Here is a 122,238-nt window from a genome sequence, read left to right as displayed (position 1 = left end):
CCAGCGTCTCCTTCATGGCGTCTGAGCCCAGCAGGGGGAAGAGGACGCCTCTTATATCTCCCAGCCTCGCCCCACCCCAGGGGGCTTAAAGGGCCAGGACAGTGATAGGAGAACCTGATGGGGCCCCGAGGGGGATGTCCAGGGAGGAGACAGAACTCTTCATCAGACCGGCCCCAGACACACGGAACCATTGGGGGTCCCCAGATCTACACGGCTCACAACTTCTCTTGGATTTCTTTTTACTTTTCCAGAAAATCTTCAAATAAGCACTGAACACCGGGGGGGGGGGGGCCCAGGACACAGGAGGGGCCCCAGGACACGGGGGGGCGCAGGACACAGGAGGAGCCCCAGGACACGGGGGGCCCCAGGACACAGGAGGACCCCAGGACACAGGAGGGGCCCCAGGACACAGGAGGAGCCCCAGGACACGGGGGGGGCCCAGGACACAGGAGGAACCCCAGGACACAGGGGGGGCCCCAGGACACAGGGGGGGTCCAGGACACAGGGGGGGCCCCAGGACACAGGGGGGGCCCAGGACACGGGGGGGGGCCCAGGACACAGGAGGGACCCCAGGACACGGGGGGGCGCAGGACACAGGAGGAGCCCCAGGACACGGGGGGGCGCAGGACACAGGAGGAGCCCCAGGACATGGGGGGCCCCAGGACACAGGAGGACCCCAGGACACAGGAGGGGCCCCAGGACACAGGAGGAGCCCCAGGACACGGGGGGGGCCCAGGACACAGGAGGAACCCCAGGACACAGGGGGGGCCCAGGACACAGGGGGGGCCCCAGGACACAGGGGGGGCCCAGGACACGGGGGGGGGCCCAGGACACAGGAGGAGCCCCAGAACACAGGAGGAGCCCCAGAACACAGGAGGAGCCCCAAGACACCAGGGGGGGGTCCCAGGACACAGGAGGATCGGGGGGCCACAGGACACAGGAGGAGCCCCAGGACACAGGAGGGTCCCCAGGACACAGGAGGAGCCCCAGGACACAGGAGGGTCCCCAGGCCACAGGAGGAGCCCCAGGACACAGGAGGAGCCCCAGGACACAGGAGGATCGGGGGGGCCCCAGGACACAGGAGGAGCCCCAGGACACAGGAGGAGCCCCAAGACACCAGGGGGGGCCCCCAGGACACAGGAGGAGCCCCAGGACACCAGGGGGAGGGCAGGACACAGGAGGGGCCCCAGGACACAGGAGGAACCCCAGGACACAGGAGCGGCCCCAAGATGCAGGAGGAGCCCCAGGACACAGGAGGGACTCCAGGACACAGGAGGAGCCCCAGGACACGGGGGGGCAGGACACAGGAGGGGCCCCAGGACACAGGAGGGGCCCTAGGACACAGGAGGGGCGGGGTGCAATCAGCACTGTCTGAGAGAGTATGGGGGATGGGTTAGCTTCACCCTCTCCCCTCTTCCTGCCTCCCCCCCCCCAGCTTCACCCTCTCCCCTCCCCCCCCCACTTTACCTTCTTCCCCCTATGTGTGTATAGATCCCCTTGGTTTGTATGTGGGAATGTGTTGTCGGCTCCCTGGGGGCGGGGAGTAGGAAATTTGATAAGCAGACTGTGTGTGAGACATCCCTCGGGCTGCAGGTTTGGCTCTTCCTGGGCGGGACATCCGCCGGACACGCCTCTCCTCTGCCGTGTATGAGAATATTTCATATTAGCTGCCTCACCTTCTCTTTTCCTTTCTGCTCCCTCAGGAAGATCCTCTCGGTAGGAGAACTTGGACCGATCTCGGGGCCCTCAGGACAATCAGGTCGATCTCACGTGGTTCTCTGGCATGGTCCATGGTTGATTTCTCCTGTGAGGGTCACCTCTGTACACGCCGGTCCCCGATTCCTCATGTGGACATTCTGATGGGAATACATTGCTGGCCATCAGACGTTGGGTGATTATTGTGTGTTGTAGCCAGGGAGGGGCCCGGCCAAGGCGGTGTCAGAGGGGGCCACACTCCGACCAGGGCTCAGAAGGGAACAGGGAACCCAAGATACTCAGCGGCTCCTATGGGGGTAGAGCTACAACCCCTAGGAGTCTCAGGGAAATGTACACAGAGCTGGACTCCCCACCATAACCCATGTGTCTGAGGATTTCATTGGCCCCTGGCCCCTAGGAGCCCCAAAGAGAATGTTCAGAGGGCTAGACTCCCCACCATGACCTACGTATCTGATGATTTATTTGGCCCCTGGCCCCTAGGAGCCCCATAGAGGATATTCAGAGGATTGTACTCCCCAACATAACCCATGTGTCTGATGATTTCATTGGCCCCTAGGAGCCCCATAGAGAGCGTTCAGAGGGTTGGACACCTCACCATAACCCATGTGTCTGATGATTTCATTGGCCCCTAGGAGCCCCATGGAGTGCATTCAGAGGGCCGGACCCCCCACCATGACCCATGTGTCTGCAGAGAGAACTCGGGGTCCCACCAAGACTTCCATCACATTCCATACCAGGAAGAAAATATTCTGGAAACTTCCAAATGGATTTTATTTCTAACAAGGAAATCTCTTCTTCCTCCAAACCCCGCCCCCGAGGGGCCCAACGTCACCAACACTGAAGGGGCATCAGGAGGAAAGAAGTCCGAGATCTTCATGTGGGGGGAGGGATGCTGGGGGAGGGGGGGGGGGAAATCAATGATTGGTGTGTAGGGGGAGGGAAATCGATGATTGGTGTGGGGGAGGAGGAGGGGGGGGATCAGTGATTGGGGGGGGGGGGGGAGCAGGGGGGATCAGTGATTGGTGTGGGGGGGGGGGGGAGGGGGAGAATGAATGATTACTCTGGTTGGGGGGGCCGTGATTGCTGGGGTTGATTGGTGGGATGGGAGTTCAATACTTGGTGATTGGATGAGGGGGGAGGTCAGAGATTGTTGTGGCTGGCGGGGGGAGGGGCGGGCCGAAGAAGTTTCTGTTCCATGTGGGCGGAGTCATCACTTCTTCCCGCGGGTGACACTTTCCACTTCCTTCATCAGGCGGAGGCACTGCTCTTCCTGCCACTGGAGGGCCACACACTGCACCACCACCGGGAGCCCCACACCCCCCTCCATCCCCTGAAAGACAAAGATGGCCGACAATCAGAGTGACATCACACAATCCGGAGACTCTGCACGATGATATCACAGATCTGGGAGGAGTCTCCACTCAGCGATTGTGGAGTCACTCCCATCATTAATGCAAAGAATTGTTTACTGAAAATGTCCCACCCACCGCCCGACAGCCCCGCCCCACCGCCCGACAACCCCTCCCCACCGTCCGAGAGCCCCGCCCCACCGCCCGACAACCCCTCCCCACCGTCCAAGAGCCCCGCCCCACCGCCCGACAACCCCGCCCCACCGTCCAAGAACATCGCCCCACCGCCCGACAACCCCTCCCCACCGCCTTACAAACCCGCCCCACCGCCCGACAACCCCACTCATCTCCTGACAACCCCTCCCCACCACCTGATGACCCCACCCACCTCCTAACAACCCCTCCCACTGTCTCACAGCTCCACCCCACTGCCTGACGACTCCACCCCACCACCTGATCACTCCACCCACTGCCTGATGACCCCGCCTCACAGCTCCACCCCACTGCCTGACAACCCCACCCCATTGCCTCACAGCTCCACCCCACTGCCTGACAACCCCACCCCATTGCCTCACAGCTCCACCCAACCAACTGAAAACAGGTGTCAGTCGGTGGGGTGGAGCCATCAGTGGGTGGGTGGAGCCTGCGGGGTGACCCCTCACGTTGGATGGTGTCACTGACCTGGATGACCTCCTTGTCCCAGAGATCGTTGTGATATCCTCTGTAGTGTGTGAGCTCCTCCTCGTCCTCCGCACTCACCGAGGTGACGGGAACCACTCCGGCCGGGAAGTTCAGGATATTGAAGAGCATGGTGAAGCTGAACCCGGCTGGAAGACACCAAAACCATCACATGTAGGGACCACACAGCATGCCGTACAGCTCCACCCATCACATGCAGGGACCACACGGCACGCCGTACAGCTCCACCCATCACATGCAGGGACCACACGGCACGCCGTACAGCTCCACGTATCCCACCCATCACATGTAGGGACCACACGGCACGCCGTACAGCTCCACGTATCCCACCCATCACATGTAGGGACCACACGGCACGCCGTACAGCTCCACCCATCACATGCAGGGACCACAGGGCACGCCGTACAGCTCCACCCATCACATGCAGGGACCACACGGCACGCCGTACAGCTCCACCCATCACATGCAGGGACCACACGGCACGCCGCACAGCTCCACCCATCACATGCAGGGACCACACGGCACGCCGCACAGCTCCACCCATCACATGCAGGGACCACACGGCACGCCGTACAGCTCCACCCATCACATGCAGGGACCACACGGCACGCCGCACAGCTCCACCCATCACATGCAGGGACCACACGGCACGCCGCACAGCTCCACCCATCACATGCAGGGACCACACGGCACGCCGCACAGCTCCACCCATCACATGCAGGGACCACACGGCACGCCGCACAGCTCCACCCATCACATGCAGGGACCACACGGCACGCCGCACAGCTCCACCCATCACATGCAGGGACCACACGGCACGCCGCACAGCTCCACGCATCCCACCCATCACATGTAGGGACCACACGGCACGCCGTACAGCTCCACCCATCACATGCAGGGACCACACAGCACGCCGTACAGCTCCACCCATCACATGCAGGGACCACACAGCACGCCGTACAGCTCCACACATCCCACCCATCACATGTAGGGACCACACGGCACGCCTTACAGCGACAGGCATCCCACCCATCACATGTAGGGACCACACGGCACGCCGCACAGCTCCACCCATCACATGCAGGGACCACACGGCACGCCGTACAGCTCCGGGCATCCGACCCATCACATGTAGGGACCACACGGCACGCCGTACAGCTCCACCCATCACATGCAGGGACCACACAGCACGCCGTACAGCTCCACCCATCACATGCAGGGACCACACGGCACGCCGCACAGCTCCACCCATCACATGCAGGGACCACACGGCACGCCGTACAGCTCCACCCATCACATGCAGGGACCACACAGCACGCCGTACAGCTCCACCCATCACATGCAGGGACCACACGGCACGCCGTACAGCTGCACGCATCCCACCCATCACATGTAGAGACCACACGGCATGCCGTACAGCGACAGGCATCCCACCCATCACATGTAGGGACCACACGGCACGCCGCACAGCTCCACCCATCACATACAGGGACCACACGGCACGCCGTACAGCTCCGGGCATCCGACCCTTCACATGTAGGGACCACACGGCACGCCGTACAGCTCCACCCATCACATGCAGGGACCACACAGCACGCCGTACAGCTCCACCCATCACATGCAGGGACCACACAGCACGCCGTACAGCTCCACGCATCCCACCCATCACATGTAGGGACCACACGGCACGCCGACAGCTCCAGGCATCCCACCCATCACATGTAGGGACCACACGGCACGCCGTACAGCTCCGGGCATCGCACCCATCACATGTAGGAACCACACGGCACGCCGTACAGCTCCACGCATCCCCCCCCATCACATGTAGGGACCACACGGCACGCCGTACAGCTCCAGGCATCCCACCCATCACATGTAGGGACCTAACGGCACGCCGTACAGCTCCACCCATCACAGGTAGGGACCAAACGGCACGCCGTACAGCTCCACGCATCCCACCCATCACATGTAGGGACCACACGCCATGCCGTACAGCTCCACGCATCCCACCCATCACATGTAGGGACCGCACGCCATGCCGTACAGCTCCACGCATCCCACCCATCACATGTAGGGACCGCACGCCATGCCGTACAGCTCCACGCATCCCACCCATCACATGTAGGGACCACACGCTATGCCGTACAGCTCCACGCATCCCACCCATCACATGTAGGGACCGCAGAGCATGCCGCCCACCTCTAGGTATACCCCCCCAGAATGCTGCATGGCCATCACACAGATCCAGGGCTCCATGAGACCTCCCCCCAGCTCGGCACACATAGACGGCCATCTTGGATGAGATCTGGACTCTCCTCCCCCATCATCACCAACATAGACCTTGGCAACACCCCTACTGATGACGTCTGTGGATACGAAACGCGTCTGGGAGGAGCCCTTGTACTCTGTGACGTCACGCCGCTGCATCACGGAGGTCCGGCGGCCATCTTGCCAATCCAGCTGCTCTGTACTGAGCAATTAAACCCCATCCCAGGACCCCAGGTGATCTATCCGGACCAGAGAGGGGAGGAGCCTGTGACCGGACCCCGTTATAGGGGCCCCCTGAGTGACTTCCCTAACACCCAGATCTACAGAGGAGGGGCACCAGCCGAACCCTAAAGGAGACCTCCGCTTATCTGATCAATGCGCCTCCGGTGAGTGCGCACTCTTACACCAGATCACTCATCGCCGGATCGCTAATCGCCGGATCACTAATCGCTAATCACCGGATCACTAATCGCTAATCGCCGGATCGCTAATCACCGGATCACTAATCGCCGGATCACTAATCACCGGATCACTAATCGCCGGATCACTAATCACCGGATCACTAATCGCTAATCACCGGATGCCTAATCGCCGGATCGCTAATCGCCGGATCACTAATCGCCGGATCGCTAATCGCTAAACACCGGATCGCTAATCTCCGGATCGCTAATCACCGGATCGCTAATCACCGGATCGCTAATCTCCGGATCGCTAATCACCGGATCGCTAATCACCGGATCACTAATCTCCGGATCGCTAATCACCGGATCGCTAATCATTAGTGAGCGGCGGAGTGGAATAGTGGGAGGAGCGGAATAGTGGGAGGAGCAGAATAGTGGGAGGAGCGGCGGAGCGGAATAGTGGGAGGAGCGGAGGACCTAGGAGTCCAGAATCTGCGATTATTCCATACTCCAACATACAAACTGTGACATCACAGGGGGCGGAGTTACCAAAGAGTTTCCCAGGGTGGCCAATATTGAAGGCGGGGGCTGAGCGCAGGACACAGCAGAGCGTCCAGACCGAGCCTCCTCCATTCACCGATAAACTCGCTGCGATATTCCTGAAATCAGAGATGACGGTAAGTGACCCGACTGAACAGAACTCACCGGCAGAGTCACCGGACTTACCTGGATGGCCGTGTAATGTCTCCAGAGAGCCTTCACCGAGCTGCGGGGGGGAGAAGGGGACAGATTAGGGGACCACCGGGGCACAGACTGGTATATAGGGGGCACAGACTGGTATATAGGGGCACAGACTGGTATATAGGGGGCACAGACTGGTATATAGGGGCACAGACTGGTATATACGGGGCACAGACTGGTATATAGGGGGCACAGACTGGTATATAGGGGGCACAGACTGGTATATACGGCACAGACTGGTATATAGGGGGCACAGACTGGTATATAGGGGGCACAGACTGGTATATACGGGACAGACTGGTATATACGGGACAGACTGGTATATAGGGGGCACAGACTGGTATATAGGGGCACAGACTGGTATATAGGGGGCACAGACTGGTATATAGGGGGCACAGACTGGTATATAGGGGGACAGACTGGTATACGGGGCACAGACTGGTATATAGGGGGCACAGACTGGTATATAGGGGCACAGACTGGTATATAGGGGGCACAGACTGGTATATAGGGGGCACAGACTGGTATATAGGGGGCACAGACTGGTATATAGGGGGCACAGACTGGTATATACGGGACAGACTGGTATATACGGGACAGACTGGTATATAGGGGGCACAGACTGGTATACGGGGCACAGACTGGTATATAGGGGCACAGACTGGTATATAGGGGGCACAGACTGGTATATAGGGGGACAGACTGGTATACGGGGCACAGACTGGTATATAGGGGGCACAGACTGGTATATAGGGGGCACAGACTGGTATATAGGGGCACAGACTGGTATATAGGGGGCACAGACTGGTATATAGGGGGCACAGACTGGTATATAGGGGGCACAGACTGGTATATAGGGGGCACAGACTGGTATATATAGGGGGCACAGACTGGTATATAGGGGGCACAGACTGGTATATATAGGGGGCACAGACTGGGGTCATCATACACACGAGTGGTTAGTGTAAAACAAGTCATGTGGCAGTCAGCGGATTGGCGGTTAGAGAATCTGGCAAAGCATTGTGGGTAAGTCGCCTCACCTACCCGACTCCACTGTGCGCCTCCAGGTGGTCGGCAATCCGCGGGAACTACAGGGGGGGAGATACTGATGGTGAGCCTGCAGGGGGCGCTAGAATGACCCCCCCCCCCCCGTGACATGGATGAGATCCCCCCCCGTGACATGGATGGGATCTCCCCCCCCCCGTGACATGGATGAGATCCCCCCCCCGTGACATGGATGGGATCTCCCCCCCCCCCCCGTGACATGGATGAGATCACCCCCCCCCCCGTGACATGGATGGGATCTCCCCCCCCCCCCCGTGACATGGATGGGATCCCCCCCCCCCCTCGTGACATGGATGAGATCACCCCCCCCCCCCGTGACATGGATGAGATCCCCCCCCCCTTGTGACATGGATGAGATCCCCCCCCCCTTGTGACATGGATGAGATCCCCCCCCCTTGTGACATGGATGAGATCTCCCCCCCCCCCGTGACATGGATGAGATCCCCCCCACCGTGACATGGATGAGATCCCCCCCCCCCCGTGACATGGATGAGATCCCCCCCCCCGTGACATGGATGAGATCCCCCCCCCCGTGACATGGATGAGATCCCCCCTCCCCGTGACATGGATGAGATCCCCCCTCCCCGTGACATGGATAAGACCCCCCCTCCCCGTGACATGGATGAGATCCCCCCTCCCCGTGACATGGATGAGATCCCCCCCCCCCGTGACATGGATGAGATCCCCCCTCCCCGTGACATGGATGAGACCCCCCCCCCGTGACATGGATGAGATCCCCCCTCCCCGTGACATGGATGAGATCTCCCCCCCGTGACATGGATGAGATCTCCCCCCGTGACATGGATGAGATCCCCCCCCCCTCGTGACATGGATGAGATCCCCCCCCCTCGTGACATGGATGAGATCCCCCCCCCCCCGTGACATGGATGAGATCCCCCCCCGTGACATGGATGAGATCCCCCCCCCCCCCCCGTGACATGGATGAGATCTCCCCCCCCCCGTGACATGGATGAGATCTCCCCCCCCCCCCCCGTGACATGGATGAGATCCCCCCCCCTGTGACATGGATGAGATCCCCCCCCCTGTGACATGGATGAGATCCCCCCCCCCCGTGACATGGATGATATCTCCCCCCCCCCGTGACATGGATGAGATCTCCCCCCCCCCCTCGTGACATGGATGAGATTCCCCCCCCCCTCGTGACATGGATGAGATCTGCCCCCCCGTGACATGGATGAGATCCCCCCCCCCTGTGACATGGATGATATCTCCCCCCCCCCCCGTGACATGGATGAGATCCCCCCCCTCGTGACATGGATGAGATCTCCCCCCCCGTGACATGGATGAGATCCCCCCCCCTCGTGACATGGATGAGATCTCCCCCCCCGTGACATGGATGAGATCCCCCCCCCTCGTGACATGGATGAGATCCCCCCCCCCGTGACATTGATGAGATCCCCCCCCCTCGTGACATGGATGAGATCCCCCCCCCCCGTAACATTGATGACATCCCCCCCCCGTGACATGGATGAGTCCATTTTGGGGCCACAAGGTGATCTCCCATAGCAACCAGCGGGGCATGGACAGCAGGTGGGTTGCTATGGGTTACCGCACACCCAGTACTGACCTCGGCATCAGCCGGACCACATGAATTGGATTGGGGTCTCCTGGATGGAATTTCATTGGTGCAGAGATGAGGAGGAGGAGCCGACCACCGAAAGTAAGCTTTTCATAGGACAATGCACTTCCATCCCATCAGTGACACCGCTACCACTCCATCCCCTCCCATCAGTGACACCGCTACCACTCCACCCCCTCCCATCAGTGACACCGCTACCACTCCACCCCCTCCCATCAGTGACACCGCTACCACTCCACCCCCTCCCATCAGTGACACCGCTACCACTCCACCCCCCTCCCATCAGTGACACCGCTACCACTCCACCCCCTCCCATCAGTGACACCGCTACCACTCCACCCCCTCCCATCAGTGACACCGCTACCACTCCACCCCCTCCCATCAGTGACACCGCTACCACTCCACCCCCTCCCATCAGTGACACCGCTACCACTCCATCCCCTCCCATCAGTGACACCGCTACCACTCCACCCCCTCCCATCAGTGACACCGCTACCACTCCACCCCCTCCCATCAGTGACATCGCTACCACTCCACCCCCTCCCATCAGTGACACCGCTACCACTCCACCCCCTCCCATCAGTGACACCGCTACCACTCCACCCCCTCCCATCAGTGACACCGCTACCACTCCACCCCCTCCCATCAGTGACACCGCTACCACTCCACCCCCTCCCATCAGTGACACCGCTACCACTCCACCCCCTCCCATCAGTGACACCGCTACCACTCCACCCCCTCCCATCAGTGACACCGCTACCACTCCACCCCCTCCCATCAGTGACACCGCTACCACTCCATCCCCTCCCATCAGTGACACCGCTACCACTCCACCCCCTCCCATCAGTGACACCGCTACCACTCCACCCCCTCCCATCAGTGACACCGCTACCACTCCATCCCCTCCCATCAGTGACACCGCTACCACTCCACCCCCTCCCATCAGTGACACCGCTACCACTCCACCCCCTCCCATCAGTGACATCGCTACCACTCCACCCCCTCCCATCAGTGACACCGCTACCACTCCACCCCCTCCCATCAGTGACACCGCTACCACTCCATCCCCTCCCATCAGTGACACCGCTACCACTCCACCCCCTCCCATCAGTGACACCGCTACCACTCCACCCCCTCCCATCAGTGACACCGCTACCACTCCACCCCCTCCCATCAGTGACACCGCTACCACTCCATCCCCCTCCCATCAGTGACACCGCTACCACTCCATCCCCTCCCATCTTGGACACCACAGGCATTGCATTCAAACTTTGGGTCCAAGATGGCGGCACCGAGCAATCGTCCTGTGCAGAGTCAGCGGAGAGATATCCTCCTCAGTTCATCGACTCACCATCGTCCTCAGGAAGAACGCCCCCAACTTCTTCACAATGGATGGAGCCCTCCAGAGGAGGAGCTGCTGCTTCAGGTGCGGATCTACGATGTCCGGCTTACTGCGGGGGAGAAAGGCAATATACATTGTATAGTATATACTCCGACACCCCCGTATACTCCGACACCCCCGTATACTCCGACACCCCCGTATACTCCGACACCCCCGTATACTGTATACTCCGACACCCCCGTATACACCGACACCCCCGTATACTCCGACACCCCCGTATACTCCGACACCCCCGTATACTCCGACACCCCGTATACTGTATACACCGACACCCCCGTATACCGTATACTCCGACACCCTCGTATACTCCGACACCCCCGTATACCGTATACTCCAACACCCCCGTATACTCCGACACCCCCGTATACACCGACACCCTCGTATACTCCGACACCCCCGTATACTGTATACTCCGACACCCCCGTATACTGTATACTCCGACACCCCCGTATACACCGACACCCCCGTATACTATATACTCCGACACCCCCGTATACTGTATACTCCGACACCCCCGTATACTCCGACACCCCCGTATACTATATACTCCGACACCCCCGTATACTCCGACACCCCCGTATACTGTATACACCGACACCCCCGTATACTCCGACACCCCCGTATACTCCGACACCCCCGTATACTGTATACTCCGACACCCCCGTATACTATATACTCCGACACCCCCGTATACTATATACTCCGACACCCCCATATACACCGACACCCTCGTATACTCCGACACCCCCGTATACTATATACTCCGACACCCCCGTATACTCCGACACCCCCGTATACTCCGACACCCCCGTATACTCCGACACCCCCGTATACTCCGACACCCCCGTATACTGTATACACCGACACCCTCGTATACTCCGACACCCCCGTATACCGTATACTCCAACACCCCCGTATACTCCGACACCCCCGTATACACCGACACCCTCGTATACTCCGACACCCCCGTATACTGTATACTCCGACACCCCCGTATACTGTATACTCCGACACCCCCGTATACACCGACACCCCCGTATACTATATACTCCGACACCCCCGTATACTGTATACTCCGACACCCCCGTATACTCCGACACCCCCGTATACTATATACTCCGACACCCCCGTATACTCCGACACCCCCGTATACTGTATACACCGACACCCCCGTATACTCCGACACCCCCGTATACTCCGACACCCCCGTATACTGTATACTCCGACACCCCCGTATACTATATACTCCGACACCCCCGTATACTATATACTCCGACACCCCCATATACACCGACACCCTCGTATACTCCGACACCCCCGTATACTATATACTCCGACACCCCCGTATACTCCGACACCTCCGTATACTATATACTCCGACACCCCCATATACACCGACACCCTCGTATACTCCGACACCCCCGTATACTGTATACACCGACACCCCCGTATACTATATACTCCGACACCCCCATATACACCGACACCCCCGTATATACCGACACCCTCGTATACTATATACTCCGACACCCCCATATACTCCGACACCCCCATATACACCGACACCCCCATATACACCGACACCCTCGTATACTCCGACACCCCCGTATACTATATACACCGACACCCCCGTATACTATATACTCCGACACCCCCAAATACACCGACACCGTCGTATACTCCGACACCCCCGTATACTGTATACACCGACACCCCCGTATACTATATACTCCGACACCCTCGTATACTCCGACACCCCCGTATACTGTATACTCCGACACCCCCATATACTATATACTCCGACACCCCCGTATACTATATACACAGACACCCCCGTATACTATATACTCCGACACCCCCGTATACACCGACACCCCCGTATACTATATACTCCGACACCCCCATATATACCGACACCCCCGTATACTATATACTCTGACACCCCCGTATACTATATACTCCGACACCCCCATATATACCGACACCCCCGTATACTGTATACACCGACACCCCCGTATACTCCGACACCCCCGTATACTCCGACACCCCCATATACTATATACACCGACACCCCCGTATACTAAATACACCGACACCCCCATATACTATATACTCCGACACCCCCGTATACTCCGACACCCCCATATACTAAATACACCGACACCCCCGTATACTATATACTCCGACACCCCCGTATACTGTATACTCCGACACCCCCATATACTGTATACACCGACACCCCCGTATACTATATACTCCGACACCCCCATATACACCGACACCCCCGTATACTCCGACACCCCCATATACTGTATACACCAACACCCCCGTATACTATATACTCCGACACCCCCATATACACCGACACCCCCGTATACTCCGACACCCCCATATACTGTATACACCGACACCCCCGTATACTATATACTCCGACACCCCCATATACACCGACGCCCTCGTATACTCCGACACCCCCGTATACTGTATACTCCGACACCCCCGTATACTATATACTCCGACACCCCCGTATACTGTATACTCCGACACCCCCGTATACTATATACACCGACACCCCCGTATACTATATACTCCGACACCCCCATATATACCGACACCCCCGTATACACCGACACCCCCGTATACTATATACTCCGACACCCCCGTATACTATATACTCCGACACCCCCATATATACCGACACCCCCCTATACTGTATACACCGACACCCCCGTATACTCCGACACCCCCGTATACTCCGACACCCCCATATACTATATACACCGACACCCCCATATATACCGACACCCCCGTATACACCGACACCCCCGTATACTATATACTCCGACACCCCCATATATACCGACACCCCCGTATACTGTATACACCGACACCCCCGTATACTCCGACACCCCCGTATACTCCGACACCCCCATATACTATATACTCCGACACCCCCATATATACCGACACCCCCGTATACACCGACACCCCCGTATACTATATACTCTGACACCCCCGTATACTATATACTCCGACACCCCCATATATACCGACACCCCCGTATACTGTATACACCGACACCCCCGTATACTCCGACACCCCCGTATACTATATACTCCGACACCCCCGTATACTATATACTCCGACACCCCCATATACTGTATACACCGACACCCCCGTATACTATATACTCCGACACCCCCATATACACCGACACCCCCGTATACTCCGACACCCCCATATACTGTATACACCGACACCCCCGTATACTATATACTCCGACACCCCCATATACACCGACGCCCTCGTATACTCCGACACCCCCATATACTGTATACACCGACACCCCCGTATACTATATACTCCGACACCCCCATATACACCGACGCCCTCGTATACTCCGACACCCCCATATACTATATACACCGACACCCCCGTATACTATATACACCGACACCCCCGTATACTCCGACACCCCCATATACTGTATACACCGACACCCCCGTATACTATATACTCCGACACCCCCATATACACCGACGCCCTCGTATACTCCGACACCCCCATATACTGTATACACCGACACCCCCGTATACTATATACTCCGACACCCCCATATACACCGACGCCCTCGTATACTCCGACACCCCCATATACTATATACACCGACACCCCCATATACTATATACACCGACACCCCCGTATACTATATACTCCGACACCCCCGTATACTATATACTCCGACACCCCCATATACACCGACGCCCTCGTATACTCCGACACCCCCATATACTGTATACACCGACACCCCCGTATACTATATACTCCGACACCCCCATATACACCGACACCCCCGTATACTCCGACACCCCCGTATACTATATACACAGACACCCCCGTATACTATATACTCCGACACCCCCGTATACTATATACTCCGACACCCCCATATATACCGACACCCCCGTATACACCGACACCCCCGTATACTATATACTCCGACACCCCCGTATACTATATACTCCGACACCCCCATATATACCGACACCCCCGTATACTGTATACACCGACACCCCCGTATACTCCGACACCCCCGTATACTCCGACACCCCCATATACTATATACACCGACACCCCCGTATACTAAATACACCGACACCCCCATATACTATATACTCCGACACCCCCGTATACTGTATACACCGACACCCCCGTATACTATATACTCCGACACCCCCGTATACTCCGACACCCCCATATACTATATACACCGACACCCCCGTATACTATATACTCCGACACCCCGTATACTATATACTCCGACACCCCCGTATACTGTATACTCCGACACCCCCATATACTGTATACACCGACACCCCCATATACACCGACACCCTCGTATACTCCGACACCCCCATATACTGTATACACCGACACCCCCGTATACTATATACTCCGACACCCCCATATACACCGACACCCTCGTATACTCCGACACCCCCATATACTGTATACACCGACACCCCCGTATACTATATACTCCGACACCCCCATATACACCGACGCCCTTGTATACTCCGACACCCCCGTATACTGTATACTCCGACACCCCCGTATACTATATACACCGACACCCCCGTATACTATATACTCCGACACCCCCGTATACTATATACTCCGACACCCCCGTATACTGTATACTCCGACACCCCCGTATACTATATACTCCGACACCCCCGTATACTGTATACACCGACACCCCCGTATACTCCGACACCCCCGTATACTATATACTCCGACACCCCCGTATACTATATACTCCGACACCCCCGTATACTCCGACACCCCCGTATACTCCGACACCCCCATATACTATATACACCGACACCCCCGTATACTAAATACACCGACACCCCCGTATACTATATACTCCGACACCCCCGTATACTGTATACACCGACACCCCCCTATACTCCGACACCCCCGTATACTATATACTCCGACACCCCCGTATACTATATACACCGACAACCCCGTATACTATATACTCCGACACCCCCGTATACTGTATACACCGACACCCTCGTATACTCCGACACCCCCGTATACTATATACACCGACACCCTCGTATACTCCGACACCCCCGTATACTATATACACCGACACCCCCGTATACTGTATACACCGACACCCCCCTATACACCGACACCCCCGTATACTATATACACCGACAACCCCGTATACTATATACTCCGACACCCCCGTATACTGTATACACCGACACCCTCGTATACTCCGACACCCCCGTATACTCCGACACCCCCGTATACTGTATACACCGACACCCTCGTATACTCCGACACCCCCGTATACTCCGACACCCCCATATACTATATACACCGACACCCCCGTATACTAAATACACCGACACCCCCGTATACTGTATACACCGACACCCCCGTATACACCGACACCCCCGTATACTATATACTCCGACACCCCCGTATACTATATACTCCGACACCCCCGTATACTGTATACACCGACAACCCCGTATACTATATACTCCGACACCCCCGTATACTATATACTCCGACACCCCCGTATACTATATACTCCGACACCCCCGTATACTGTATACACCGACACCCCCGTATACACCGACACCCCCGTATACACCGACACCCCCGTATACTGTATAGACCAACACCCCCTTATATTACACGGCTCCGACCAATGACAGGACGACTTTGTAATCCGAGTCGATTCTCTCTCCTGGGATATGGATCTGGTCAGGTAAGTCGCAGAGGATCTGGTCAGGTAAGTAGCAGAGGGGGTTGTTCATCAGTTTCAGCTGCTTTGGTGTTCATGAAATTACCAAACAGGTGCACTAGATGGGCAACAATGAGACAACCCCCAAAACAGGAATGGTTTTACAGGTGGAGGACACTAACACTGTTTTCCCTCCTCATCATTTCTGACTGTTTTTCACTCGTGTTGCATTTGGCTCGGGTCGGTGTCACTACTGGTAACATGAGGCCATACCTGGACCCTACAGAGGTCACACAGGCAGTCCAACTCCTCCAGGATGGCCCATCAATACCTGCCATTGCCAGAAGGTTTGCTGTGTCTCCCAGCACAGTCTCAAGAGCAGGGAGGAGATTCCAGGAGACAAGAGTATGGAGGAGGTTCCGGGAGACGGGAGCATGGAGGAGATTCCAGGAGACAAGAGTATGGAGGAGGTTCCGGGAGACAAGAACATGGAGGAGATTCCTGGAGACAAGAACATGGAGGAGATTCCGGGAGACAAGAACATGGAGGAGATTCCAGGAGACGAGAGCATGGAGGAGATTCCGGGAGACGAGAACATGGAGGTGATTCCAGGAGACGAGAACATGGAGGAGATTCCAGGAGACGAGAACATGGAGGAGATTCCAGGAGACGAGAACATGGAGGAGATTCCAGGAGACGAGAACATGGAGGAGATTCCAGGAGACGAGAACATGGAGGAGATTCCAGGAGACGAGAACATGGAGGAGATTCCAGGAGACGAGAACATGGAGGAGATTCCAGGAGACGAGAACATGGAGGAGATTCCAGGAGACGAGAGCATAGAGGAGATTCCAGGAGACAGGCAGTTCCTCTAGGAGGGCTGGACAGGGCCGTAGAAGGTCCTTAACCCATCAGCAGGACCGGTATCTGCTCCTTTGTGGAGGAGGAACAGGAGGAGCCCTGCCAGAGCCCTACAAAATGACCTCCAGCAGGCCACTGGTGGGAATGTCTCTGACCAAACAATCAGAAACAGACTTCATGAGGGTGGCCTGAGGGCCCGACATCCTCTAGTGGGCCCCGTGATCACTGCCTGGCACCATAGAGCTGGATTGGCATTGGCCATTGAACCCCAGAATTGGCAGGTCCACGACCTGCTCCCTGTTCTTGTCACAGATGAGAGCAGGTTCCCCCTGAGCACATGTGAGAGACGTGAAAGGGTCTGGAGAAGCCGTGGAGAACGTTCTGCTGCCTGGAACATGGTTCAGTATGACTGTTCTGGTGGTGGGTCAGTGATGGTCTGGGGGGGCATCTCCATGGAGGGACACACAGACCTCTACAGGCCAGACAATGGGACCCTGACTGCCATTAGGTACGGGGATGAAATCCTTGGACCCATTGTCAGACTGTACGATGGTGCGGGGGGTCCCGGGTTCCTCCTGGTGCAGTGGGTCCCGGGTTCCTCCTGGTGCAGTGGGTCCCGGGTTCCTCCTGGTGCAGTGGGTCCCGGGTTCCTCCTGGTGCGGTGGGTCCCGGGTTCCTCCTGGTGCGGTGGGTCCCGGGTTCCTCCTGGTGCGGTGGGTCCTGGGTTCCTCCTGGTGCAGTGGGTCCCGGGTTCCTCCTGGTGCAGTGGGTCCCGGGTTCCTCCTGGTGCGGTGGGTCCCGGGTTCCTCCTGGTGCGGTGGGTCCCGGGTTCCTCCTGGTGCGGTGGGTCCTGGGTTCCTCCTGGTGCGGTGGGTCCTGGGTTCCTCCTGGTGCGGTGGGTCCCGGGTTCCTCCTGGTGCGGTGGGTCCTGGGTTCCTCCTGGTGCAGTGGGTCCCGGGTTCCTCCTGGTGCGGTGGGTCCTGGGTTCCTCCTGGTGCAGTGGGTCCTGGGTTCCTCCTGCTGCAGTGGGTCCTGGGTTCCTCCTGGTGCAGTGGGTCCTGGGTTCCTCCTGGTGCAGTGGGTCCTGGGTTCCTCCTGGTGCAGTGGGTCCTGGGTTCCTCCTGGTGCAGTGGGTTCTGGGTTCCTCCTGGTGCGGTGGGTCCCGGGTTCCTCCTGGTGCAGACAATGCCCGGCCTCATGGTGAGAGTATGCAGGCAGTTCCTGGAGGATGAAGGAATTGATACCATTGAATGGCCCCCAACGCTCGCCTGACCTAAACCCAATAGAACCCCTCTGGGATGTCATGTGTCGGGGCATCCGATGCCGCCAGGTTGCACCTCAGACTGTCCAGGAGCTCAGTGATTCCCGGTCCAGATCTGGGAGGAAATCCCCCAGGACACCATCCGTGGTCTCATTAGGCCCCCTCCCCCAACGTTGTCAGGCATGCATACAAGCACGTGGGGGCCACACAGACTACTGAGGACCATTCTGAGTTGCTGCAATGACATTTCACCAACATGGACTCGCCTGCTGCATCATTTCTTCACTTTGATTTTCGGGGTGTCTGTGAATTCAGTCCTCTGTAGGTCGATCATTTCCATCCAATGATGGGGTGCCCCCCCCGTTACCCATCCCCCGTCCATGTCAGTATAGAGATCCAGCAGGAGATCCTCCCCATTGGGATCTGATGGGTTCTCAGAGTCTTCCTGTCATTGGTGGAGCCGTGTACTGTATATACAAACACTGACACCCCTATATACACTGACACCCCTATATACACTGACACCCCTATATACACTGACACCCCTATATACTATATACACTGACACCCCTATATACACTGACACCCCTATATACTATATACACTGACACCCCTATATACACTGACACCCCTATATACTATATACACTGACACCCCTATATACACTGACACCCCTATATACTATATACACTGACACCCCTATATACACTGACACCCCTATATACAGTATATACACTGACACCCCTATATACACTGACACCCCTATATACACTGACACCCCTATATACACTGACACCCCTATATACTATATACACTGACACCCCTATATACACTGACACCCCTATATACTATATACACTGACACCCCTATATACACTGACACCCCTATATACACTGACACCCCTATATACTATATACACTGACACCCCTATATACACTGACACCCCTATATACTATATACACTGACACCCCTATATACACTGACACCCCTATATACTATATACACTGACACCCCTATATACACTGACACCCCTATATACACGGACACCCCTATATACACTGACACCCCTATATACAGTATATACACTGACACCCCATCAACTCACAATTTCTCTGCCAGAGTCTTGCCCCCATCAGCGAAGAATCCGCGAATGCAGAGCTCGTTCAGCGCGTATTCGATTCTCGGTGGAGTAAATGGAACCAACTGGAGAAAAAGCAACAAAACATCCAATCAGTTATAATGTACAGAACACACAATGTGATATAATGTGTCGGATCGGGACGGAGCGTGTCTCTGCGGACATCTTCCCGGGTGTATCAGCTCCTCTCACCCCCCCCCCCCCCTGCCCACACACACACCTCTCACCCCTCCAGCTCCTCCCACCCCCCCCCCACAGCTTTCACCCCCCCACCCCCACCCCACAGCTTTCATCCCTCCAGCTCCTCTCACCCCACTCCCTCACAATTCTCACCTCCCCCCTCCAGCTCCTCCCACCCTATCACCCCCCCACTCCATCACACCCCCCCCCCCCCACACACACTCCTCTCACCCCTCCAGCTCCTCCTACACCTGTCACCCCCCCACTCCTCTCACCCCATCACACCCTCCCCCCCCCTCTTCTCACCCCTATCACTCCCCCCACGCACTCCTCTCACCCCTCCAGCTCCTCCCACACCTCTCACCCCTCCAGCTCCTCCCACACCTGTCTCCCCTCATGTTGGGTTTGTAATATTTTGGACATCCTGCAGTCAAACATCTCCGAGACGGAAAACTCCTCCAACTTATTTTGCTCAGCTTTCCGCTATAAATAAAAGCAGTTTCAGCTCCAAGTGACGGATACAACTTGTAGGAGCCGTTATCGGGGCCCCACCTTGTGTCCCGCCTCTTCCAGGAGGGCTTTGGTTTCTTGGATTGCTCGCCTCGCACTCGGATGAGGGAGGAAATATCCATCGGTGTCATAGAATCCAATGGTCAGGCGCTTTGTGGATTTATAGATCTGTAAGGAGAAAATGAGAAAAACCAGAAATCGGCCATATCTGCTCCTCATGGGAGGTGACACCAGATTGTGCCTGGGTGGGGCCAGATTACTGGTGAGGAAAGTATGGGGAGTATTATCCCTGCTTCAAAGAACAAGGAATGAGAGGGGCCCCAGAGGAGATATGTCATAGAGGACAGGGGCCCCAGGGGAGACATGTCATAGAGGACAGGGGTCCCAGGGGAGACATGTCATAGAGGACAGGGGCCCCAGAGGAGACATGTCATAGAGGACAGGGGCCCCAGAGGAGACATGTCATAGAGGACAGGGGCCCCAGAGGAGACATGTCATAGAGGACAGGGGCCCCAGGAGAGACGTCATAGAGGACAGGGGCCCCAGAGGAGACATGTCATAGAGGACAGGGGCCCCAGGGGAGACATGTCATAGAGGACAGGGGCCCCAGGGGAGACATGTCATAGAGGACTGGGGCCCCAGGGGAGACATGTCATAGAGGACTGGGGCCCCAGAGGAGACATGTCATAGAGGACAGGGGCCCCAGAGGAGACATGTCAGAGGACAGGGGCCCCAGAGGAGACACAATGCAGGACATACTGTATGAGAGTTCATGGAGCACAACGTAGACATCCTGGATCCAGAGAGAACCTCACAGCAGAGGTTCCAGGTTGGGCAATGATGGTTCGTACCTCGTCTCTGAATGGTATCGGGGGGATGGTCGGGTCCAACTGGAACAGCTCATCGCAGAGCACGGCTCTCATAAACAGGGCCAGGCTGTCCACATCTCGTGCCATGGGACCCGGCATATTGACAGCTGGGGACACCAAACACACAATGTGAGATCTCATCAGAGACAACATACAGCCCCATGGAGGGCAGAGACAACATACAGCCCCATGGAGGACAGAGACAACATACAGCCCCATGGAGGACAGAGACAACATACAGCCCCATGGAGGGCAGAGACAACATACAGCCCCATGGAGGGCAGAGACAACATACAGCCCCATGGAGGGCAGAGACAACATACCGCCCCATGGAGGGCAGAGACAACATACAGCCCCATGGAGGGCAGAGACAACATACAGCCCCATGGAGGACAGTGACAACATACAGCCCCATGGAGGGCAGAGACAACATACCGCCCCATGGAGGGCAGAGACAACATACAGCCCCATGGAGGGCAGAGACAACATACAGCCCCATGGAGGGCAGAGACAACATACAGCCCCATGGAGGGCAGAGACAACATACAGCCCCATGGAGGACAGAGACAACATACAGCCCCATGGAGGGCAGAGACAACATACAGCCCCATGGAGGGCAGAGACAACATACAGCCCCATGGAGGGCAGAGACAACATACAGCCCCATGGAGGGCAGAGACAACATACAGCCCCATGGAGGGCAGAGACAACATACCGCCCCATGGAGGGCAGAGACAACATACCGCCCCATGGAGGGCAGAGACAACATACAGCCCCATGGAGGACAGTGACAACATACAGCCCCATGGAGGGCAGAGACAACATACCGCCCCATGGAGGGCAGAGACAACATACCGCCCCATGGAGGGCAGAGACAACATACAGCCCCATGGAGGGCAGAGACAACATACAGCCCCATGGAGGGCAGAGACAACATACAGCCCCATGGAGGGCAGAGACAACATACAGCCCCATGGAGGGCAGAGACAACATACAGCCCCATGGAGGACAGAGACAACATACAGCCCCATGGAGGACAGAGACAACATACAGCCCCATGGAGGGCAGAGACAACATACAGCCCCATGGAGGACAGAGACAACATACAGCCCCATGGAGGGCAGAGACAAGATACAGCCCCATGGAGGGCAGAGACAACATACAGCCCCATGGAGGGCAGAGACAACATACAGCCCCATGGAGGGCAGAGACAACATACAGCCCCATGGAGGGCAGAGACAACATACCGCCCCATGGAGGGCAGAGACAACATACAGCCCCATGGAGGGCAGAGACAACATACAGCCCCATGGAGGACAGTGACAACATACAGCCCCATGGAGGGCAGAGACAACATACCGCCCCATGGAGGGCAGAGACAACATACAGCCCCATGGAGGGCAGAGACAACATACAGCCCCATGGAGGGCAGAGACAACATACAGCCCCATGGAGGGCAGAGACAACATACAGCCCCATGGAGGACAGAGACAACATACAGCCCCATGGAGGGCAGAGACAACATACAGCCCCATGGAGGGCAGAGACAACATACAGCCCCATGGAGGGCAGAGACAACATACAGCCCCATGGAGGGCAGAGACAACATACAGCCCCATGGAGGGCAGAGACAACATACCGCCCCATGGAGGGCAGAGACAACATACCGCCCCATGGAGGGCAGAGACAACATACAGCCCCATGGAGGACAGTGACAACATACAGCCCCATGGAGGGCAGAGACAACATACCGCCCCATGGAGGGCAGAGACAACATACCGCCCCATGGAGGGCAGAGACAACATACAGCCCCATGGAGGGCAGAGACAACATACAGCCCCATGGAGGGCAGAGACAACATACAGCCCCATGGAGGGCAGAGACAACATACAGCCCCATGGAGGGCAGAGACAACATACAGCCCCATGGAGGACAGAGACAACATACAGCCCCATGGAGGACAGAGACAACATACAGCCCCATGGAGGGCAGAGACAACATACAGCCCCATGGAGGACAGAGACAACATACAGCCCCATGGAGGGCAGAGACAAGATACAGCCCCATGGAGGGCAGAGACAACATACAGCCCCATGGAGGGCAGAGACAACATACAGCCCCATGGAGGGCAGAGACAACATACAGCTCCATGGAGGGCAGAGACAACATACCGCCCCATGGAGGGCAGAGACAACATACAGCCCCATGGAGGGCAGAGACAACATACAGCCCCATGGAGGGCAGAGACTACAGAACGTCATGTCTGATCTACATGGTGATGGAGGACAGAGAAGGGCACACACAGCAGATGTCATCCATAGTACAATGTCAGATGCACGAATATCGGTTCAGCAGTTGCGTCTGACTGTTCTCTATGGAATGATACAAATGACTGACCTGATTTCATCCCGCTTACTGGAGACAGCAATCCTTTCTCACTAGAAAATACAGAAATGACATAAGAGGACAAACCTAGAGACACAAAGCGTCCTACAATGGAAAGCGCAGCATATATACTATTAATGGGGGCGCCGAGCATTGTGAGGACCTCTCTACACCTTCTTAGTAATATACCACAGTTCTCTGATGTCTGTGATGGTTTTCATGCATCCAGGTCATGGTGTATCTAGCAGTAGTTGGCCTCATGGGTCCAGGTCATGGTGTATCTAGCAGTAGTTGGCCTCATGGGTCCAGGTCATGGTGTATCTAGCAGTAGTTGGCCTCATGGGTCCAGGTCATGGGATATCTAGTAGTAGTTGGCCTCATGGGTCCAGGTCATGGGATATCTAGTAGTAGTTGGTCTCATGGATCCAGGTCATGGTGTATCTAGTAGTAGTTGGTCTCATGGATCCAGGTCATGGTGTATCTAGTAGTAGTTGGTCTCATGGATCCAGGTCATGGTGTATCTAGCAGTAGCTGGTCTCAAGAATCCAGGTCATGGTGTATCTAGCAGTAGTTGGTCTCAAGAATCCAGGTCATGGTGTATCTAGTAGTAGTTGGTCTCAAGAATCCAGGTCATGGTGTATCTAGTAGTAGTTGGTCTCAAGAATCCAGGTCATGGTGTATCTAGTAGTAGTTGGTCTCATGGATCCAGGTCATGGTGTATCTAGTAGTAGTTGGTCTCATGGATCCAGGTCATGGTGTATCTAGCAGTAGCTGGTCTCAAGAATCCAGGTCATGGTGTATCTAGCAGTAGTTGGTCTCAAGAATCCAGGTCATGGTGTATCTAGTAGTAGTTGGTCTCAAGAATCCAGGTCATGGTGTATCTAGTAGTAGTTGGTCTCATGGATCCAGGTCATGGTGTATCTAGTAGTAGTTGGTCTCATGGATCCAGGTCATGGTGTATCTAGCAGTAGTTGGTCTCAAGAATCCAGGTCATGGTGTATCTAGTAGTAGTTGGTCTCATGGATCCAGGTCATGGTGTATCTAGCAGTAGTTGGTCTCAAGAATCCAGGTCATGGTGTATCTAGTAGTAGTTGGTCTCATGGATCCAGGTCATGGTGTATCTAGTAGTAGTTGGTCTCAAGAATCCAGGTCATGGTGTATCTAGTAGTAGTTACTTTCATGGATCCAGGTCATGGTGTATCTAGCAGTAGCTGGTCTCATGGATCCAGGTCATGTTACATCTAGCAGTAGCTGGTCTCATGGATCCAGGTCATGGTGTATCTAGTAGTAGTTGGTCTCATGGATCCCGGTCATGGTGTATCTAGTAGTAGTTGGTCTCAAGAATCCAGGTCATGGTACATCTAGTAGTAGTTACTTTCATGGATCCAGGTCATGGTGTATCTAGCAGTAGCTGGTCTCATGGATCCAGGTCATGTTACATCTAGCAGTAGCTGGTCTCATGGATCCAGGTCATGGTGTATCTAGTAGTAGTTGGTCTCATGGATCCCGGTCATGGTATATCTAGTAGTAGTTGGTCTCATGGATCCCAGTCATGGTACATCTAGCAGTAGCTGGTCTCATGGATCCAGGTCATGGTGTATCTAGCAGTAGCTGGTCTCATGGATCCAGGTCATGGTGTATCTAGCAGTAGCTGGTCTCATGGATCCAGGTCATGGTGTATCTAGCAGTAGCTGGTCTCATGGATCCAGGTCATGGTGTATCTAGCATGGTATATCTAGTAGTAGTTAGTTTCATGGATCCAGGTCATGGTGTCCCTTGGAGTAGTTGGTCACATTCGGCTGGACTTCTGTGGTTCTATAATGTTAAAGACGTATTATAGCTTCTCTGTACCCCATTCTTTAGGTCTAAAATGAGTATCCGGATAATACCCAACATTTATATCTACACAGCTAACACCTTCATCCACTCTCCAGGGAATGTGTGGATGTTGATTGCCCAAGAACTGGATAGAAGGTGTGACAGATAGGAAACCTGTTCTATTATCCCATCTGGTTCTTGGACAATCAACATCTACAATTCCATGGTGGTTGGATGAAGGTGTTGGTGCTACTTGTGTGGATATACAGTAAATGTTGGGGCAGCTTTGAAACTCATAGAACTGATTTGGAGAAGATATTACAGAACATTACAGAACACGTCCAGCAGAAGACACCTGACTATTACTAGCTCCAGTTTTCTGATATTCACATCTCCTGGCTGTGGTAGAGCTACTATGAAAGGGCCCCGGTGCTCAGTCTGGTCCAGGGCCCCTGTTTGCTGGGCAAAGACAACACCATACATGTCCCCTCTGATGTCACATCACCAGTCATCCCAGAGTAGGCATTACGCCTTACATGTCCTCTCTGATATCACATGACCTCTACAAATCTGCCTTCCTCACCTACACCTCCTCCCTCCACGCCGCCAAGCAGGCCTTCTTCGTAAACCTGATCAACACCCTCTCCACCTGCCCTCGCCGACTCTTCTCCACCTTCAACTCCCTGCTCTCTCCCCCCCCTCCTCCACTCAGTACCTCGCTTACCGCCCACGAGATTGCCACTCATTTCCACAACAAGATTGATGCAATCTGTAAGGACATTGTCAACTCGCAATCTACCTCCCCACCTAGCCTCCCATCTCCCCCTCATCTCTTCCCTCCTCTGACCTCCCAACCGCACTGCCCCCCACCACACCCAAGGCCCCACTTACCGTAACCCCCCCAGCACTGCACTCCTTCAGCCTTGCTACCACTGAGGAAGTCACTAGGGTATTCTCAGAAGCCCGCCTCACTACCTGCCCCCTGGACCCTATCCCCTCTCAACTCCTCCGGTCACCCCCCTCTTCCCTCATCCGCTCCCTCACCCACATCTTCAATCTCTCCCTCTCTACCGGCGTATTCCCCTCCCCCCTAAAACATGCGCACATCACCCCCATACTCAAAAAGCCCTCCCTGGACCCCACTGACCCAAACAACCTCAGACCCATCTCCCTGCTGCCACTCACTTCCAAGCTCCTTGAGCGCTTAGTCTACGACCGCCTAAGCACCCACCTCACTGACAACAATCTCCTTGATCCCCTACAGTCCGGCCTCCGTCCCCTACACTCCACCGAAACCGCCCTACACTCCACCGAAACTGCCCTACACTCCACCGAAACCGCTCTCCTCAAAATCACCAACGACCTACTTACCGCCAAAGCCAAAGGCGACTACTCTGTCCTCCTTCTCCTGGACCTCTCTGCGGCCTTCGACACAGTTGACCACCCCCTCCTCCTTAATAAACTACTCTCCCTTGGCATCAGAGACACCGCTCTCTCCTGGTTCTCCTCTTACCTATCCCGACGCTCCTTCAGCATTTTCTACAACGGTGCCACCTCCCCCTCCCTCCCCCTCTCTGTTGGGGTCCCCCAAGGCTCCGTCCTTGGACCCCTTCTCTTCTCCATCTACACCTCCTCCCCCAGCAAACTCATACACTCCCACGGCTTCAACTACCACCTCTACGCTGATGACACTCAAATTTACCTCTCCGCCCCCCACCTCACCCCCACATTCTCCGCCCGCATCACTCACCTCCTAAATGACATCTGTGACTGGATGTCGCTCCATTTCCTCAAGCTTAACCTCTCCAAAACCGAGCTCCTCGTCTTTCCCCCACCCAGTGCCCCCCCCCCCATCCTATCCATCACTACCAACAACACCACCATCAATCCCGCCCCGCAACCCAAAGTCCTTGGCGTCATCCTGGACTCAAACCTTTCCTTCCAACCTCATGTCAAATCACTTACAAACACATGCAGACTCCACCTCCGCAACATCGCCAAGATACGTACGTTCCTTACCCCAGACACCGCTAAACTACTCGTACACTCCCTGATTATCTCACGCCTGGACTACTGCAACTCCCTCCTCACCGGCCTACCCCAGTGCAGGCTCTCCCCGCTTCAGACCATCCTGAACTCAGCGGCCAGACTCATCCACCTCTGCCACCCCCCTCTGCCTATCCCTCCACTGGCTCCACCCCCCTCTGCCTATCCCTCCACTGGCTCCACCCCCCTCTGCCTATCCCTCCACTGGCTCCACCCCCCTCTGCCTCTCCCTCCACTGGCTCCCTATTGCCCAACGCATCAAATTCAAACTCCTAACTCTGACCTACAAAGCCATTCACAACACTGCCCCTGACTACCTCACCAACCTGATTCCCAGGTACCGCCCTACCCGTACCCTTCGCTCTTCACAGGACCTCCTTCTATCTTGCTCCCTGGTCTCCTCCTCCCACGCACGACTGCAAGACTTCTCCAGGTCCTCCCCTATCCTCTGGAACTCACTACCCCAATCCATCAGACTGTCACCTTCCCTCCTCACCTTCAGGCGCTCCCTGAAAACCCATCTCTTCAGGGAAGCCTACCCCACCCTCACCTAACTGCCGATCTCCTCCACTCCTCCTACCACTCCATCCCCCACAGCCACTTCCTCCTGTACCACTACCCCCTCCCCCTCCTAGATTGTAAGCTCCCAGGATCAGGGCCCTCTAACCCCTCGTGTGCTGTTCGTAGTTGCTGTAATGTTTCATGTATTGTCCCCCCTCTATTGTACAGCGCTGAGCAAACCCTTTGCTGCTATATAAACTCCATGTAATAATAATAATAATAATGACCAGTCATCCCAGGGTAGGCGCTACGCCTTACATGTCCCCTCTGATGTCACATGACCAGTCATCCCAGAGTAGGCACTACGCCTTACATGTCTCCTCTGATGTCACATGACCAGTCATCCCAGGGTAGGCGCTACGCCTTACATGTCCCCTCTGATGTCACATGACCAGTCATCCCAGGGTAGGCGCTACGCCTTACATGTCCCCTCTGATGTCACATGACCAGTCATCCCAGAGTAGGCACTACGCCTTACATGTCTCCTCTGATGTCACATGACCAGTCATCCCAGGGTAGGCACTACGCCTTACATGTCCTCTCTGATGTCACATGACCAGTCATCCCAGGGTAGGCACTACGCCTTACATGTCCCCTCTGATGTCACATGACCAGTCATCCCAGGGTAGGCACTACGCCTTACATGTCCCCTCTGATGTCACATGACCAGTCATCCCAGAGTAGGCGCTACGCCTTACATGTCTCCTCTGATGTCACATGACCAGTCATCCCAGAGTAGGCACTACGCCTTACATGTCCCCTCTGATGTCACATGACCAGTCATCCCAGAGTAGGCACTACGCCTTACATGTCCCCTCTGATGTCACATGACCAGTCATCCCAGGGTAGGCACTACGCCTTACATGTCCCCTCTGATGTCACATGACCAGTCATCCCAGAGTAGGCACTACGCCTTACATGTCTCCTCTGATGTCACATGACCAGTCATCCCAGGGTAGGCGCTACGCCTTACATGTCCCCTCTGATGTCACATGACCAGTCATCCCAGGGTAGGCGCTACGCCTTACATGTCCCCTCTGATGTCACATGACCAGTCATCCCAGAGTAGGCACTACGCCTTACATGTCTCCTCTGATGTCACATGACCAGTCATCCCAGGGTAGGCACTACGCCTTACATGTCCTCTCTGATGTCACATGACCAGTCATCCCAGGGTAGGCACTACGCCTTACATGTCCCCTCTGATGTCACATGACCAGTCATCCCAGGGTAGGCACTACGCCTTACATGTCCCCTCTGATGTCACATGACCAGTCATCCCAGAGTAGGCGCTACGCCTTACATGTCTCCTCTGATGTCACATGACCAGTCATCCCAGAGTAGGCGCTACGCCTTACATGTCCCCTCTGATGTCACATGACCAGTCATCCCAGGGTAGGCGCTACGCCTTACATGTCCCCTCTGATGTCACATGACCAGTCATCCCAGAGTAGGCACTACGCCTTACATGTCCCCTCTGATGTCACATGACCAGTCATCCCAGGGTAGGCACTACGCCTTACATGTCCCCTCTGATGTCACATGACCAGTCATCCCAGGGTAGGCACTACGCCTTACATGTCCCCTCTGATGTCACATGACCAGTCATCCCAGAGTAGGCGCTACGCCTTACATGTCTCCTCTGATGTCACATGACCAGTCATCCCAGAGTAGGCGCTACGCCTTACATGTCCCCTCTGATGTCACATGACCAGTCATCCCAGGGTAGGCGCTACGCCTTACATGTCCCCTCTGATGTCACATGACCAGTCATCCCAGAGTAGGCACTACGCCTTACATGTCTCCTCTGATGTCACATGACCAGTCATCCCAGGGTAGGCACTACGCCTTACATGTCCCCTCTGATGTCACATGACCAGTCATCCCAGGGTAGGCGCTACGCCTTACATGTCCCCTCTGATGTCACATGACCAGTCATCCCAGGGTAGGCGCTACGCCTTACATGTCCCCTCTGATGTCACATGACCAGTCATCCCAGGGTAGGCACTACTCCTTACATGTCCCCTCTGATGTCACATGACCAGTCATCCCAGAGTAGGCGCTACGCCTTACATGTCCCCTCTGATGTCACATGACCAGTCATCCCAGAGTAGGCACTACGCCTTACATGTCCCCTCTGATGTCACATGACCAGTCATCCCAGGGTAGGCGCTACGCCTTACATGTCCCCTCTGATGTCACATGACCAGTCATCCCAGGGTAGGCGCTACGCCTTACATGTCCCCTCTGATGTCACATGACCAGTCATCCCAGGGTAGGCGCTACGCCTTACATGTCCCCTCTGATGTCACATGACCAGTCATCCCAGTGTAGGCACTACGCCTTACATGTCCCCTCTGATGTCACATGACCAGTCATCCCAGAGTAGGCGCTACGCCTTACATGTCCCCTCTGATGTCACATGACCAGTCATCCCAGGGTAGGCACTACGCCTTACATGTCCCCTCTGATGTCACATGACCAGTCATCCCAGAGTAGGCACTACGCCTTACATGTCTCCTCTGATGTCACATGACCAGTCATCCCAGGGTAGGCGCTACGCCTTACATGTCCCCTCTGATGTCACATGACCAGTCATCCCAGGGTAGGCGCTACGCCTTACATGTCCCCTCTGATGTCACATGACCAGTCATCCCAGGGTAGGCACTACGCCTTACATGTCCCCTCTGATGTCACATGACCAGTCATCCCAGGGTAGGCACTACGCCTTACATGTCCCCTCTGATGTCACATGACCAGTCATCCCAGGGTAGGCGCTACGCCTTACATGTCCCCTCTGATGTCACATGACCAATCATCCCAGGGTAGGCGCTACGCCTTACATGTCCCCTCTGATGTCACATGACCAGTCATCCCAGGGTAGGCGCTACGCCTTACATGTCCCCTCTGATGTCACATGACCAGTCATCCCAGGGTAGGCGCTACGCCTTACATGTCCCCTCTGATGTCACATGACCAGTCATCCCAGGGTAGGCGCTACGCCTTACATGTCCCCTCTGATGTCACATGACCAGTCATCCCAGGGTAGGCGCTACGCCTTACATGTCCCCTCTGATGTCACATGACCAGTCATCCCAGGGTAGGCGCTACGCCTTACATGTCCTCTCTGATGTCACATGACCAGTCATCCCAGGGTAGGCGCTACGCCTTACATGTCCCCTCTGATGTCACATGACCAGTCATCCCAGGGTAGGCGCTACGCCTTACATGTCTCCTCTGATGTCACATGACCAGTCATCCCAGGGTAGGCACTACGCCTTACATGTCCCCTCTGATGTCACATGACCAGTCATCCCAGAGTAGGCGCTACGCCTTACATGTCTCCTCTGATGTCACATGACCAGTCATCCCAGGGTAGGCGCTACGCCTTACATGTCCCCTCTGATGTCACATGACCAGTCATCCCAGGGTAGGCGCTACGCCTTACATGTCCCCTCTGATGTCACATGACCAGTCATCCCAGGGTAGGCGCTACGCCTTACATGTCCCCTCTGATGTCACATGACCAGTCATCCCAGAGTAGGCACTACGCCTTACATGTCTCCTCTGATGTCACATGACCAGTCATCCCAGGGTAGGCACTACGCCTTACATGTCCCCTCTGATGTCACATGACCAGTCATCCCAGGGTAGGCACTACGCCTTACATGTCCCCTCTGATGTCACATGACCAGTCATCCCAGGGTAGGCGCTACGCCTTACATGTCCCCTCTGATGTCACATGACCAGTCATCCCAGGGTAGGCGCTACGCCTTACATGTCCCCTCTGATGTCACATGACCAGTCATCCCAGGGTAGGCGCTACGCCTTACATGTCCCCTCTGATGTCACATGACCAGTCATCCCAGAGTAGGCGCTACGCCTTACATGTCCCCTCTGATGTCACATGACCAGTCATCCCAGGGTAGGCGCTACGCCTTACATGTCCCCTCTGATGTCACATGACCAGTCATCCCAGGGTAGGCGCTACGCCTTACATGTCCTCTCTGATGTCACATGACCAGTCATCCCAGGGTAGGCGCTACGCCTTACATGTCCCCTCTGATGTCACATGACCAGTCATCCCAGAGTAGGCGCTACGCCTTACATGTCCCCTCTGATGTCACATGACCAGTCATCCCAGGGTAGGCACTACGCCTTACATGTCCCCTCTGATGTCACATGACCAGTCATCCCAGAGTAGGCGCTACGCCTTACATGTCCCCTCTGATGTCACATGACCAGTCATCCCAGAGTAGGCGCTACGCCTTACATGTCCCCTCTGATGTCACATGACCAGTCATCCCAGAGTAGGCGCTACGCCTTACATGTCCCCTCTGATGTCACATGACCAGTCATCCCAGAGTAGGCGCTACGCCTTACATGTCCCCTCTGATGTCACATGACCAGTCATCCCAGAGTATTACATTACATGGAGTTTATATAGCGCCAAAGGGTTTGCTCAGCGCTGTACAATAGAGGGGGGACAATACATGAAACATTACAGCAACTACGAACAGCACACGAGGGGTAAGAGGGCCCTACTCTTTCCAGCTTACAATCTAGGAGGAAGTGGCTGTGGGGGATGGAGTGGTAGGAGGAGGGAAGGGCAGCGGCTGTTAGGTGAGGGTGGGGTAGGCTTCCCTGAAGAGATGGGTTTTCAGGGAGCGCCTGAAGGTGAGGAGGGAAGGTGACAGTCTGATGGATTGGGGTAGTGAGTTCCAGAGGATAGGGGAGGACCTGGAGAAGTCTTGCAGACGTGCGTGTGAGGAGGAGACCAGGGAGCAAGATAGAAGGAGGTCCTGTGAAGAGCGAAGGGTACGGGTAGGGTGGTACCTGGGAATCAGGTTGGTGAGGTAGTTAGGGGCAGTGTTGTGAATGGCTTTGTAGGTCAGAGTGAGTAGTTTGAATTTGATGCGTTGGGCGATAGGGAGCCAGTGGAGGGAGAGGCAGAGGGGGGTGGAGCCAGTGGAGGGAGAGGCAGAGGGGGTGGAGCCAGTGGAGGGATAGGCAGGGGGGGTGGAGGCCAGTGGAGGGAGAGGCAGAGGGGGTGGAGCCAGTGGAGGGAGAGGCAGAGGGGGTGGAGCCAGTGGAGGGAGAGGCAGAGGGGGGTGGAGCCAGTGGAGGGAGAGGCAGAGGGGGTGGAGCCAGTGGAGGGATAGGCAGGGGGGGTGGAGGCCAGTGGAGGGAGAGGCAGAGGGGGTGGAGCCAGTGGAGGGAGAGGCAGAGGGGGTGGAGCCAGTGGAGGGAGAGGCAGAGGGGGGTGGAGCCAGTGGAGGGAGAGGCAGAGGGGGGTGGAGCCAGTGGAGGGATAGGCAGAGGAGGGTGGAGCCAGTGGAGGGATAGGCAGAGGGGGGTGGCAGAGGTGGAGCGGGTGGTGAGGTGGATGAGTCTAGCCGCTGAGTTCAGGATGGTCTGAAGCGGGGAGAGCCTGCACTGGGGTAGGCCGGTGAGGAGGGAGTTGCAGTAGTCAAGGCGTGAGATAATCAGGGAGTGTACGAGTAGTTTAGTGGTGTCTGGGGTAAGGAAGGAGCGTATTTTGGCGATATTGCGGAGGTGGAGCCTGCATGTGTTTGTCAGTGATTTGACATGAGGTTGGAAGGAGAGGTTTGAGTCCAGAATGACTCCAAGGACTTTGGCTTGCTGGGCGGGATTGATGGTGGTGATGTTGGTGGTGATGGATAGGATGGGGGGGGGCGCGGGCAGGAGGGAAGACGAGAAGCTCGGTTTTGGAGAGGTTGAGTTTGAGGAAATGGAGCGACATCCAGTCAGAGATGTCGTTTAGGAGGTGAGTGATGCGGGCGGAGAAAGTGGAGGTGAGGTGAGGGGTGGAGAGGTAAATTTGAGTGTCCTCGGCATATAGGTGGTAGTTGAAGCCGTGGGAGTGTATGAGTTTGCCAAGGGAGGAGGTGTAGATGGAGAAGAGAAGGGGTCCAAGGACAGAGCCCTGGGGGACCCCAACAGAGAGGGGGAGTGAAGGGGAGGTGGCGCCGTTGTAGGAAACGCTGAAGGAGCGTCGGGATAGGTAGGCACTACGCCTTACATGTCCCCTCTGATGTCACATGACCAGTCATCCCAGAGTAGGCACTACGCCTTACATGTCCTCTCTGATGTCACATGACCAGTCATTGCAGTGCAGGTCTCCAGGTCACCATGGTAAGTCCAGGACATAAAAGGTGGCATGGAACCCCTGAGGTAACACGTCATCGTGGACATCTGAGAAGTCTGATTGGCTGAGGTCTGTAAATAATTCCCCATATTCAGCACTGACCTCAGCCGGTCTCCGGAGGGTTTGAGGCCACAGATTCCACAGAAACTACACGGCATTCTGATACTTCCCAAAACGTCTGTGCCCACTCCGAGGATGGCTCCGCCCCCTGCGACCAGAGCACCTTCACCCCCGCTGGAGCCCCCACATGTCTTCCTGTGATTGTGTGGATTCAGAGTCTGTCCGTAAATGGAGTTACTGCAATCAAAGCTGAAAGAACCAAAAAGATTTATTATTTCCGGTACTTATATAGTGCCGTCATTTTACATTTATATTGTACATTCCCATCAGTCCCCGCCCCCGAGGAGCATACACATCAGTCCCCACCTCGGAGGAGCATACACATCAGTCCCCGCCCCTGAGGAGCATACACATCAGTCCCCGAGGAGCATACACATCAGTCCCCGCCCCCGAGGAGCATACACATCAGTCCCCGCCCCCGAGGAGCACACACATCAGTCCCCGCCCCCAAGGAGCATACAATCTAAGGTCCCTAACTCACAGTCATACATACTAGGGCCAATTTAGACAGGAGCCAATTATCCTCTCAGCATGTCTTTGGATGTGGGAGGAAACTGGAGTGCCTGGAGGAAATCCACGCAGGCACAGGGAGAACATGCAAACTCCAGGCAGATGGTGCCATGGTTGGGATTCAAACCAACAACTCGAGTACTGCCAGGCGGAAGTGCTAACCATTCAGCCACTGTGCTGTGCTCAACATGAATCAACCAGAATGGATTGACTACCGAGAATTCCCAATCCTCAAAACCAGCATTCAGCACACAGTCAGGACTGACACACAGAATTCAGCACACAGTCAGGACTGACACACAGAAATCAGCACACAGTCAGGACTGACACACAGAATTCACAATATCGCTTTGTTCATGGACACCAGTCACTGGAATGACGTCAGCGTGGCAGGCTCCTGCCATAGCACGAAACGCGTTAGCGAGGAGCCTCCCACACTGACGTCATTCTGCCGCAGCCACGTGGTTCAGGCTGGCGGCCATTTTGGAATCTCCCATTACATGCTGTTTTTACCAGCACTACACTACCTCTGTGGGCTGATTTTTTGGTCATTCCCAGCACTCTGCTTCTATCACTTGGCTGCATTATTAATAGTTACCTAGACTTGCCGTCACAACGACCTGGAATCAGCGCTGGTGTTGTTCTATGCTATTGGCTGCCACTCATCCTACTGGCTGCCACTCATCCTATTGGCTGTCACTCATCCTACCGGCTGCCACTCATCCTACCGGCTGCCACTCATCCTATTGGCTGTCACTCATCCTATTGGCTGTCACTCATCCTACCGGCTGCCACTCATCCTACCGGCTGCCACTCATCCTATTGGCTGCCACTCATCCTATTGGCTGTCACTCATCCTATTGGCTGTCACTCATCCTACCGGCTGCCACTCATGCTACTGGCTGCCACTCATCCTACTGGCTGCCACTCATCCTATTGGCTGTCACTCATCCTACCGGCTGCCACTCATCCTACCGGCTGCCACTCATCCTATTGGCTGTCACTCATCCTACCGGCTGCCACTCATCCTATTGGCTGCCACTCATCCTATTGGCTGTCACTCATGCTATGTTATAACTTGCATGCTCAGTGGAGTGTTTTGTCTATTTTGGTCACTAAGCTGGCAATCTAGACTGCAGTACATCCTTTGTATCACTTTGATATCTGAGCCTTTTGTACGGAACGTTTCTCTCTGGTGGCCCTTTGTATTCGGAGCCATCTAAGGTGGATGTTTGGCCACTTTTGATGGATCGGGGCGAAAGCACGTAGGAGGAGCTGTGAGTCCAAGTTGGGAGGTTTGGAGTATCTTCCTTGTATGCCGAGTGTTCCAGCGGAGCCCCTTCCCCTGCCAGGGCCCTGATGACTACCAGTCTGGATAATTAACACACATGAGCATTTAATGTGCGCTTCTGGTGAGTGCAGCACATTTACTCCTCATCACGGACGTCACAAGCACCATCATCTATATAATTCTCATCATGGTGTGATGATTACTTGATCAGGGATTGGGGAACGTTGGTTTTCACGAATGGAATGGCTCCCTGCTTCTTCAGCACATGGACCACCACACTGTCCTCAGCGTCCAGCGTTCCCAGGAAATGGACCAGACCGCAGTGCATGTTATGTCCCTGCAGAGAGACAAATCCCATCATTCCTCCGCAAATCCCATCATTCCTCCGCAAATCCCATCATTCCTCCACAAATCCCACCATTTCTCCACAAATCCCATCATTCCTCCGCAAATCCCATCATTCCTCCGCAAATCCCATCATTCCTCCGCAAATCCCATCCCTCCTCCGCAAATCCCATCATTCCTCCGCAAATCCCATCCCTCCTCCGCAAATCCCATCCCTCCTCCGCAAATCCCATCATTCCTCCGCAAATCCCATCCCTCCTCCGCAAATCCCATCCCTCCTCCGCAAATCCCATCATTCCTCCGCAAATCCCATCCCTTCTCCGCAAATCCCAACCCTCCTCCGCAAATACCATCATTCCTCCGCAAATCCCATCATTCCTCCGCAAATCCCATCATTCCTCCGCAAATCCCATCCCTTCTCCGCAAATACCATCATTCCTCCGCAAATCCCATCATTCCTCCGCAAATCCCATCATTCCTCCGCAAATCCCATCATTCCTCCGCAAATCTCATTCCTCCGCAAATCCCATCCCTTCTCCGCAAATCCCAACCCTCCTCCGCAAATACCATCATTCCTCCGCAAATCCCATCATTCCTCCGCAAATCCCATCATTCCTCCGCAAATCTCATTCCTCCGCAAATCCCATCCCTTCTCCGCAAATCCCAACCCTCCTCCGCAAATACCATCCCTCCTCCGCAAATCCCATCCCTCCTCCACAAATCCCATCATTCCTCCGCAAATCCCATCATTCCTCCGCAAATCTCATTCCTCCGCAAATCCCATCCCTTCTCCGCAAATCCCAACCCTCCTCCGCAAATACCATCCCTCCTCCGCAAATCCCATCCCTCCTCCGCAAATACCATCCCTCCTCCGCAAATCCCATCCCTCCTCCGCAAATCCCATCATTCCTCCGCAAATCTCATTCCTCCGCAAATCCCATCCCTTCTCCGCAAATCCCAACCCTCCTCCGCAAATCCCAACCCTCCTCCGCAAATCCCATCATCCCTCCTCCGCAAATCCCATCCTTCCTCCACAAATACCATCATTCCTCCACAAATACCATCACTCCAAACTCCCAGCAACATGACTGTGTCCAAGCAGCAATGGCAGATAACATACAACAGGAACATACAATCTGTTGGCGGTATGGTCACTGGATGGAGGTACAGGAGAGGAACATACAATCTGTTGGCGGTATGGTTGTTGGATGGAGGTACAGAAGAGGAACATACAATCTGTTGGCGGTATGGTAACTGGATTGGGGTACAGGAGAGGAACATACAATCTGTTGGCGGTATGGTCATTGGATGGAGGTACAGGAGAGGAACATACAATATGCTGGTGGTATGGGGATTGGATGAAGGTACGGGAGAGGAACATACAATATGGTGGTGGTATGGTCATTGGATGGAGATACAAAGGAAGAACATACTATCTACTGGTGGTATGGGGATTGGATGGAGGTACAGGAGAGGAACATACAATCTGTTGGTGGTATGGGGATTGGGTGGAGATACAGGGAAGGAACTTACATATATGTGGATTGGATGTAGGTACAGGAGAGGAACATACAATCTGTCGGTGGTATTATCACTGGATGGAGGTACAGGAGAGGAACATACAATCTGTTGGCGGTATGGTCACTGGATGGAGGTACAGGAGAGGAACATACAATCTGTTGGCGGTATGGTCACTGGATGGGGGTACAGGAGAGGAACATACAATATGCTGGTGGTATGGTCACTGGATGGGGGTACAGGAGAGGAACATACAATATGCTGGTGGTATGGGGATTGGATGGAGGTATGGGAGAGGAACATACAATATGGTGGTGGTATGGTCATTGGATGGAGATACAAAAGAAGAACATACAATCTACTGGTGGTATGGGGATTGGATGGAGGTACAGGAGAGGAACATACAATCTGTTGGTGGTATGGGGATTGGGTGGAGGTACAGGGAAGGAACTTACATATATGGGGATTGGATGTAGGTACAGGAGAGGAACATACAATCTGTCGGTGGTATTATCACTGGATGGAGGTACAGGGTAGGAACATACAATCTGTTGGTGGTATTATCACTGGATGGAGGTACAGGGGAGGAACATACAATCTGTTGGTGGTATTATCACTGGATGGAGGTACAGGGGAGGAACATACAATCTGTTGGCGGTATGGTCATTGGATGGAGGTACAGGAGAGGGGCATACATATATGGGGATTGGATGGAGGTACAGGAGAGGAACATACAATCTGTCGGTGGTATGATCACTGGATGGAGGTACAGGGGAGGAACATAGAATCTGTTGGCGGTATGGTCATTGGATGGAGGTACAGGAGAGGGGCATACATATATGGGGATTGGATGGAGGTACAGGAGAGGAACATACAATCTGTCGGTGGTATGATCACTGGATGGAGGTACAGGGGAGGAACATAGAATCTGTTGGCGGTATGGTCATTGGATGGAGGTACAGGAGAGGGGCATACATATATGGGGATTGGATGGAGGTACTGGAGAGGAACATACAATATGGTGGTTTGGAAGGGGATGGAGGCACAGGTGAGTAAAGTGATTTATATGTGGAGCCACCCAGGAACACGTCACCTTGTATCCGATGTTGTCTTTAAGGGAGATTGGAACTCCATAGAGAAGGCCTTTCTCTGGCTGCTTCTTTAGATCCTGCAACTGCGTCTCACACTCTGCCAGGAAATCGGTCACACAGTTCACTTCTCGTGTCACTTCCAAAGCCTGAACCATAAATAAGAGACCACAAGAATTACTAATAGGGAGGACATGTCACGGTTGTCTTTCCTTTCATTGTTGTCACATGATCCTAGACATCTCAGAGTTACATGAATGGCAGTTCTCCAATCTCTGTGGATGGGGCGACCATCCATGTTGTAGAATATGATAGCAATGAAGAGGAACGTGGACCTGCACGCTACGTGAGTCCAGTCCATAGACGACCCCCAACGGGAACTGCGGGAACCAGACAACATTGGGTGATGATTGGGTGAAAACATTGTGCCGGACTCGTAGGATGATCTCACCAGTATTGCTATCCTAATGTATTGATATGGCCTCACCCCGGGCAGGCGGCTTCTACACCCCAGAGGAGCTCCACTGTCTCCTGGGCTTGAAGTGAAATGCACCAAAATTGAAGATGAAGTGCCACACCACTGCTAAGAGGTCCAGGTACAACTTTATTCTGATAAAGGTCAGGGGGACAGTCCAAAAAATATCCAATGTATTTTGGGAGAGCGCCCCCTTCGTCAGGGCCAGAAAGAACATAAGAACATCTCCATATAAATCTGATACCAATATATGACTGGATTGATATGGAGATGTTTTATGTTCTTTCTAGCCCTGATGAGGCGGGCGCTCTTGGACTCCAAAAACATGTTGGCTACTTTTTGGATTGTCCCCCAGACCATTTCCAGAATAAAGTCGTACCTGGACCTCTTAGTAATGGTGTGGCCCTCCATTTTAAATATTGGGCGATGGTTGGATGTGCCGGCCACTAATGAAGAGAAATGTCCAGCTGAACACTATATGAGCCCAGTCCATAGATGACACCCCCCCCCCATGTGAACAGCAGGAGCCAGACATTGGGTGATGGTTGGATGTGCTAACCACCAATAAAGAGAAATGTTCACCTGAAAACTAGGACAATCCAAAAAAGTATCCAATGTATTTTGTGAGAGCGCCCCCCTTAGTCAGGGCCAGAAAGAACATAAGAACATCTCCATATACATCCGATACCAATATATGACTGGATGATATGGAGATGTTCTTATGTTCTTTCTAGCCCTGATGAGGTGGGCTCTCTTGGACTCCTAAAACATGTTGGCTACTTTTTGGATTGTCCCCCTATTTCCAGAATAAAGTTGTATCTGGACGTCTTAATAATGGTGTGGCCTTTCACTTTTAATATTGGGGGATGGTTGGAAGTGCTGACCACCAGTGAAATGTTCACCTGAAGACTACATGAGCCTAGTCCATAGATGACTCCCAATGTGAGAAACAGGAGCCAGACATTGGGTGATGGTTGGATGTGCCGACCACAAATGAAATGTCCACCAGACATTGGGTGATGGTTGGATGTGCCGACCACCAATGAAATGTCCCCCAGACATTGGGTGATGGTTGGATGTGCCGACCACCAATGAAATGTCCCCCAGACATTGGGTGATGGTTGGATGTGCCGACCACAAATGAAATGTCCAGCAGACATTGGGTGATGGTTGGATGTGCCAACCTCCAAGGATCTTTGGGTACACGGGGTCGGCTGGAGTGTGAATGTCTACATGTATGGGAAAGGGGGGGGTGGAGAGCAGCTGAGGAGGAATATCCCCAGCAGGACGGATCTCCACTTTCTCTATAAACCTTCTCCCTGAGGCACCCTGGTGCCACCCACAGATATGAAGATGATCGCCAGAACAAACGATGAATATTTCATTGCTAGAAGTACCTTCACTCTGACAGACCAATCAGCATTCTGCATTGAGCAGTATGGAATGAATGAATAATGAATGCTAGGACCCGATTGGCTGTTCTGGATGACATCACTTTGGCAGTAAATGACCCTGAAAACATTATCACCTTCTCTATATAGACGTGCAGCACGGCCTCCGGAGACAGCGATCCGCTCTTCAACTGACTGACCAGCTCATCCAGGGACAGCGAGAGGATCCCACCGGCATCCACATCACCATGCTGAAAGTAGACAAAAGGAAGTGACATCACACAGGTGGAGCAAAGGACTGTATATCCAGAGCAAGGCATGAGCTGTCACCACTGTACAGGAAGTGACATCACATATACTCACATATACAGTGGGAGGAGCAAACCATATGGAGACAATCACCTTAGTTCAAGGTTTCTCCAGAGTGCTAGTGCTGTGGCCAATCAGAGAACAGCTCTCCTGATTGGTGCCGAGGGAGGAGGAGTGACCCTTTAAATGCACTCCTCCCCGGTGTACCCGGCCTACGCGGACCTCAAAGTCTGCTTTCTGTTGGGAAGCCCCTGGACCTATGGGGTGAGAGGATCCAACCACCCGAGACATGCCCCCGGACCCATGGGGTGAGAGGATCCAACCACCCGAGACATGCCCCCGGACCCATGGGGTGAGGATCCAACCACCCGAGACAAGCCCCCAGACCTATGGGATGAGAGGACCCAACCACCCGAGACAAGCCCCCGGACCTATGGGGTGAGAGGATCCAACCACCCGAGACATGCCCTCGGACCTATGGGGTGAGAGGGTACAACCACCCAAGACAAGCCCCCGGACCTATGGGGTGAGAGGATCCAACCACCCGAGACATGCCCCCGGACCTATGGGGTGAGAGGATCCAACCACCCGAGACATGCCCCCGGACCTATGGGGTGAGAGGGTCCAACCACCCGAGACAAGCCCCCGGACCTATGGGGTGAGAGGATCCAACCACCCGAGGCATGAAGGCTCATAGATCTCAATAGGCCTATCAGTGGGAGAATTATTGCCATGGCGGGGGAGGGTATGCATATCTGGGGGAACATTCTGGGTGCTCTCCTTCCCCCCACACTCTCAATACTCCTGACCTCCAGGCAGAAGCAGAACTAGGACTGTGGAAGACTTGGAGAGCCCTTCAGGCACTGGGAGCAGAGGAATGGTGGGTGTGGTGAGATGGCACTGACAGTGGGAGGGGCTTAAAGGGGTATGACTAAATAAAACCTGAGCCTACCTTGTTCTTGGTCAGGAGTAAGTAGTGCAGGGGTCAGGAGTATGTAATGTACAGAGTGCAGGTGTCAGGAGTGTGTATTGTTGTCAGGAATGGACTGGCCAGCAATAGTGGGACTCACCTGCCTTATGAGCTGCAGTACCAGGGCTGGCCAGCGGGTGCTCCCAGCAATCAGAGACTCAACCTTGCAGCCAGTCAAACACCTGGAACTAATTATACTGGTGTATTTAAGGGATGGCCAGACCTGCAGACTCTGTCTTGGTGTGTGTTTTTCCTGGGCCCTGTATCCTGTTCCTATTCCTGTTCCTGTCTTGTTGCTGACCCGGCTTGATCTATACCTCTGCTGACTTCTCCTGCTCTGACCCCGGCTCGTTCCTGACCATCCCTCTGCCTGACCCTCTGTACCACGCTGCCCGCTACCTGCTGACCCTGGCTTGTGACCCCGACCATTCTCCGCTTGCTCCCCCTGTACCTACCTGCCCGATTGATATTGACCCGGCCTGCCTGACGACGCTCGCATTGTATGTACTGTTATCTGTGGGTGGTTTGGTTTGTTTGCACTGTATTATGTTTAGTATTGCACTGCGTTTATGTTTGTATTATTAGTGTTAATAAATCGTATTGTTTATAACATATCTGAAGTCTGCGTTTCCCTGCGTCAGTCACACACCTCTGGTCACACCTGGGAGCCCTGACATTACACCAAGGCCAATCCTGACCAGAAGTGGCTGCACAGGGAAGCCATCTTGGCTTGTTGATGGGAAGGATGGATCTGGATGAGGTTGTGTATTTATATCTGCTAGTGTTTGATGACAGGGAGTATGCTTATCAGACTCTGAAGGAGTATCCCCGGGATGAACTACTAGAATGTATACGGCTCGCTCATGTTCTAGTAGATCAGGGCACAGAGTTCTCTGAGGTGCAGCCATTGATTGAGGTTTGTGCTGAGTTGGTTTCATCTGGTTCCCCCGAATGCAGGGATGAATTTTTGCCACCATTTAGTGCAGACCAGGTAGAGTCCCTGGTGTGGTTATTAGAGGATGATGTGGATTACTTTCTGGAGCGTTATTCCACATGTTCACCACAGACACTAAGAGATTGTATAAACGCAGTGCAGTCATTGGTCAGACAGGCTTTGTGTAAGCTCAGCTTTGTTCAACCCATACTGCAGACATGGACAGATTTGTTGCACCCAGCCTCAGTCAGCTTACAAAGACCCAGTCCTGCTTCTAATCTATTTCCTCAAAGCTCTATTCCTGTATTCCCAACAGCTCCTCCTGCCCTGCTATCTACCGCATGTCAGTCCCCTGTTCCCACTCGCTGCACCTATCCTGCCTTTAACCCTGTAAAAGAGCCCTCTGTAGCAACTGTTCCCTCTCCTGTTCCATCCTCCAGTTCTTCTCTGTCTCCAGCTGCTCCATTCGTTTGCAGACCTGCATTTACTTGCAGTGCTCCAGTAGTTAAAACCAGAAAAAAGCGAAAATTCTTTCCAACCAATACCATCCTGCCAGTATCCAAACCGGTGAGCCTGCCTTCCGTGGTTCAGCCTGAAGCCTCTACTCGGCCTGATGCCTCTACTCGGCCTGAAGCCTCTACTCGGCCTGAAGCCTCTACTCGGCCTGAAGCCTCTACTCAGCCGGATGCTTCTACCCAGCATAATGAACTGATCCAGCCTGATGATCCTATTAGGCCAATTGACTCGGTGCCCACTGCCTTGCCAGATGACGCGGTGCCCGCTGGCGAGCCAAATGACCTGATGCCTGGTGACCCGATGCCCGCTGTCGAGCCAGACGATCCAATGCCAGACGACTCGGTGCCCGCAGTCTTGCCAGACGACTCGATGCCCGCAGTCTTGCCAGACGACTCGGTGCCCGCAGCCTTGCCAGACGACTCGGTGCCCGCAGCCTTGCCAGACGACTCGGTGCCCGCAGCCTTGCCAGACGACTCGGTGCCCGCTGTTCCGCCAGTTGACTCGATGCCCACTGTTCTGCCAGACGACTCGGTGCCCGCGGTTCCGCCAGACGACTCGGTGCCCGCAGTCTTGCCAGACGACTCAGTGCCCGCTGTTCCGCCAGTTGGCTCGGTGCCCACAGTCTTGCCAGTTGACTCGGTGCCCGCAGTCTTGCCAGTTGACTCGGAGCCCACTGTCATGCCTGGTGACTCGGTGCCCGCCACTCCGCCTAAGGGCCCGAGACCTGTGGCTCCACCTGGGGGTCCGGCGCCCGCCGCTCCGCCTAAGGGCCCGAGACCTGTCGCCCCACCTGGGGGCCCGGTGCCTGCTACTCCGCCTGGTGGCCCGGTGCCTGCTGCTCCGCCTGGTGGCCCGGTGCCTGCTGCTCCGCCTGGGGGCCCGGTGCCTGCTGCTCCGCCTGGGGGCACGGTGCCTGCTGCTCCGCCTGGGGGCCCGGTGCCTGCTGCTCCGCCTGGGGGCCCGGTGCCTGCTGCTCCGCCTGGTGGCCCGCTGCCTGCTGCTTCGCCTGGTAATCCGATGTGCCTCTGCCCGGAGTCCAGCTCGATGTGCCTCTGCCCGGAGTCCAGCCCGGTGTGCCTCTGCCCGGAGTCCAGCCCGGTGTGCCTCTGCCCGGAGTCCAGCCCGGTGTGCCTCTGCCCGGAGTCCAGCCCGGTGTGCCTCTGCCCGGAGTCCAGCCCGGTGTGCCTCTGCCCGTTGTGCCCCTGCCCGGTGTGCCGCTGCCCGGAGTCCTGCCCGGTGTGCCAGTCTTTGATATCCCGCCAGTTACCAGACCCGGGCGGTGGAACATTTTGCCCAGCTAGGACTGTTTGGAGCGTCCTGAGGCCGCTCCTTGAGGGGGGGGTACTGTCAGGAATGGACTGGCCAGCAATAGTGGGACTCACCTGCCTTATGAGCTGCAGTACCAGGGCTGGCCAGTGGGTGCTCCCAGCAATCAGAGACTCAACCTTTCAGCCAGTCAAACACCTGGAACTAATTATACTGGTGTATTTAAGGTACATTCAGACCTGCAGACTCTGCCTTGGTGTATGTTTTTCCTGGGCCCTGTATCCTGTTCCTGCTCCCTGTTCCTGTTCCTGTTCCTATTCCTGTTCCTGTTCCTGTCTTGTTGCTGACCCGGCCTGATCTATACCTCTGCTGACTTCTCCTGCTCTGACCCCGGCTCATTCCTGACCATCCCTCTGCCTGACCCTCTGTACCACGCTGCCCGCTACCTGCTGACCCTGCTCTGATCCCTGGCTTTGTCTGACCATTCTCCTCTGCCTGACCCTCTGTACCACGCTGCCCGCTACCTGCTGACCCTGGCTTGTGACCCCGACCATTCTCCGCTTGCTCCCCCTGTACCTACCTGCCCGATTGATATTGACCCGGCCTGCCTGACGACGCTTGCATTGTATGTACTGTTATCTGTGGGTGGTTGGTTGGTTTGTTTGCACCGTATTATGTTTAGTATTGCACTGCGTTATGTTTGTATTATTAGTGTTAATAAATTATATTGTTTATAACTTATCTGAAGTCTGCGTTTCCCTGCGTCAGTCACACACCTCTGGTCATACCCGGGAGCCCTGACAATTGTACAGAGTGTGTAATGTACAGAGTGCAGGGGTCAGGAGGGTGTAATGTACAGAGTGCAGGGGTCAGGAGTGTGTAATGTGCAGGGGTCAGGGGTGTGTAATGTACAGAGTTCAGGGGTGTGTAATGTACAGAGTTCAGGGGTCAGGAGTGTGTAATGTACAAAGTACAGGGGTCAGGAGTGTGTAATGTGCAGGGGTCAGGGGTGTGTAATGTACAGAGTGCAGGGGTCAGGAGTGTGTAATGTACAAAGTACAGGGGTCAGGAGTGTGTAATGTACAGAGTTCAGGGGTCAGGAGTGTGTAATGTACAAAGTACAGGGGTCAGGAGTGTGTAATGTGCAGGGGTCAGGGGTGTGTAATGTACAGAGTGCAGGGTCAGGAGGGTGTAATGTACAGAGTGCAGGGGTCGAGAGAGTGTAATGTACAGAGTGCAGGGGTCGAGAGAGTGTAATGTACAGAGTGCAGGGGTCGAGAGAGTGTAATGTACAGAGTGCAGGGGTCGAGAGAGTGTGTAATGTACAGAGTGCAGGGGTCGAGAGAGTGTAATGTACAGAGTGCAGGGGTCGAGAGATTGTAATGTACAGAGTGCAGGGGTCAGGAGTGTGTTATGTACAGAGTGCAGGGGTCGAGAGAGTGTAATGTACAGAGTGCAGGGGTCGAGAGATTGTAATGTACAGAGTGCAGGTGTCAGGAGGGTGTAATGTACAGAGTGCAGGGGTCAGGAGTGTGTAATGTGCAGGGGTCAGGGGTGTGTAATGTACAGAGTTCAGGGGTCAGGGGTGTGTAATGTACAGAGTTCAGGGGTCAGGAGTGTGTAATGTACAGAGTGCAGGGTCAGGAGGGTGTAATGTACAGAGTACAGGGGTCAGGTGGGTGTAATGTACAGAGTACAGGGGTCAGGAGGGTGTAATGTACAGAGTACAGGGGTCAGGTGGGTGTAATGTACAGAGTACAGGGGTCAGGAGGGTGTAATGTACAGAGTACAGGGGTCAGGTGGGTGTAATGTACAGAGTACAGGGGTCAGGTGGGTGTAATGTACAGAGTACAGGGGTCAGGTGGGTGTAATGTACAGAGTACAGGGGTCAGGTGGGTGTAATGTACAGAGTACAGGGGTCAGGAGGGTGTAATGTACAGAGTACAGGGGTCAGGCGTAAATAGCACAAAGGGTGTGAGGGTCACCCCTATTTCAGACACCCCCAACTCACCCTCAATTCTATTCATGTCATAAATAACTAATAATCTCTGACATATACCGCAGCGCTGTACAGAGATCACTTAGCCAGTCCCATCAGTCTCTGTACCAGAGGAGCTGACACTCTAATGTCCCCTCCCCCACAGTCACATCAGTCTCTGTACCAGAGGAGCTGACACTCTAATGTCCCCTCCCCCACAGTCCCATCAGTCTGTGTACCAGAGGAGCTTACACTCTAATGTCCCCTCCCCCACAGACCCATCAGTCTCTGTACACAGGAGCTGACATTCTAATGTCCCCTCCCCCACAGTCCCATCAGTCTCTGTACAGAGGAGCTTACGCTCTAATGTCCCCTCCCCCACAGTCCCATCAGTCTCTGCACCAGAGGAGCTTACACTCTAATGTCCCCTCCCCCACAGTCCCATCAGTCTCTGTACCAGAGGAGCTTACACTCTAATGTCCCCTCCCCCACAGTCCCATCAGTCTCTGTACAGAGGAGCTTATGCTCTAATGTCCCCTCCCCCCACAGTCCCATCAGTCTCTGTACAGAGGAGCTTACACTCTAATGTCCCCTCCCCCACAGTCACATCAGTCTCTGTACAGAGGAGCTTACACTCTAATGTCCCCTCCCCCGCAGTCACACATTATTACTATTATACATGTATATAGCTCTGACATATACTGCAGCGCTGTATGGAGATCACTGACATTGGGGGGGTCACCAGATAGCTGGGCCCCAGAGTGGGGGCCCCGGACCCCTCTCACCTCCTCCACATAGTGTAGCACAGCCTTCTCCATGATGCGCAGGGAACGTTGTCTCTCCATGGCGGCGCTCCCAATCCTCTGATCACACCGCCTCCGCTCCCTCCATCGTACGATGAGAAAAGCGACTACCGCAGAGCACAGGACGGCCGCCAGCAGGTGAGTGAGCACCATCCCGGACCGGAGGAACCACAGAGAACACTGCGCACCGTCCCCCGACACAGAGAGACTGGGCACCGTCCCCCGACACAGAGAGACTGGGCACTACCCTCCGCCTGGAGACAATGGGGCCAGAAATAGCCAAAATGACTCCCTCCCCTCCCCCCACCTATTATAATTCATCTATAATCTCCGGATCACATGAGTCATATCACCCGCAGAAAATAGAAACACCCCTCCCCCACCCCGGGACTAACCCCCCTTCAGTCCTCATCAGGAAACGCATGGCAGGACACAAAGACTGTCAACTTTATTATTCATGGGGGCACTCATATATATACTCATAGAGGGGCCCATGGAGAGGCCCACAGAGGGGCCCATGGAGAGCCATTAATAGATACTCATAGAGGGGCCCATAGAGAGGCCCACAGAGGGGCCCATAGAGAGGCATTAATAGATACTCATAGAGAGGCCCATAGAGGGACCCATGGAGGGGCCCATAGAGAGGCATTAATAGATACTCATAAAGGGGCCCATGGAGAGGCATTAATAGATACTCATAGAGAGGCCCATAGAGGGACCCATGGAGGGGCCCATAGAGAGGCATTAATAGATACCCATAGAGAGGCCCACAGAGGGGCCCATAGAGAGGCATTAATAGATACTCATAGAGAGGCCCATAGAGGGACCCATGGAGGGGCCCATAGAGAGGCATTAATAGATACTCATAGAGAGGCCCACAGAGGGGCCCATAGAGAGGCATTAATAGATACTCATAGAGAGGCCCATAGGAGGGACCCATGGAGGGGCCCATAGAGAGGCATTAATAGATACTCATAGAGAGGCCCATAGAGGGACCCATGGAGGGGCCCATAGAGAGGCATTAATAGATACTCATAGAGAGGCCCATAGAGGGACCCATGGAGGGGCCCATAGAGAGGCATTAATAGATACTCATAGAGAGGCCCATAGGAGGGACCCATGGAGGGGCCCATAGAGAGGCATTAATAGATACTCATAGAGAGGCCCATAGAGGGACCCATGGAGGGGCCCATAGAGAGGCATTAATAGATACTCATAGAGAGGCCCACAGAGAGGCTTTAATAGCTACTCGTAGAGAGGCCCACAGAGGGGCCCATAGAGAGGCATTAATAGATACTCATAGAGAGGCCCATAGGAGGGACCCATGGAGGGGCCCATAGAGAGGCATTAATAGATACTCATAGAGAGGCCCATAGAGGGACCCATGGAGGGGCCCATAGAGAGGCATTAATAGATACTCATAGAGAGGCCCATAGGAGGGACCCATGGAGGGGCCCATAGAGAGGCATTAATAGATACTCATAGAGAGGCCCATAGAGGGACCCATGGAGGGGCCCATAGAGAGGCATTAATAGATACTCATAGAGAGGCCCACAGAGAGGCTTTAATAGCTACTCGTAGAGAGGCCCACAGAGGGGCCCATAGAGAGGCATTAATAGATACTCATAGAGAGGCCCATAGGAGGGACCCATGGAGGGGCCCATAGAGAGGCATTAATAGATACTCATAGAGAGGCCCATAGAGGGACCCATGGAGGGGCCCATAGAGAGGCATTAATAGATACTCATAGAGAGGCCCATAGGAGGGACCCATGGAGGGGCCCATAGAGAGGCATTAATAGATACTCATAGAGAGGCCCATAGAGGGACCCATGGAGGGGCCCATAGAGAGGCATTAATAGATACTCATAGAGAGGCCCACAGAGAGGCTTTAATAGCTACTCGTAGAGAGGCCCACAGAGGGGCCCATAGAGAGGCATTAATAGATACCCATAGAGAAACATATAGAAACTTTAATAGAGGCTGATATGGACACCCATAGAGACACTCATACAGACTGGTACATTGTGGGGGTCCCAGACAAGTGCAGTGCTTGCCATTGAGTTCAGAACTTTCGGCCCAATTTTATTGACAAGAAAAGTTCAGAAATCTCTCAGAGGGGTTCTCAGCATTGCATCAATTCCAGCCTCCTGGCTATCAGACTTGGTAGTTCCTCAGCTTGTCTGTAGGGGGCAGGCTGCGGTGGTGCAAGCCCACCTGGATTCTTTGGGCTACATGGGGTACCTGTGAGGGGTTTCCAGCATGAAGAATCTTGATCGGGAGTGGGCATGTGCAAAGGAGATTCCGCGGAAGAAGTGCCGGTTGTGCGCAGGAATGAACAATCACACACATGCACACACACGGCGAAGATTGGTGCCAGATGGGCCATTTAAGGAGTGCCTCTGCCCAGATTCAGTGCTGACTGGTCTTCAGCTCCACCCCCCCCCCCGTGTCCTGCTTGTTCCGTGCGATTCCTTTGGTGCTGACCCGGCTTGTTCCTGACCCGACTCCGATTACTCTCCTGCTCCCGGTTCCTGACTTTGGCTCTGCTCCTGACTTCGGCTTTTCCTTCTGATTCTGTACCGTGCTGCCCGACTGTTGATGACCCCGGCTATCCTATGACCCCGCTCCTGTCCTGTGTCCTGGCTACCTACCTGCTCTGCTGCACATCTGGCAATCCACCGAACCTGCCCTGTCTATCTCTACGGTGCCCAAATCAGAGGATCATCAGCCTACCAAGGTCATCATCTGCAAGAGCCGCAAGCAACAACCACTGGCGCTCTTGTCCCCCTGGTCTCTAGACTCCCTCTGTTCCAACCTCAGCGGGGTCAGGATTAGTGACACCTCGACAATTCAGTCTCCCATAAGGTGAAACCAACCTTAAGGCGGCCCCCCGACTCAGAGATGAGGCGTGCACTGTGTGTAGTGGATGTACATGCCTGTCATCCCGTGTGTCTGCACACCCTGGCGGTGACTGTCGGGGAGACATGGCTGAGCCTGGCCCTCTTCACCCATCCAGCGTCTCTCTGCCATCTCGCTTCCCGTGACAGAAGGGGGCCCCGCCGTGCACATATTTAACTCCTTCTCTCTCCTATAATGTGTGGCTGGGCTGAGGGTCTCCATGACGCTGATCTGCTGCTTGTTTCTAAGGGAGATGGACCACTGGGGAGGGATCCAGAATATCGACCCCCCTCACTCACAGAGGACCCCTCACCTGACCAGGTACCATGCTTTATGATTGGCTGCTGTTCACTGGACACCAGTCCTTGGTTACCCGTAGCAACTGTTCTCCTACTGCTCTGTGATGTTGGGGTCTCCTCTTGTGTCTTCCTCACACCCCAATGTTCTGAACTGACCCAAGTGGAGGGTGTCTGCCATGTGACCCTCTTGCACCCCTTTAGTATCTTCACTCCGGCCTTAGGGGAGATTACGGACTTTCCTGAAGGACTGAAGGCGAATCCAGAACATAGTTGATCCATCATGACCCGACTCTCTGTATAGTGGCTGCCCAGGCATTCCTGTACAGGTGAGACTCCATACCTGGCAGTTCTCTATTGGATGGCATCTGTGGGTGGACTTCAGGACCCAACAGTCCCCCTCTGCATGGTGGCATCCCTGACCCGGGACCAAACCACAGTCCAGAACCAGGACACAACTCAAGAAAGGACTCCCTACCGGCCCCTGGTCCCCGGCCTCTCTCCCCCTTATATTACCAGCAAAAAGAGGGTAGGCTGAGTCCAAAGAGCCCACCAAAAAGAACTAAAAGGTTTAACCCCTTCCCCTGCCTGGGCCAACCACACGACACTAAATATTGTATGCAGCCTGCCAACACAGTTCCACCAATGAAATGCCCCCTCCCCTGGGCTGCACGGGCTCCTGACTAAAGACCCCATCTCCTAGGACTTCTCAGGTGATGGCCTATTCATACCTGGTCACTTCTCCTGGAGGCCGGGGTAGTCACTCTCCACCCATCTATATCTATACATACCCATACCGTGCTCCAACAGCTTGTCTCCAGGGAAGGAGCCCGGGATCACAGGCAGCTCTTGATGAAGGCCGTACACCTGATCCATCAGGTCATGTGGTCTCCTGTAAGAGGGTACACCAGGGTAGAGGCTTCAACCCTACCATCCAGACTCCAGAACCCAATCCAGGAACCATCAATCACAGAGAAATTCACAAAACCCGTCTTCTCAACTCAGAACCATCTGGAGCCCCTCAACCTGCATCAGTGAGAACCTGGTGTGATATAAATACTCTATCTGACACCATGACAGGGCACAGCACTGTCACAGGACACCCATAGAGACAATCATAGATACCCGTACCCAAGCTCCATCCTTCAGTCCCAGTACAATGAACAGTGGTCAGATGACAACCTCCGACCTTCAGTACAATGAACCGTGGTCAGAGGACAACCTCCGACCTTCAGTACAATGACCCGTGGTCAGAGGACAACCTCCGACCTTCAGTACAATGAACCGTGGTCAGGACAACCTCCGACCTTCAGTACAATGAACCGTGGTCAGATGACAACCTCCGACCTTCAGTACAATGAACCGTGGTCAGAGGACAACCTCCGACCTTCAGTACAATGAACCGTGGTCAGGACAACCTCCGACCTTCAGTACAATGAACCGTGGTCAGAGGACAACCTCCGACCTTCAGTACAATGAACCGTGGTCAGAGGACAACCTCCGACCTTCAGTACAATGAACCGTGGTCAGAGGACAACCTCCGACCTTCAGTACAATGAACCGTGGTCAGAGGACAACCTCCGACCTTCAGTACAATGAACCGTGGTCAGAGGACAACCTCCGACCTTCAGTACAATGAACCGTGGTCAGAGGACAACCTCCGACCTTCAGTACAATGAACCGTGGTTAGAGGACAACCTCCGACCTTCAGTACAATGAACCGTGGTCAGAGGACAACCTCCGACCTTCAGTACAATGAACCGTGGTCAGATGACAACCTCCGACCTTCAGTACAATGACCCGTGGTCAGAGGACAACCTCCGACCTTCAGTACAATGACCCGTGGTCAGAGGACAACCTCCGACCTTTAGTACAATGAGCCGTGGTCAGAGGACAACCTCCGACCTTCAATACAATGAACCATGGTCAGATGACAACCTCCGACCTTCAGTACAATGAGCCGTGGTCAGAGGACAACCTCTGACCTTCATCGTAATCTCTCAGGACTCACACTGAGCTGGTGAACAATGAGACCACCAGAGACTCTGACCTAACAAGCCTCTGCTGTATGATTATCCAGCTGGATGGGGGTTCAGGGACAAGGGAAGCCAAACATTCTACCAGACATTGCCCCCATCATGTGTCCTCTGAAACTGACCAGCAAGCTGGCAGATTGCGAGGACCCCCCAACAGGAAAACCAGAACACTCTGAAATCCCACAGCTGAACGTGCTACCACCAGACATCCAACCACAGGGACACGCTAACCAGGCCAGGATCTAGTGTAGTGTAGAAGGAATAAGGAGAGCCAAGTTATTATGACATGCAATACCACTGGCCACCACTAGAGGGCGATTCACCCAAATCTAACTTTCTGGACACACACGGGCAGATACAAATCTTTTATACAATCCAATGCACTCTAAGGCCGGCCATAGATGGTTCGAATCTCAGGCTGTTCAGCAGGAACCGGCCGAGATTCAAACCGTGTATGGCAGGCTGAATGTACCAAGTTGATTGAGCGACCATCTTGGGTACAACCAGCCTGGCAGATTTACTTGCGATTATCGTTAGCAATAATCACTGAATTTTCCCGGTGATGCCCCCCCCTCCCGGAGAAGACAATTGCTCGGCAGGAAGGATTCCCCTGTCAGCACAGTCTGTGTTGATGGTGGAATTGTGAAATTTTTTCCTGCAACTTGTGGTTCACACAGTCTATGGCCGGCCTATGGGTGGGGAGCAGCCAGGTGATCCCACAGACTTTCGAGGTTCTAAAAGCTGTCCTGTGAGCTGACATCCAATTGGGAGATGTTACCACCACCTGCAGCTTGTCCAAGGATTGGTCTGCTAGGCCACCATACATGGCAGACCTGACATCTTACACACACTGACGCCAATCATACAATCAGCATCCAGACAATGCATTGATAACAGCAGAGCTCTGACTGAGCACACAGACGCCGGGGACACAACGCACTGATCTCCGGGAGGAAGGATTCTACACTTCGCACACAGAGGACACCGACTGATCGTATTACCGAATATCGGTAGACAAGCAGAGCACAAAGCCGGAAAACGCAGAAATGTAGGAAATACGCCAGAAAAGAAAGAGAGAAAAACAGAAACTATGTGAGAAGTATTGTTTTGCCGGAAATCCTGTAATTGCCGTATCTTTGAATACACGTCTGGACAAATACAATGTGTTATTTATAAAGCTACCTAATGTATTGAGGGATGTGGGACGGATTTATCACCTCGGGCCAATCAAATCTGTAGGTGTCACCTCACCTGCTGGGAGGGGGGGGTTCTGCCTTCTGAGGTGGCCATATGGGCCGGCCGGTTCTGATGGTTTGGTGGGGGTTAGGATATCAAACATCAGCACCTGTTCACAAGTCCACAAACAACATGGCTGGAGCAGGCCCCGTCTAACCGTTTGGTTGGTGGTGGTTCTCTGCAGCTAGGACATCCCGTATCTGTAGCTCATGTGACGTTCTATCAGACGGGATCAGATTCTTCTTCCTACAACTAATATTTATTATTTTATTAGAGATGAAATCTAATTCCTCGGATCCTAAGATGAGCCTCAGCAGACCATCTGGTGCCTCCACTCTGGGATGGCCTCAGCTCTCTGTTACTCTGAGGCTGGCAGGTCTGAGGCCTCCCTACGAGGGGCAAGTGAGGTGCCCACTGTCCATTATCTGCACACACCGCAATGGCTGAAAGATGTGCTGCTGCCTCGGGGGGGGGGGGGGCCCAATTTTAGTGTTGCCTAGGGCAACACAATGAGTAAATACACCACTGCTGAGACCCCCGAACCAACGAGGATATCTGTCTACTCTACTGAATTCATAAGGTAACCGTCACTGAGTCCAGAGTTGTGATGTCCTAATCCTAACCCCTTCCTATACAACGTACCTAATGGCACAATTCTGGGTAAATCGCGCTTTATACAATCAAGAAAAGACCGTTATATCTCCTTCCCAGAACAAAGAAGGAGATTGGCCAATTGAAAGGAGCTGCCACCAAAAGGGCAACTTTTCCAAAATGCTCAAATCCATTTATATGGCAGATCTAACCAAACATTGATGACCTTCATGTTGACAAGGTGACCCAGATAGTACAGAACAAGTCTACTACTCAAAGTCCAAAACCCAAACAGAATGGCCTCTACCCAATAGTACGAGAGTATGTCCTCTGCCCAGGAAACAATGCTCAGAAAGGATGTTCTGTACACAAAGCTTCACGGCCTACCCAGGAATAAACACTCTAAAATGTTGTCCTTTACCCCGCAATCAGCATGCTAAATGAATGTCAAAAACTCAGAACCCAACACACCAAAGGAATGTCCAACACTGAGAACCAACACACCGTAAGAATGTCCAACACTGAGAACCAACACACCGTAAGAATGTCCAACACTGAGAACCAACACACCATAAGAATGTCCAACACTGAGAACCAACACACCATAAGAATGTCCAACACTGAGAACCAACACACCATAAGAATGTCCAACACTGAGAACCAACACACCATAAGAATGTCCAACACTGAGAACCAACACACCGTAAGAATGTCCAACACTGAGAACCAACACACCGTACGAATGTCCAACACTGAGAACCAACACACCGTAAGAATGTCCAACACTGAGAACCAACACACCAGAAGAATGTCCAACACTGAGAACCAACACACCGTAAGAATGTCCAACACTGAGAACCAACACACCGTAAGAATGTCCAACACTGAGAACCAACACACCATATGAATGTCCAACACTGAGAACCAACACACCGTAAGAATGTCCAACACTGAGAACCAACACACCAGAAGAATGTCCAACACTGAGAACCAACACACCGTAAGAATGTCCAACACTGAGAACCAACACACCGTAAGAATGTCCAACACTGAGAACCAACACACCGTACGAATGTCCAACACTGAGAACCAACACACCGTACGAATGTCCAACACTGAGAACCAACACACCAGAAGAATGTCCAACACTGAGAACCAACATACTGTAAGAATGTCCAACACTGAGAACCAACACACCATATGAATGTCCAACACTGAGAACCAACACACCAATAGAATGTCCAACACTGAGAACCAACACACCGTAAGAATGTCCAACACTGAGAACCAAAAAACATAAGAATGTCCAACACTGAGAACCAACACACCGTACGAATGTCCAACACTGAGAACCAACACACCAGAAGAATGTCCAACACTGAGAACCAACACACCAGAAGAATGTCCAACACTGAGAACCAACACACCATAAGAATGTCCAACACTGAGAACCAACACACCAGAATAATGTCCAACACTGAGAACCAACACAACATAAGAATGTCCAACACTGAGAACCAACACACCATAAGAATGTCCAACACTGAGAACCAACACACCGTAAGAATGTCCATTTCGTAGAATGCAGCAAACCAAAAGAAAGCCCAAAACACCAAAATACTGTCTAATACCCAGAACCCAACACACACTGTAAGAGTGCCCAAAACAGAAGACACTAAAGAATGGTCAAATCTTAGAATCAAACCAACCAAAATAATGTCCAATACCCGGAACCCAACAAAACCATAAGAAGGGCCTATACAGAACATACCAAAATAATGTCCAACTCTAGAACCCAAAACACCAACATTAAATCCAATACCCAGAACCCAACAAAACCATTAGAATGTCCTATACACAAGAAACCGAAATAAATGACCTGTAGCCAGAACCCAGCACTCCAAGGCCATGTCCTGTACCCTGAACCCAGCACTCCAAGGCCATGTACTGTACCCTGAACCCAGCACACCAAGGCCATGTCCTGTACCCTGAACCCAGCACACCAAGGCCATGTCCTGTACCCTGAACCCAGCACACCAAGGCCATGTCCAGTACCCTGAACCCAGCACACCAAGGCCATGTCCTGTACCCTGAACCCAGCACACCAAGACCATGTCCTGTACCCTGAACCCAGCACACCAAGGCCATGTCCTGTACCCTGAACCCAGCACACCAAGGCCATGTCCTGTACCCTGAACCCAGCACACCAAGGCCATGTCCTGTACCCTGAACCCAGCACACCAAGGCCATGTCCTGTACCCTGAACCCAGCACACCAAGGCCATGTCCTGTACCCTGAACCCAGCACACCAAGGCCATGTCCTGTACCCTGAACCCAGCACACCAAGGCCATGTCCTGTACCCTGAACCCAGCACACCAAGGCCATGTCCTGTACCCTGAACCCAGCACACCAAGGCCATGTCCTGTACCCTGAACCCAATAGTCTAAGATGTGTGTTTGGACGGAGATATTATTTATTACAAGTCAAGTATTACGGAACAGGAAAGCAGTTCATGCAAACTCAACCTGACCCCAAATACGAGCGGAGTACCCCTGAAAGCTGCAGCACTTCTCACCTACACAGCCCTACGAGACTCCCCAAGTTCATGTCCTCAGTCCAGCATTACCATCCCCCAGCCTTTGCCTCCTACCTTCTGATGGACAAACCCTGGAAGACGGATTTGTTAGTGGATTGGGATATGTGATTGGCTGTATGGGCAGCACAGACAGTTCTTCTATCATAGACTGAACACAGAATAATAATGGTACATCGCCGTCACCCATAGCAACCAGATGTCCTCTTCTATGCGTGGAGCAGGCAGAGCAGTGGAAGGAGAATCCTGATTGGTTGCTCAGGGTTACGGATGGAAGAGGCTCATCACAGATCGGCTGAACAGGATGTAAATGGAAGACATGATGGAGACAATATCACCAACCTATAGAGGAGCGGTGCAGGCTGCCTGCTGGGGGGTCCAGGAATTAGCTGCAATCATGGCCATACACCTCCAGATATCCCAATACCTTCACATGCAGAATGTAGCAGATAGGACTCTCACCCCCGATGACGTGCAGGTGGAAGACAGTCAGGGTGGGATGGGAAGGGAGGAGAGTATGGGCTGCAGAGCTGACACTCTATAGGACACTGATGGAATACAAATATGATACTATTTATTGGGGCCTTTTCCTTCACTCCCCCCCCCCCCCGATACTCCCCTGCTATAGGTACCTGTTTCGTGAAGTCGCTGCCATGTTTCTCCATCAGCCGGAGAGCCTGATCTCGCAGTTTCTGTGCTCGGTCGATCTTCATGGAGCTGCGGATTCGTGTCAAACATTGCAGCACCACAGTGGAGGCCACAAAGCAACAAATGGTGGCCAGGAGGACATGATTGATGAAAAATTCCAGCAAGGCCCACAGCATGCTGGCAGCTTAACCTGCGGAGAGCCTGGTGACTACCCTGAGCAGAGCCTCCTCAAGGGACATCAAACCTCAGACTGAACTTCAGGATAATAAGGCTCCAACCTCCGTCTGTCAGATCTGTCCTCTACATAGGAGGCAAAGCCTTGCACCCCCAAACAGAGACCGCTTGTGTGAGTCCGGAGAGTTGGATGGAGTTCTCTAGAGGGACATCCCAAGTCCCCCTCACACCCTCTGCCAGGAACAGCTGAGAGGACCTGTCAATGGGAACCCATCCAAGAAACAAGATCAGACCTCATATAAATAGAAGGCTGTCCTCCATAGAGGTGATAACCCCGCTGGTGCCAGGGTCAGCCGATGATCCAAGGTACAGCGGAAATGTGGGCTGCTGAGTGTGATGGTACCAGGGAATATGGGGTGCTGGATCTGAGGGTGGGGGGAAATGTTGGGTGCTGGATCTGAAGGAACAAGAGAGAAGTGGGGTGCTGGATCTGAGGGTGGGGGGAAATGTGGGGTGTTGGATCTGAGGGTGGGGGGAAATGTGGGGTGTTGGATCTGAGGGTGGGGGAAATGTGGGGTGCTGAGTGTGATGGTACCAGGAAATATGGGGTGCTGGATATGAGGGTGGGGGAAATGTGGGGTGCTGAGTGTGATGGTACCAGGAAATATGGGGTGCTGGATCTGAGGGTGGGGGGGAAATGTGCGTTACTGGATGTGAAGGAACAAGAGAGAAGTGGTATGTGGGGTGCTGGATGTGAGGGTACAGGGGTATGTGGGGTGCTGGATCTGAGGGTACAGCGGTATGTGGGGTGCTGGATGTGAGGGTACAGGGGCATGTGGGGTACTGGATGTACAGGGGTATGTGGGGTGCTGGATGTACAGGGGTATGTGGGGTGCTGGATCTGAGGGTACAGGGGTATGTGGGGTGCTGGATGTGAAGGTACAGGGATATGTGGGGTGCTGGATGTACAGGGATATGTGGGGTGCTGGATGTACAGGGGTATGTGGGGTGCTGGATGTGAGGGTACAGGGGTATGTGGGGTGCTGGATGTGAGGGTACAGGGATATGTGGGGTGCTGGATGTGAAGGTACAGGGATATGTGGGGTGCTAGATGTACAGGGATATGTGGGGTGCTGGATGTACAGGGGTATGTGGGGTGCTGGATGTGAGGGTACAGGGGTATGTGGGGTGCTGGATGTGAGGGTACAGGGGTATGTGGAGTGCTGGATGTGAGGGTACAGGGGTATGTGGAGTGCTGGATGTGAGGGTACAGGGGTATGTGGGGTACTGGATGTACAGGGGTATGTGGGGTGCTGGATGTGAGGGTACAGGGGTATGTGGGGTGCTGGATGTACAGGGGTATGTGGGGTGCTGGATGTACAGGGGTATGTGGGGTGCTGGATGTGAGGGTACAGGGGTATGTGGAGTGCTGGATGTGAGGGTACAGGGGTATGTGGAGTGCTGGATGTGAGGGTACAGGGGTATGTGGAGTGCTGGATGTGAGGGTACAGGGGTATGTGGGGTGCTGGATGTACAGGGGTATGTGGGGTACTGGATGTGAAGGTACAGGGGTATGTGGGGTGCTGGATGAGAGGGTACGGGGTATGTGGGGTGCTGATTGAGAGGGTTCGGGGTATGTGGGGTGCTGGATGTACAGGGGGTACAGGGGTATGTGGGGTGCTGGATGTAAGGGTACTCATTTACCGGCTGGGAGATATAATTTACCAGCTGGGATGTCTTTTTACTGGCTCTGAGCTGTCATTTACTGTCACTTACTGGCTGTTGCTGTCATTTACCGTCTGGAAGCTGTAATTTACCGGTGTAGGTGTGTGATTCAGGCAGAGACAGAGGGGGTGAGGTGGGGGGGGCAGAGACCGAGGGGGTGAGGTGGGGGGTTGAGAGATAGATTTGTGTGTCGTCGGCATAGAGGTGGTAGTTGAAGCCGTGAGAGTGTATGAGTTGGCCAAGGGAGGAGGTATAGATGGAGAAGAGAAGGGGCCCGAGGACAGAGCCTTGAGGGACCCCAACAGAGAGGGGGAGTGAGGGGGAGGTGGTAGCATTATAGGTAACGCTGAAAGAGCGTTGTGACAGGTAGGATGAGATCCAGGAGAGAGCAGAATCTCTGAGGCCGAGGGAGTGTAGTTTTTTGAGGAGGAGGGGGTGGTCGACTGTGTGGAAGGCCGCAGAGAGGTCAAGGAGTAGGAGCACTGAATAGTGGCCATTAGCTTTGGCGGTTAGCAGGTCGTTGGTGATTTGAGGAGGGCGGTTTCGGTGGAGTGTAGGGCGGTTTCGGTGGAGTGTAGGGTGGTTTCGGTGGAGTGTAGGGTGGTTTCGGTGGAGTGTAGGGCAGTTTCGGTGGAGTGTAGGGCAGTTTCGGTGGAGTGTAGGGCGGTTTCGGTGGAGTGTAGGGAGGTTTCGGTGGAGTGTAGGGTGGTTTCGGTGGAGTGTAGGGCGGTTTCGGTGGAGTGTAGGGCAGTTTCGGTGGAGTGTAGGGCGGTTTCGGTGGAGTGTAGGGCGGTTTCGGTGGTGTAGGGCGGTTTCGGTGGAGTGTAGGGCGGTTTCGGTGGAGTGTAGGGCGGTTTCGGTGGAGTGTAGGGCGGTTTCGGTGGGGTGTAAGGCAGTTTCGGTGGAGTGTAGGGTGGTTTCGGTGGGGTGTAGGGGGGTTTCGGTGGAGTGTAGGGGACGGAAGCCGGACTGTAGGGGATCGAGGAGGTTGTTGTCGTTGAGGTGAGAGCATAGGCGGGTGTAGACGAGGCGCTCGAGGAGTTTAGATGTAAATGGGAGCAGGGAGATGGGTCTGAGGTTGTTCGGGTCATTGGGGTCCAGGGAGGGCTTTTTAAGTATGGGGGTGATGTGTGCATGTTTCAGAGGGGAGGGGAAAGTGCCGGAGGAGAGGGAGAGATTGAAGATGTGGGTGAGGGAGCGTAGGATGGAGGGGGAGGGGGGTCGTAGGAGTTGTGAGGTGATAGGGTCGAGGGGGCAGGTGGTGAGGCGGGCATCAGAGAGGATCTTGGAGACTTCCTCGATGGTAGTAAGGTCAAAGGTGCGGAGTGTTGGGGGGGCTTCAGTATGAGGAATGTAGGGTGGGGTGGAAGTGGGGTCAGAGCAGTGGTGGGGCCGTGGGAGAGGGGTGATGAGGGGGTAGCTGAGTGAGGGGGAACGGGGTTGGAGGAAGTTTGAGCAGTGACGAAGTCCCTGCGGGTTATGTCGAGGGGGAGGGGGGATGAGGGGGTAGCTCTGTGAGAGGGGACGGGTTGAGAGGGGGTGTGAGTTGCGGCAATGTCCTTGCGAATTGTGTCAATCTTGTTTTTGAAGTGATTGGCAATGTCAAGGGCAGTGAGTGAGGTGCTGGGTGGGGATGAGGGGGGGGGAGAGCGGTGAGTGAGGTGCTGGGTGGAGGTGGGGGTGGCGAGAGTAGAGAGTTGAAGGTGGAGAAGAGTCGTTGAGGATTGGAGGAGAGGGCCTTGATGAGGGTCAGGAAGTAGGCTTGTTTGGCTGCGTGGAGGGAGGAGGTGTAGGTGTGGAAGGCAGATTTGTAGCGGGTGAAGGCTTGTTGGGATTTGGTTTTGCGCCATAGTCGCTCCAGGGCACGACTGTGTCGTTTGAGGGTTTTGGTGTGATCAGTCTGCCAGGGCTGGAGCGGTCGGGGTCTGATGTTGCGTGTGGTTAAAGGCGCTAGTGAGTCAAGGGCTGTTGAGAGCGCATTGTTGTAGGCAGTCATGGCCAAGTCGGGGCAGGACAGGGGGAGGATGCTGTCATGGAGTTGATCAGCTGCAGAGTGGAGGGGGGCAGGGTTCAGGTTGCGGAGGTTACGGCTGGTAGTAGTGTGACATTTGGAGGGGTAGGCGTTGGAGGACGAGGAGATAGAGAAGGTGATCAGGTTGTGGTCAGAGAGAGGGAAGGGGGTGTTAGTGAGGTTGTGGGGAGCGCAGCGGTTGGAGAAGACGAGATGAAGGATATTCCCGTTGGAGTGGGTGGTGGATTGTATGCACTGTGCAAGTGCAAAGGAGGAGGTTAGGTGGAGGAGACGGGATGTGTCCGGGTTGTCGAGGTTGACAGGGATGTTGAAATCCCCAAGGATGATGGTGGGGAGCTCAGAGGAGAGGAAGAAGGGTAGCCAGGAGGAGAAGTCATCCAGGAAGCGGGGTATGGATCCAGGAGGAGAAGTCATCCAGGAAGCGGGGTATGGATCCAGGAGAAGTCATCCAGGAAGCAGGGTATGGATCCAGGAGGAGGAGTCATCCAGGAAGCGGGGTATGGATCCAGGAGGAGAGGTCATCCAGGAAGCGGGGTATGGATCCAGGAGGAGAGGTCATCCAGGAAGCGGGGTATGGATCCAGGAGAAGTCATCCAGGAAGCGGGGTATGGATCCAGGAGGAGAGGTCATCCAGGAAGCGGGGTATGGATCCAGGAGGAGAAGTCATCCAGGAAGCGGGGTATGGATCCAGGAGGAGAGGTCATCCAGGAAGCGGGGTATGGATCCAGGAGGAGAAGTCATCCAGGAAGCGGGGTATGGATCCAGGAGAAGTCATCCAGGAGGGGGGTATGGATCCAGGAGGAGAAGTCATCCAGGAAGCGGGGTATGGATCCAGGAGGAGAAGTCATCCAGGAAGCGGGGTATGGATCCAGGAGGAGGAGTCATCCAGGAAGCGGGGTATGGATCCAGGAGGAGGAGTCATCCAGGAAGTGGGGTATGGATCCAGGAGGCCGGTATATCACAGCAATCTTCAGGGGGGTTGGGCAGAATAGTCGGACGCAGTGGGCCTCGAAGGAGGAGAAGGATAGGGAGGGGGGGTTTGGGAGGACTCGGAAGGTGCTCTGCGGTGACAGGAGCAGACCAACCCCACCACCTTTACGACCGTTAGGCCTGGGTGAGTGGGTCCAGGTGAGACCGCCGTAGGAGAGTGCAGCAGGGGAGGCAGAGTCAGTGTGCTGGATCCAGGTTTCCGTGATCACTAGGAGGTTGAGGGAGCGGGAAACAAAGAGGTCGTGGATGGCGGTGAGCTTGTTGCACACCGATCGGGCGTTCAGGAGTGCACATGAAAACGGGGGGGAGATTTTAGGGAGAAGGGGGACAGATACTAAGTTGCGGGGGTTGCGGTAGGACGTGGAGGCGGGAGGGTGTTGTGCGGGTGAGGGAGGTGGTGGAGGGCCAGGATTCGGGGAGATGTCCCTTGCGGTTAGGAGGAGGAGAAGGGTGAGAAAGGTGGCATGGGAGCGGGATGTGCAGGAGAAACTACTAGTGGAGGTGTTGGGGTCAGTGGGAGAGGAGTAATAGGAGGAGGTGGTGGGTGCCATAGAGGGGTGAAGGAAGCAGTGAGGACACAATATACAAATGTTTGGGGGGAGCAGAGGGATATAGTGAATGGATTTTGGGAACGGAGGAGAGGAAAATGAGAAGGAGGAGTGGAAGAGGCATTTTGGGGAGGTGCCTGGGAGGGCGGATAGGAGTGGTGGGAGGCTTGGTTGTCGATAGTCCAGTGGGCAGAGGCCTATCTCTTCGATATGTCTTCCGGTGGCTGGAGTTTAGGAGAGAAGGGGGAGGGGATCAGGTGTGGATGGACGGTTTCCAGGGGCGCTTGAGTGGTGAAAGTCTGGGGTGTAGAGGAGTCTCTCGTTGTGGTGGCTTTCAACAAGGGTTCAAGTCTTTAGGTCAGTTTGAGCCGGGGGTTGGTATGAGTGGAGGTGCTGAAGGCCCAGCGTCTGGAGGTGGAGTGGGCTAGGTGTTGGTAGACGCAGTAGGGCCAGCAACTGAGGGTGCTAAGAGGCCCGGCGTCAGTGGGTGAAGGAGGCTGCGCGGCAGGCTCGCCTCCGCCAGATTGGATGGGGCTCGGGGCTGTGCGGTGGCAGGGGACCCTACTGGACACACAGTGGGGAGCAGAGAAGCAGATCTGGTAGTGGTGGTTTGCCCTCTTGGTGCCGGTGGGGGTGGTTGCTGCTCCCCCTCTCACTGTGGCAGCTGTAGGTAGGGGAGGTGGTGGTGGTAGCTCCCCCTCTCACTGGTGCAGATGGCGGCGTCCTGGTTCGGGCGTTGGGCAGTAGCGAGGCTTAGAGGCAGCGGTAGGGCGCCCAGTACTCCTCCTGGGCGATGGCAGGACCTCGGGAGCAGCTGACGAGGGTACTGACGGGGGCGGTGGCCCCTCAGGGGCGGAGATATCCCCAGAGGTTAAGATAAGAAGAAGGGTGAAGAAAGTAACATGGGAGACACGCGTGCAACACGCCTTCCAGTCCTGGTGTTTGGGTCAGCAGGAGGTGGTGAGAGCAGTGAGGGGGAGATGATAGCAATGAGGGGGGGATGTACAAGTTTTGGGGTGGAGCAGAGGGGTAAAGAAGTGAGATTTGGGAACAGAGGATAGTAATATGATGAGGAGAAGAGGGGCGTATTATATAAAGGTACACGGAGTGGGACTCAGGTATGTAGGAGGGGTTCCGGGGTGATTGCTTGCAGTCTGTCCAGCGTGCAGGAGAGTTTCTTGCTGTTGTTGTGTCTTCCTGCTGCTGAAGTTCTCCTGCTGTGTTTAACTGCTTCCCACTCGTTCAACGCAGCACTCAATCAGAAGCAGCACCCCCATCAGAGACTGTGCCCCCCATCAGTGATCTCCCCCCATCAGAGACTGTGCCCCCCATCAGTGATCTCCCCCCATCAGAGACTGTGCCCCGATCAGTGATCTACCCCCATCAGAGACTGTGCCCCCCATCAGAGATCTCCCCCCATCAGAGACTGTGCCCCCCATCAGTGATCTCCCCCCATCAGAGACTGTGCCCCCCATCAGTGATCTCCCCCCATCAGAGACTGTGCTCCCTATCAGTGTTCTCCCCCCATCAGAGACTGTGCCCCCCATCAGTGTTTCCCCCCATCAGAGACTGTGCTCCCCATCAGTGTTCTCCCCCCATCAGAGACTGTGCCCCCCATCAGTGATCTCCCCCCACCAGAGACTGTGCCCCCCATCAGAGATCTCCCCCCATCAGAGACTGTGCCCCCCATCAGAGATCTCCCCCCATCAGAGACTGTGCCCCCCATCAGTGATCTCCCCCCATCAGAGACTGTGCCCCCCATCAGTGATCTCCCCCCATCAGAGACTGTGCCCCCCATCAGTGATCTCCCCCCATCAGAGACTGTGCCCCCATCAGAGATCTCCCCCCATCAGAGACTGTGCCCCCATCAGTGATCTCCCCCCATCAGAGACTGTGCCCCCCATCAGTGATCTCCCCCCATCAGAGACTGTGCCCCCCATCAGAGATCTCCCCCCATCAGAGACTGTGCCCCCCATCAGTGATCTCCCCCCATCAGAGACTGTGCCCTCCATCAGAGATCTCCCCCCATCAGAGACTGTGCCCCCGATCAGTGATCTCCCCCCATCAGAGACTGTGCCCCCCATCAGTGATCTCCCCCCATCAGAGACTGTGCCCCCCATCAGTGATCTCCCCCCATCAGAGACTGTGCCCCCCATCAGTGATCTCCCCCCATCAGAGACTGTGCTCCCTATCAGTGTTCTCCCCCCATCAGAGACTGTGCCCCCCATCAGTGTTTCCCCCCATCAGAGACTGTGCTCCCCATCAGTGTTCTCCCCCCATCAGAGACTGTGCCCCCCATCAGTGATCTCCCCCCACCAGAGACTGTGCCCCCCATCAGAGATCTCCCCCCATCAGAGACTGTGCCCCCCATCAGAGATCTCCCCCCATCAGAGACTGTGCCCCCCATCAGTGATCTCCCCCCATCAGAGACTGTGCCCCCCATCAGTGATCTCCCCCCATCAGAGACTGTGCCCCCCATCAGTGATCTCCCCCCATCAGAGACTGTGCCCCCATCAGAGATCTCCCCCCATCAGAGACTGTGCCCCCATCAGTGATCTCCCCCCATCAGAGACTGTGCCCCCCATCAGTGATCTCCCCCCATCAGAGACTGTGCCCCCCATCAGAGATCTCCCCCCATCAGAGACTGTGCCCCCCATCAGTGATCTCCCCCCATCAGAGACTGTGCCCTCCATCAGAGATCTCCCCCCATCAGAGACTGTGCCCCCCATCAGTGATCTCCCCCCATGAGCTGATCTAAATTTATAGGGAGATGCTCAAATGAGCATTCAACTCCACCCCAATTAGAAGCTGATCAGGATCACATGAATAGTGGGGGATGGTTCTCAGGGAACAGGCTACAGTCATATACTGGGTGCAGCTGGAGGTGAGGACTGGTCATCACACAGATATAAATACACCATTTGTACTGAATATAACCGGAGTCAATGCGTGTTCTAGTTAAGAGCGGAGATAGGAGATAGATGCGTTTACCCAGAGAAAAGCAGCATATATAATGTTGCGGCTGGCAGCTGTCATCTACCGGCTGGGAGCCACCATGTACTGGCTGGGAGCTGTCATTTACTGGCTGGGAGCTGTCATTTACTGGCTGGGAGCCACCATTACCAGCTGGGAGCCACCATCTACTGGCTGGGAGCTGTCATTTACTGGCTGGGAGCTGTCATTTACTGGCTGGGAGCTGTCATTTACTGGCTGTTGCTACCATTTACCGTCTGGGAGCTGTCATTTACTGGCAGGGAGCCACCATGTACTAGCTGTGAGCTGTCATTTACTGGCTGGGAGCTGTCATTTACTGGCTGGGAGCCATCATGTACTGGCCGGAAGTTGTCATTTACTGGCTGGGAGCCGTCATTTACCAGCTGGGAGCCACCATGTACTGGCTGGGAGCTGTCATTTACCAGCTGGGAGCCACCATGTACTGGCTGGGAGCCGTCATTTACCAGCTGGGAGCCACCATGTACTGGCTGGGAGCTGTCATTTACTGGCTGGAAGCCACCATGTACTAGCTGTGAGCTGTCATTTACTGGCTGGGAGCTGTCATTTACTGGCTGGGAGCTGTCATTTACTGGCTGTTGCTACCATTTACCGTCTGGGAGCTGTCATTTACTGGCAGGGAGCCACCATGTACTAGCTGTGAGCTGTCATTTACTGGCTGGGAGCTGTCATTTACTGGCTGGGAGCCATCATGTACTGGCCGGAAGTTGTCATTTACTGGCTGGGAGCCGTCATTTACCAGCTGGGAGCCACCATGTACTGGCTGGGAGCTGTCATTTACCAGCTGGGAGCCACCATGTACTGGCTGGGAGCCGTCATTTACCAGCTGGGAGCCACCATGTACTGGCTGGGAGCTGTCATTTACTGGCTGGAAGCCACCATGTACTAGCTGTGAGCTGTCATTTACTGGCTGGGAGCTGTCATTTACTGGCTGGGAGCTGTCATTTACTGGCTGTTGCTACCATTTACCGTCTGGGAGCTGTCATTTACTGGCAGGGAGCCACCATGTACTAGCTGTGAGCTGTCATTTACTGGCTGGGAGCTGTCATTTACTGGCTGGGAGCCATCATGTACTGGCCGGAAGTTGTCATTTACTGGCTGGGAGCCGTCATTTACCAGCTGGGAGCCACCATGTACTGGCTGGGAGCTGTCATTTACCAGCTGGGAGCCACCATGTACTGGCTGGGAGCCGTCATTTACCAGCTGGGAGCCACCATGTACTGGCTGGGAGCTGTCATTTACTGGCTGGAAGCCACCATGTACTAGCTGTGAGCTGTCATTTACTGGCTGGGAGCTGTCATTTACTGGCTGGGAGCTGTCATTTACTGGCTGGGAGCCATCATGTACTGGCCGGAAGTTGTCATTTACCGTCTGGAAGCTGTCATTTACTGGCAGGGAGCTGCCATTTGTAGCAAACTTGCTCATCAGAGTTGGACGTGGCGTTCCCTTTTTTTTATTTTGAAGTATTTTTCAATCCTTCATTCCCTCCCCCCTCCCTTCCTGAGAGGCACAGTGACAGATGGTGTGGGTCAGCTGCAGGTTAAGGCATCCTTAGTCCGGTGCCAGGCAGTCTGTGAAAGTTTAGCCTTCCTCACCTAAAGTCCTGATAAGGCCAGCGTGACCCCAGAACCCGTGTCGGCTCCCCCATCATACAACACATAAGGCCACCTCAGGGAATTGGGGAGCCGTGACCCCAGAACCCGTGTCGGCTCCCCCATCATACAACACATAAGGCCACCTCAGGGAATTGGGAGCCCTGACCCCAGAACCTGTGTCGGCTCCCCCATCATACAACACATAAGGCCACCTCAGGGAATTGGGAGCCCTGACCCCAGAACCCGTGTCGGCTCCCCCATCATACAACACATAAGGCCACCTCAGGGAATTGGGAGCCCTGACCCCAGAACCCGTGTCGGCTCCCCCATCATACAACACATAAGGCCACCTCAGGGAATTGGGAGCCCTGACCCCAGAACCTGTGTCGGCTCCCCCATCATACAACACATAAGGCCACCTCAGGGAATTGGGAGCCCTGACCCCAGAACCCGTGTCGGCTCCCCCATCATACAACACATAAGGCCACCTCAGGGAATTGGGAGCCCTGACCCCAGAACCCGTGTCGGCTCCCCCATCATACAACACATAAGGCCACCTCAGGGAATTGGGAGCCCTGACCCCAGAACCCGTGTCGGCTCCCCCATCATACAACACATGAGGCAGCTTCTCCCCGGAATTGGAACCTCATAAAACCGAACAGCAAAGGTGACAATGAAATGAGCATTCCTCAGGTCAGGTTGTCCCCTGCGCTTCATGTCATGGATTATGACAGATGTTGGTTCCAATTCAGAGTTCTCCTGACCCCTCCCAACACAGCGTAGTGGCCAGTGTTCAGAGCCCCCCCCCTTACAGGGGGATTTTAAAAAGACAGGCTGGGAAGCCTGAGGTAAGCTAAACACATCTCCTGATCTTAACATGGTAACAGAGGAGATCAAAGACCCTCCGCTGTGCACTTGGATCTGCTTACAAAGCAAGGCGTCTTGGCAAGTAACTGAACCCTGTGACTTCCTTCCTGTTATCTCTTCGCTGTACCTTTATATATAAATATATATCTTAGTGATATCTTCTTTGTAAATATTTTATTGCACCTGTTTGACTCTTTTAGTAATAAATCTTTCTTCCTGAAAGTGTCAAACTGTTTCTAAGCGCTTTCTTGCAATTCAGGAATTCCTGCCTTCTGAAGAGACGCTCCTGTGTTTGTTTACTCCTCTGCCCAATCGGCCTGCGGTGACCGTATTGGACAGACGACTTTTCAATCATTATAGTGTATATTTGATAACGGGAGTTTCCCGTCTCCGACAAAAGACGGTGGTGGCAGTAGAGGGTTAGTGGCGTAATTACCCCGACCCGGGAACAAGCGCATTCAGGCTGCAGGCACCGATTGTAGTCCATTAGCTGGACAGTCGCTGTGCAGGGTGCAGCTGGGTGGGGCCTTGTTATGCGCGTCACATCGCGGTTTTAGATCAGCCGGTCCTTCGGTCACGAGTTGGTGAGAAGGTCTGGGGTCTGACGCCGCGGGCGTGACATATTATTGTTGGTCGCGGTCGTGTGATTGTCGCCTGTTGGTGGCGGCGATCGTGCGATCGTGACACCATTTACCGACTGGAAGCTGTCATCTACCGGCTGGGAGCCACCATGTACTGGCTGGGAGCTGTCATTTACTGGCTGGGAGCCACCATGTACTGGCTGGGAGCTGTCATTTACTGGCTGGGAGCTGTCATTTACTGGCTGGGAGCTGTCATTTACTGTCGGTTCCCCGCTTATTTATACAATTTCAGAATGTAGACTGCAGCAGCTCATCCAGGAATGGACCCTCAACAACCAATCAGAATTCAGTCCCCATGAAAGATGACATCTGCTTGGTCACCATTGGTTAGATCTGACTCCTGGGACTGGCTGATTTATGGAATGACAGTAATACCCCCGTAGATAGTAATACCCCCAGAGGACAGTAATACCCCCCAGAGGACAGTAATACTCCCCCAGTAGTAATACCCCCCAGAGGATAGTAATACCCCCCAGTAGTAATACCCCCCCCAGAGGACAGTAATACCCCCCCCAGTAGTAATACCCCCCCCAGAGGACAGTAATACCCCCCCAGTAGTAATACCTCCCCAGACGACAGTAATACCCCCCCAGTAGTAATACCCCCCCAGTAGTAATACCCCCCAGAGGACAGTAATACCCCCCCAAGTAGTAATACCCCCCCAGAGGACAGTAATACCCCCCAGAGGACAGTAATACCCCCCAGTAGTAATACCCCCCAGAGGACAGTAATACCCCCCAGTAGTAATACCCCCCCAGAGGACAGTAATACCCCCCCAGGGGACAGTAATACCCCCGCAGAGGACAGCAATACCCCCCCAGTAGTAATACCGCCAAGAGGACAGTAATACCCCCCCCCCCAAGGGACAGTAATACCCCCCCAGTAGTAATACACCCCCAGAGGACAGTAATACCCCCCAGAGGACAGTAATACCCCCCAGTAGTAATACCCCCCAGAGGACAGTAATACCCCCCCAAGGGACAGTAATACCCCCCCAGTAGTAATACACCCCCAGAGGACAGTAATACCCCCCAGAGGACAGTAATACCCCCCAGAGGACAGTAATACTCCCCCAGAGGACAGTAATACTCCCCCAGAGGACAGTAATACCCCCCCAGAGGACAGTAATACCTCCCCAGAGGACAGTAATACCCCCCAGTAGTAATACCCCCCCAGAGGACAGTAATACTCCCCCAGTAGTAATACCCCCCCAGTAGTAATACCCCCCAGAGGACAGTAATACCCCCCCAAGTAGTAATACCCCCCCCAGAGGACAGTAATACCCCCCAGAGGACAGTAATACCCCCCAGTAGTAATACCCCCCAGAGGACAGTAATACCCCCCCAAGTAGTAATACCCCCCAGAGGACAGTAATACCCCCCAGTAGTAATACCCCCCAGAGGACAGTAATACCCCCCCAGTAGTAATACCCCCCAGAGGACAGTAATACCCCCCCAAGTAGTAATACCCCCCCCAGAGGACAGTAATACCCCCCAGAGGACAGTAATACCCCCCAGTAGTAATACCCCCCAGAGGACAGTAATACCCCCCAGTAGTAATACCCCCCCAGAGGACAGTAATACCCCCCCAGGGGACAGTAATACCCCCGCAGAGGACAGCAATACCCCCCCAGTAGTAATACCGCCAAGAGGACAGTAATACCCCCCCCCCCAAGGGACAGTAATACCCCCCCAGTAGTAATACACCCCCAGAGGACAGTAATACCCCCCAGAGGACAGTAATACCCCCCAGTAGTAATACCCCCCAGAGGACAGTAATACCCCCCCAAGGGACAGTAATACCCCCCCAGTAGTAATACACCCCCAGAGGACAGTAATACCCCCCAGAGGACAGTAATACTCCCCCAGAGGACAGTAATACTCCCCCAGAGGACAGTAATACCCCCCCAGAGGACAGTAATACCTCCCCAGAGGACAGTAATACCCCCCAGTAGTAATACCCCCCCAGAGGACAGTAATACTCCCCCAGTAGTAATACCCCCCAGAGGACAGTAATACCCCCCCAGTAGTAATACCCCCCAGAGGACAGTAATACCCCCCCAGTAGTAATACCCCCCAGAGGACAGTAATACCCCCCAGTAGTAAAACCCCCCAGAGGACAGCAATACTCCCCAGTAGTAATACCCCCCAGAGGACAGTAATACCCCCCAGAGGACAGTAATACCCCCCAGTAGTAATACCCCCCAGAGGACAGTAATACCCCCCAGTAGTAATACCCCCCAGTAGTAATACCCCCCAGAGGACAGTAATACCCCCCAGTAGTAATACCCCCCAGTAGTAATACCCCCCAGAGGACAGTAATACCCCCCCAGTAGTAATACCCCCCAGTAGTAATACCCCCCAGTAGTAATACCCCCCAGTAGTAATACCCGGGCTTTATATCGCTGAGTGATCTTCTCCATCATCCCCAGGGCACCGTCCCTCTGTGTCTGAGCATTCTCCATCTTCATCCTCGTCTTCCTCTCCCCCATCCATCGGAATACCAGGACTGACCCCACCACCGCCAGGACCACCAATACCAGGAACAGGTCCACCAGGAACTCCGGGATCAGCCGGGCAATAATACTGAGCAGCATGATGGTGGAGAGAACCCCGAATACAGGACTGACCCGGAGCGAGCCACAGGGACTGAGAGAGACCTGATACCCACCAGGAGGGGGGCCAAGGGGGCCGGGGGGGGGGGGGCCGAGAGTGACACCCGGCATCCAGGACAGGGGAAGTGGGACTGTGCAGAGTCCATCCAGGACAGGAGAAGTGGGACTGTGCAGAGTCCATCCAGGACAGGAGAAGTGGGACTGTGCAGAGTCCATCCAGGACAGGGGAAGTGGGACTGTGCAGTCTATCCAGGACAGGAGAAGTGGGACTGTGCAGAGTCCATCCAGGACAGGAGAAGTGGGACTGTGCAGAGTCCATCCAGGACAGGAGAAGTGGGACTGTGCAGAGTCTATCCAGGACAGGGGAAGTGGGACGTACAGTCCATCCAGGACAGGGGAAGTGGGACTGTGCAGAGTCCATCCAGGACAGGGGAAGTGGGACTGTGCAGAGTCCATCCAGGACAGGAGAAGTGGGACTGTGCAGAGTCCATCCAGGACAGGAGAAGTGGGACTGTGCAGAGTCCATCCAGGACAGGAGAAGTGGGACTGTGCAGAGTCTATCCAGGACAGGAGAAGTGGGACTGTGCAGTCCATCCAGGACAGGGGAAGTGGGACTGTGCAGAGTCCATCCAGGACAGGAGAAGTGGGACGTACAGTCCTTCCAGGACAGGGGAAGTGGGACTGTGCAGAGTCCATCCAGGACAGGAGAAATGGGACTGTGCAGAGTCTATCCAGGACAAGAGAAGTGGGACTGTGCAGAGTCCATCCAGGACAGTAGAAGTGGGACTGTGCAGTCCATCCAGGACAGGGGAAGTGGGACTGTGCAGAGTCTATCCAGGACAGGGGAAGTGGGACGTACAGTCCATCCAGGACAGGAGAAGTGGGACTGTGCAGAGTCCATCCAGGACAGGAGAAGTGGGACTGTGCAGAGTCCATCCAGGACAGGAGAAGTGGGACTGTGCAGTCCATCCAGGACAGAAGTGGGACTGTGCAGTCCATCCAGGACAGGAGAAGTGGGACTGTGCAGAGTCCATCCAGGACAGGGGAAGTGGGACTGTGCAGAGTCCATCCAGGACAGGGGAAGTGGGACTGTGCAGAGTCCATCCAGGACAGGGGAAGTGGGACTGTGCAGAGTCCATACATACAGAATAAGGACAGATACCGGAGTGTGGTGGGCGGGGACACATTTGGGTGGAGTTGGCAGGAGAGAAGTCATGGGGCCCCTCTGATTGGTCTGCAGGCTCTCCTGGGCGGAGTCATACATTGTGCAGCGATAATAAATGTATCATGTTTGGTGTCTATCGAATCGTCATTTCTGTCCAATGAGATTGATGGTAATATAAATGTATTGAGAACAGTTGGGTGCACCCTCCCCCGCATTACCCGCCCCCCACCTGATCGCCTGCCCCCCCCACCCGATCCAAACTCTGAGCTGCCCCGAGGCCGGTGACTCCGCCCCGATCCAAACTCTGAGCCGCCCTGAGGCCAGTGACTCCGCCCCGATCCAAACTCTGAGCCGCCCTGAGGCCAGTGACTCCGCCCCGATCCAAACTCTGAGCCGCCCCAGGGTCGGGGGAACTCCGCCCCAATCCAAACTCTGAGCCGCCCTGAGGCCAGTGACTCCGCCCCGATCCAAACTCTGAGCCGCCCCGAGGCCGGGGGAACTCCACCCCGATCCAAACTCTGAGCCGCCCCAAGGTCGGGGGAACTCCACCCCAATCCAAACTCTGAGCCGCCCCGAGGCCGGTGACTCCGCCCCGATCCAGACTCTGAGCCGCCCCGAGGCCAGGGGAACTCCGCCCCGATCCAAACTCTGAGCCGCCCTGAGGCCCGGGGGAACTCCGCCCCGATCCAGACTCTGAGCCGCCCCAAGGCCGGGGGAACTCCGCCCCGATCCAGACTCTGAGCCGCCCCAAGGCCGGGGGAACTCCGCCCCGATCCAAACTCTGAGCCGCCCCGAGGCCGGGGGAACTCCACCCCAATCCAAACTCTGAGCCGCCCCAAGGCCGGTGACTCCGCCCCGATCCAAACTCTGAGCCGCCCCAAGGTTGGGGAAACTCCGCCCCGATCCAGACTCTGAGCCGCCCCAAGGCCGGGGGAACTCCGCCCCGATCCAAACTCTGAGCCGCCCCGAGGCCGGGGGAACTCCACTCACAATTTTTCACTTTTATTTTGTTTCTTTTCTATGTTCAGTATAAATCGTTCCCCTCCAAAGGCTGCGACCAGGAGAGACACAGAGCCGATCGACTTCTAAGAAGCAGAACAATCTCCGCTACAATCACAGCGATTTATTGTACAATCAGACAAAACGAGACGTCATAAAAGAGGAAAGCAGCAAAATTCACATCGGTCAGAAGCCGTGTATGATGCCCGCCAAGGGGCGTGTCCTGGCAGAGCCACACCCACATTTCCTAAAGGTGAAGATGACAATAAAGGGTGTGAATGGGGCTTGGTGGGGACCGACCCCCCCCCCCCCCCCCGAGACTTCCACCCTCAGTCCTGCAAGCTGGAAAATCTCTGCCCCGGCTGGGAGTGTAATGCGTCCCCTTCTGAGAGTCATGGTCACCCAGATCAGTACGTGTCAGTATGTACAGTCCCTTGAAGAGGTCCCCCTCCCCCCCCCGAAATGCCCCCGTGTTGTCAGGTGACAACCAGAACTGTCAATGTAACTATTGGGATTGGATGTGATGGACCGACACAAAGCGGGTCATAGAGAGAACTCGGTGTAGTCACCCTGAGGTCATCCCAGAGGTCACACAGGATGGAGGGATGGAGACATGGAAGGATGGAGACATGGATGGATGGATGGATGGAGACATGGAAGGATGGAGACATGGATGGATGGATGGAGACATGGATGGATGGATGGATGGAGACATGGAAGGATGGATGGATGGAGGGATGGAGACATGGAAGGATGGATGGAGACATGGATGGATGGAGACATGGATGGATGGATGGATGGAGACATGGATGGATGGAGACATTGATGGATGGAGACATGGATGGATGGATGGAGACATGGATGGATGGAGATATGGATGGATGGATGGAGACATGGAAGGATGGAGACATGGATGGATGGAGACATGGAAGGATGGATGGAGACATGGATGGATGGAGACATGGATGGATGGAGACATGGATGGATGGAGACATGGATGGATGGATGGATGGAGACATGGATGGAAGGATGGAGACATGGATGGATGGATGGAGACATGGATGGAGGGATGGAGACATGGAGGGAGGGATGGAGACATGGATGGATGGATGGATGGAGACATGGATGGATGGATGGATGGATGGAGACATGGATGGATGGATGGATGGATGGATGGAGACATGGATGGATGGACACCCTGATGTCATCACAGAGGACAAGGGGGCTCTCTTTATGTCTGGAGGAAAAGAAATGTCATCTCCAAACATGGAAAGGTTTCTTTACAGTAAGAGCTGAGAATGTGGAATAGACTCCCTCCAGAGGTGGGTGTGGCCAGCTCAGTGGATTGCTGGAGGAAAGTCCTGGACTCTTTCCTGGATACACAGAATATAACTGGATATAACATTTATAGGGAAAGGTGATCCCGGGAATATCCGATTATTGATCCCGGGAATATCCGATTATTGATCCCGGGAATATCCGATTATTGATCCCGGGAATATCCGATTATTGATCCAGGGAATATCCGATTGCCTCTCGTGGGATCAGGAAGGAACGTTTCCCCTGCAGGAACCATGTATCACCATGTATCACCGTCTATCACCATGTATCACCGTCTATCACCATGTATCACCGTCTATCACCATGTATCACCGTCTATCACCATGTATCACCGTCTATCACCATGTATCACCGTCTATCACCATGTATCACCGTCTATCACCATGTATCACCATGTATCAATATGTATCCGTGTCTGTCAGTCGATGTCGGTCTGTGTGATTTTGTATCAGTTTGTATTATGAATTGTCAGATTTGGGTGGAGGAATTTCTTTATTGTGGAGTCTGAAGGACAAAGATGATGATCATTCCGGAATATTTGCTGACTGGGGGATTCCTGAGGATCGGGATATCACCGGCACTGGATTTCTTCTTCTTCATCATAAAACGTCAATGAAAGTCACCCCGCTATGGGAGAGCTCCGCCCCCAATAATCTCCAATCCATATCATGGCCCATCCAGAATCCCCTTCTTCCCGGTTGGGTCTCCCACTGACCACTCATGAGGTAGGTGAAGTTGTGTGACAGGTTCAGAGTAGGGCGGAGCTTAGTGATAAGTTCAGAGTAGGGTGGCGCTTATAGAATGAGAGGGGCAGAGTTATGTGATAGGTTCATAGAGGGTGGAGCTGTGTGACAGGTTCAGAGTAGGGCGGAGCTTAGTTATAGAATCAAGAGGGGTAGAGTTATTTGATGGCTCCACCCATCTCTGAACCAATCACATAGTTCTGCCCCTCCATGATTCTAAACTGAGCTCCGCCCTACTCTGAACCTGTCACACAGCTCCACCCCTCTATGTGATAAGTTCAGAGTGGGGCGGAGCTGAGTGATAGGTTAAAAGGGGGTGGAGCTATGTGCCAGATTCAGAGTAGGGCAGAGCTTAGTGATAAAATCAGAGAGGGGCGGAGCTATCACATATCACCATACTGCCCCTCTCTGATTCTATAACGAAGCTCCGCCCTACTCTGAAGCTGGCACATAGCTCCACCCCCTTTTAACCTATCACTCAGCTCCGCCCCATTCTGAACCTATCACATAACTCTGCCCCTCTCTGATTCTATAACTAAGCTCCGCCCTACTCTGAACCTGTCACACAGCTCCACCCCTCTCCGAACCTATGTGATAAGGTCAGAGTAGGGCAGAGTTGAGTGATAGGTTAAATGGGGGTGGAGCTATGTGCCAGATTCAGAGTAGGGCGGAGCTGAGTGATAGGCTCCTAGGGGGTGGGGTTAAGTGCTAAGTTCAGCGTGGGGCAGAGCTGAGTGATAGGATCCGAGGGGGTGGGGCTAAGTGCTAGGTTCAGTGTGGGGCGGAGATGAGTGATATGCTCCAAGGGGGTGGGGCTAGGTTCAGCGTAGGGCGGAGCAGAGTGATAGGATCCGAGGGGGTGGGGCTAAGTGCTAGGTTCAGTGTGGGGCGGAGCTGAGAGAATTACAGATCAATGAATATATAACAGTAATGATTCCTTGGTCATGTGACCATATTATGGGAGGACTCCGCAGAGGATCCCAGAGCGCCATCACTGCGTTAGCGCCTCATCCGCGTCACTGACTCCACCTCCTTCATCAGGCGGAGACATTGTTCTTCCTGCCACGGGAGCGCCACACACTGCACAGCCACCGGGAGCCCCACGCCGTCCGCCACCGCCTGCAGGAGCCAATCACAGCACGTGTTAGAAGATGGAGCACAGAACTGGGTGGAGGCACTCCGGATATAAACTCTGGGGAATACCATCCCCCGCACCTCCACCCTGAATCACAAAACTTTTTCGGTTGAACAGATTAAACTTTTTTACATAAAAAATTGCTGCCACACCCGGAACAAGGCTCCGCCCACATACACAATATTCAGGTGGAAGATTTATTATTCTGTCCAGCCAGTCCTGCGATGTGCACAGCTCTGCCAGGCAGGGAGCTCCCTCAGGGGCCGGCTTATAGAGATGATGCTGCCTCTCTGTCCAGTGAGGGGGTGGAGAGGTGACACAGGATGGAGAATTCTTCATTCAGGAGCTGCGGGTGTCACCTCTCCGGCTGAACATCGCAGGACTGGCCGTACCAGACGATGAACATTCACCTTCTTCAGGAGTCGGTCCCAGAAGTCTCTGTGGTGACCCTTGTAGCTCCTCAGCTCCTCCTCATCTTCTCTGGTCACCGTGGTAACTGGAAGGACGCCGACTGGAAAGTCCAGCAGATTATACAAGATGGTGTATGAGGTGGCGGCTGGAAGAGAAAGTCATGTGATCAGGAATGTGATGTCATCGGTCAGTCACACAAGACAACGGGTGGGAGGAACAGGGGGTCTGTGCGTGGGCGGGACCTTCCTCACCCCATGAGTCTTTGTGCGTGGGCGGGACCTTCCTCACCCCATGACCAGGGCATGTGTGTGGGAGGGACCTTCCTCACCCCATGAGTCTTTGTGCGTGGGTGGGACCTTCCTCACCCCATGAGTTTTGTGCGTGGGCGGGACCTTCCTCACCCCATGAGTTTTTGTGCGTGGGCGGGACCTTCCTCACCCCATGAGTTTTTGTGCGTGGGCGGGACCTTCCTCACCCCATGACCAGGGTATGTGTGTGGGAGGGACCTTCCTCATCTCACAACTTCCATAACAATCCCCAGAAACAGACAATCAGCTGTAAAAAATTCTACTCCTCCACTCCTGTGTGCTCTGGCCCCTCCTCTGTGGTACCTCTCTGGCCCCTCCTCTGTGGTACCTCTCTGGCCCCTCCTCTGCAGAGGAGGGACTGAGGTACCACAGTCTACTAACCCCTCCTCTGTGGTACCTCTCTGGCCCCTCCTCTGCAGTCTACTAACCCCTCCTCTGTGGTACCTCTCTGGCCCCTCCTCTGGGGTACCTCAGTCCCTCCTGTGCAGTCTACTAACCCCTCCTCTGTGGTACTTCAGTCCCTCCTCTGCAGTTTACTAATCCCTCCTCTGTGGTACGTCTCTGACCCCTCCTCTGTGGTACCTCTCTGGCCCCTCCTCTGTGGTACCTCTCTGGCCCCTCCTCTGTGGTACCTCTCTGGCCCCTCCTCTGTGGTACCTCTCTGGCCCCTCCTCTGCGGTCTACTAACCCCTCCTCTGTGGTACCTCTCTGGCCCCTCCTCTGTGGTACCTCTCTGGCCCCTCCTCTGTGGTACCTCTCTGGCCCCTCCTCTGTGGTACCTCTCTGGCCCCTCCTCTGCAGTCTACTAACCCCTCCTCTGTGGTACCTCTCTGGCCCCTCCTCTGTGGTACCTCTCTGGCCCCTCCTCTGTGGTACTTCTCTGGCTCCTCCTCTGTGGTACCTCTCTGGCCCCTCCTCTGTGGTACCTCTCTGGCCCCTCCTCTGTGGTACCTCTCTGGCCCCTCCTCTGTGGTACCTCTCTGGCCCCTCCTCTGTGGTACCTCTCTGGCCCCTCCTCTGTGGTACCTCTCTGGCCCCTCCTCTGTGGTGCCCCTGGCCCCTCCTGGCTGTTCCCTTGTTGGGTGTTATGTACAGAGCTGTTGTGGGGGGTGGATCTGTTGGCGGGTGAACATGGCGCTCCCCAGTGATCAGATGGATCCGGAATATAGTGGGGGCGCTTCCATTCACAGGTGTCACTGTCTCTTAAATGTGGGGGGTGCAGGGGGAGGAGTCCTGAAAGGGGTGGGGCACAGCACACTATACAGCTGGTGTGGCCGGCGCCTGCACTGAATGAGGAAGGGCAGCTGAGGACAGGCAGTAATACCACATACTTGTCAGCTTTCCAGGAGATCCGATGGACAGAGCCGGACCCAGAATAGGACAGATGAGCGAATCCAACTCCTCCGCCCTCCACAGGGCGACGAATTCCTGGCGGTACGCCTGCAACACACAGCCAGAGGAGCCGCCGTGACACACCCCATAATAGACACCCCATAATAGACACCCCATAATAGACACCCCATAATAGACACCCCGTAATAGACACCCCATAGTATACACCCCATAATAGACACCCCATAGTATACACCCCATAATACATCTCCTAATACACCCCATAATATACACCCCATAATATACACCCCATAATAGACACCCCATAGTATACACCCCGTAATATACACCCCGTAATATACACCCCGTAATATACACCCCATAATATACACCCCATAATATACACCCCGTAATATACACCCCATAATATACACCTCATAATACACCCCGTAATATACACCCCGTAATATACACCCCATAATATACACCCCGTAATATACACCCCATAATATACACCCCATAAAATACACCCCGTAATATACACCCCATAATATACACCCCATAATATATCCCATAATATACACCCCATAATATATCCCATAATATACACCCCATAATATACACCCCATAGTATACACCCCATAATATACACCCCATAATATATCCCATAATATACACCCCATAATATACACCCTGTAATATACACCCCGTAATATACACCCCGTAATATATCCCATAATATACACCCCATAATATACACCCCATAGTATACACCCCATAATATACACCCCATAATATACACCCCATAATATACACCCCATAATATATCCCATAATATACACCCCATAATATACACCCCGTAATATACACCCCATAATATACACCCCATAATATACACCCCATAATATATCCCATAATATACACCCCATAGTATACACCCCATAATATACACCCCATAATATATCCCATAATATACACCCCATAATATACACCCCGTAATATACACCCCATAATATACACCCCATAATATACACCCCATAGTATACACCCCATAATATACACCCCATAATATACACCCCATAATATACACCCCATAATATACACCCCGTAATATACACCCCATAATATACACCCCATAATATACACCCCATAATATATCCCATAATATACACCCCATAGTATACACCCCATAATATACACCCCATAATATATCCCATAATATACACCCCATAATATACACCCCGTAATATACACCCCATAATATACACCCCGTAATATACACCCTGTAATATACACCCCGTAATATACACCCCGTAATATATCCCATAATATACACCCCATAATATACACCCCATAGTATACACCCCATAATATACACCCCATAATATACACCCCATAATATATCCCATAATATACACCCCATAATATACACCCCATAATATATCCCATAATATACACCCCATAATATACACCCCATAGTATACACCCCATAATATACACCCCATAGTATACACCCCATAATATACACCCCATAATATACACCCCATAATATACACCCCATAATATATCCCATAATATACACCCCATAATATACACCCCGTAATATACACCCCATAATATATCCCATAATATACACCCCATAATATACACCCCATAATATATCCCATAATATACACCCCATAATATACACCCCGTAATATACACCCCATAATACATCTCCTAATATACACCCCATAATATACACCCCATAATATACAGTGCAGGAAATGTGTATTTGCCCCCCTGATGCTGAATGTTGGCCCCTCACACAGAAATGATCGGTCTAACAATGGAATGTTCGCCCCTCACACAGAAACGATCGGTCTAACAATGGAATGTTCGCCCCTCACACAGAAATGATCGGTCTAACAATGGAATGTTCGCCCCTCACACAGAAACGATCGGTCTAACAATGGAATGTTCGTCCCTCACACAGAAACGATCGGTCTAACAATGGAATGTTCGTCCCTCACACAGAAACGATCGGTCTAACAATGGAATGTTCGCCCCTCACACAGAAACGATCGGTCTAACAATGGAATGTTCGCCCCTCACACAGAAATGATCGGTCTAACAATGGAATGTTCGCTCCTCACACAGAAATGATCGGTCTAACAATGGAATGTTCGCCCCTCACACAGAAACGATCGGTCTAACAATGGAATGTTCGTCCCTCACACAGAAACGATCGGTCTAACAATGGAATGTTCGTCCCTCACACAGAAACGATCGGTCTAACAATGGAATGTTCGCCCCTCACACAGAAACGATCGGTCTAACAATGGAATGTTCGCCCCTCACACAGAAATGATCGGTCTAACAATGGAATGTTCGCTCCTCACACAGAAATGATCGGTCTAACAATGGAATGTTCGCCCCTCACACAGAAACGATCGGTCTAACAATGGAATGTTCGTCCCTCACACAGAAACGATCGGTCTAACAATGGAATGTTCGTCCCTCACACAGAAACGATCGGTCTAACAATGGAATGTTCGCCCCTCACACAGAAACGATCGGTCTAACAATGGAATGTTCGCCCCTCACACAGAAATGATCGGTCTAACAATGGAATGTTCGCCCCTCACACAGAAATGATCGGTCTAACAATGGAATGTTCTCCCCTCACACAGAAACGATCGGTCTAACAATGGAATGTTCGCTCCTCACACAGAAATGATCGGTCTAACAATGGAATGTTCGGTGTAACACTGAGAGACAGAATACAACAACAAATTCAGCAGAAATGCGTCTAACAAATGATGACGGATCTGCATGTTCATGAGGGAAAGAAGGATTTGATCCCCGATCATTCAGCAGGATTTCTGGCTCCCAGGTGTCTCTCATACAGGTAACAAGCTGAGATTAGAAGCAGTCTCTTAAAGGGAGTGCTGCTAATCTCATTGTGTTCCCTGTATAAAAGACACCTGTCCACAGGAGCCATCAAACCATCAGATTCCAAACTCTCCACCATGGCAAAGACCAAAGAGCTGTCCAAGGATGTCAGGGACAAGATGGTAGACCTACACAAGGCTGGACTGGGCTACCAAACTATGGCCAAGCAGCTTGGTGAGAAGGTGACAACAGTTGGTGCAATCATTCACAAATGGAAGAAACACAAAACAAGTGTCAGTCTCCCTAGGTCTGGTGCACCATGCAAGATCTCACCTCGTGGAGTGTCAATGATCATGAGAACAGTGAGGAATCATCCCAGAACTACACGTGAGGATCTTGTCAATGATCTCCAGGCAGCTGGGACCACAGTCACCAAGAAACCAATTGGTAACACACTACGCCGACAAGGACTGAAATCCTGCAGTGCCCGCACGGTCCCTCTGCTCAAGAAAGCCCATGTCCAGGCCCGTCTGAAGTCTGCCACTGAACATCTGAATGATGCCGAGGAGGACTGGTGGGAAGTGTTGTGGTCAGAGGAGACCAAAATCCAGCTCTTTGGCATCAACTCAACTCGCCGTGTTTGGAGGAGGAGGAAAGCTGCCTATGACCCCAAGAACACCATCCCAACTGTGAGACATGGTGGTGGAAACATTCTGCTTTGGGGGTATTTTTCTGCTAAGGGGACAGGACAACTGCACTGCATCAAAGGGGCGATGGACGGGGCAATGTACCCTCAAATCTTGGGTGAGAACCTTCTTCCCTCAGCCAGGGCATTGAAAATGGGTGGTGGATGGGTGTTCCAGCATGACAATGACCCAAAACACACGGCCAAGGCAACAAAGGAGCGGCTCAAGAAGAAGCACATTAAGGTCCTGGAGTGGCCTAGCCAGTCTCCACACCTTCATCCGATGGAAAATCTGTGGAGGAGCTGAAAGTTCGAGTTGTCAAACGTCAGCCACCAAACCTTAATGACTTGGAGAGGATCTGCCAAGAGGAGTGGGCCAAAATCCCTCCTGAGATGTGTGCGAACCTGGGGGCCAACTCCAGGAAACGTCTGACCTCTGTGATTGGCCACCAAGTACTAAGTCATGTTTTGTGAAGGGGATCAAATCCTTCTTTCCCTCATGAACATGCAGATCCGTCATCATTTGTTAGACGCATTTCTGCTGAATTTGTTGTTGTATTCTGTCTCTCAGTGTTACACCGAACATTCCATTGTTAGACCGATCATTTCTGTGTGAGGGGTGAACATTCCATTGTTAGACCGATCGTTTCTGTGTGAGGGGCGAACATTCCATTGTTAGACCGATCGTTTCTGTGTGAGGGGCGAACATTCCATTGTTAGACCGATCGTTTCTGTGTGAGGGGCGAACATTCCATTGTTAGACCGATCGTTTCTGTGTGAGGGGCAAACATTCCATTGTTAGACCGATCGTTTCTGTGTGAGGGGCGAACATTCCATTGTTAGACCGATCGTTTCTGTGTGAGGGGCGAACATTCCATTGTTAGACCGATCGTTTCTGTGTGAGGGGCGAACATTCCATTGTTAGACCGATCATTTCTGTGTGAGGGGCGAACATTCCATTGTTAGACCGATCGTTTCTGTGTGAGGGGCGAACATTCCATTGTTAGACCGATCATTTCTGTGTGAGGGGCGAACATTCCATTGTTAGACCGATCGTTTCTGTGTGAGGGAGGGGAACATTCCATTGTTAGACCGATCATTTCTGCGTGAGGGGCGAAGATTCCATTGTTAGACCGATCGTTTCTGTGTGGGGGCGAACATTCCATTGTTAGACCGATCATTTCTGTGTGAGGGGGAACATTCCATTGTTAGACCGATCATTTCTGTGTGAGGGGCGAACATTCCATTGTTAGACCGATCGTTTCTGTGTGAGGGGCGAACATTCCATTGTTAGACCGATCGTTTCTGTGTGAGGGGCGAACATTCCATTGTTAGACCGATCGTTTCTGTGTGAGGGGCGAACATTCCATTGTTAGACCGATCATTTCTGTGTGAGGGGGAACATTCCATTGTTAGACCGATCATTTCTGTGTGAGGGGCGAACATTCACCATCGGGGGGAGCACATACACATTTCCTGCACTGTACATCCCATAATATCCAACACACAGGCAGAGGAGCCGCCATGACACCTCCCATCATGCATCAGAAACCATCACCCCACCACCACTGTGACCATGTGACCTGTGTGACCCCTCCCCCTCATTGGTATAGCGGAGCTCCTCGCAGTGACTGTAGGGGTATATACTGCTGGGTGGGGGATGGGGTCTGTGGGGTGGTGGCTCTTCTCTGTGGGGGATGGGGTAATATATGATGACTTACCTCCACCGCTCGATGCTGCCTCCAGAGATCCTTCACAGAACTGCAGGGAAAAGAAAGATGAACTGTCAGTGTTCCCCCAGAAACCTCCCCCACATCATTGTACACAATACTATGTGGAAGACGCAGGATCCCCCTTATACTCCCCCTCAATCCTCCTCTTGGAGGCCATTGAGGAATGCTGGAAATCTTTGACCTTCAGGTTTTACTGCCCCCTACAGGAGGATTGGAAGCTGGAAAACAAATTGTGAGCCAGCCCAGGATAGCCCTTCCTACTCCCAGCATGCCTCAGTACTGGAAGCATGAGGAGGGGACCCGTGGCCCTCAATGGACTCCAAGAACACAAGAACAGAAATCCAATTTTCTTCCTCGTCCACTGAGAGAAACAGGAAGTCGGAGACGGTCAGGGTATCCAATTGTGGGGTGGGGGAAAAAACAGCAAACCGGGCGAGAGAGCCGCATGAACACCTATCCTGGCATCAGAAGAGGCCACAATGCCCACCCGGTGGACCCTGCAGGACGTGGGAACAGAAGAGGCCACAATGCCCACCCGGTGGACCCTGCAGGACGTGTGAACAGAAGAGGCCACAATGCCCACCCGGTGGACCCTGCAGGACGTGTGAACAGAGGAGGCCACAATGCCCACCCGGTGGACCCTGCAGGACGTGTGAACAGAAGAGGCCACAATGCCCACCCGGTGGACCCTGCAGGACGTGGGAACAGAAGAGGCCACAATGCCCACCCGGTGGACCCTGCAGGACGTGTGAACAGAAGAGGCCACAATGCTCACCCGGTGGACCCTGCAGGACGTGTGAACAGAAGAGGCCACAATGCTCACCCGGTGGACCCTGCAGGACGTGGGAACAGAAGAGGCCACAATGCCCACCCGGTGGACCCTGCAGGACGTGGGAACAGAAGAGGCCACAATGCTCACCTGGTGGACCTTGGAGAACATGTGAACAGAGGAGGCCACAATGCCCACCTAGTGGACCCTGCAGGATGTGTGAACAGAAGAGACCACAATGCCCACCTAGTGGACCTTGGAGAACATGTGAACAGAAGAGGCCACAATGCCCACCTAGTGGACCCTGCAGGATGTGTGAACAGAAGAGGCCACAATGCCCACCTAGTGGACCTTGGAGAACGTGTGAACAGAAGAGGCCACAATGCCCACCCGGTGGACCCTGCAGGACGTGGGAACAGAAGAGGCCACAATGCCCACCCGGTGGACCCTGCAGGACGTGGGAACAGAAGAGGCCACAATGCCCACCTGGTGGACCCTGCAGGACGTGGGAACAGAAGAGGCCACAATGCCCACCTAATGGACCCTGCAGGACGTGGGAACAGAAGAGGCCACAATGCTCACCCGGTGGACCCTGCAGGACGTGGGAACAGAAGAGGCCACAATGCCCACCCGGTGGACCCTGCAGGACGTGGGAACAGAAGAGGCCACAATGCTCACCTGGTGGACCTTGGAGAACATGTGAACAGAGGAGGCCACAATGCCCACCTAGTGGACCCTGCAGGATGTGTGAACAGAAGAGACCACAATGCCCACCTAGTGGACCTTGGAGAACATGTGAACAGAAGAGGCCACAATGCCCACCTAGTGGACCCTGCAGGATGTGTGAACAGAAGAGGCCACAATGCCCACCTAGTGGACCTTGGAGCACGTGTGAACAGAGGACCAGGCAGCAGCATCATCTGGGAAACATAAGCTGGGTCCCTTTTACCTCAACTGTCCTCACTAATGGTTAATGTACACCCTGCTATGGCACTGTCTGATGGATCGTGATTGGATGATATTTCAGATGTCCAGCTTTCCAGAACGTTGATTGGAAGACAATGAGTGGGCTGAGAATCGCACTGCGCTGAGTCAGACAGGAAAGTGGTCCCTGTGCGATCCTGACCAGCCCTGACTCCAGAGACGGATTCTTCAGCCACCAAACTATGGACATCCTGGTCTTTACTGCCAGAAGAACTGCACTGACTTGTCCCATGATGGGAGGAAGTTGTGTTGTAAGGGTAGGGGCAAACTGGACCTCCTGAAAGGGGACCTGCTCCTAGGGGACCACCACTAGACCCAAAACTCTCATGCAGAAGCAAAGTCGGCTGATTTCGGAAGAGTCCAGTCTTGGGACTTGGCAGTTCAATGTTCCTCCTGGAGAAGAAAGTCTCTGGTTTGAGCTGTGTCTAGGATCAGATCTTCCAACGCTGACTTCTGAAGGTTCAGGACCCAGCTGGACCTCTGCAAGATCTGGACAGTCAAGGCCATGTTGTCCACCAGAGCCAGCAGGAGGTCATTGAGATCCCATGTGAGATGCACCTTGAGAAGCACAGGGCCCAGAACCTTGCTGACCACCCGAGGTGCAGAAGACTGGAAGAGCAAAGCGAAGAAATGGCCAATGAGCTTGATGCCCACAGAGGCCAGAGAGTCTCCCTGATGGAAGAATGCTGACACACCGGGTGCATTCATGCAGAATTTCTTGGCCCAGAAGGAAGACATTTAGTTTCTTGAGATCCAAGATGAGGCAGATGCCGTCTGGGGCCTAGGGACCGGTTGGATCAGAACCTCTGAAACCATTCTGCCAGAGGGACTGGAACGATAAGGCTCCGTTCACACTAGCTTTGTAAGCAGGCATTTTGCAGGCGTTTGAGGGGCATTTTTAATGCTCCACATTGCAGCACAGAGAGCTGTTCACACTGAAGCGTTAGCACGGCGTCGCGGCAAAATTGTCGCCTCATGTCGTCAGGAGGAGGTGATGCCTTTCAATGCCTCGGATTCAAGGCTCTGGTGACGCTCCTCAAATGCCTGGCCGGTATCTGTGGGGCGGTAATACCATTACCTTCATTATGGGTGTCTATGGGGCGGTAATACCATTACCTTCATTATGGGTGTCTGTGGGGCGGTAATACCATTACCTTCATTATGGGTGTCTATGGGGCGTTAATATCATTACCTTCATTATGGGCATCTGGGGGGTGGTAATACCATTACCTTCATTATGGGCGTCTATGGGGCGGTAATACCATTACCTTCATTATGGGCGTCTAGGGGCGGTCTAAACGCCTATCAAATGCCCGTTATTGGTGATCAGGAAACCCCCTGTACCCCATTATCAGTAATTAGTACACCCCCTGTACCCCCATTATCAGTGATCAGTACACCCCCTGTACCCCCATTATCAGTGATCAGTACACCCCCTGTACTCCATTATCAGTGATCAGTACACCCCCCTGTACCCCAATTATTGGTGATCAGTACACCCCCTGTACCCCAATTATCAGTGATCAGTACACCCCCTGTACCCCCATTATCAGTGATCAGTACACCCCCTGTACACCCATTATCAGTGATCAGTACACCCCCTGTACTCCATTATCAGTGATCAGTACACCCCCCTGTACCCCAATTATCGGTGATCAGTACACCCCCCTGTACCCCAATTATTGGTGATCAGTACACCCCCTGTACCCCAATTATCAGTGATCAGTACACCCCCTGTACCCCATTATCAGTGATCAGTACACCTTCCTGTACCCCCATTATCAGTGATCAGTACACCCCCCTGTACCCCCATTATCAGTGATCAGTACACCCCCTGTACCCCAATTATCAGTGATCCATACACCCCCCTGTACCCCATTATCAGTGATCCATACCCCCCTGTACCCCAATTATTGGTGATCCATACATCTCCCCCTGTACCCCATTATCAGTGATCCATACACCCCCCTGTACCCCATTATCAGTGATCCATACACCCCCCTGTACCCCATTATCAGTGATCCATACCCCCCTGTACCCCAATTATCAGTGATCCATACACCCCCCTGTACCCCATTATCAGTGATCCATACCCCCCTGTACCCCAATTATCAGTGATCCATACTCCCCCCTGTACCCCATTATCAGTGATCCATACCCCCCCTGTACCCCAATATTCTCCTGCGGAGATCTGACCTGACACCTCGTGTGCTCCTCAGGGCATTTGCCAATCGGGGAAACTAGACAGACGGATATCAGAGAGATGATTGGTCGGAGAATTCCCAGAAACACCCAAACAGTACAAATCCCACCACATACCATAGCGCAGTCCACCCCCCAGACTCACCAATGGCCGCACCACAATAGAGAGTAAGCTCTTCAGCCAAGACGGGATGGCGTAGGTGGTAACCTGAGGCTGCAGATTGGCGTCCACCAGATTTCCTTTACTGAGGATGAGGAGACGATGATGTCACATGTACAGCGATGATGTCACAAGTACAGGGATGATGTCACACATACAACGATGATGTCACATGTACAGCGATGATGTCACAAGTACAGGGATGATGTTACAAGTACAGGGATGATGTCACAAGTACAGGGATGATGTCACACATACAACGATGATGTCACATGTACAACGATGATGTCACAGTACAGGGATGATGTCACATGTACAACGATGATGTCACAGTACAGGGATGATGTCACATGTACAGGGATGATGTCACACGTACAACGATGATGTCACACGGACAAGGATGATGTCACATGTACAAGGATGATGTCACACGTAGAGCGATGATGTCACATGTACAGGGATGATGATGTCACACATACAGGGATGATGACAAACGTACAATGATGATGTCACACGTAAAACGATGATGTCACATGTACAAGGATGATGTCACACGTAGAGCGATGATGTCACATGTACAGGGATGATGATGTCACACATACAGGGATGATGACAAACGTACAATGATGATGTCACACGTAAAACGATGATGTCACACGTACAGGGATGATGTCACAAGTACAACGATCATGTCACACGTACAACGATGATGTCACACGGACAAGGATGATGTCACAGTACAGCGATGATGTCACATGTACAAGGATGATGTCACACGTAGAGCGATGATGTCACATGTACAGGGATGATGATGTCACACATACAGGGATGATGACAAACGTACAATGATGATGTCACACGTAAAACGATGATGTCACACGTACAGGGATGATGTCACAAGTACAACGATCATGTCACATGTACAACGATGATGTCCTCTCTCTCACACACAGTGATGATGTCACTCCTCTCTCTCTCACACAGTGATGATGTCACTCCTCTCTCTCACAGTGATGATGTCACTCCTCTCTCTCTCACGCACAGTGATGATGTCACTCCTCTCTCACGCACAGTGATGATGTCACTCCTCTCTCACGCACAGTGATGATGTCACTCCTCTCTCTCTCACACAGTGATGATGTCACTCCTCTCTCTCTCACACAGTGATGATGTCACTCCTCTCTCTCTCACACAGTGATGATGTCACTCCTCTCTCTCACACACAGTGATGATGTCACTCCTGTCTCTCTCACACACAGTGATGATGTCACTCCTCTCTCACACAGTGATGATGTCACTCCTCTCTCTCTCACACAGTGATGATGTCACTCCTCTCTCTCACACACAGTGATGATGTCACTCCTCTCTCTCACGCACAGTGATGATGTCACTCCTCTCTCTCTCACACAGTGATGATGTCACTCCTCTCTCTCACGCACAGTGATGATGTCACTCCTCTCTCACGCACAGTGATGATGTCACTCCTCTCTCACGCACAGTGATGATGTCACTCCTCTCTCACGCACAGTGATGATGTCACTCCTCTCTCTCACGCACAGTGATGATGTCACTCCTCTCTCTCACGCACAGTGATGATGTCACTCCTCTCTCTCACACACAGTGATGATGTCACTCCTCTCTCTCTCACACAGTGATGATGTCACTCCTCTCTCTCACACACAGTGATGATGTCACTCCTCTCTCTCTCTCACACAGTGATGATGTCACTCCTCTCTCTCACACACAGTGATGATGTCACTCCTCTCTCACACACACTGACACTGCAGTCCAGGAAGGGTGGGGCCATACATGGGCTATACATACAAGTTCTCCAGGAAGGTGGCTCCTCCGTCTGCCAGTAACCCTTTCATCACCAGATCATACATGGCGCTCTCTATGGAGGGAGGGGAGAACGGAACCAACTGAAAGAAAACCGCAGCAAACATCAGACTCCGCCCCCACATCATACCCCTCCCCCAGAGCACACCCCGCCCCCTCCAGACACTGAGCACAGGACGGACATGACATCACCCCTCCCCCATAGCCCACTCTGCCCCCTTCAAACACTAAGCACAGGACGGACAGGACACCACCCCTCCCCCATAGCCCACCCTGCCCCCTTCAAACACTAAGCACAGGACGGACATGACATCACCCCTCCCCCAGAGCACACCCTGCCCTCTCCAGACACTGAGCACAGGACGGACATGACATCACCCCTCCCCCATAGCCCACCCTGCCCCCTTCAAACACTGAGCACAGGACGGACATGACATCACCCCTCCCCCAGAGCACACCCTGCCCTCTCCAGACACTGAGCACAGGACGGACATGACATCACCCCTGTCACCCTTTCTGTATAATGCCGACATCTCTGGATGTGTGAAGTTAGTTTCCATTTTATAACTTCTCTCTCGTTTCCTCAGATTTGTGTCATTTCTGTATAAGGACCTCATATGGAATCCCTCAACTATTCCCAGTTTCTGTTCTTCACGTAACTATATTGATAAGAATGGAACAATTCATTGGTCATCCTGAGATTAAGCCACGCCCACCGAGTTCTGTATAACTGTACTTGTCATGCATTCGACTGTCAGAGATGACACTTCGGTGTCGGAGATTTACTTCTCCCAGGCCTGAGGGTGAAAATAACGAGGACAAGGGGGGCTACAGACATAGATGGAATCCTTGCAATCTGGTGTCAGAAGTGGGATTAAAGGCGTGGCCGGTCAGGTAAGCTGAGCCAGTCTTAGTTTTACCTGGATTGTCCCCCTTTAAAGACCCCGGGACAGCAGCCCAAGTTTCCGTTTGAGATTGTTGGATCTCACGGAGGGTCGTTGAGGTGGGTCCCCAAAGGAATTCAGAGGTTTTTGGAACCTCTGGGGAAAACTTTGCCTAGGCAGGTATAATTGTGAATTCACAGGAGTCCTCCTGCCATTGCAGAAGTAGAAGTGCCTATTTGCTGCGTGTTAAGAAACTGTTAGGTAGTCATTTGTGTTCCGGAGAGAGTACAAAGTCCGCACTGTGAGTGTTAGACTCCTGAAATGTCGAAAGGATTTGTCTGTGTTAGAGCCTCTGCAGAGTAGGAGCTAGAGAACCTCCATTTTGTACCGACACGTCATATTTATTGCTTTGCCTCACAGAGGATTTCTGCTCTAAGTGGGGATCTCTAAGGTGGGGGATCTCTAAGGTGGGGGATCTCTAAGGTGAGGGATCTCTAAGGTGAGGGATCTCTAAGGTGGGGGATCTCTAAGGTGAGGGATCTCTAAGGTGGGGGATCTCTAAGGTGAGGGATCTCTAAGGTGGGGGATCTCTAAGGTGAGGGATCTCTAAGGTGGGGGATCTCTAAGGTGGGGGATCTCTAAGGTGGGGGATCTCTAAGGTGAGGGATCTCTAAGGTGAGGGATCTCTAAGGTGGGGGATCTCTAAGGTGGGGGATCTCTAAGGTGAGGGATCTCTAAGGTGGGGGATCTCTAAGGTGGGGGATCTCTAAGGTGAGGGATCTCTAAGGTGAGGGATCTCTAAGGTGGGGGATCTCTAAGGTGAGGGATCTCTAAGGTGGGGGATCTCTAAGGTGGGGGATCTCTAAGGTGAGGGATCTCTAAGGTGAGGGATCTCTAAGGTGGGGGATCTCTAAGGTGGGGGATCTCTAAGGTGGGGGATCTCTAAGGTGAGGGATCTCTAAGGTGGGGGATCTCTAAGGTGGGGGATCTCTAAGGTGAGGGATCTTTAAGGTGGGGGATCTCTAAGGTGAGGGATCTCTAAGGTGAGGGATCTCTAAGGTGAGGGATCTCTAAGGTGAGGGATCTCTAAGGTGGGGGATCTCTAAGGTGGGGGATCTCTAAGGTGGGGGATCTCTGCCAAACATGAAGCTCCTATGTAACGTGTTCAGTGATATTACTGAAAACAAAAAGACAATATATCCTGAACTGTCCAGGTATTGTCACATTGATGAAGTATCTGGAAGCAGCAGGTCCTCAGCGGCTGAAATATGTGTCTGGTTACATGGCAGAGCACAGTAGCTTAAATCTCCACTTTTACCCCCCCCCCCCCACAAGTTATACAAAAGTATATCCAGCTTTGCCTAAAAGAGAGGAAGATTTTTGTTTCTCCTCAGACCTTCAAGGACAGACAGACCATCACAATCCCCCTTAGTCCTGATAGTACAGAAGGGAAGAGGGAGGACAGCCATGAGACAGACCGTGTTCACAGCAGAACATGAAATTAATCCTTGACGGGATTGTGGGATATGACATGGACTCCGGGTGTGACTGGACCGAGGTGTCTACAATCAATGTTCTAGTGGATCCTGGAACCCCGGCAGCCACCCATGTATGGCTGAAGGAAGACATTCAGAGAAAGGCGTGAGAGGAGCTGAGCGCCGAGATGGAGAGAATATGGAAGAGGAGGAAATCGGCAGCAACTCCTGTTGTTTGTAAGCGAGGAACAAAAGAGGCCGTGACAGAACATGTGACAGAGCATGTGACAGAGCATGTGACAGAGCATGTGACAGAACATGTGACAGAACATGTGACGGAGCATGTGACAGAACATGTGACGGAGCATGTGACAGAACATGTGACGGAGCATGTGACAGAACATGTGACGGAGCATGTGACAGAACATGTGACGGAGCATGTGACAGAACATGTGACGGAGCATGTGACAGAACATGTGACGGAGCATGTGACAGAACATGTGACGGAGCATGTGACAGAACATGTGACGGATCATGTGACGGAGCATGTGACAGAGCATGTGACAGATCATGTGACAGAGCATGTGACAGAGCATGTGACAGAGCATGTGACAGAACATGTGACAGAACATGTGAAAAGATTGAGGAAAGTTTGGAAGGAAGAAGCTGGGATGGATATGGTTGGTGCAGAAATGGGCCCTATATATATATACATCCAAACCTTGATGGCGGGATACAGATTTGAAATGTTGCTGTTGGTAAGGCAGCCTATCTCAGACTGGACAGAGATGGACGCAGGAGAGATGGATGCAGGTGAGATGGACGCAGGTGAGATGGATGCAGGAGAGATGGACGCAGGAGAGATGGATTCAGGTGAGATGGACGCAGGTGAGATGGACGCAGGTGAGATGGACGCAGGTGAGATGGATGCAGGTGAGATGGACGCAGGTGAGATGGACGCAGGTGAGATGGACGCAGGTGAGATGGACGCAGGTGAGATGGATGCAGGTGAGATGGACGCAGGTGAGATGGACGCAGGTGAGATGGACGCAGGTGAGATGGATGCAGGAGAGATGGATGCAGGTGAGATGGATGCAGGTGAGATGGACGCAGGTGAGATGGACGCAGGAGAGATGGACGCAGGTGAGATGGATGCAGGAGAGATGGACGCAGGTGAGATGGACGCAGGAGAGATGGACGCAGGTGAGATGGACGCAGGTGAGATGGATGCAGGTGAGATGGATGCAGGTGAGATGGATGCAGGTGAGATGGACGCAGGTGAGATGGATGCAGGAGAGATGGATGCAGGTGAGATGGATGCAGGTGAGATGGACGCAGGAGAGATGGATGCAGGTGAGATGGACGCAGGTGAGATGGACGCAGGAGAGATGGACGCAGGTGAGATGGACGCAGGTGAGATGGACGCAGGTGAGATGGACGCAGGTGAGATGGACGCAGGTGAGATGGACGCAGGAGAGATGGACGCAGGTGAGATGGACGCAGGTGAGATGGACGCAGGAGAGATGGACGCAGGTGAGATGGATGCAGGTGAGATGGATGCAGGTGAGATGGATGCAGGTGAGATGGATGCAGGAGAGATGGACGCAGGAGAGATGGACGCAGGTGAGATGGACGCAGGTGAGATGGACGCAGGAGAGATGGACGCAGGTGAGATGGACGCAGGAGAGATGGACGCAGGAGAGATGGACGCAGGTGAGATGGACGCAGGTGAGATGGACGCAGGTGAGATGGACGCAGGAGAGATGGACGCAGGTGAGATGGACGCAGGAGAGATGGACGCAGGTGAGATGGACGCAGGAGAGATGGACGCAGGAGAGATGGACGCAGGTGAGATGGACGCAGGTGAGATGGACGCAGGAGAGATGGACGCAGGAGAGATGGACGCAGGTGAGATGGACGCAGGTGAGATGGACGCAGGTGAGATGGACGCAGGTGAGATGGACGCAGGTGAGATGGACGCAGGAGAGATGGACGCAGGTGAGATGGACGCAGGTGAGATGGACGCAGGTGAGATGGACGCAGGTGAGATGGACGCAGGAGAGATGGACGCAGGTGAGATGGACGCAGGTGAGATGGACGCAGGTGAGATGGACGCAGGAGAGATGGACGCAGGTGAGATGGACGCAGGTGAGATGGACGCAGGTGAGATGGACGCAGGTGAGATGGACGCAGGTGAGATGGACGCAGGAGAGATGGACGCAGGTGAGATGGACGCAGGAGAGATGGACGCAGGTGAGATGGACGCAGGAGAGATGGACGCAGGAGAGATGGACGCAGGTGAGATGGACGCAGGTGAGATGGACGCAGGAGAGATGGACGCAGGAGAGATGGACGCAGGTGAGATGGACGCAGGTGAGATGGACGCAGGTGAGATGGACGCAGGTGAGATGGACGCAGGTGAGATGGACGCAGGAGAGATGGACGCAGGTGAGATGGACGCAGGTGAGATGGACGCAGGTGAGATGGACGCAGGTGAGATGGACGCAGGTGAGATGGACGCAGGAGAGATGGACGCAGGTGAGATGGACGCAGGTGAGATGGACGCAGGTGAGATGGACGCAGGTGAGATGGACGCAGTTACGGATGAAAAACAAGTGATGGAGGAAGACACCGCTGGATGTGTTGAGGTCTCCAAATTTACCAAAAAAGCACATTTTCAGGGTTACAACATAGTTATAATTGTACAGAAATCTGATTGTCGCCCGTTCTGTGTGCCGACATCTCTGGACGTGTGAAGTTAGTTTCGGTTTTATAACTTCTCTCTCGTTTCCTCAGATTTGTGTCATTTCTGTATAAGGACCTCATATGGAATCCCTCAACTATTCCCAGTTTCTGTTCTTCACGTAACTATATTGATAAGAATGGAACGTTTCATTGGTCACCCTGAGATTAGGCCACGCCCACTGAGTTCTGTATAACCGTTCTTGTCATGCATTCGACTTTCAGAGATGTATTGTGCACACTTCCGTGTCGGGGATTTACTTCTCCCAGGCCTGAGGGTGAAAATAACGAGGACAAGGGGGGCTACAGACATAGGTGGAATCCTTGCACCTCCCCCATAGGGAGTTATGACCTCAGTGTTCCACACGGAACTCCGGGATCATGCCCAGTGTGTGCAGTATGTCCGGTGTGTGCAGTATGTCCGGTGTGTGCAGTGTGTCCAGTATGTCCGGTGTGTCCGGTGTGTCCAGTGTGTCCGGTGTGTCCGGTGTGTCCAGTGTGTCCGGTATGTCCGGTATGTCCAGTATGTCCGGTGTGTCCAGTATGTCCGGTGTGTCCGGTGTGTCCGGTGTGTCCAGTGTGTCCGGTGTGTCCAGTGTGTCCGGTATGTCCAGTGTGTCCGGTGTGTCCAGTGTGTCCGGTGTGTCCAGTATGTCCGGTGTGTCCGGTGTGTCCAGTGTGTCCGGTATGTCCAGTGTGTCCGGTATGTCCAGTGTGTCTGGTATGTCCAGTGTGTCCGGTATGTCCAGTGTGTCCGGTATGTCCAGTGTGTCTGGTATGTCCAGTGTGTCCGGTGTGTCCAGTGTGTCCAGTATGTCCGGTATGTCCAGTGTGTCCGGTATGTCCAGTGTGTCCGGTGTGTCCAGTGTGTCCGGTATGTCCAGTGTGTCCGGTGTGTCCAGTGTGTCCAGTATGTCCGGTATGTCCAGTGTGTCCGGTGTGTCCAGTGTGTCCGGTATGTCCAGTATGTCCGGTATGTCCAGTGTGTCCAGTGTGTCCAGTGTGTCCGGTATGTCCAGTATGTCCGGTATGTCCAGTGTGTCCGGTATGTCCAGTATGTCCGGTGTGTCCGGTATGTCCAGTATGTCCGGTGTGTCCGGTGTGTCCAGTATGTCCAGTATGTCCGGTGTGTCCGGTGTGTCCAGTATGTCCAGTATGTCCGGTGTGTCCGGTGTGTCCAGTGTGTGCAGTGTGTCCGGTATGTCCGGTACGAGGTACGGGACGAGGAGAATTGTTCCTATTACTGATTTCATCACTTCCTGTCACTGGAGACAGAACAACGCAAAGTGCTCCGCCCATCTCCACCCTCATTGACCTCATAATCAGCCGCCAGCTCCGCCTCCTCATGTGGACCCACCTGATGTCCGGCCTCCTCCAGGAGCTCCTTCGTCTGCAGAATGGCCCGTCTCATCGATGGAGTCGCCATGGTGGTGCCGTCATCCTCATAGTATCCGATACGAAGGGGCCGCGTGCCGGAGTACACCTGAAAAATGACACCAGAGTGACCCCTTAGCAGAGATGGCGGCAACAAACACACCGCATCGTCCTGACACCGTGTCGTCCTGACACCGCATCGTCCTGACACCGCATCGTCCTGACACCGCATCGTCCTGACACCTGGCAGTGCTATGCTCTATCACAGCCTGAAGGTGGCGCCTCATCAGAGACTCCCATCCCCCACGTGGCTGAAGTATTCCCCAGAATATTACCCATAATGCTCAGTGGTTGCTGTCTGCATTACCTTCTCATTGAAGGGGATGGGGGGGATGGTGGGATCCAGCTGAAACATGTCGTCACACAGCAGGGCCCTCATGGCGATCACCAGACTCTCCACATCTCGGGCGATCGGACCCACCATCCCTGTAACTGTAAAGTGAGAGAACAGAAACAACAAACAGTCATCAGATGATACAACGGGGTTCCGGTACTTACAGTCAACTCCATTCTTGGGGTTCACTGAGGGACACAGGAACTCTGAGACTTTGGGGTTACACTGCCCCCCCCCCCCCCACAGGAAGATTGGACACTATGAAAACTATAGGCCCACCCAGGATAACCCCAAAGTTCCCAGCAAAGAGAACCAAAAGCATGATCATTAACACAGAGGAGGGGGCCCGTGTCCCCCAATGTTCCTCGATGTCCCCCAATAGACTCCAAAGTCCCCCAATGTCCCTCCATATCCCCCAATAGACTCCAAAGTCCCCCAATATCCACCAATGTCCCTCAATGTCCCCCAATGTCCTCCAATATCCCCCAATGTCCCTCAATGTCCCTCAATGTCCCTCAATGTCCCCCAATGTCCCCCAATGTCCCTCAATGTCCCTCAATGTCCCTCAATATCCCCCAATATTCCCCAACAGACTCCAATGTCCCTCAATGTCCCTAAATATCCCCCAATGTCCCTCAATGTCTCCCAATGTCCCTCAATGTCCCTCAATGTCCCTCAATGTCCCTCAATGTCCCTCAATATCCCCCAATATTCCCCAACAGACTCCAATGTCCTCCAATGTCCCTCAATGTCCTCCAATGTCCCTCAATGTCCCTCAATGTCCCTCAATGTCTCCCAATGTCCCTCAATGTCCCCCAATGTCCCCCAATATCCCCCAATAGACTCCAAGGAATGGTTTTAATGATTATAATATTGTTTTTCTCGTCTATTGGGGGGGTCACAGGAGTTCAGAGACTGTTGGGGTGTCCAAAACCAATCCAACTGAGGGGGGAGGAGGTCACCAGCACCAACAGAATCCAGAATGGCCTAAAGTATAAAGAGACACATGAAGGACCTTACACCTGAACCATAAGATGAGGCCTGAACACCCACCTGGTCTCCTCCCACACTGCAGCAGAGAGGACAGAACTCCTCCACCTCTCCATGCAGTCGCAGCACCTCCTCATGTCCACTTCCCCTGGTGTCAACATTCAGCAGACTCCAGTCCTCTTCTGGTCCTCCTCCAGACCCTGCACTTTCTGCATCCCAGCTCTGCCTCCAGCGTCTTCCCAGCAGCAGTACAAGGTAAGGGGGTGCACTGGGATGTAGGGGGGGCCTCTGGACTTGTGATGGTAGGGGTGCTCTTTGACATCTGATGTAAGGGGGGTGGGGTGCTCTGGGCATCTAGTCTAACAGATACAACTGGCCCTGTGAGGGCAACCATAATGCTGATGTGGCCTGCAATGGAAGATGACCTGTGTGAGCCATTGGGAAATGGTGGGACCAGAAGCCAGTTCCCCGAATGAGCACCATCAGGGATGACAAAGAGCCCTCCTGACAGACGCCACAGCTGCAAGGTGGACACACAACACGAGCTCCATCCAGGCAATGGATCTCCTGCTGCTGGACTGGAGCTGGAGGGACAGAAGAACAAAGTCCTGCTGGGGTGAAAGGCACAACCTGTCCCGGGTAGGAAGGAAACACCAACGTGTTCATGTGAGGACCAGAAAGGGCAAGCAGATCCGGCACTCACCTCACAGGGGTGGTGACAACAAGATACAAAGACAGTGGAATGGGGAATATCCTTCAAAGGTTCAAAACTTGGTTTCTGAGTTGCCAAGAGAACAAAATTCCGATCTCACGGAGACACCCAGTACAAGGATCTTCATCAAGACTAGGAAGCCAATGGTCCTGGAGGAAGACCACCAACACTGAGGCCTTCATGGGACTATCGGCCAAATGTTGGTCCAGGTCCATCTGCACAAAGGCCCGGATCCACCCCACAGACAATTTCCTGGGATAGAAGTTTCTTTCCCTACAAGTGAAGAGTTCCATGGGTGATGATAGTCCTTGCAGGACACGGCCTGCCTTTCAGTTTCCTGGAGATCACCGATTCAGGACCATGAAGAGGCAGGATGGTGAACTGGTCTTCACAGGGGGACTAAACCCATCGATTTACCAAAACATGGAATGCCGGGATTGCTGGCACATTTGCCTTCAACTGACTGTCAAACCATCCAATGGCCGGAGTCATCGCTGATCACATGTGCAGGACCTTGGCAACTGCAGATCATACAGAAGCCAAGATGGCGGCTTCCTTGGTTGGAAAGGACAGGAGGGTCCACCTTAGGACAGGAGATCCGGACGATTGGGTGCAGATGAATCGGATGGGTTTAGGGGTCAGGAATAGAATTGGGAGCGGAGAGTCTGACATTTCCTCTGAGGAGTATCTAGGCCCAGATGTCCCAGGTGATGAGTCGGCTCCACTGCTGACCCAACCGGACCTGTGCATGATCTGGACAGTCAGGGCCATGCTGTTCTCCAGAACCTGACCCAGCTGTCCATGAAGCAGGAGGGTCTCTAGGTATCCCACAATGACGATGGCCTGGGAGCCCAACATGGCTACCACAGGGGCCACCACCATGGCGACCACCCGAGGTGCAGAAGACAAGACACAGACGGGAAGTGCAGAGAAGCCCGGTCATGGCCGGTGTGCTGGAACAACAGGGACAGGGATGAAGGACAGACCCGGGGTGGTCCATGGGAAGTCCTCGGCCTGAACTGAGACATGGATGGCCGGATGTCTCCTTCTAGTTTGGGAACTGGGAACACCCTACTGCCAACTCCGGGGCCAGGCTGAGGTCACATGGAGATCTGCTAATGTGGGCGGGGCTGGGAGCAGCTTGTGGCCGCTGGGGACCCTCTCCTGTACCCGACGTCTGAAATGTTGGTTCCAGAAAATGGGGGCGCCCCCTAATGGAAATCTGATGGAAGGCGCCCAACAGTCCTAATCATGAGGAACTCTTAGTGCTCAGCCTGCAAAATGAGCCTTCAGAGACAAAGTCAGGCCTGGGACTGCGTGACAGTGAATATTCCACTAAGACCATGCTGTAACTGCAGAGAATCTCCGGGAACAAGCTGTAACTGCAGAGAATGTCCCAGGAACGAGCTGTAACTGCAGAGAATCTCCCAGGAACATGCTGTAACTGCAGAGAATCTCCCAGGAACATGCTGTAACTGCAGAGAATCTCCCAGGAACATGCTGTAACTGCAGAGAATCTCCCGGGAACATGCTGTAACTGCAGAGAATCTCCCAGGAACATGCTGTAACTGCAGAGAATCTCCCAGGAACATGCTGTAACTGCAGAGAATCTCCCGGGAACATGCTGTAACTGCAGAGAATCTCCCAGGAACATGCTGTAACTGCAGAGAATCTCCCAGGAACATGCTGTAACTGCAGAGAATCTCCCAGGAACGAGCTGTAACTGCAGGGAATCTCCCAGGAACGAGCTGTAACTGCAGAGAATCTCCCGGGAACGAGCTGTAACTGCAGAGCATGTCCCAAGAACATGCTGTAACTGCAGAGAATCTCCCAAGAACATGCTGTAACTGCAGAGAATCTCTCAGGAACATGCTGTAACTGCAGAGAATCTCCCAGGAACATGCTGTAACTGCAGAGAATCTCCCGGGAATGAGCTGTAACTGCAGAGAATCTCCCAGGAACATGCTGTAACTGCAGAGAATCTCCCAAGAACATGCTGTAACTGCAGAGAATCTCCCAAGAACATGCTGTAACTGCAGAGAATCTCCCGGGAACGAGCTGTAACTGCAGAGAATATCCCGGGAACATGCTGTAACTGCAGGGAATGTACCAGGAACATGCTAAACAGACATCAAAGACTCCGCCCTGAACAGACATGGGAGGCTCCGCCCTGAACAGACATCAAAGACTCCGCCCTGAACAGACATCAGAGGCTCCACCCTGAACAGACATGGGAGGCTCCACCCTGAACAGACATCAGAGGCTCCACCCTGAACAGACATGGGAGGCTCCGCCCTGAACAGACATGGGAGGCTCCGCCCTGAACAGACATGGGAGGCTCCGCCCTGAACAGACATGGGAGGCTCTGCCCTGAACAGGCATGGGAGGCTCTGCCCTGAACAAGCATGGGAGGCTCCGCCATGAACAGGCATGGGAGGCTCCGCCCTGAACAGGCATGGGAGGTTCCGCTCCGTACATACATGGGAGGCTCCGCCCCGAACAGACATGGGAGGCTCCGCCCTGAACAGACATGGGAGGCTCTGCCCTGAACAGACATGAGAGGCTCCGCCCTGAACAGACATGAGAGGCTCCGCCCTGAACAGACATGAGAGGCTCCGCCCTGCACATACATGGGATGACACAGAGGACTCACCTGACTTCTGCCCGGGGGAGCTGGACTGAACCCCGACTTTACTGCAAAACAAAGAGACCTCATCAGTGTGGAGACCCGCCCCCCGCCCCGCGTCTCATTGGCTGAGCGCAGTGTCACCCTCTTATGTATCTGTGTCCGGGGCCACTGCTATTGGCTAAGGTGATATCTTCATGTCTCCCCCCACCCTCATCCTATGTCCCCTCCCCCAGAGTCCCCCTCCCCCTATGTCCCCTCCCCCAGAGTCCCCCTCCCCCTATGTCCCCTCCCCCAGAGTCCCCCTCCTCCTATGTCCCCTCCCCCAATGCCCCCCCTGTATACAAAGGGTATGTAATGTACAGCGCAGTGTATATGATCTGTATACAGAGGGTATGTAATGTACAGCACAGTGTATATGATCTGTATACAGAGGGTATGTAATGTACAGCGCAGTGTATATGGAGATCTGTATACAGAGGGTATGTAATGTACAGGGCAGTGTATATGGAGATCTGTATACAGAGGGTATGTAATGTACAGCACAGTGTATATGGTGATCTGTATACAGAGAGTATGTAATGTACAGCGCAGTGTATATGGTGATCTGTATACAGAGGGTATGTAATGTACAGCGCAGTGTATATGGTGATCTGTATACAGAGGGTATGTAATGTACAGCGCAGTGTATATGATCTGTATACAGAGGGTATGTAATGTACAGCGCAGTGTATATGGAGATCTGTATACAGAGGGTATGTAACGTACAGCGCAGTGTATATGGTGATCTGTATACAGAGGGTATGTAATGTACAGCGCAGTGTATATGGTGATCTGTATACAGAGGGTATGTAATGTACAGCACAGTGTATATGATCTGTATACAGAGGGTATGTAATGTACAGCGCAGTGTATATGGTGATCTGTATACAGAGGGTATGTAATGTACAGCGCAGTGTATATGATCTGTATACAGAGGGTATGTAATGTACAGCGCAGTGTATATGATCTGTATACAGAGGGTATGTAACGTACAGCGCAGTGTATATGGAGATCTGTATACAGAGGGTATGTAACGTACAGCACAGTGTATATGATCTGTATACAGAGGGTATGTAATGTACAGCGCAGTGTATATGGAGATCTGTATACAGAGGGTATGTAACGTACAGCGCAGTGTATATGGTGATCTGTATACAGAGGGTATGTAATGTACAGCGCAGTGTATATGGTGATCTGTATACAGAGGGTATGTAATGTACAGCACAGTGTATATGATCTGTATACAGAGGGTATGTAATGTACAGCGCAGTGTATATGGTGATCTGTATACAGAGGGTATGTAATGTACAGCGCAGTGTATATGATCTGTATACAGAGGGTATGTAATGTACAGCGCAGTGTATATGATCTGTATACAGAGGGTATGTAACGTACAGCGCAGTGTATATGGTGATCTGTATACAGAGGGTATGTAACGTACAGCGCAGTGTATATGGTGATCTGTATACAGAGGGTATGTAACGTACAGTGCAGTGTATATGGAGATCTGTATACAGAGGGTATGTAATGTACAGTGCAGTGTATATGGAGATCTGTATACAGAGGGTATGTAATGTACAGCGCAGTGTATATGATCTGTATACAGAGAGTATGTAACGTACAGCGCAGTGTATATGGAGATCTGAATACAGAGGGTATGTAATGTACAGCGCAGTGTATATGGAGATCTGTATACAGAGGGTATGTAATGTACAGCGCAGTGTATATGATCTGTATACAGAGGGTATGTAACGTACAGCGCAGTGTATATGGAGATCTGTATACAGAGGGTATGTAATGTACAGCGCAGTGTATATGGAGATCTGTATACAGAGGGTATGTAATGTACAGCGCAGTGTATATGGAGATCTGTATACAGAGGGTATGTAACGTACAGCGCAGTGTATATGGAGATCTGTATACAGAGGGTATGTAATGTACAGCGCAGTGTATATGGAGATCTGTATACAGAGGGTATGTAACGTACAGCGCAGTGTATATGGTGATCTGTATACAGAGGGTATGTAACGTACAGCGCAGTGTATATGGTGATCTGTATACAGAGGGTATGTAATGTACAGCGCAGTGTATATGGTGATCTGTATACAGAGAGTATGTAATGTACAGCGCAGTGTATATGGTGATCTGTATACAGAGGGTATGTAATGTACAGCGCAGTGTATATGGTGATCTGTATACAGAGGGTATGTAATGTACAGGGCAGTGTATATGGTGATCTGTATACAGAGGGTATGTAATGTACAGGGCAGTGTATATGATCTGTATACAGAGAGTATGTAACGTACAGCGCAGTGTATATGATCTGTATACAGAGAGTATGTAACGTACAGCGCAGTGTATATGATCTGTATACAGAGGGTATGTAACGTACAGCGCAGTGTATATGGAGATCTGTATACAGAGGGTATGTAATGTACAGTGCAGTGTATATGATTCTGTATACAGAGGGTATGTAACGTACAGCACAGTGTATATGGAGATCTGTATACAGAGAGTATGTAACGTACAGCGCAGTGTATATGGTGATCTGTATACAGAGGGTATGTAACGTACAGCGCAGTGTATATGGTGATCTGTATACAGAGGGTATGTAATGTACAGCGCAGTGTATATGGTGATCTGTATACAGAGGGTATGTAATGTACAGCGCAGTGTATATGGAGATCTGTATACAGAGGGTATGTAATGTACAGCGCAGTGTATATGGTGATCTGTACACAAAGAGTATGTAATGTACAGCGCAGTGTATATGGTGATCTGTATACAGAGGGTATGTAATGTACAGTGCAGTGTATATGGTGATCTGTATACAGAGGGTATGTAATGTACAGCACAGTGTATATGATCTGTATACAGAGGGTATGTAACGTACAGCGCAGTGTATATGGTGATCTGTATACAGAGGGTATGTAACGTACAGCACAGTGTATATGGTGATCTGTATACAGAGGGTATGTAATGTACAGCGCAGTGTATATGGTGATCTGTATACAGAGGGTATGTAACGTACAGCGCAGTGTATATGATCTGTATACAGAGGGTATGTAACGTACAGCACAGTGTATATGGTGATCTGTATACAGAGGGTATGTAACGTACAGCGCAGTGTATATGGTGATCTGTATACAGAGGGTATGTAATGTACAGCACAGTGTTATGGTGATCTGTATACAGAGGTATGTAATGTACAGCGCAGTATATATGGTGATCTGTATACAGAGGGGTATGTAATGTACAGCGCAGTGTATATGATCTGTATACAGAGGGTATGTAACGTACAGCGCAGTGTATATGGTGATCTGTATACAGAGGGTATGTAACGTACAGCGCAGTGTATATGATCTGTATACAGAAGGTATGTAACGTACAGCGCAGTGTACAGGACGCTATGACTCACCTGAGTCGGTTTCCGGTCGGTTTTAGCGCACAGATTCCGCAGAACGCGGCGGGGAAGCGGAGACTCCCTCCAATGTCAGAGCCAAAGCCGAGAATTGAACCTCTTCCTGCGATGAGGGCCCCCTCCCCCCTGAGGAGCCCCCGGGGGTCTTCTTGTGGTTGAGGGGGTTCAGGGTCTGCCCGAAGATGGGGTTGCTGCAGTCGTAGCTGTGGAGAGAGAGGCACCCCGTTATCTGCACCCCGAGATCTGAGACACGGTAACACCCCTCCCAATGGCACCCCCCCATTGTCCACTGACTGGGACTGGGACTAAGGGAACACTTGGGGGAGGGGCAAACTAGAAACACTGGGGGGGTAGAGGCAAACTAGAACACTGGGGGGGTAGGGGCAAACTAGAACACTGGGGGGGAGGGGTAGAGGCAAACTAGAACATGGGGGGGAAACTAGAATACTGGGGGGGGGGGAGGAACAAACTAGAACACTGGGGGGGAAACTAGAACACTGAGAACACAGGGGGGGAGCAAACTAGACCACTGAGGAGGGGGTAGGGGAAAACTAGAACACTGGGGGGGGGGGGGGAGGAGCAGACTAGAACACTGGGGGGGCAAACTAGAACACTGGGGGGGGGGAACAAACTAGAACACTGGGGGGGGGAGCAAACTAAAACACTGAGGGGGGGTAGGGGCAAACTAGAACACTGGAGGGGGGGACGACGACAAACTAGAACACTGGGGGAGTAGGGGCAAACTAGAACACTGGGGGGAGGAGCAATCTAGAACACTGAGGGGGGGGGCAAACCAGAACACTGTGCGTAGGGGGGCAAACTAGAAAACTGTGGGGGGAGGGGCAAACTACAATACTGGGGGAGGGGCAAACTAGAACACTGGGGGGGGGTAGGGGCAAACTAGAACACGGGGGGGGGAACAAACTAGAACACTGGGGGGGGAGGGGTAGAGGCAAACTAGAACGTGGGGGGGAAACTAGAACACTGGGGGGGGGGGGCAAACTAGAACACTGAGGAGGAAGTGAGGGCGAACTAGAACACTGAGGGGGGAGAAACTAGAACACTGATAACACGGGGGGGGGGGGGGAGCAAACTAGACCACTGAGGAGGGGGGGGGGTAAAGGCAAACTAGAACACAGGGGGGGGAAACTAGAACACTGGGGGGAGGCAAACCAGAACAGTGAGGAGGGGGTAGGGGCAAACTAGAACACTGGAGGGAGGAGGAGCAGACTAGAACACTGGGGGGGCAACTAGAACACTGGGGGGAGGAGCAAATTAGAACACTGGGGGGGGGAGGAAACTAGAACACTGGGGGGGGGGGTGTAGGGGCAAACTAGAACACTGGGGGGGGGGGGTAGAGGCAAACTAGAACACTGGGGGGGGGGGGGGGTAGAGGCAAACTAGAACACTGGAGGGGGGGGGAAAAACTATAACACTGGGGGGGAAGGGGCAAACTAGAACACTGGGGGGGGAGGAGCAAACTATAACACTGGGGGGGAGGAGCAATCTAGAACACTGGGGGGGGGCAAACCAGACACTCTGGGTGCACTGGAGGAGCAAACTAGAACACTGGGAGGGGGGGGGGGGCAGACTAGAAAACTGTGGGGGGAGGGGCAAACTAAAATTACTGGGGGGAGGAGCAAACTAGAACACTGGGGAGGGGCAAACTAGAACACTGGGGGGAAAGGCGAGCTAGAACACTTGGGGGGGGAGACTAGAACACTGGGGGGGGCAAAGTAGACCACGGGGTAGGGGGTTAGAGGCAAACTAGAACACTGGGGGGGGGGGGGGTTAGAGGCAAACTAGAACACCGGAGGGGAGGGGGGAAGGAACAAACTAGAACACTGGGGGGGGGGAGCAATCTAGAACACTGGGGGGGTAGGGGCAAACTAGAAACACTGGGGGGGGAGGAGCAATCTAGAACACTGGGGGCGGGGGGCAAACCAGAACACTCTGGGTGCAGTGGAGGAGCAAACTAGAACACTGGGGGGGGGGGGAAACTAGAAAACTGTGGGGGGAGGGGCAAACTACAATACTGGGGGGAGAAGCAAACTAGAGCACTGGGAGGGGCAAACTAGAACATTGGGGGGAAGGGCGAGCTAGAACACTGGTGGGGGAAGGGCAAACTAGATTACTTGGGGGGGGGGGCAAACTAGACCATGGGGGGGGGGGGGGTTAGGGGAAAACTAGAACACTGGGGGGGGGGGGTAGAGGCAAAATAGAACACTGGAGGGGGGGGGAGGAACAAACTAGAACACTGGGGAGGGTGTAGGGGCACACTAGAACACTGGGGGGAGGAGCAATCTAGAACACTGGGGGGGTAGGGGCAAACCAGAACACTGGGGGGACTAGAAAACTGTGGGGGGAAGGGCAAACTAGAACACTGGGGGGGAAGGGCGAGGTAGAACACTGGTGGGGAAGGGCAAACTAGAACACTTGGGGGGGGGGGGACTAAAGCACTGGGGGGGCAAACTAGACCACGGGGGCGGGGAAAACTAGAACACTGGGAGGGGGAGGGGCAACCTAGAACACAGGGAGGGGTTAGGGGGGGGGCAGATTCTATTATCAAAATGTGCAAAAATATTGTCTTAATTGCTCAGCCAGTCTGCCCTCTGCTGGCCATGGGGGGACCAATCCCATCATTCCCTGGAGGGACCAATCCTATCATTCATTGGAGGGACCAATCCCGTCATTCATTGGGGGGACCAATCCCGTCATTCATTGGGGGACCAATCCCGTCATTCATTGGGGGGGCCAATCCCATCATTTACTGGGGGGACCAATCCCAATCATTCCATGGGGGAGCCAATCCCGTCATTCCCTGGGGGGACCAATCCCATCATTCATTGGAGGGACCAATCCCGTCATTCCCTGGGAGGACCAATCCCATCATTCATTGGAGGGACCAATCCCGTCATTCCCTGGGGGGACCAATCCGTCATTCCCTGGGGGGACCAATCCCGTCATTCATTGGAGGGACCAATCCCGTCATTCCCTGGGGGGACCAATCCCATCATTCATTGGAGGGGACCAATCCCGTCATTCCCTGGGGGGACCAATCCCGTCATTCCCTGGGGGGACCAATCCTGTCATTCCCTGGGGGACCAATCCTGTCATTCCCTGGGGAGATCACATTGCAGGGGATTCCCACTCTGAGGACAGAATTCAGGAGATCACATTGCAGGGGATTCCCACTCTGAGGACAGAATTCAGGAGATCACATTGCAGGGGATTCCCACTCTGAGGACAGAATTCAGGAGATCACATTGCAGGGGATTCCCACTCTGAGGACAGAATTCAGGAGATCACATTGCAGGGGATTCCCACTCCGAGGACAGAATTCAGGAGATCACATTGCAGGGGATTCCCACTCCGAGGACAGAATTCAGGAGATCACATTGCAGGGGATTCCCACTCCGAGGACAGAATTCAGGAGATCACATTGCAGGGGATTCCCACTCTGAGGACAGAATTCAGGAGATCACATTGCAGGGGATTCCCACTCTGAGGACAGAATTCAGGAGATCACATTGCAGGGGATTCCCACTCTGAGGACAGAATTCAGGAGATCTCATTGTATGATTTGTATGTATTTGTCTCGCACGGCTGAACAGAAGTATTTGAACCCCTGAGAAGCTCCGTGTTCATATTTGGTACAGAAGCCTTTGTCTGCAATTACAGAGGTCAGACGGTTCCTGTAGTCCTTGGCCAGGTTTGCACTGCAACAGGGATTTTGGCCGACTCCTCCACACCGATCTCCTCTAGATCTGTCAGGTTTCGGGGCTGTCGCTGAGCAACACGGAGTTTCAGCTCCCTCCAAAGATGTTCTATTGGATTTAGGTGTGGAGACTGGCTAGGCCACTCCAGAACCTCGATATGCTTCTTACGGGGCCACTCCTTGGTTCTCCTGGCTGTGTGCTTCATGTCGTTGTCATGTTGGAGGACCCAGCCACGACCCGTCTTCAATGCTCTGACTGAGGGAAGGAGGTTGTTGCTGAAAATCTCACAATAAATGGCCCCATTCATCCTCTCCTTAATACAGTGCAGTCGTCCTGTCCCCTTCGCAGAAAAGCACCCCCAAAGCATGATGTTACCACCCCCATGCTTCACAGTAGGGATGGTGTTCTTGGGATGCAGCTCATCCTTCTATTTCCTCCAAACACAACGAGTGAAGTTTAGACAAGTTCTACTTTGGTCTCATCTGACCACATGACTTCCTCCATGCCTCCTCTGACCACATGACTTTCTCCCATGCCTCCTCTGACCACATGACTTCCTCCCATGCCTCCTCTGACCACATGACTTCCTCCCATGCCTCCTCTGACCACATGACTTCCTCCCATGCCTCCTCTGGATCATCCAGATGGTCATTGGCAACCTTCAGACGGGCCTGGACATGTGATGACTGGAGCCGGGGAACCTTCAGACGGGCCTGGACATGTGATGACTTGAGCAGGGGAACCTTCAGACGGGCCTGGACATGTGATGACTTGAGCAGGGGAACCTTCAGACGGGCCTGGACATGTGATGACTGGAGCCGGGGAACCTTCAGACGGGCCTGGACATGTGATGACTGGAGCCGGGGAACCTTCAGACGGGCCTGGACATGTGATGACTGGAGCAGGGGAACCTTCAGACGGGCCTGGACATGTGATGACTGGAGCCGGGGAACCTTCAGACGGCCTGGACATGTGATGACTGGAGCCGGGGAACCTTCAGACGGGCCTGGACATGTGATGACTGGAGCAGGGGAACCTTTCAGACGGGCCTGGACATGTGATGACTTGAGCAGGGGAAACCTTCAGACGGGCCTGGACATGTGATGACTTGAGCAGGGGAACCTTCAGACGGGCCTGGACATGTGATGACTGGAGCCGGGGAACCTTCAGACGGGCCTGGACACGTGATGACTGGAGCAGGGGAACCTTCCGTGCAATGCATGATTGGAAACCATGACGGCGTAGTGTTCTACCGACAGTGACCTTTGAAACTGTGGCCCCGGCTCTCTTCATGTCATTGACCAGCTCCTCCCTTGTAGTTCTGGGCTGATTCCTCACCTTTCTTCTCATCAGTGATCCCCCACGAGGGGACATCTTGCATGGAGCCCCAGTCCGAGGGAGACTGACAGTCGTCTTCAGCCTCTTCCATTCTCTAATAATGGCTCCACAGTTGATCTATTCTCACCAAGCTGCTTGGCAATTGCCCGTAGCCCTTTCCAGCCTTGTGGAGGTCCACAATTTTGTGTCTGGTGTCTTTGGACAGCTCTTTAGTCTTGCCCATGGTAGTAGTTGGCGTCTGACTGACTGTGGGGGTGGACAGGTGTCTATAGAGCTCAGACAGGTGCTACTAAGTGAGATGAATGAGTGGAGTAGAGGGGGACTTTGTAAAGGCGCAGTAACAGGTCTTTGAGAGCCAGAATTCTTGCTGCTTCTCAGGGGTTCAAATCCTTCTGTTCAGCCGTGCGAGACAAATACATTCTTTACAAATCATACAATGGGATCTCCTGAATTCTGTCCTCAGAATGGGAATCCCCTGCAATGTGATCTCCTGAATTCTGTCCTCAGAGTGGGAATCCCCTGCAATGTGATCTCCTGAATTCTGTCCTCAGAGTGGGAATCCCCTGCAATGTGATCTCCTGAATTCTGTCCTCAGAGTGGGAATCCCCTGCAATGTGACCTCCTGAATTCTGTCCTCAGAGTGGGAATCCCCTGCAATGTGACCTCCTGAATTCTGTCCTCAGAGTGGGAATCCCCTGCAATGTGACTTCCTGAATTCTGTCCTCAGAGTGGGAATCCCCTCCAATGTGACCTCCTGAATTCTGTCCTCAGAGTGGGAATCCCCTGCAATGTGAATGTCAGACCCTCCATGATGGAGAAGTGGGAGAATGTGCAGAATCGCAGGGGGTTCACATACTTCTGTTCCTCACTGTATCTATATATATATAAAATTGTCCAACACTCTACACTGTGATATAATCATAGAAAATAGTGCAGCTAAAAACATCATAAATCCAAAAAACCGTACAAAACACATCGATCAGATCAATATAGTGCCAGACAGTGCGCACTGAGCTCCTCTCCAAGGCCTCTTTAACCCCTCACATACCAGACACTTCTACCCCCTTCCTGCCTACAGGGCACTGTCACCCCCTTCCTGCCTACCGGGCACTTCTACCCCCTTCCTGCCCACCAGGCACTTCTACCCCCTTCCTGCCTACCGGACACTTCTACCCCCTTCCTGCCTACAGAGCACTTCTACCCCCTTCCTGCCTACAGGACACTTCTACCCCCTTCCTGCCTACAGGGCATTTCTACCCCCTTCCTGCCTACCGGGCACTTCTACCCCCTTCTTGCCCACCAGGCACTTCTACCCCCTTCCTGCCTACAGGGCACTGTCACCCCCTTCCTGCCTACCGGGCACTTCTACCCCCTTCCTGCCCACCAGGCACTTCTACCCCCTTCCTGCCTACCGGACACTTCTACCCCCTTCCTGCCTACAGAGCACTTCTACCCCTTCCTGCCTACCGGACACTTCTACCCCCTTCCTGCCTACAGGACACTTCTACCCCCTTCCTGCCTACAAGGGCATTTCTACCCCCTTCCTGCCTACCGGGCACTTCTACCCCCTTCTTGCCCATCGGGCACTTCTACCCCCTTCCTGCCTACCGGACACTTCTACCCCCTTCCTGCCTACCGGACACTTCTACCCCTTCCTGCCTACAGAGCACTTCTACCCCCTTCCTGCCTACCGGGCACTTCTACCCCCTTCCTGCCCACTGGGCACTTCTACCCCCTTCTTGCCTATAGGGCATTTCTACCCCCTTCCTGCCTACCGGGCACTTCTACCCCCTTCCTGCCTACCGGGCACTTCTACCCCCTTCCTGCCTACAGGGCACTTCTACCCCCTTCCTGCCTATAGGGCATTTCTACCCCCTTCCTGCCTACCGGGCACTTCTACCCCCTTCCTGCCTACCGGACACTTCTACCCCCTTCCTGCCTACAGGGCACTTCTACCCCCTTCCTGCCTACCGGACACTTCTACCCCCTTCCTGCCTACCGGGCACTTCTACCCCCTTCCTGCCCACCAGGCACTTCTACCCCCTTCCTGCCTACCGGACACTTCTACCCCCTTCCTGCCTACAGAGCACTTCTACCCCTTCCTGCCTACCGGACACTTCTACCCCCTTCCTGCCTACAGGACACTTCTACCCCCTTCCTGCCTACAGGGCATTTCTACCCCCTTCCTGCCTACCGGGCACTTCTACCCCCTTCTTGCCCATCGGGCACTTCTACCCCCTTCCTGCCTACCGGACACTTCTACCCCCTTCCTGCCTACCGGACACTTCTACCCCCTTCCTGCCTACAGAGCACTTCTACCCCCTTCCTGCCTACCGGGCACTTCTACCCCCTTCCTGCCTACCGGGCACTTCTACCCCCTTCCTGCCTACAGGGCACTTCTACCCCCTTCCTGCCTATAGGGCATTTCTACCCCCTTCCTGCCTACCGGGCACTTCTACCCCCTTCCTGCCTACAGGGCACTTCTACCCCCTTCCTGCCTACCGGACACTTCTACCCCCTTCCTGCCCATCGGGCACTTCTACCCCCTTCCTGCCTACCGGACACTTCTACCCCCTTCCTGCCTACAGGGCACTTCTACCCCCTTCCTGCCTACCGGACACTTCTACCCCCTTCCTGCCTACAGGGCACTTCAACCCCCTTCCTGCCCACAGGGCACTTCTACACCCTTCCTGCCTACCGGGCACTTCTACCCCCTTCCTGCATACCGGACACTTCTACCCCCATCTTGCCTACAGGACACCACCCCCCTAGATCAGATCCCCACAGGAGCTTGGCTGAGCCCCCGCCAGACGGTCCAGATGCGGGCCATGCTAGCGGACCGGGTCGTGGCCTTCTCGGCCGCACCGGGCCGCCCTGGGTTGGCCCTCCACCATGTGGAGACCCACAGTCAGAAACCCATCCAGCAGGCCCCATACCGAGTCCCCTAATCCGTGAATGCGGCCATCCGGGCCGAACTCTCCGAGATGCTCCAGCTGGGCATCATCCGACCCTCCCGCAGTCCTTGGGCCTCCCCGGTGGTGCTCGTTCTAAAGAAGGATGGGACCACCCGCTTTTGCGTGGACTACTGGAGGTTGAATGACTACACTGTCAATGACGCCTACCCCATGCCCTCCATAGACGATCTGCTGGACCGTCTAGCCGGGGCCCGATACGTTAGCACCCTAGACCTCAGCAAGGGCTACTGGCAAATCGCCCTCAGGAAGGAGGGCATTGAGCGCTCCGCCTTTATTACCCCGTTCGGCCTGTACGAATTCCTCGTCATGCCCTTCGGCATGAAAATCGCCCCCGCCACCTTTCAACGGGTCGTGGACCAGCTACTAGAGGGATGCCAAGAGTTCACGTGCGCCTACCTAGATGACATAGCCATCTTCAGCGACACGTGGGAGGAGCACCTGGCCCACGTGGGGGCCATCCTAGACCGCATCTACAGGGCCGGGCTGACAGTGAGACCAGACAAATGCCAGTTGGGGATGGCTGAGGTACAGTACCTCGGGCACCGAGTAGGGGGGGGGGGGGACACTGAAACCTGAGCCAGCCAAGGTCCAAGCCATTTATGACTGGCCCACCCCCCAGACCAAGAAGCAAGTGATGGCCTTCCTCGGCACCACCGGCTATTACCGTAAATTTGTACTGAATTTCAGCTCCACAGCCCAGCCCCCGACCGACCTGACCCGGAAGAACAGTCCCCGGATGGTGACTTGGACCTCGGCCTGTGAATCCTCCTTCCGTGCCGTCAAATCCGCCCTGGCAAGCAACCCCGTCCTGGCCACCCCTGACCACAACAGACGCTTCCTCGTGCAGACAGACGCCTCCACCTACGGCCTAGGGGCCGTCCTCAGCCAAGTCAATGAGGCTGGGAGGAATATCCCGTCGCCTTCCTCAGCCGCAAACTACTGGACCGGGAAGGTGCCTACGCTACGGTGGAGAAGGGGTGTCTGGCCATAGTCTGGGCCCTAAAGAAACTACAGCCCTACCTGTACGGCCGGGAGTTCACCATCGTCACCAACCACAACCCCCTCACATGGCTGAACCGGGGGTCCGGGGACAACGGGCGCCTCCTTAGGTGGAGCCTCGCCCTCCAGCCCTACAATTTCACCATTCGATATAGACGGGGAAGCCAACACCAAAATGCAGAAGGCCTTTCCCGCCAACAAGACCCACAGTAGCTAAGTCAGGGGCCCACAAGGTTGGGTCCCCCCTTGTAGGCACTTGTGAAATGGAAGGGGGAGGAGTGTCACAGCTGCTTCCCCTGCTTCCCCTTCAGGATGACCTTCCCCCCGCAGCTCTTTGAAGCCGAGCCACGCAGGACGAGAGCCGTGGCCCCTCGCACCTCTGCCACTATCTTGTCCCCATCCGGCGAGGCCAGAGGAGACGGGATAGCGAGGTTCACACTTCTCTACGGAGATCTCTTGCAGAGATGAGAGGGATCACGGCAACAAGCTGACACCGCACGATCCCTGTCATCCGCAGCGCGGGCACGAGATCTTCCTGCGCATGCGGATGTCCCTGGACAAAAGTTGCGCTCACGAGAAGCACGGCCCGTGTCCAGGGAATGTGCCTCGTTGCCGAGTGACGAGGCACGCCACCCCGACCCGCCCCCAGTTACCAGGACGACTGGAGAGCGTCCTGCATCAGCTTAAGAGGCTGATGCCGGGCTCTCCGGTTGTTCATTCCGCTGTGCAGTCACGGAGGGAGCCCCAGCTGCGGCGGGACCCTCGTAACTAGATTCTGCCTGAAATTCTGAAGGACCCTCTGCACACTGGTATATACCCTTTCAAGCAGACTCTGCAATAAATGGGGACATTTGGGTCACACATATTGCAATACATGCTTAAGCTGCCAACTGCGTCAAAGTAATCCCTCTCTGGCCAGTCCCTACTCTGCTCTGCCTCTCTGGCCAGTCCCTACTCTGCTCTGCCTCTCTGGCCAGTCCTACTCTGCTCTGCCTCTCTGGCCAGTCCCTACTCTGCTCTGCCTCTCTGGCCAGTCCCTACTCTGCTCTGCCTACGCAAATGCTACTGTGGACACAATGCTAACATAGGGGAAAAGACAGAATGGGGAGAGCTACAAGGTTCAGGTCTGGCTACTGACCCAACAATACAACAAACAAGAGATCCCTGTGCTCAAATCCCAACAGCTAGTGCATGCATTTATCCATCAGGTGCTAAAGGGGTGTAACCACATATTAACACCAGAAACTCTGAAGGACCCTCTGCACACTGGTATATACTTGCACTTGCGTAGGCAGAGCAGAGTAGGGACTGGCCAGAGAGGGATGAATTTGACGCAGCTGGCAGCTTAAACATGTATTGCCATATGTGTGAACTAAATGTCCCCATTTATTGCAGAGTCTGCTGGGAAGGGTATATAGCCGTGTGCAGAGGGTCCTTCAGAATTTCTAGAGTTAATATGTAGTTACACCCCTTTAGCACCTGATGGATAAATGCATGCACTAGCTGTTGGGATTTGGGCACAGGGATCTCTTGTTTGTTAGATTCTGCCTGAGACCCCCAAGGCTAGGGGGGAGATCGCCCACACCTGCCCGAGACCCCAGCGGAGGGGAGATTACCTGCCAGCTGCTTGAGACCCCCAAGCCTAGGAGGAGATTGCCTGCCAGCCTGTCGGAGACCCCCAAGCCTAGGGGGAGATTGCCTGCCAGCCTGCCGGACACCCCCAAGCCTAGGGGGAGATTGCCTGCTGCCTGAGCCCCCCAAGCCTAGGGGGAGATTGCCTGCCAGACCGCCGAAGACCCCCAGCCTAGGGGTAGATTGCCTGCTGCCTGAGCCCCCCAAGCCTAGGGGGAGATTGCCTGCCAGCCCGCCGAAGACCCCCAGCCTAGGGGTAGATTGCCTGCTGCCTGAGCCCCCCAAGCCTAGGGGGAGATTGCCTGCTGCCTGAGCCCCCCAAGCCTAGGGGGAGATTGCCTGCCAGCCCGCCAGAGACCCCCAAGCCTAGGGGGAGATTGCCTGCTGCCTGAGACCCCAGTCCAAAGGGGGGAGACCGCACAAGCCAGCCTGCCGGAGACCCCCTGCCTAGGGGGAGATTGCCTGCCAGCCTGCCGGAGACCCCCAAGCCTAGGGGGAGATTGCCTGCTGCCTGAGACCCCAGTCCAAAGGGGGGAGACCGCACAAGCCAGCCTGCCTGAGGCCGCAGTCCAAAGGGGGGAGACCGCACAAGCCAGCCCGCTGGAGACCCCCTGCCTAGGGGTAGATTGCCTGCTGCCTGAGACCCAAGTCCAAAGGGGGGAGACCGTACAAGCCAGCCTGCCTGAGGCCCCAGCGAAGGGGGGGAGATTGCCTGCCTGCTGCCTGAGACCCCCAGCCCCAAAGGGAGAGACTCCTCGCCTGTCTCGGACCTCCAACAGGTACCTGTGTCTTACTTTCTTATCCCTGGGAGATCGGACACCCTGCGGATCTGGGGGCACATGCTTTCCTCTGTGTTACCTGAACTGTCCCTGTGATGACCCCCACCCCCCCTGGATTACAATCTGCTACAGAGACTGGACTACGAGTGTTATAGCCCCTCCTTGCTGCCCCCCTACTGGCGAGATCACCCTCCCTGCCATTTTCCCATTGAGTGACTGTCGTTTTTTTGTCTCAATAAAGCTTTGTGCATTTGCCATCTACTCTGTGTGTTCTGTCCTGCCGACCTCCATCACAGTCCATTGTTCGTCCAATAAATCGTGCTTCAAAAAACGTCCATTCAGAGAGAAAACGTGAGAATTGTGATGGTGTCTACACACTTGTCCTCAGTGGCTAGATTGCCCCTCATCTCCTTTTAGCGGCCCTCTGAGCCCCCTCATCTCCTTTTAGCGGCCCTCTGGGCCCCCTCACCTCCTTTTAGCGGCCCTCTGAGCCCCCTCATCTCCTTTTAGCGGCCCTCTGGGCCCCCACACCTCCTTTTAGCGGCCCTCTGGGCCCCCTCACCTCCTTTTAGCGGCCCTCTGGGCCTCCTCACCTCCTTTTAGCGGCCCTCTTGGCCCCCTCACCTCCTTTTAGCGGCCCTCTGGGCCCCCTCACCTCCTTTTAGTGGCCCTCTGGGCCCCCTCACCTCCTTTTAGCGGCCCTCTGGGCCCCCTCACCTCCTTTTAGCGGCCCTCTGGGCCCCCTCACCTCCTTTTAGTGGCCCTCTGGGCCCCCTCACTTTCAGGATCACTCCAGGATCCTTTACAGGCAATAGCTGGTAGTAGATGTTACCCCCCTGTGATCCCCCCTCTCTGGTGGCTCTCACGGTTCTCCAGTCCTCTCCCGATATATAACAGACTCCCCCATACAGGCCGCGGTGAGAGACAGAAGATCCTCCATATTGTAGTCATTTACAATTAATAGCCGCTCACTTGTACAGCATTGGAACCTCATGCTAGAGTGTACTGCATGGGTTAGGAAAATGGGTGTCCTAAGATGGCGTCCACGCTGGATGTGCGTCACCGCGTACCAACGCATTGCGTCACTAGAATCGCGTGACTTCCTCAGGGTAATCATGACAGGTCAGACCACCAGAGCCGGCCTCAGGGCACTATGGGGCCTCCAGCCAATGAATGGTCGTGTCAGAGATCGCTATGGGGCCTCCAGCCAATGAATGGGTGTGTCAGAGATCGCTATGGGGCCTCCAACCAATGAATGGGTGTGCCAGAGATCGCTATGGGGCCTCCAACCAATGAATGGTCGTGTCAGAGATCGCTATGGGGCCTCCAGCCAATGAATGGTCGTGTCAGAGATCGCTATGGGGCCTCCAGCCAATGAATGGTCGTGTCAGAGATCGCTATGGGGCCTCCAGCCAATGAATGGTCGTGTCAGAGATCACTATGGGGCCTCCAGCCAATGAATGGTCGTGTCAGAGATCGCTATGGGGCCTCCAGCCAATGAATGGTCGTGTCAGAGATCGCTATGGGGCCTCCAGCCAATGAATGGTCGTGTCAGAGATCACTATGGGGCCTCCAGCCAATGAATGGTCGTGTCAGAGATCGCTATGGGGCCTCCAGCCAATGAATGGTCGTGTCAGAGATCGCTATGGGGCCTCCAGCCAATGAATGGTCGTGTCAGAGATCGCTATGGGGCCTCCAGCCAATGAATGGTCGTGTCAGAGATCGCTATGGGGCCTCCAGCCAATGAATGGTTGTGTCAGAGATCACTATGGGGCCTCCAGCCAATGAATGGTCGTGTCAGAGATCGCTATGGGGCCTCCAGCCAATGAATGGTCATGTCAGAGATCGCTATGGGGCCTCCAGCCAATGAATGGTCATGTCAGAGATCACTATGGGGCCTCCAACCAATGAATGGTTGTGTCAGAGATCGCTATGGGGCCTCCAACCAATGAATGGGTGTGTCAGAGATCACTATGGGGCCTCCAACTAATGAATGGGTGTGTCAGAGATCACTATGGGGCCTCCAGCCAATGAATGGTCGTGTCAGGGATCACTATGGGGCCTCCAGCCAATGAATGGTTCTATGTCAGATATGATTGGTGGACAATCTCCGCCCGGGCAGCTCTTACTTCAGCATGGACTGAGGCACGTTGGTCTTCACGAAGGGGACGGCTCCATGTTTCTTCAGCACCTGAACAATGATGGCGTCCTCTGCAACCGGCTGATCCAGATTCTTCATCAGCCCCAGCGTGGTGTCATGTCCCTGAGGAACCAGAACAGAATCAGGGGGAGGGGAACCACTCATACCGCAGAGAATCCTTCCCATCACCTAATGACAGCCAATGCTGACCCTGCAGTGTGCCCCCTGGTGGATTCCTATCTTTATACCCCATCCTCCTGCCCCCCAATAAATGCCCCCCATGTCGGGTCCCGTGTCATGCGCCTGTCCTCTCTGAGCTCCCACTTCATCATAGACTGGAGGGAAGACGGTTCATCTTGGACCCGATCCTGGAGCTCCAGAGAAGAACCAAAGGAACCCAACATTGAATCTTCCATCACAGAGATCCATCAGATATACAACCCCTCCCCCCGACATGTCCCATATACAGACCCCCCCAACACTTACCATATACAGACCCCCCACCCCTCCCCCTGACATGTCCCATATACAACCCTCCCCCCGACATGTCCCATATACAGACCCCCCCAACACTTACCATATACAACCCTCCCCCCCCCCCGACATGTCCCATATACAACCCTCCCCCCCCCCCGACATGTCCCATATACAACCCTCCCCCCCCCCGACATGTCCCATATACAACCCTCCCCCCCCGACATGTCCCATATACAACCCTCCCCCCCCCGACATGTCCCATATACAACCCTCCCCCCCCCCCCGACATGTCCCATATACAACCCTCCCCCCCCCCGACATGTCCCATATACAACCCTCCCCCCCCCCGACATGTCCCATATACAACCCCTCCCCCCGACATGTCCCATATACAACCCCCCCCCGACATGTCCCATATACAGACCCCCCCAACACTTACCATATACAGACCCCCCACCCCTCCCCCCGACATGTCCCATATACAACCCTCCCCCCCCCGACATGTCCCATATACAACCCTCCCCCCCCCCCCCCATGTCCCATATACAACCCTCCCCCCCCCCGACATGTCCCATATACAACCCCCCCCCGACATATCCCATATACAACCCTCCCCCCCCCCGACATGTCCCATATACAACCCCTCCCCCCGACATGTCCCATATACAACCCCCCCCCGACATGTCCCATATACAGACCCCCCCAACACTTACCATATACAGACCCCCCACCCCTCCCCCCGACATGTCCCATATACAACCCTCCCCCCCCCGACATGTCCCATATACAACCCTCCCCCCCCCCCCGACATGTCCCATATACAACCCTCCCCCCCCCCGACATGTCCCATATACAACCCTCCCCCCCCCCGACATGTCCCATATACAACCCCTCCCCCCGACATGTCCCATATACAACCCCCCCCCGACATGTCCCATATACAGACCCCCCCAACACTTACCATATACAGACCCCCCACCCCTCCCCCCAACATGTCCCATATACAACCCTCCCCCCCCCGGACATGTCCCATATACAACCCTCCCCCCCCCCCCCCCCGACATGTCCCATATACAGACCCCCCCCAACACTTACCATATACAGACCCCCCACCCCTCCCCCTGACATGTCCCATATACAACCCCCCCCCCGGACATGTCCCAAATACAACCCCTGCCTCCCAAACACTTCCCATAAACAGACCCCCCACCCCATATACAGACAACCCCCCCGACATGTCCCATATACAGACCCCTCCCCCCCGACATGTCCCATATACAACCCTCCCCCCCCCGACATGTCCCATATACAACCCTCCCCCCCCCCGACATGTCCCATATACAACCCCTCCCCCCGACATGTCCCATATACAACCCTCCCCCCCCCCCCCCCGGACATGTCCCATATACAACCCCTCCCCCCAAACACTTCCCATAAACAGACCCCCCACCCCATATACAGACAACCCCCCCGACATGTCCCATATACAGACCCCTCCCCCCCGACATGTCCCATATACAACCCTCCCCCCCCCGACATGTCCCATATACAACCCTCCCCCCCCCCGACATGTCCCATATACAACCCCTCCCCCCGACATGTCCCATATACAACCCTCCCCCCCCCCGACATGTCCCATATACAACCCTCCCCCCCCCCCGACATGTCCCATATACAGACCCCCCCAACACTTACCATATACAGACCCCCCACCCCTCCCCCTGACATGTCCCATATACAACCCTCCCCCCCCCCCCCCCCGGACATGTCCCATATACAGACCCCCCCAACACTTACCATATACAGACCCCCCACCCCATATACAGACAACCCCCCCGACATGTCCCATATACAGACCCCTCCCCCCGGACATGTCCCATATACAACCCCTGCCCCCCAAACACTTCCCATAAACAGACCCCCCACCCCATATACAGACAACCCCCCCGACATGTCCCATATACAGACAACCCCCCCGACATGTCCCATATACAGACAACCCCCCCGACATGTC

General features: G+C 53.9%; 2 protein-coding genes across 2 annotated transcripts; both read right to left on the bottom strand.

Annotated features, from left to right (window-relative positions):
- Window positions 1-2,469: 2,469 nt before the first annotated feature.
- LOC149436250 (vitamin D3 hydroxylase-associated protein-like) lies at window positions 2,470-72,829 on the bottom strand. Its single transcript, XM_089661815.1, is given in 16 exon segments — window positions 2,470-3,046; window positions 3,747-3,892; window positions 6,983-7,022; window positions 7,024-7,092; window positions 7,160-7,199; window positions 8,219-8,262; window positions 11,191-11,290; window positions 20,242-20,339; window positions 21,007-21,132; window positions 21,816-21,940; window positions 24,231-24,271; window positions 34,915-35,121; window positions 36,937-37,070; window positions 39,690-39,833; window positions 41,688-41,801; window positions 72,601-72,829. Coding segments are annotated over 16 exon segments (1,755 nt in total). The 5' UTR covers window positions 72,808-72,829; the 3' UTR covers window positions 2,470-2,926.
- A 3,974-nt stretch (window positions 72,830-76,803) lies between these two features.
- On the bottom strand, window positions 76,804-119,870 carry LOC149436249 (fatty-acid amide hydrolase 1-like; the record flags this gene model as incomplete). The annotated part of the gene is given in 13 exon segments (XM_089661816.1): window positions 76,804-78,192; window positions 78,619-78,764; window positions 80,259-80,367; window positions 85,540-85,579; window positions 89,501-89,544; window positions 89,652-89,751; window positions 91,491-91,588; window positions 97,964-98,089; window positions 98,348-98,472; window positions 102,730-102,770; window positions 106,163-106,286; window positions 106,289-106,368; window positions 119,737-119,870. Coding segments are annotated over 13 exon segments (1,287 nt in total), but the record flags the coding sequence as incomplete, so codon positions are not given.
- Between the last annotated feature and the right edge of the window lie 2,368 nt (window positions 119,871-122,238).

The sequence above is a fragment of the Staurois parvus genome, unplaced genomic scaffold, assembly GCF_062004578.1.
Source record: "Staurois parvus isolate SC_StPar_1 unplaced genomic scaffold, SC_StPar_1.0 ptg001392l, whole genome shotgun sequence".
Lineage (NCBI taxonomy): Eukaryota > Metazoa > Chordata > Amphibia > Anura > Ranidae > Staurois > Staurois parvus.
This window is presented reverse-complemented; position numbering and strand designations above follow the sequence as displayed.